The sequence below is a fragment of the Panthera uncia genome, chromosome D2 (assembly GCF_023721935.1).
Source record: "Panthera uncia isolate 11264 chromosome D2, Puncia_PCG_1.0, whole genome shotgun sequence".
Classification (NCBI taxonomy): domain Eukaryota; kingdom Metazoa; phylum Chordata; class Mammalia; order Carnivora; family Felidae; genus Panthera; species Panthera uncia.
The window spans coordinates 43,269,586-43,411,132 of NC_064818.1; the positions used below are offsets into that span (position 1 = coordinate 43,269,586).

At 49.3% G+C, this 141,547-nt stretch overlaps 3 protein-coding genes and 1 pseudogene across 9 annotated transcripts in view; 3 read left to right on the forward strand and 1 right to left on the reverse strand.

The window, feature by feature from the left end:
* Positions 1-191: 191 nt before the first annotated feature.
* LOC125933519 (60S ribosomal protein L34-like) lies at positions 192-574 on the reverse strand (annotated as a pseudogene).
* Positions 575-25,760: 25,186 nt separating this feature from the next.
* On the forward strand, positions 25,761-36,482 carry OPN4 (opsin 4). The gene is made up of 10 exons (XM_049645340.1): positions 25,761-25,929; positions 27,245-27,390; positions 28,681-28,814; positions 29,139-29,342; positions 29,984-30,155; positions 30,599-30,763; positions 31,687-31,794; positions 32,707-32,887; positions 33,970-34,113; positions 36,100-36,482. The coding sequence occupies exons 1-10, from the start codon at positions 25,801-25,803 to the stop codon at positions 36,136-36,138; spliced, it is 1,422 nt and encodes a 473-aa protein (XP_049501297.1). The 5' UTR covers positions 25,761-25,800; the 3' UTR covers positions 36,139-36,482.
* Positions 36,483-38,512: 2,030 nt separating this feature from the next.
* LDB3 (LIM domain binding 3) lies at positions 38,513-101,469 on the forward strand. Of its 6 annotated transcripts, XM_049646284.1 has the most exons (15): positions 38,705-39,004; positions 39,097-39,212; positions 49,897-50,048; positions 50,571-50,646; positions 56,479-56,501; positions 57,574-57,777; positions 62,811-62,980; positions 63,476-63,512; positions 75,719-75,901; positions 79,182-79,324; positions 85,688-86,108; positions 87,771-87,951; positions 88,584-88,704; positions 94,246-94,361; positions 99,613-101,469. In XM_049646284.1, exons 2-15 carry the CDS (start codon positions 39,120-39,122, stop codon positions 99,700-99,702), a joined length of 2,010 nt encoding a protein of 669 aa, XP_049502241.1. In that variant the 5' UTR covers positions 38,705-39,004; positions 39,097-39,119; the 3' UTR covers positions 99,703-101,469. The 6 variants fall into 6 exon arrangements, with proteins under 6 accessions (XP_049502243.1, XP_049502242.1, XP_049502241.1 ...); XM_049646286.1 differs by lacking the exon at positions 75,719-75,901 and having other exon boundaries at positions 38,513-39,004; XM_049646283.1 differs by lacking the exons at positions 56,479-56,501; positions 57,574-57,777 and adding an exon at positions 52,079-52,446 and having other exon boundaries at positions 38,717-39,004.
* Positions 101,470-120,785: 19,316 nt separating this feature from the next.
* The window catches only part of BMPR1A (bone morphogenetic protein receptor type 1A), a 139,823-nt gene continuing 119,061 nt past the window's right edge, over positions 120,786-141,547 (forward strand). Inside the window, exons 1-2 of one of the 2 annotated variants that reach the window (XM_049646291.1) lie at positions 120,786-120,875; positions 132,636-132,728. The gene's annotated coding sequence lies outside the window, so the exon portion shown is untranslated. The remainder of the gene's footprint in view (positions 120,876-132,635; positions 132,729-141,547) is intronic. The other variant, XM_049646290.1, reaches the window with a different exon arrangement.

Here is a 141,547-nt window from a genome sequence, read left to right on the forward strand (position 1 = left end):
GTCTCTCTCTCTCTGTCTCTCTCTCGTGCATGCCACCAATGAATCAAATGAATAAAAACATTTATTCAAATGTTTTGAATGAACAAAAATGAATAAAACATTAAAGAAATTTAAAAAAAGATTTTGACATAATCTAGCATACTTTTGTTTTTGTTGCCTTTTTTTTCATTACTCAACAAAGCTTCATTTTTTTATTTAGCTTTCTGACTCTGAGCTTGTGCCTTCAACACTTTCACAACATCCTCAGTAAGGAAAGCGCACTTGATCCTGTCACAAACACACTCAGCACACAAGGAGTCACCCTAGGCCCTGCCGACATGTTTTTTTTAGTTCTAGGCAACCTCATAAGTTCATAAGAACTGTAGACCTCACAACACAAACTCCTCCAAGTCAGCCTGGGTGCGTGCCACACGTAGATTTTGGTGCTTTCCCAACCTACCTGGTATAAAGGCAAATGGCTTTATTACCAGGGGTTTAGGACAGGCTAGTTTTGTTAGAGGTTGTATTGTAGGACAGCCTACGATGATGTGTCAAATGCGCCACCATTCTGAATGCCTATGGATGCTGCCCCCAGAAGAGAGTTAGCATACTATGATCGACCCAGAAACTGATGCTGGGAGATGAAGCATGCCTCAACAAAAACCTGACTCTTGTGGCTTTGACTTAGGGATCAACTCATGGAGCAAGAAAGCTGACTTTGGAAGCTGTTTCATATTGATACAGTTGACAAAACCATCACCTGCAATTACTCGGAAGGTAGATAATGAACCTAGTAAGCTTGTGACCTGATAAGCTTGTAGCTTGTAGCTCCAGAAGAGCCTAAAAAAAATATGTTAGTAGCTTGTGTTGGTTGGTGTTGACTGCATATTACACGATACTTCAAGAAAATGATATACTCAGGAAATAATGAACTAATTTATTGTAAGCAGGAATGGAAGGGAAGAGAAAGTTTTGGCAGTCTTAGTTCCATCCTGAGGCCTCCTCCTTTGGCTTGTAGAGGGACCATCTTCTTCCCTTTGTCTTCATGAGGTCTTTGCATGTGTCTATGTCCTAATTGCCTCTTCTTCTTCTTCTTTTTAATGTTTATTTACTTATTTTGAGAGAGAAAGAGAATCCCAAGCCGACTCTACACTCAGTAGGAGAATAGTGCAGGGCTCAACCCCATGAACCGTAGATCATGACCTGAGCCAAAATCAAGAGTCAGCCCCTTATCCAACTGAGCTACCCAGGCCCCCTCTAATTGTCTCTTCTTATAAAGACACTAGCCATACTGGAGTAGAGTCCACCCCAATGACCTCATTTATCCTTAACTATCTCTTTAAAGACCCTATCTCTGGGATGCCTGGCTCACTCAGTCAGAGGAGCATGTGACCCTTGATCTCAGGGTCGTAAGTTCGAGGCTCATGCTGGTGTAGAGATTTCTTAAATAAATAGAACTTTAAAAAAAGACCTTACTTCCAAATATTCTGAGGTTCTGAGGGTTAGGACTTGAACACATGAATTTGGGGTGGGGGGTGGCACAATTCAGCCCACAAGACTCTCCCACCAAGCTTGATGGGTTTAAGGTACCTGGAATTAAATAGATGGAGATGAGAAGAAAGAACTGTGGCTATGCTACTGCAAATAAAGCTGATTGGAATCAAATTGTTTAGAATGATAATGAAATGTCTGGGGCGCCTGGGTGGCTCAGTGGGTTGAGCGTCAGACTCTTGATTTTGACTTAGGTCATGATCTCATGCTTCATGGGATTGAGCCCCATGCCTGACTCTGCTTTGATAGTGTGGAGCCTGCTTGAGATTCTCTCTCCCCCTCTCTCTCTCTGCCCCTGACATCTGCTCAAATGCTCTCTCTCCCCCCAAAAAAAAAAAAAAAAAAAAAAGAATGATAATGAAATGTCACTCCATATCTATGGTAGTTCTCCTTGCCTTAAATCTAATTTGATCATAGTAGAGCCTTATCAGGTGTTTTTTTTTTTTAAATGATTAGTGTTTTAGATACAGTGCTTCCATTTTGTTTTCAGTTTATGTATAAACAACAGATAGTTGTGTTTTGCTTTATTGTCCAAGATGAACTCTCTGCCTTTTAATGTTTTCCCAGTTCTATTGAGAAATAATTGACATATAACACTGTATTAGTTTAAGGTGTGCAACATCACGATTTGATCTATGTATATATTGTGAAATGATCAGCACAATAAGTTAACATCCATCACCTCACACAGTTATACATTTTTTTATTGTAGTGAGAACTTTTAAGATGTACTCTCTTAGCAACTTGCAAATATACAATACAGTAGTGTTAACCAGTCACCATGTTGTACATTACATCCAGAGAACTTATTCATCTTGCAAGTGGATGAGTTGGTACATTTTGACTACCTTCACTACCCCCACCTTTCACCCTTTGCCTTTTAAATTAATTGGATTTAATAATTTTTATTTAGTGTAATTTTTATATGGTTGAGTTTAAGTATTCCATCTTATTGTTTATTATTTGTCCTATTTGTTCTTTGTGTCACTTCTCTTGGGTTCTTTTGGGTCAACTGAGGATTTTTTAGTATTGTAAGCATTGCAAGCATTTTTTTTAGTATTGTATTTCATCTCCTTTATGGCATTTTACCTACAGCTCTTTGCATTTGTATTTTAGTGATTGCTCTAAAAATTATAATATGCAAACTTAATTTATCAAGTCACTGAAATTCTGCAACAAAGTATTTCAGATATTGTTTATGCTTAGTTTTAGAATTTACACTTGGTTTCTTTTGTGGAATTTCCACATCTCTCCTGAAATTCCCATTTCTTTACTTTTTATGTTTATCTTTTTTATACATTCTTCAATGTACTTTCCTTTAAAGTTTATTTATTTAGTGGGGGGAGGAGCAAAGAGAGAGGGAGATACAATCCCAAGCAGGCTTCCCACTGTCAGCTCAGAGCTCAATGTGGGGCTCGAACCCACAGACCATGAGATCATGACCTGAACTGAAATCATAGTTGGATGCCTAACCGACTGAGCCACCTAGGTGCCCCTGGAATACTTATTTTTAAATCCTTGTCTGCTACTGTCAATACCTTTATCATCTGTTGGTCTGCTCCCAGTGACCATTTCCCTCTATATTATGAGTCACATTTTCCTGCTTTTCAGCATGGCCAGCAAGTTCTTAATGGCTTCTGAATATTTTGGATCATACAATTTAAAGACTCTAAATTTCATGATCTTCCACTTACAAATGTCAAGTGTTATTCTTGGAGGAACTTAAACCACAGGCAGATCATTTTGATCCTGAAGGCTTGGTTTTAGACTTTTTTAGAGTGGGTCTATTTCAATTTTGCCCTTAGTCCTAGGATGTAGTCCTTAATTCCAGGAAGTGGTCCTTACTTTTAAGGTGTGGCCCTTCCGGCGTTTCAACGGAAAGCCAGAATGTTTACCAGGCTTCTCTAACTTGACAGGATTTGAGCTCCAAACTTTTGTTTCTCTAGCATTGGACAGCGGTTGAAATTTCCATTCAACTTTCGCCTTCCTCTGGATTCCTTGGAGTCTTGCCCTATACATGTGCAGTAGGAGTCAGCCAAGGATTTCAGAGGAGTTTGTACACAGATCTTGGGGTTCTTCCTCTGGTACATCTTTGTTTCTGGGATTCTCCCCTCAATTTTAGATGCTCTGAGGCCTTGACCTCTGATTCCTCAGCTGGGTATGTTGGCCTCTTTTTGCTTGAGATCTATCCCCACCTCCACTCCACCCACACCTACCCCCACACCCCCACCCGGCTGAGTCCTACACTGCAGGGACTGAGTGACCTGGGAGAAAAGTTGGGTAAATGGGGATCTCACTCCACGTTCCTCCCTTTTTTTCAAGGATCATATGCCCTTCAGTTTCTGCCCACTTTTGGTTGCTCTTGAATTCTTTCAAACAGTTGGTTTGTAAGCCATTATATTTTGTCCAGAATTCATAATTGTTATCAGTGGACAATTAGTCTAATAGAAGCCACCACTACTAACTAGAAGTGGAAAGCTCCTGAAGACTTGTAAGTCTGATCATTGCTTTTTTAATGCTCATTTCTTTATTAGTGAGGTGTAGTGCTTTTTGTTTCCTTATTGGCCATGTATATTTCTTTTATGAATTGGCCATATTATGTGTTTTGTCCAGATATCTATTGGGATGTTCATTTATTTTTGTTAGGACTTAAATATTAGTAACATCAACTCCCTTTTCTCTCATACATGTCATAAATGCTTTTTCCTGGCTTTTTTTTTAATTAAAAAAAATTTTAATGTTTATTTATTTTTGAGAGAGAGAGAGAGAGACAGGGTGCGAGTGGGGGAAGGGCAGAGAGAGGAATCCAAGCAGGCTCCTGGCTCTGAGCTGTCAGCACAGAGACCATGTCAGGGCTCAAACTCAGGAACCAAACCATGAGATCATGACCTGAGCGGAAGTTGGACGCTTAACTGACTGAGTCACTCAGGCACCCCTTTACTGGCTTTTTATTTGCCTTTTAACTTGGTTTATTGCATTTTTCCATAGATAATGTTTACATTAAAAATTATTTATTTATTTATTTTGAAAGCGAGAGCATGAGCAGGAGATTGGGAAAGAGGGAGAGAGAGAGAATTCCAAGCAGGCTCCACCCTGTCAGTGCAGAGCCTGAGGCAGAGCTCAAACACATGAATCAGACCTTGAGATCGCGACCTGAGCCAAAACCAAGAGCTGGAAGCTTAACCAATTGAGCCACCAAAGCGCCCCGATAAAATTTACATTTTTATGTAGACAAATATGTCAATATTTTCCTATGTGTCTTTATTTTTCCTGAAATGTCTGGGAAAGGTCTATAAGATTATGAAAATATACTCACATTGGGGCACCTGGCTGGCTCAGTTGATAGATATGACTTCATCTCTGTGGTGAGTTCAAGCCACCTGTTGGGTGTAGAGATTACTTAAAAAAAAAATCTTAAGAAATATGTATTCTTGCATATTTTTTTGGCTGTTTAGTTTTGCTGTTTTGTTATGGCTGATTTCATTTTAAGATTTTATTTTTAAGTAATCTCTACACCCAACATGGGGCTTGAACCCACAATCCTGAGATCAAGAGTTATACACTCCACCAACTGAGACAGCCAGGTACCCCATGACTGACTTTTTAAAACCATTAAATCTTTGCTCTAAGATTTGCTCTGAGATTTTTGTGAAAGTGACATCTTTTTGTTTTTTTAGGTTTATTTATTTATTTTGTGTGAGAGAGAGCAAGCAGGAGAGGGGCAAAGAGAGACAGAGAGAGAGAGACAGAGAGAGAGAATCCCAAGCAGGCTCCGAGCTGTCAGCACTGAATCTGATGTGAAGCTCAATTTTACAAACCATAAGATCATGATGGGGGCCAAAATCAATAGTAGGATGGTTAACTGACTGAGCCACCTAGGCGCCATGGGACATCTCTTCTTAAAATGGGTCAAAATCACCTATTTAAATGTTGAACTATGTCATTTATTGAAAAACCTATCCTTTTTCCAGAGTTTAAAAGTGTAGCCCCGCCACATATAAATGACTAGATGTGTGGTTCTGTTTCTGGTCTCTGTTCTGGTTTCTGTTCCACTCATCTGTTTATTTATCCTTCTGCTAGTCCCACAGTATTTTATTACAGTAATTTTCTGGTACATATTTTATTTATATCTGGCAAGACACGGCCTCTCCTTGTTCTTTTTTTTTTCTTCTTCTTTTTCCAAGAATTTCTGTTTGCATGTGTTTCTTCCTGAAGATGACATTTTACAGCCAATCCCTTGGGTTATAAAAACTATGTGTGAATTTATTTCTGTTGCGGTGGTTCAGGCAGCAAAGCCTCTCTAGCAGGATTGTCACTGCTCTAAGGCACCTGCTCGCCTTGTTTACCCACAAAGGCAGCCTGTGAGGGCCTGGGGTCGCTAAGGTTGGACAGAGGCGTGGGTCTGGCTAAAGTGGGGCCTCCGCAGCACCCTGAGGTGGTGATAAGGCCCAAGCCACGGTGCATGGCCTCCCTGGAGGGCTGCCTCTGATTGCGGGCGGGGAGTCTGGAGATGGACAGGAGTGGGACCTCTGGGTCTGCTCAGGTAGTCCTTGCTCGCGGGGTACCCCTCGGAATGCCCAGGCCGGCTTCGCGTGCTGGCAGTGCATCTGGATGGGCGCCTTCTGCTCCTCTGAGGGGTGGAAGGGGCCAGCAGGTGGGGCTCTGAGCGGCCTCAGGGCTGTGGGTGCAGAGCGAGTCCCCCGTGATGCCACGTGCCACGGTTGCAATTAAAATCAGGACCTAGAGACAGATCCCAACTGTTATCATTATTACTTAATATTGTTTAGGACACTCAAGCAGAGAAAATGAGGAAATGAAATAACTGATATGACATCTGGTAACAAGAAGTGAAATCACCTATTTCTCAGATAACTGGACAACTGAAGAGACCCTAGTTAAAAAAAAAAAAAAATCTGGAATAGGTGAATCTGGGAAGTTTGTTCAATCAACCTAGACATACCAAAATCTGTGGCTTTTGTCTCCTTTAGCAACAAGAATCTTTATAAATTAATTTCACAAGAAAATTACATAAGTTATATTTTAGACAAACTATAAGATCTCAGTGAAACACAGAAAATAAGATCTGACCGAATGGAAAAGCATAATAATGATGGGAAACTAAAAAATAAATGTCAATTTATTTATTTTTTTTAAAAAATTTTTTTAACATTTATTTATTTTTGAGACAGAGAGAGACAGAGCATGAACAGGGGAGGGTCAGAGAGAGAGGGAGACACAGAATCCGAAACAGGCTCCAGGCTCTGAGCAGTCAGCACAGAGCCTGACGCGGGGCTTGAACTCACGGACCGCGAGATCACGACCTGAGCCGAAGTCGGACGCTTAACCGACTGAGCCACCCAGGCGCCCCAATAAATGTCAATTTAAAAAAAATCAGTATTTTCCATTGAAAGCAATTCCAACCATCTCAAATGATAATTATTGTCTTTGGATGGAGAACTATTTAATAAAATAACCCTAAGAGTTTATCTGGAAGAGTAAATGCCCAAGAGCAGTCAAGAAATACACAAGAATAGGGGCACCTGGGTGGCTCGGTTGGTTGGGCACCTGACTCTTGATCTCAGCTCGGATCTTGATCTAAAGGGTTGTGAGTTCAGGCCTGTGTTGGGTTCCGTGCTGAGCATGAAGCCTACTTGAAAAGAAAAGAAGAGAAGAGAAGAGAAGAGAAGAGAAGAGAAGAGGAAAGGAAAGGAAAGGAAAGGAAAAAGAAAGAAAGAAAGAAAGAAAGAAAGAAAGAAAGAAACAAGAATAGTGAGGGAAGACTTAGCTTACCAGATATCAGAACATATTCTAGAACCCCTATAATCAAATCAGTATGACATTGCCATAGGCAGAGATAAATGGATCACTGGAACAGTTAATTAGAAAACCCAGAAATGCATTGCAGCACCCATGAGAATAGAATATATAACCCAGTTGGTAGCTCATTGTAGTGGAAACAGAAAGGTGTATTCAATAAGTGGTGCAGGCACAGTGGCTGGCTAGCTGAAAGAAAAGAAACAAGTATCATCCCCCTTTGCTGCTGGAACATCTTTAGCTCCAGTTCCATGGACCACATTGCATGAATGGCTGCACCAGCGAGGTGGGACACCACTGCTGTCCAGGTATACTTACTCAATGGCCTGCCAGGCCCTTTTCTGGTCACTGACGTTGCAGCAATGACTAAAGAATGAGCCCACCCCAGAGGCCCTCACCCATGTGGAGAGAGGGGCAGCATGGGGAGGTAAGGTGTATAATGGAACCCTCTATAAAATAAATGGAGAGGGAGATACAGTTGCCTGGCAAGGGACGTGTGACCCGAGTTTGAAGAGTGAGCAGGCATCTTCACTGCTGAGGCTGGGGAAGGGCGGGTCCATCTCAGAGGCTCCCGAGGCTGCTCCCCAGTGACTGACTGACCGGCAGCCCAGAGCAGACCTCCACATTGAACGTCAGAAGCACCAGAGAGGGGCCCTGAGGGATCCAGTGGGGATCCAAGGGCCTGGCCAGGCAATGCAGGGGACAGAGCTGACTGGCCGTCCATGTTCTATCTGTGTCATCTGCACTTCCCCCCTCAGTAGAAACCAGAAGGTCCAGAAGAGGGGGCCCTGGCCTCCAGCCAGGCTCTCTGTCCCCTGGAGCCTGGCTTGGTCTCTGCAGTTGTTGTACGAGCTGGTTCTGTAACCTGCCCAGAGAGGGATCCATGTGCGTGGTCCAGGGCCTGCTCAGGGAGGTGAGAAGAAGTCCATCCCAGGAGCTCCAGACTGGCCTGACAGTGTACTCGTATTCATCAGTGGCCGGAAAGTCTTTGTTCCTTTGTATTTTCCATTAAATGGTAGATGCTGGCAGAATCTGCGTTAGCTGCACTTCCTTGAGGAAGGGCACCCTCCTCTGGAGCTCTCTGGCGGGTATGGCCTGTGGTTGTTTGGCCCGTGTTAGTCTTATCTCCTCAGCTCAACTTTGTCTATCAGCCCTGACTTCCAGAGCAGAGAAAGAGGAGACTGAGGACGATGGGGGCAGAGTTGGTGATCTGCAGGGGCTGTTGGGAGTCAGGGACAGATTCTCGGATGTTTCTGTAGACTTTGGGTGTGGGGAAGTACAGTGGGGGTATGAGGGACAGCTAGTGATCAGGACTAGGAAGAAGGAGGGGAAGAAAGGGGCACACAGCTGTCCCAAGAAACAGGTGTGTTGGTGCCAATGCACAGGGATGGGTGGGCTGAATGTCTCCAGGAGGAGCTGGGGCATGCCAGCTGAGTGGCTCCCAGAGTGCCACAGCCCGGCAGATGGAGCAGCACTCACCTGTGACCCTCCTAAGGGTGAGTGGATTTACTCCATTAAGCTCACCAGAAACCGAGGTCAGAAAGCCGACAGCCTGGTTTTCCCGTCCCCCAGAAGAATGTTTTCCTGAGTCAGGGTCTACACCAGAAAACATGCTAGTCTCTAGAAGACACACTCAGGTTAAACTGATGAGGCTTTGTAGGGGGCCAGAGGGGACAGCCTAGGGTCTCCAGCCACCTCAGGCCATACCCGGCTCCAGATGGCTGAGGAACTCAACTTCTGAGCTCCCCGTAGCCCACTTTGGGAAGCTCAGGGCTAAGGGTGCAGGCAGGCAGTCCCCTCTGCTCACACGACACCACCCCTGCACACCCCCTTCCTTGTCAGGCACATGATACCTGGGTAGCTTTCTCTCCATAGAGCATAATCACACCCCAGCACCGCCTGCCAAGGAGACCTGATGTCACCAAGAGGAGTGATGGAGGCTCCCCAAGATTTTAACCACACTCTACCACAGATGAGTCCAGGCTTGCTTATGTTAGCGGGGGGTACTCATACACCTGAGTATGTGAAGTCCTATGAGTTCATTTTCCAGGGGCAATGTTTTTTCTATGCTATCCAGGTCCTTTGAGAGCATCTCAGTTCTCTCCAGTATACTCCCTTTGTCATATAATACACAGCAGAGAGGCTCCTGTCCAGTCTCTAGGCAGGGGTATGGCTCATATTAGAAAACAATGAAAATGTCAAATTTTAAAAAATGTTTATTTTTGAGAGAGAGAGCATGAGTGGGGGAGGGCAGAGAGAGAAGGGGACAGAGGATCTGAAGCAGGCTCCACGGATCTCAGAGAGCCCAATGCAGGGCTCGAACTCACAAACCATGAGATCATGACCTGAACTGAAGTCAGATGTTTAACTGACTGAGCCACCCAGTTGCCCCTAAAATGTCAAATTTTATCAAATGTTCTCTAATTGTCAATGAAGATGGTCATAATTTTTCTCCTTTGAACAATCATTGTGTCTGTTCTATTCATCAATTTCCTAATGTATCTATCCATGCAATTCTGGTAGAAACCACACTTAGTCATGGTATATTAATTTTTGATGTACTGTTAGATTCAATTTGGATTCTTGCTTTGCTATCTGTAAGTGCTGTTAGGCCTTAGTTTTCTTGTATTTTTCTGAGTCCTGGCTTAGGAAGAATGCGGGAAGCCCTGATGTTTATAGGGAATTGTGAACTTAACTAGCTACTGAAATAAGGAACAACAGACAAAATCACTGCCTCCTCCAACCCCTCCTGTAACCCCCATCCAGTGTGGTAACCATTGTGCTTGGTTTCCCCAAATTTACTCTCCCAATTCCCTTAATGATTCATCTAAGTCACTGCTGTCTAGTAGAACTTTCTTCAGTGATGCAAATGTTCTATAATATGTGTTGTCCACTATAGTAGCCGATAGCCACGTGTGGCTATTGAGCACTTGAAATGTGACTAGTGCAACTGAGGGAATGGATTTTACTTTTGTTTAATTTGTTTTAATTTCAATAGCCATATGTGGTTCGAGGCTACCATATTAGACAGTGCAGATCTAAACTAATTGTGGTCCTAAGGCCATTTTCCTTGATAGCAGTTTGTTTAGGAATGGGCATTTGACCCTATCTTAAGGGAAAGATACATGGGACCTTCCTAATAAGAGGACATTCTTCTTCTTCCTTGGGGTATCATTTCTGAAAATGACGCTTCCATCCCTTAAGCTTGGATCACTCACCAATAAATGAGACCATTTTATCACAAGCTTGAGATGATAAACCAGTGCAGAGGAAAGCACAGTTAGAAAAACCATACAAAAGCAGACTGGGAGCCCTGGTTGCCTGAGACTACAGCATCTGGTTCTGGTTGTCTGTTACTGTGGAACAAGCTACCCCAAAGCCTAGAGGCTTAAACCAGCAACCACTTACTTATATCTCGCATTCTATGGGTCAGGAATTTGGCAGGGCTCTGCTGCACGATTCTTCTGTGCATGAACTGAGGTCACTCGTATCTAACTGGCAGATGGCAAGGTCCTAGGCGGCTTCCCTCATGTGGCACCTGGCAGGTGTGGCTGGAAGTCTGAGCTCTGATGGACCATCAACTGAAGCAGATGCATGTGGCTTTTGCCGCAAGGCAGGCTGAGTCATCAGACTTTCTTGCGAGGCAGCCGGGGCTCCCCACATAGAATGTCCCAAGAGACAGAAAGTGGAAGCTTCCAGTCTCTTTCTTTATTATTATTATTATTATTGTTATTTTAAGTCTACTTATTTTTGAAAGAGAGCATGAGCAGGGGAAGGGCAGAGAGAGAGCGAGAGAGAGAATCCCAAGCAGGCTCTGCACTGTCAGCGTGAAGCCCGGTATGGGGCTTGAACTCACTAACTGTGAGATCATGACCTGAGCCGAAACCAAGAGTCAGATGCTTAACTGACAGAGCCACCCAGACGCCCCAAGCTTCCAGTTTCTTAAGGCTGGGGCCCTGTCTGGTACAACATGACTCTCACCATATTCTACTGGTTAAAGCAGTCACAGGACTTGCCCAAGTTCAAGGAGAGGGCATTTCACATCTCAATGGGAGGAGTGTCAAAGACTTTGAGGCCATGCGTTGAATCTACCACACTGCAATGCTTACTGTGAACACCACTTTGAGTCAGGGCAGCTGAAACCATGTGAATCCCACTCTCAACCTGCGTATTTCTCATCTCCAAAATGTTCACTCTTGCCCTCTGGGCCATGGAAGAATCTGGGCAGTGGGTTCCAACTCCTTAATGCTGCCCCACCTGGCCACTCACCTCTCCCTTTCTGGTCTACTACCTATTCTTCTGGGGTCTCAGACCCTCCTCTGGCACTTCCTGGCACCTCCCCATGCGAACCAGTTTACAGAACCTGAGTGGGTGTGGGGCCAGACACCCTGCTCTGATGGACAGGTGTCTTTTTCTCCTACAGCTGCCGAGAAATGCTTGTGCTAGATCCAGTCCGTGCCCCTCCCTGTTTTTACTCCATCACTGTCTACCCGATGTTATAGGTGACCCTTCTGGAGGACCACCTGCTACCGCCACATCCTCGAGGCACAGGGAAGGTTTGGATCTTCATTGGAGCGAGTTTGCTGAGCTGGGCTCAGCCTTGTGGGGCAGGCCATGTCTGCCTAGTGTGCTCCCCCCACCTGACCCTGTAGAACCCCTGCCCCCACATTCTTGCTGCATGTCTCTTCCTCCTATGCTGGAGCTTGTCCCTACTGGGATGCAAGCAACTGCAGCATGCATGTGGGCCTGCTGGGCCAGCCTACAGAGCTGTGGGCTGCAAGACGGCAGATGGGGTGGACCACTGGCTTCTACCCACTGGCTGGCTTATCCCACCAAGCTGTGTTTTGTGCCAAAGGTGCACCACCACGGCCTTGGGATTCAGCTCTTCTGGTGCCTACTAGGGCCATGAGGGGCGCCATGCATAAGCACAAGGGTAGAGAGCCCCCTGGTGTGGGCACCCAATAAACACAGCAACTGGGAGACGGGACTTTGTTTTCCCCTTCTTCCTCTGAGGCAGACTTCTCAATGCCATGGTGGTTCATACAGCCCCCCTTCAGATGTCTTACTCAGCTCAGCAGCAGTCACTGTCCCTATTATAGCACTGTGGCCAGCTTCCTCAGCCCTCCCTCAGGCCTTCCCTCCCACTTTGCTTGCCTCACTCCTGCTTCCCTGGGATTCACTCCTCAGAAAGTGTTAGCATCTAAGCGTTTGCCTTAGACTCTTTCCCAGAAAACGCAGGCTAAAACAAAGCTCCTTCTTCACACTTGGTTTCACGAAAATCCTGTGACATCAGTTCTGATCAACGCAAAGTCACTTAGCACCTCCTCCTGTTTGCTGGGCACCAGGAGAGACCTCGGGGACATGGTGGCGAACACAGCAGGTGTGGCCCTTGCACCCAGGGCTCTTGGGGTGGGGGACGCACCAAGGGAGACGAGGGGGACAGATATCCTACTATGCCATAGAAATTGAAAGAATAGGAAGGGCAAATTCTAGAAGACTTATGTCTATTGGTGGTCAATTCTAGAGCCTGTAAGCAGGAGAAAGGGGGCTGTGGCTAGATTCATTAGAAATTCTGTCTGCCACGGGGCACCTGCGCAGCCCAGTCTGTTGAGGGTCTGACTCTTGAGAGCCAACTCAGCTCAGGTCATGATCTCACAGTTCGTAAGTTCGAGCTGTGTGTTGGGCTCAAGCCCTGTGCATTGCCTCCTTGGGATTCTCTCTTTCCCTCTCTCTCTGTGCCCCTCCCCTGCTTTCTCTCTCCCTCTCTCTCTCTCTCTCTCTCAAAATAAATAAATAAATAAACATTAAAAAAAAATCTGTCTGCCAGACAATCTCTTTCCTGAAAGCCTATGAGAGTGGGCGGGCCACCAGGCTGATGAATGACTGCCGGGGTCACAGCAGTGTCATCTGAGAAGACACTGACCCAGGCTCTTTTGGCACCTTGTGGCCAGTTCTACCACACTGGCTGGAGGACAGGACATTCGGTGGACCTGAGAGAGGATGACAAGTTTGGAATGTTAAACCTTTGAGGGGAGGGGACCCTCCCTATCCCCACAGAGGGTGGACCAGAAGTTGGGAATCCACTTGTGATGACCTTGACCTTTCATCCCGCTCTGGGATTCTGTGCCTCACTAAACACCAGTCTTTGGCAGAATTTCATTCTAGTTGCTTGTTCAATGCAGCAGACATTTTTTGGTGCTCTGCCCAGGTCCTGTGGCCACCATTCACTGGGCCTGTGCACCCACCCACCTGCTTCTAACGGCTGGCTTTTGGGAGTTCTTCACCCCTGGAGGGAGCTCAATGCTTGGGTATTTAGGTACCTGCAGGATAGCCCACAGCAAAGAATTGCTCACTCAGCCTCCTTGTCCTGAGGTTGGATTAAATTCCAAGGGTAGATAGTTTACACCCAAGAGTTCCCAGTAGTATCTGGTGGAGGCTGGGACTTTGCCTGATATGACACCTTTGGATGCCTTTCATGTTCCCTCCTCTTATACTACTCCCAGGTCTAGCTGGACCCTTCCCAAACTGACATTTCACTGTTCTTACATTTGAAGTCCTGGGAATTCCAAATCAAAAGAGGCAGGAGCATCATCTGGGTGGGCCCTCAAGAGGTGGCCAAGAGTGCCCCTGCTCCCAGGACTCTATGCCAATGTGTAGGGGGCAGGATCCAGTGGCTGGCATGGTAAGGGGAGGGCCTGCAGGGCACCAGCCACAGTCCTTCCTCTTGTAAAGTTGCAGGGTTACAGGAAGGAAGGCTCAGGGACCCTTTCCTGAGCCTCACCTGAGTCAGCCGTACCCAAACACAGTGCTGCTTCATGGTCCCATCAGGAGCCAGCTCTGAGCACAGGATGGCTGAGGCCAGAGCCAAGTCCAGGGCTGCGGGGGAGGAACAGAGATGTGGAGGTAGGTGGTTCCTTAATGGACCTCCCAGACAATTCCTGCTGCTGTGGCCCTCAGGGAGGTACCTAAGTGCTCAGCTAAGTACATCCACCCTGCTCAAGGTGCCCCCAAGGCCCAGCTCTGAGGGAAGGTTTTGTCACTCCTGATACGGGTTTCCTCTTCAAAGCCCAGCCCTGCTCCCAGCTCCTGCAGACTTTTGTCTTTGTGTCCTCAACAGGCACTAGACCCAGGAGGGCCAGGAGGGAGCACTGTCCTAATTGTGAGGCTCAGAGGTGCCCGAGGTGCCCAATGCCTCGCACCTAGGCCTCCTTGATTCTGGCCTCTCCAGGGGCACTAACCAGAGGCAGGAACAGCAAGATCTGTAATGGAGAGAAATGCAGATCAGTTGTCTGCCATGAGGTTGAAAACAAAATAGTCAGGGATCCCCAGGCCTGGATCCTTTCTCATGGGGACACATCACTTCTGTACAACAAGTCTAAAGATCAGAAACCTGAACCCAAGGACACTCTAGCTCAGGGTTGGGCTTCTGGGGAGAGGAGTTTGAAGCTCCTATTATGCTTTTCCATTAGATCTGGGGTTGGGAGGGCATGTATTAAAAACTCCCAGGTTTTTAGTCTCAGGGTTCTGTAAAATCAAATAATGTTTTTCTGTCAAGTCTCCACATTTAGGAAGTTTGTTCTAATCTGGGCTTTTCCATTCAGCGCAATCCAGCCAGGTGCTGTATGTAGGGGTGGCCATGCTGGGGATCACGCTGGGGAGGGGAGGCCACAGATGATGGGGGATGCCAACCCTCAGAGCAGGGGTCTGGATCCCTGATCCCGCTAGAATCTTGTTTCAGGAACTTTGGGAATATAAGCCTCCAAAAGGACCAAGCTGATGTACAAAGGTGCTTATGGAGAAACTTCAAAGTCATGGGTCGCAATAGTCAATTAAAACTTCCCCATCATAACTGTCCCCTGGTAACTAACAACGTGAGCTACAAAATAAATAACAAAACTCCAGCTTTTTGAATAGTTAATCATTTTTAGAAGAGAGAGCAGAATACAGATGCCCTAACAAAGATGGGCAGTGCCTCAGTGTGGTTCTCCTTGCCAACTCCTGACTCTACCTGTGCCCCCTCAACCTACAGAGAAGGAGAAGAACATAAAAGACCCTAGCCTTGCAGTGTACCTCAGAGCATAAAGCAAACTGGAGACTTCTGGATCAAGATGGCAGATGGAACACTCATATCTAAGTTTGTTGTCTCTCCAAAACTTCCACAAAAATCACAGTCAGTGGATATTTGAAAGGCATCAACCTCCAAAGATGGGGAGAATGGCAGAGGAAACCACAAACCATCTGGAACCTAGAAGCAGGTGGATAAATGGAAACTGATTCAGTAACCCTGAGAAAGCCAAGACCTAAACTAGCAATGGGAACAACCATGAATCACCCACAATCACTTGATTACGTGGTGGGATCCACCAAAGGCTTCACTGTGAGCAGAACCAGGTACCTCGGAAGAGGTGAGGGGGAGGGAGGAGGCCAACAGGGGGATCGCAGGATGCTGTTTGGAGCCCTTGGCGTCTTCCCCATTCTGCACAGCTGTATCCCCATCATGTAGAAGACTGAAGGATATCCTTGGAGTGGGCAAGGGAGGTACTTGGGGGATCTCTGCACTGGGGGGGGGGGTGGCCATCAGACAAAGGTACTGAGCATGGGGCTACTGAACCAAAACAGGGGCTAAGAAAATACTGAGATGCGTTCTCTCCCACCATCCCTCTTCTCTACTCGGCTCCTCTCTGGGAAAACTGGTATCAGGGTCCCCCAACAAAGAACCCAGCCAGATATCCCTGTGAAGAAGTAGGCGTGAGGAGACTCACCGAGTCTTCAGCTTCTTGGGAGGAAAAACACCAGTGTACTTCTGCAACATGGTGGCCGGCTGGGGAAGAGGTCCAAAGGCCAGTTTGGGCTCCTCTGAGGTGGCCTTGGAGGGCTGTCAAGCAGCTCTGTGATGTTCTTTCTAGAATGTGGGGGCCCTTAAGCCTCTTGGCTTCTGCTTTGGGTCTTTACCCAACAACAGGAAAAGTCCCTTTCCACATCCTTCTAAACAAGATTCAGTGACATAAGCCTTTTGTTTACAAATATGGAGATAGCTGGCAGAAGAGATACTAAGGGATTGAAAATGGTTGCTTCCAGGAGGTGGAACTAGGGAAGTAGGAGGGTTGGGACAGGGGACGAGTTTTCATAGAAGCCTTTCTGTATGATTTCATTGTTAAAGGATGTGCTGGTATCAGTTAGGTCACACAAATAAAAACTACAAAACAATCCCAGGAATTCTCTTGCCCTGGCCTGTCCTTGGGGCTTTGTGAGGCAGGGGGGGCCCTCACTCTTCAAACCCATCACATGGTTACTTACTCACCCCACCACTCCTGGGGACACAGAGTCCCGAGCAGGGAACACATGGGCAGGGCTGGCCAGAGCAGCTGCTGTGAAATTGTAGGCTTCCTGGTCCTCGGGGAGAAGCTGTGAAGTGTTTGCTTTCAGAACTAGAGTTCTGAGAAGCTTTTAGATGATGAGGGAAAGGCCAAGTCCCTTGGTGGAGACCACAGCATCTCGGAATGAGAAGAGCAGAGAGGCAGGCCCAGCTGGAGGGTCCATGTTTTGGGGCATGAGTCTGGGCCTCCACCTGCTCTGTATTGGGAAGGGAGGACCCCTAGGTTCTGCAAGTCAGCCCCACCTGGGTCCCATCTCCTAGTCTCCAGGTCACCCCCATGCTCTGTTCAGCCCTCTCCAGGAGGCCCAGCAGCTTTCTGGACCTGGCCTGCAGTGAAGGCCACTTCTAGTTCTCCAGTGAGACACTAAGCTCACTTGCTCAGAGTGAGCTGGATCAAGATGGCAGATGGAACATTCATCTCTAAGTTTGCTGTCTTGGGGGCAGCACACCCTGGATCCACCCTGCCACACCCTGGGTCCCTTTGCCTCTGGGTGGCCAAGGCCTCCTATAGACTCTGTCCCCACTGGATGTTGGTGAACTCTGTTGCTTGCAAGGAAGCGAAGTTTATCTGGGCAAAGGGGAAGGCAAGACTTACAGGCTGGCACCAGGGTTCAGGGATTGGGATGGATGGGGGACCCTGAGGCCTGGCAGTTCTTGCCAGATTCTGGCTGCATCTGGGGATCCAGACAAAGCTAGATAACCAGGCCTGAAGGATCCAGGGGCTTGTCACAGGCAGTTGTATCCCAGTTCCCAAGATCTCCAGGCAGCCTTTGTGGGGTAGTCGGGGGAGGACCCTTCTAGCCCCTCACAATCGTGGCTTCCACGCCCTGGTCTCTGAACATTTGCCTCAACTTCTACTCCACAGTTCTTTTTTTTTTTTAATTTTTTTTTAATGTTTTATTTATTTATTTATTTATTTTTTAATTTTTTTTAACGTTCATTTATTTTTGAGACAGAGAGAGACAGAGCATGAACAGGGGAGGGGCAGAGAGAGAGGGAGACACAGAATCTGAAACAGGCTCCAGGCTCTGAGCTGTCAGCACAGAGCCCGACGCAGGGCTCAAACTCACGGGCCGCAAGATCGTGACCTGAGCCGAAGTTTTATTTATTTTTGAGACAGAGAGAGACAGAGCATGAACGGGGGAGGGGCAGAGAGAGAGGGAGACACAGAATCGGGAGCAGGCTCCAGGCTTTGAGCCATCAGCCCAGAGCCCGATGCGGGGCTCGAACTCACGGACTGCGAGATCATGACCTGAGCTGAAGTCGGACGCCCAACCGACTGAGCCACCCAGGTGCCCCTTACTCCACAGTTCTTAACCGTGGTGCCAGGGACCACTATGGAGTCCCGGGGAGCCTATGGAACCCTTTCCAGGCGTGTTGCATAAAATGCATAAAATCAAATACACAAGATTACCAAGGAAACCAATCACAGTGAAATATTGTTACTAAAAGATTAAATAATAAATGTGTGAGAGAGTAACGTGCATGCTTCCTAACAAGTCAACAAGGTCTGGTGGCAGGTGTAAGGAGGGCCCGTAATTGAGAAGTAGTGCTGACTAAAACCAATCTTGTGCCATAATGCAACAACCCTACCATCACGTAAAAGTAGCAGTGATACACACTGGTGACCAAGGCACAGGTTTTGTCCACACTTGTAATGAAGGAAAATGCTAAATTTCAGCCAGAGGTCCGTGCAAACAATATCATTTTTTAAATATATAATTTATTGTCAAAGTGGTTTCCATACAACACCCAGTGCTCATCCCAACAGGTGCCCTCCTCAGTGCCCATCACCCACTTTCCCCTCTCCCCCACCCCCCATCAACCCTCACTTTGTTCTCAGTGTTTAAGAGTCTCTTATGGTTTTTTTCTCACCCAAGTTCATGGATGCCCTGAACTCTACCTGCAGACCCCAGGCTAAGAACCCTGCCTCTTCTGCCTGCCTTCCATACTTCATAGCTCTGCTCATCACAGCCCTTGCCACGTACTGGATTCCTCAGCATCAGGGATTTTCTGTACTTTTCAGGGGCTCAGGTAGGTCGGGTTGGAGCGTGGATTCAGACCTTGACCAGAGAAGGTGCATGTCAGAGGAGGGGGGAGAGTTCGCTCCTGGGTGCAGGCTGCTTGCAGCCACAGCACTGTCCAGAGCAGATGGAGCCAGAGCTGAGGGCACTGGAATGAATTGTGGGTTGGGGACAGGGCTCACCTGTGAGTCCAGGTGTGTAAGTGGAAAGCAATAGCATAAAGATGCAGGTCTTTATGCTTAAAAAATGTTTTAAAAAAATCCCGGTGCTTAGGCCATATCCTAGGCTAACTAAATCAGAGACTCCAGGGGTGGGCTCCAGGTGACAAAATTTGTACTGTGCCAACATCGAAGTCAAGGCTTCCTCTCTTCTGCCTCGGCAGCCCCTGTAAACTTGGGGCCCCAATTATGTGTGAGGCAGGCCAGGGCACCCTAGACATTTCCTCATGAATGAAGCAAGTTTTAACACTTTCATTCTATGGATGAAGAAACTGAGTCTCAAAGATTTCTGTTCCTTGTGACTTCCAGATCCTGACAGCAGATAGGGGTAGAGCTGGAAGGCCAGCCAAGGTCGCCTGACCTGCTGGGCCAGCATGAGAGGAAATTTACAATGTTTACAGCTTTGGGAATCCTCCTGCAAAGGTAACAGGTCCACAGTCACATAAAAAGACAAAGCCAATTCAAATTCAGGGATTTCATCCAAAATCTTCCAGGTCCACGCATGCAATGCTCAAATAAATGAGAGCTTATGGGTTTACTCACTGAGAACGGACCCAGACATGCATCATAGGCTGGAATCACTGTTCACTGAGAACATCTCTGTGTCTTGTGTAGATTTCCATCCTGCCGCATACCTTGTTATCTCTGAGCAGTCAGAAATAGCTCTGGGCTCTCAGAAGTTAAAGTGGATACCCTCCTCCCATCTCCCCTTCCCCCCAACCCCCACCCCTCACCAGACAAATGCTCCACTTTGTAGGGAAGAGCTCAGGAACTTGGTCGAGATCAGTTAAAACACTGAGAGGAAGAAAATTGCTTCTCCTGCTGTTCCAGCATGTTACCAAAAGGTCAAAAAAAGTGTATAGTGCCTAGGGTGGTTCAAGCCTCTCTCTGTGTGACCCAGTTGGGGTGCTCTGCATGCCACTAGGAAATGTCAGAGGCTCTTAGGAATGAATCTCATTGTTGAAATCTGTAGCAAGTTCTTGCTTTACACGGGCGGCTGGGCGTGCCCAAGGTACATGCCTCTCTAGGGTGTGTAATCAGTTTTCAAGTTAGAAGTTTGTTCTTTTGGCTTTACTCAATTTTCCTTGACTTTCTGTTTCCCAATTCCTCTCTTGTACCTGTTAACCGGCTCTGACTCCCTTTGACAGAAACTTCCAGCTAAGGGGAGAAAGTGGCCAGTGTCTAGGGGTGAGGATTGCATCATTTGCCTCCCAATAACACAGCAAGCGTGCCCAGGGCAGCCACTATAACTGATGCTAGCCCAGAACCTGGCACACTGCTGTGGTTTGATAAGTGCATGGTGCTTGGCTGGGTGTGAGATTGGAACCCCCAGACTGGACTTACTGAAACATCACACATGGACTTGGCAAGATGGGCATAGGGAATACTTCTTAGTGCCTGGCCAAGAATGTGGGCATCAGAAGGTACAGGAAAGGGTCCCACAGGGCTATGTAAACTCTGCCCCATGGCTGTACCCAGGCTAGTCCCTGTTTTGGCTCTCACAGGCTGCACAGGAGGCTCCTCAGTGGTAGCACCCCAGAATGGGGAGTAAGGGTGGGAGGAGCCACAAAGAGGTGGGCCCCAGGGAACAAAAGGACTCTGGGATGCCTCTGGGGACATTAGCAGGACCAGTGGGCCACTTAGCTGGCTCCCTATGGGCAGGCCTATACTGGTGGAGGGGCACGGATGGCGCTCACAGCAGGTGAAAGGGCAGAGTTACACCTCCTGCCCTACAGTAGAGGTTAGCAGAAGAGCAAGCTTTTCTGGATTTCTGAATTTATGCCCTCTACCCCCACTCTGGGTCTTGGGAAAGAGGGCCCTATCCTGACAGGGTTTGTCTGTAACCCCACCGGTTCCAGGTGAGGGGCGGCCCAGGTGAGCTGCTGGCTAGGTGCCTACAGGAACATACTCATTGAGACATTTAATATTCCCCTGGCAACAGCTCCTGGGAGTTTCCCAGGAGTCTCTGGGTAACCAGATAGCCCTTGCCAGCCTCAGGATGAGGAAGCTGATCCCTAGCAGTAAAGAGGATGGGAATGACATGGGAATGGCACTACAGGACTGCCTGCTAGACCAGTCAGAGAGACCTGTCTCCCTGGATGCTGGTGCTGTGGCCAGAAAGACAGAAATGCAGGGGCCAGGGGCCTGCCCTCCTGGCTTTTCTTATAAGACCTTTCAGGACTTCTCCATAACAGATAGGAATTCTGGGGTTCAGAAGAAAGTAAAGTTGGCATCAGGGCCCTGTGGACAGTGTCCATGACGCTGGTTGATTCTAGTCCCCCAGCAAGTGTGGGTTATGCGTTGGCTGATGACTCAAGACTGAGTTGTGTCTTAACTCATGCTTGATCTAACATAAAACGTCATACCCCCTGCCTCCCTGGCCCCTTGGCTGTGCAGACACCCAGGCCCCCTAAGCCACCGAGGGCGGCCCTCGGGCTTCCTGCTTCCTATGCTTCTAAAACTCCCCTGAGGATGAGGGGCCTAGAAAGCTTTTCCCACTTCCAGCCATGCCAGTGAGGTATGAGGAGCAAGCAGCATGTCAGTGGTGAGCTGTGGGTGAGGGCTCCATTGTGTACCACAGTGCACACACAACCCCTTTTTCTCCTGGCACTCTGTGTATGTGTGTGTGTGTGTGTATGCGTGTGTGTGTGTAGGGGGGGGGTGTGATGCGTGTGATGGCGCATAGACTCCTAGGTCATGCTGGACATAAGGGTGGCTCTGGTTGGTTCAGGGAACCCAGAGGCCGGCCAGGCAAACAGCTCGTACCTCTGCCCACCCAAGACTCAGGCCACCCCTCCATGAGCAGCCCCTAGAGAGGGGTGAAACAAATCAAGGAGCAAGAGCACCTGTAGGTGAGCTGAGAGAGCTGATCTGCCTGCTGGGGTGGGGGACCCACACCATCTACTGGCTACAGTGGCAGGTTGGGAGTGGGGTCGAAGAGCGATAACCTATGTGCCCCACTGCCCTTCCCTACTCTGTTCTCTGTCCCAGGGAGCCACACCTGTCAAGCCCCCCTACCTCTGGCTTCCAGGCAGGTTTGGCCAATAGGAGGCAGGTGCAGAAGACAGGAGACCAGAAAGGAGGGATGGGAGTTCATGCTCCACACTCTGCTCACCATGGCACCTCTGCCAGCAGCTGCATCCCCACCTAGGCTCCAGCTCCCACTCGTGAGCACAATCAACAGCACCCTGCTGGACCGCTCCCACCCCTGGAGTCCTAGGGCCCACCTTCCTCCTGCTGTCCTTCCAGCTTTCATGGCAGCATGTACTGCTCTTGCTAATCCCTGGGTGGCCTCGGTGTGCCCTCAGGGCAGCTTCCACCACCCCTACGTCCTCTGAAGAGTCTAGATCAGCACCTCACCCATTTAATGTGGATGGGTCAGCTGATTCAGTAGGTCTGGAGCGTTCCTAGCAAGCTCCAGGTGACAATGATATGGTCGGTCCTTGGACAGCACTTTGAGAAGCAAGGACCATGGAGATTTTCCAGAGACAATGTGCAGGCACTTTGCAGGGCATTAGGTCACAAAGATGAAACAAACAGACCCATTCGTGATCCAGGGAGGGAGAGGATACAATCAGATGACAATCACTATAAATGACACAATTAGTGAGTGCCCCATAGGATGGACAGGAGGCTGTGAACAGTTGGGTCCTCAGGCACGTCCTTGAGGTGGCGTTTGAACAGAGACCTAGAGAAGGGGTGGAGGGAAGTTTCAGGAGAAATGCATGAGCAGAAGCTGGTGACAGAGGGACTGTGTGCGGTCTGTGGACCAAGAGGAGGCCAGCTCACCCGGGGCACAATAAGGACTCCTTGGTGAATGAGCCCGGAGGCCCAGGCACCAAGCTGGCTCCTCCTCCCCCAGAAGGAGGGTTTGCACCTGAACTCAACTCCCCATGCGATCAAGCGTCCCCTTCCCACATGGCCCAAGTCCAACTCCCAGTAGGGTCTTCAGGTACCAGAAGCTGGCATTCTCAGATACTTCCCTGCTTGCAGGCAGCCACACCCAGACTGCCTGGCACCTGCACCTGGTGGCTCCTTCCTGAAAACAAGGCTGTTCTGGAGCATGCATTCGGTGGGGGATTGCAGGCCTCTTCTTGCCATGTGCTGGGTGGTGCTGTGTTATTTTCCTTCACCTCCTTGCCAAACTGGGGCTTTGTCTATGTCTCAAGAGCAACGGAAGCCACCAAAGGACGAAGCATGAGGCTATCTGACTGACTTTGTGGTTCTAAACGACTTTAGGGCTGTAGCATGAAGAATGGGCTGTAAGGAGGCAGGTAAGAGAAAAGGGAAGACCATGAAGAGAGGAGCCATATGTGGGGATGGCAGCCTGCTATCAGCTGCCCAGGGGCCTGGGACCTAGAAGACCCCAGAGCCAGCAACTGGCCCTGAGCACTGAGATCAGCTTGCCCTCAGTGACCAGACCAACCAGACTGGAAGAGGAAGAGATGCCTGACCGGCCTCTGAGGAAATGGGCACTAACTAGGGTGGGGCCTGTGAAGGGTTTGAGGACCCCTCCCTGTCTGTTCTTGTGCTCACTCTTGGATGGAGTGGGGCCCCTGGGACTGTGGACAGAGAAGCCAGGATGGGCATGGGAAGGCTGGGTTCCACTCTGAGCCAGGCCTGGAGAGAGATCTAGGGGGCAGAGTGGGGAGTAGAAGTGGGGCTCAGGGGTGGGAGTGCAGCTGGGCACCCGTTAGGTCTGAGGAGAGTGATGGCAAGCCAAGGGCTTCCCCACCTTGGACCCATGGCTTGTAACTAGGACAGCTTGGGCAGTGGCATGCCCAAGGGGGACAGTTAAACACTGTATCCTTGGAGGCTGAGTCTGCCCACATGGCTCTCTTGGCTCAGCCTGGACAGCAGGCTCTGAGCAGAAGCTGGGCGCAGAGGTGTGGAGGCGGAGGGTTGCGGTGGGCCCTCCCCTGAAGAGTTGCGGCACAAGACGAGAGGGTGGGACATCTCAGCTCATCTCACCTCCAAGGGCAGCTGTGCGTCAGCCACGGAGAAGGATGATGTAAAATGGGCCATGGGCTTCTGAAGGCCCCAGGTGTGGGGGATTCAATATCTCAGGGCTTTAGGAGTTGTTTTGAGGCCTATGGTGCCCAGGGTATGGCCCCTGCTCATCTGTCCACTGGCAAACACTTCTGGGGGCCTGTGGTGCTAGGTACTTCACCTGCATTCTTTCCTAATTATCAGGGTAGAAAGTTGGGGAGAACAGTGAATGGGACTTGGTGTCAGTTCAGAGTGGCTCCCAGCTGAGATCAGTAGGTAGAACCCCATATTCAAAGGCCAGCAGTTGGTAAGTCCATGCTGGGCACTACAGGGAGAAACAAAGCCGGGGTCCAGCCTCACCCACCACCCAAGTGAGCCTCTGTGAGCCTAAGACTGACATGGAAGGTCCCAGGAGGAAGTGTGTCTGAACAGCGAGCTGGTGCCTGTTGGGAAGTGTAGCTTCTCTCTCCGAGTGTGGGTGCTCCCCCCTGCCCCCCATCCCACCCAAATCTGGGGCTTAAGGAAAACTGTTTGTAGAGACTGGGGGTGGGGGGAGTCCTGGAGGAGGAGTCGGCATATGTCTCCACTCCAGGGCTCTACAAATCTCTGCGCTGTGCCTCTGGACACACTCCCAGGTAGGATGTTCCTGGAAGCCAAGTGGGCCCCCTGCGAAGATTACTCAGCTCTGGGCTCTTCACTTGGCTCCTGCTGCCTCCTCCAAGAGGGGACCCTTCCACCCCGACACTCACTCATCTCAGCCAGGCCTGAGTCCCCAGGTCTCTACCAGATTTGCCTTTTTGGATTTTTAAAGTATTTATACTTCAATAAAAAAGTTTATTATCAGGACGCCTGGGTAGCTCAGTTGGTTAAGCGTCCAATACTTGGTTTCGGCTCAGGTCATGATCTCACAGTTTGTGAGTTTGAACCCCTCACCAGGCTGTGTGCTGACAGCGTGGAGTCTGCTTGGGATCCTCTCTCTCCCTCTCTCTGTATGCCCCCCAACATAAATGAATAAAAATTTAAAAAATTTATTATCAAAGGCAAGAAATAAACAAAATGCCTTGTGATGTGATCTCAACCTGATTGTGTGATATCCTGGCACATCCTCAGCTTATTCATCTGTGGAGTGGGTGACCAGCCTTGGTTCTGGGAGGGGGGTGGTTGTGAAGATGTGATGGACTCATGTGGGCTGAATCTGAGGGCAGGGCACCCCATGGAAAGGGTGAAGCTGGGCGCCACTGGGCAACCCCGGGCATCATTGAGGGAGCAGAGGCTGTTCTTGATGAGCTCGGGGAAGAGAGAGAGCCTTGTCAGAGGGGAGGACAAAGGCTCCTGTCCAATGTCCAGGAGGCCAAGCACAACAGTCTCCCCTGAAATACACATATACACACACATTCACACTGACACACACTCTCATACTCATGCGCATGCGCGCGCGCGCGCACACACACACACACACACACACACACACTTTCACACATGTATACTACCATCATCAAACCTTCTGTGGACAGATACCCAGGGACCTGTATCTGAGGGAGCCCGCAGGACCGAGCAACTGGGCATGTGCACTCCCCGCTCCGCTACTTAAAGGTGGGGACAGACCCCGTGGCTGTGAGTCGCCATAGCTGTGACACTCATTCCTTTGTGCTTCACTGGACACAGCAGTCATCAGCTCGAAGAGCAGCTCCAGGCTCGGTCCATGCTGGATGCAGGAACAGGCAGCCAGCCAATCAAGCAGGGATGCTAAGGAAGGAGGAAATTTGGGAGACGGGGCACAGCTAATATCCTGAGCACCTTGTGCCCTTGACTTCTCTCTGGGCTTGAGAAAGGACGGCCCTACTTCAGGATGAACCCTCCTTCAGGGCCCAGAACCCAGGAGCCCAGCTGTGTGGCCACCCCAGCTTCACCCAGCAGGTGGGATGGCTACCAGAGCAGCACTTCCAGCCTGGACCAACCTCTACCCATCAGTCCCACGGTAAGCCAGAGGCCAGCATGTGCACACACAGAGCCTCCCCTCCCCTCACCCTGGCCTCCATGTTGGGAACACACAGGGGCTTTGACAGGGAGATAGAAATGGCCTGAGCTCTACTGTGGGATCTTGGGCATGTTACTGGACCTCTCTGAGTCTATCCCACAAAGAGGACAAGGAAGACAGTGTAGGGAATGTCTTTCCCTGTGGAGTCATTCGAGGAACAGAAAGGCCAGCCCTAAAGGACAAGGGGCTGGAATGGCCCAGATCTGTCCTTGGCTGCATCCATTCTTTTCTGAGGGTGGTTGGATGTCCCATGAAGCCTTCCAGAGAGGAAGGCATACCCTAGGTCTCTGGATTTGTCCAGCCCAGAGTGAGGTGTTAGGTGCCTTCTGTTGCGTCCAAGATCCTGCCAGGGCCCCAGGACCATAGCCCCCAAACCCACTGTTAACTGGGGAGGGCTGGCCCTTAGGACCCTGGGATGCAGGCCTATATCCTGGATAGGATGGAAAGGCTCTGTAGCTATAGGAGGCAAGGCAGAGACTAACTTGTCCTCCTTCCCAGGAAAGGAGCTAGGGCAGAGGGGTCTTTAAAGCCCTTTGTACTGGCCTATAGGGTCATGACCTCCCTGAAGTGACCCTGGGAGACTTAAGTGTTCTTTTTTTTTTAGTTTATTTATTTATTTAAGTAATCTCTACACCCAACATCAAACTCATGACTCCGGGATCAAGAGTCATATGCTACTCTGACCGAGCAAGCCAAGTGCCCCGTAAGCTTTCTTTTTAAAGGGAAATTCCTTTCCTCTCTCCCATGCCAGGCATCAAACTCAGCCCCATTCCATTATACTGTGGCAGTCTTTGAGGCTGGGGGTCTTGAGGAGAGGGGCTCTACCCAACTCCACCACCCCAGAGTCTACAGGGCCTAGAATACCATTGCGGACCATCTTGAGTGCTTGGGTCAGGGCCACATAGTGGAGAGAAAGCCACCCAGGGGATGGCTCTGCCTTCTCCCCAAGGAAAGGTAGACTTACTCCAGCTGTGTTCCTCCTTGTCAGACATGTGTCTGTCTGTCCGACCAGCCTCCAACAGATGATCCTAGAATCCTTGTGCCTCTGTGTCATGGTATAGGAGCTTGAGCTTGACTTTAGAGAGATCTGAATTTCCACTCTGGTTCAGCCACTTCCTAGTAGTGTGGCAAGTGGCTGTGCCACTCTGAGCCTCAGTCTCCCTAACCACCCTATGGGAACCCTAACCCTTCTTTCTCGGGGTTATTTGAAGATGACAGGATAACGTGATGCTCTTATTTCTCTGCCTCTCCGCAGGCAGCCAGGGCTCAGGCTGCTGCCTGGATCCCTTTCCCCACAGTTGATGTTCCGGGCCATGCCCACTACACCCTGGGCACAGTGATCCTGCTGGTGGGGCTCACGGGGATTCTGGGCAATCTGATGGTCATCTATACCTTCTGCAGGTACCTGGTTGGTGGGCATGGGCACTGAGGGCAGCTGGCCATGCAAAGACAGGGCAGGAATTCTAGTGCCAGTTCTGCCAGGGCTCCGTTGAGCCTGGGTGGGGACACCACGGCCAAGCCCTCAGTGGTCTCAGGGCAGGCCTCCATCTTCCAGCTCAGGGAAGGGGCCAAAGAGTAGTCCAGGGCAACTTGAGTGGCACATGCCAATGGGCCCCAGGCATAGTTTCTGTAAGACAAATGTCCCTACAATACCCGGGCCTCTGTCCATTCTACCCTGCTCTCAGCTTACCTCCATGTCACCTGCCCCAGTGGGTATCCTTCCTCTGCCTCAAAAAGCAGCCCAGGCAACAGGATCCTTAATCCTCAGGACTCTCAGCAGCCACCCTTGGAAACCACCCCCAGCTTCTTTCCCCACTTGCCCCATTCTTGGGCTGAATGGTGAGACAGGAGGTGAAGAAGTGAATTTTGACCCTACTACCTATTAGCTGAACCGACTTTGAACAAGTCACTTATCCTCTGGGAGTTCGTTTTTCTTGTTGGCAAAACGGAGTTGTGATTGATTTCACGGAGTCAATGTGATGGTTAAGTAAATCTACGCCTCTGCAGTGCCCATCAAATAAGTGTTTGAATCCTGGCAGTGCCACTTTACTGAGACTTGTTATCTGGAAGAAGCCACTTCCTGGGTGGGAACCTCCGTGTTCCCATCTGGAAAAGAGGGAGGGGATAGATGCAAAGATGGATAATTATGGGAGAGAAGTCTGTGAAAGTGCCTGACCTGTAGGGCACAGCCTGGGCCATCCCCGAGGGTGAAGACTGCAGAAATACTGAAATGAGGGGGACAAGGAGGGGCACCTGAGGAGGAAGATGTGAGAAGCTCCGCGGGAGAAGCCACTTGGGAGAACTTGGCCTGGAGGGGTTCAGAGGAATGAGAGATGTGTCCAAGGAGAGAGTGTGGGTCATGCAGAGGGTTCCAGAAGGAGAGAGGAGGAAACAGATGAGCCCTAGAGCTAGCTCCTGCTTCTGCTGGGCTGCACGACACTCTGGGAGTGGTATTGCTCTCCATACAGGGCAAGAGTTGCTGTCTTTCAGGGGACCTCACTTCTTAGTCCACACTGTCAGGCTCCAGAGCTGTCTGGCTGGTGCTGGCTAGGCAGCAAGACGGATTATGGCCCAGTGGCTGGTGACTGTACATGTGCACATGTGTGTGTGGGCACGCGTGTGTGTGTGCACATGTAGTTCAGGGAAGTTCCTCAGCAGAAGCACCTCCTGACAGCTTCTGACCCTCCACAGGAGCAGAGGACTCAGGACACCTGCCAACATGTTCATTATCAACCTCGCGGTCAGTGACTTTTTCATGTCCTTCACCCAGGCCCCTGTCTTCTTCGCCAGCAGCCTCCATAAGCGGTGGCTCTTCGGGGAGGCAGGTAGACGTTCAGGGTTCCCTTATGCTGGAGGGAGGAGGAGGGTTGTGGCGGGCCATGCCCACAGTGGAGGGTGGCCTTGGACAAGGAGGTGATCTGCTCTTCCTGGGCAGAGAATGGGTGGCCGCCCTCAATCCTATGAGTGAGCAAGAGGGAAAACTCAGCTTCTGGGCCAGATGTGGCAAGTAGCCAGGTTGGAGAGGGGCTCAGGGCTGCTTTTCTGGAGAGAAGGCAGGAGCTGAGTATGTGACATCCTCAGATGCTCCCTCCCCTGGGGTACCTCATGGGCTCCTGCCAAGATCTGAGGTCAGGGAGCTGTGCCCACAGGCTGCGAGTTCTATGCCTTCTGTGGGGCTCTCTTTGGCATCACCTCCATGATCACCCTGATGGCCATTGCTCTGGACCGCTACCTGGTGATCACGCACCCACTGGCCACCATCGGGGTGGTGTCCAAGAGGCGGGCGGCGCTTGTCCTGCTGGGCGTCTGGCTCTATGCCCTAGCCTGGAGTCTGCCACCCTTCTTTGGCTGGAGTAAGTGGACTGGGGGAATCGGGAGAGGGGAAGATAAGCTGGGAAGGGCATGTTCAAGGGGCAGGTTGGTAGACTCGGGGTGGCCAGCTGGCAGGTGGGGCCAAGGGAGTGCTTGAGGCTCAAGGCAGATGGATATTCAGGGCACACAACTAGCAGCAGGGAAAACTGATGTGCCCTCAGCAATCAGAGCGTGACCTGGGTCCCTCTCTCCCAGTACAGGGGAAGACCACATGGCTCTTGGGTGGTGGGAAATGACAGGTGTATCCAATGCTGAGTTGCAGAGTCAGACACGCAGGCCTTGGGGTGTGGGGCTTGAGCGGGTAGGAGAGTTAGCAGGAAGGCACCCACCTTTCTGTGGCAGGATCGAGCACCTGGCCAAATCTGGTGGAGTGAGACCCTGGGGCTATGGTGAGGTCTCTGTTCCAAACTGGCAAAAATGGGCAGCAGTGGGCTTTGCCTGCTAGAACTGGCTTGGAAAGCTCTCCTCCAGGTGCCCTGCTTTCCGCACTGAACTGGGAAGGGCAGGGCTTGGGACCAGTGTTCAGGGATCCCAGACCCCACCTCCAGAGCCCCTGCTGGAGGAGGAGCCTGAATCACACTACCCTGAAGGCTGAGCACCTGCCCCCCACCCCGGATTCCAGGCGCCTACGTACCAGAGGGGCTGCTGACCTCCTGCTCCTGGGACTACATGAGCTTCACGCCATCAGTTCGAGCCTACACCATGCTGCTCTTCTGCTTTGTGTTCTTCTTGCCCCTGCTGGTCATCATCTACTGCTACATCTTCATCTTCAGGGCCATCCGGGAGACAGGCCAGTAAGAGCTGGGTGCGAGGAGGGGCTGGATGGGAGGGTAGCCATACCCCTTTCCAGGGTGCCCCTACCCTGCCCCCAGGCTCACATGTGCACCCACCCAGGACATTCCCAGCTCCAGGTGGGCAAAGACAAGCTGAGCACATGTGCGTAGTAGATGGGATGTCTAGAGATGAGAGCAACCTGGGTGCTTAGAGGAGTCTCAGAAGATGGGGACTTCTGAGGAGGGGACCGTTAGGCTTGGTCAGGAGGTCTGTGGGGGTACAGAAGACATCACAGGGGGAACCACAGGGAGGCAGCTTAGGCTGGATGTGGTGGAGAACTTTTTGGGAGTCAGGGCTTCCTGCATTGGAGGGAATGTCCAGGCAGCCTCCCCCACAGTGGCCATGATCATGGCACTCACTGCATCCAGAATGGGGTCAGACTCAGACTTTGCACCTGTCCTAGGGCTCTCCAGACCTTCAGGGCCTGCGAGGGCGGTGGTAGGTCCCCCCGGCAACGGCAGCGGCTGCAGAGAGAGTGGAAAATGGCCAAGATCGAGCTGCTGGTCATCCTTCTCTTCGTGCTCTCCTGGGCCCCCTACTCCATTGTGGCCCTGATGGCCTTTGCTGGGTGAGCAGTGCCCAAGGGGCTGGGGCAGGGGGAGGGAGGAGGGTAAGGGGACCCTCCTCAGTCTAAGCCCAAGCCAGCCATCCCCACAATCGAAGTCAGTCCTCAGAACTTTGTTCATTCTCCCCGGGCTGTAAGGTTCCCTGCAGGAGATGGGCCCACCCGCTCCTGGAGGCACTGGAACACATACCAGGTTAGGGGTGCGGGGAGCTCTGGACCACAGTGGATTTGACCTGAGGGCCTACAAGGGCTACTAGGTCCTGCCAGATCCCACGGGAACACTTGACTCTCCCTGAGTTTCTGGCTCCCTCTTCACCTGTGGACACACAGCCAGGAGAGCCGCTCACCCCCTGCCTGCTTGTCGTTTGTGGCTAGAGTCTGGGGACCTTGATGTCCACAGCAGCATGGACATAGGCCAGAATGCAGAAGCACTTTGTGACAGTGATACTTATTAATCCTGGGACGTGTTTGGGTACGAGACCTCCTTGTGCAGGAATGGCCTGGTCCTCCCTAAAGCTCTCTGGTGAAATCACTCTAAGGCAGCCAGGGAAGCAGTGGGTCTCAGGGTTGGGTGCGGTGGGGGAGGAGATGGGCGGAGGGCCAGAGTCACTGGGGGTGGGGAGGACTTATTGCCAGCAGCACAGGCTCCAAGCTATAGTGGACCTGGCGGAACCTCCCAACCTGGCACATCTTCCTCTCAGCCGCCCTCCCTCAACTGCTCCCCTGGTTCCCGCTCACCTCCAGTCAGAACGCTCCCTGCATGGCAGTCCCTCCTGGGGGGCTGATGTGGCTGTGTTGGTTTGGGCCAGGTTGGGCTGTGCCCTGCAGGGCCTGGCCTAGAGGAAGAAGGTTCCTGAGTGGGAAGGTGGGCTGTGGAGGCTCTAGGAGGGCCAGCTGGCAGGGGGACCACTGCTTCTCTGTCCTAGGTACGCGCATGTGCTGACACCCTACATGAACTCGGTGCCAGCTGTCATCGCCAAGGCCTCTGCCATCCACAACCCCATCATTTATGCCATCACCCACCCCAAGTACAGGTGCGGCCCTCCTCCGGGACCCAGCCCCAGGTCTCCAGACCCACCCTCATGGTCACAGAGGGCCTGGAGCAGTGAATGGGGGCAGAGGCCAGCCATCTTTCCTATCTCTCGTATATGTGGGGACCTCTAGCAGCTGGGAGCAGCCAGTGACAATAGGTGGGGTCTGGAGCTGCTGTCCACCCCCCTACCCACTGCCCCAGTTTCCCAGGGGGCTCAGCTTGGAGGGACATCAGAGCTCCCTGGGCAGTGTCCAATCCTGACTATGGAATTTTTGGAGCCAGGGCCCAAAGGCAGCAAAATGGCCAATAAGCAGTGATACCCGCTAGAAAGAGAAGCCCCCAGAGAGCAATGTCCTAGAGAGACCACAGTCGGGAGAGTTCAAGGGCCCTAGCAGAGGCCTGGGACTGGTTCTGGCCCAGAGCCTTCTCTGCTGATAGAATCCCGGCATAACTGGCCTCTTGCATGAGGAAGCCTTCAGTGCTTTCTTTTGCCTGGTGATGTCAGTAACTCCCCACCCTGCTGAGGCCAGCTGCAGGCTCAGAGGAGCGTCCCTGGTCCCCATTGGAAGAGATGTGCCTTGGGCCAGCCACGTGAGAGCTGAAACCAAGCACCTTGCTGAACCTACTACCCAAAGCCTCTCCCTCCATGCCCATGGCCTCAGTGTCTGTCCATCCCCAACACTATGAGCCTGTCAGTCTCTTTCACCCCAACATCTGTCTGTCCTTCCTCATCACCTCCTCTGACTGCCAGTGTCTTTTTGTCCATCGCCATCACCCTATCAATTGTCTATCCTCATAACTACAATGTTTGAAACTCCCCCATTTCCCCAGTGGCTTTCTCTCCACTCCCATTAGCCCTGTATCAGTCTGTTGGTCCACCCCCATCTCCTAACCAGATGTGTTGTTCTTGCAGAATGGCCATTGCCCAGTACCTGCCCTGCCTGGGGGTGCTGCTGGGCGTGTCAGGCCAGCGCACTGGCCCCTATGCCAGCTACCGCTCTACCCACCGCTCCACACTGAGCAGCCAGGCTTCGGACCTCAGCTGGATCTCCGGACGGAGACGCCAGGCATCCCTAGGCTCCGAGAGTGAGGTGGTAAGAATGCTGGGCCCTTGGGGCGCCTGGGTGGCGCAGTCGGTTAAGCGTCCGACTTCAGCCAGGTCACGATCTCGTGGTCCGTGAGTTCGAGCCCCGCGTCAGGCTCTGGGCTGATGGCTCGGAGCCTGGAGCCTGTTTCCGATTCTGTGTCTCCCTCTCTCTCTGCCCCTCCCCCGTTCATGCTCTGTCTCTCTCTGTCCCAAAAATAAATAAAAAACGTTGAAAAAAAAAATTTAAAGAATGCTGGGCCCTTGCTGGCTAGCACCTTGCCCTCCTTTCCTCAACCAGGCCAGCCTCAGGCCTCTGGGCAAGGCTGCCTCTGAGACTGAGGGACCCTCAGGGACCCTGAGGACCCTGGGATGTGGTCAGGAAGAGCCCCTCACAACTGTTCCATGGCTTTCCCTTGCACCATCCGCCCCTGACAGGCAGGGACCCTGGTGAGGCAATGCATTGGCCCAAGGTCACCCAGGAGCAGGGCCAGGACTGAACATGCATCTTCCAACTCTAGGCCATCTCTCTTCCATGCTGGCATTATTCTAGGAGCTTAGAGCCACAGCTTGAAAAGACAGGCATTTGTGGCCCTAGAGGGGCCTCCCAAGAGACAGGCAGGAGCTAGCTGTCCCCAGGAGAGCCTTCTGTGCTGTGGGCTCCTGTCTCCCAGCCACACCTGGGCTTCTCCATCACTGTAACTACAGGGCCCACCATGGGCCTCACCAAGAATCGCCACTGACCTTTTGCCACTGCTTCCATCCCTGGAGGTCTCTGTTAAGCGGCTGAGGGAGGAGCTGCCAGCAGTCCCTGCCTTGAACCACTGTAGTGCACGACATCAAAGAGTGAAGACAGACCCATCCCACATGCTTAGGAAGACACACAAGTGCGCACACACACACACACACACACACGAACACATGCACTCAGAATTTGCAGGGATTTGGTGACCAGCAAGCCTACAGTATCACAGACCCTGCCTCAGTGAATATCTGTGTGGACGACGGAGAGACACTTGGCTGGGGAAGAGGGCAAGAGCAAGACTCTGGAATGTCCCTCTCACCTCATAGTGACTCTCTCACCTTCCCCAGGGCTGGATGGACACGGAGGCGGCAGCTGTGTGGGGGGCTGCCCGGCAAGTGAGTGGACGGTTCCCCTGCAGTCAGGGCCTGGAGGACATGGAAGCCAAGGCCCCTGTCAGGCCCCAGGGACGGGAAGCAGAGACGCCTGGGCAGGTGATTGGGCCCGGCACCTGCCAGTCTATAAGGGGGTGGGGACAGGGGGCAAGTAGCCCAGGGAGTGGCCTGGAAAGGGGAGCTGTTCTTGTGGGCGGGCCCAGTGCCCTCTGGGAATCACTCCCTCCCCACCCAGATTTCCCTTGCCTGCCTGGGGTGCCTGGGGGTCTCTGTGACTCCAAGATGCTCCGAGCACGCCTGAATGTGGTCTGTGACTGTACCTGAGAGTGTCTGTGATTGCGTGACCCTGACTATGCACATGCATGGCAGGTGGTGGTAGCTCTACAGTGCTGTGATGATTGTATAGCTTGTGTGTGTAAGTATGTGTGACCGTGACAGTATGTGGTATGTGGTGTGCAGTGAGTCAGTGGAGTGTAACTTGTGCATGTGTGTGACCATGTGCACAGCACATATTCTCTGTCTCTGTGACACCACAGGGCATAGGACTGAGTATGCCCCAACCTGTCCGCTCTAAACTGCGTGTGACCACGCTGTCTGCGTGACTGGAGGCTGGATGTACCTGGGGGGTGGGTGTTGTAAGCTGTTATGTGCTCGCTGTGAATGCCCTGAGATTAGGATGTCACCCAGAATACTTGTGGCTATTAAAAGAAGGCCAGCTGTCAGCCCAAGTGCCTATGGAACGGAATGTCGATGGCGATTAGAGAAGGCCATATTCTGGAACGCTGGAAATGCCGTGTGCACAGGCCCCGAGGCTACCCTTCCCCCTCAGCTGACAGCTCTCTACCCAGCCCCTCTGTTCACACTGGTGCAACACCCCCAGCTCCTGGGATCTCCTGGGCTTCCCTAGCAAGCCTAAGACCATGTCCTGCCTTACGTCCCCAAGGCTGCCCCCTGGGTGTCCCAGAGAGGGGGAGCCCTGGGCTGCCCCCTGCAGTTGCGGAATCCCTGCCTCTCCCAGGAGCACAGCCCCCTCGATGCTCCAGCTCCAGGGACGACTCACCCCCCAGCCCTGACCCTGGGCACTGTGAACAGCCACAGAGGCCAGGACGGAGACAAGCAGTGAGGAAAGGCAGTGCGCCTGTCCTGGAGGGAATACTGGGCCGGGCTAGGGCACTGGGCAGGGAGGGACAGCATATCAGCCATCACCTAACACGTGTGATAAGCACTGCCATCAAGGTATCAGCACACAGGGTGCTGAAAGCAGAGGCAAGTCCCCAAGGCCTCCCCAGGAAAGGTGGAGGTGAAGCAAGGGTTGCCAGGCAGGATGGGGGTGATGTTGAGCAGTCCAGGCCAAGAAAAGAGCCTGTGTGAACACAGTGGGGCCACTGGGGAGCTTGGCGTGTCCTGGAACAGAATGTTGTTCTGTGACCCAGGAGCAGCCAGAGGGACTCCGGGAGCTAGTGGTGGGGAGAGAAGAGGAGAAAAGAAGGGCAAGAGGTGGTAGGAACTGTGGGGAGGCCCAATCAGATACTGACCTGAGGGGTCTCTAGCCTTGACCCTGGGGGGATCAGGGAGCCCTTGGAGGACTTAACTAGGGCTTTGAGGTAGGCTCAGTTGACCTTGCGGGGTGGTTGGGTTCCCTGCAGCGGCTGGAGAAGGACAGCTGGAATGTAATGAACGGGCAGGGAGAAGCCTGGAGGAAGCTGGTGCTGTAAGACAGGCAAGGAATGAGGTGACTGCGGCCGCAGGGCGAGAGGAGACGCAGGCCCCCCAGAGGGAGTAGAGGAAGAGGACAACTGGACGGTGGGGGTGAGGGGAGCTCAGTTCTGACAGACTGCAGGAGTCTGAGAGCCTAGGGGACGGCCCTGGGGGGAGGTCTTGCCGGTGGCCTTAGATATTGCAGGCTCCATCGTCCAGGCCACAATGTGGCCTCGGAGAAGGCCCATCCCCCAGCCAGGACACAACCTGGCCTCTCCATGCGACCGCACTTCACTGCTCGGTGACCCTAAACATGGAGGGTCACTGGGAGAATGCTCCCAGTGGGACACTCCTGGAGCTAAACCTATGTGTGCTGTTTGCTTTCAGACCAAAGGGCTGCTCCCCAGCCAGGACCCTAGGATGTAGGGTGCCTATTGGCTCACCTTTTCTTCTGGGACATATCCAGCTCCCTCACCTCCCCCTCATACACACAGACCCAAGATCACCCCATGAGCCTTCAGGCTTTGGAAGTGGCCCTGTCACCCAGGCTGTGCTGGATTCGGGGCCCCACACCCCAAAACACCTGCCCTGCCATGTGCTCGGCACCCACTTCTCATCTCAACAGCCTGCACCCCAGGCTCAGCCCAGGCCCTCCTACTTCCCGGAGTCATCTGCCTCTCCTCAAATGCTGTGTGCTGTGATTGTCCAGGGGATGACAATGGCGATGGCTCCGTGGGACACGCCAGCTAATTGCGAGCTGCCGCTGCACCCGGGCTGGGCATTTCACTGACGTGGGCAGGCCAGCACTGCATCTCCCGCGGCCAGCAGTTGAAGCCGAGCACAGACTTTCATGCGCCGGAATCTGTTCTTCACCGCTATCCCCTTTCTGCTTCCCCAGTGCTATTTCTGCCATGGCCCACCCTCTTGTGCACACATACATTTTCGGGCACACTCTTCTACCTGCACATGTCTGCATGCCCACCAAACACACGTGTGCACACACTGCACCTGTGGCGTGTCTCGAATCAGTGACCTAAGATCATCCCAAGGCTGTATCGCTCTGACAGCGTATAGGAAAATAAAAAGCAGAGAAGCATGGTCTTCACCTGTTGGTGTTGCGATGGGAGAGAGACCCAGGGCCTGGCCTCTGACGCCCGCAGCATCTCTTTCTCCCCTCCCTCTGTCCCCCACCTTGCAACTCTCACTCCTGAAGCCTCCACCTCAAACTGCGAGGGGAAGAATGGAGGAGGGACAAAGACCAGGCTTGTCCCCACCCCCACTCCCCAGTGAGCTGCTGTTATCAGGAGGCGGTTCATGCCCAGCCTGTGGGCACCAGCTCCTCTCTGGCTGGGTCTCCCAGGGGAGGCAGACGGAGGGAGGCTGGCCTTCCCCTTTAAGAGCATCCTTCCCATCACCCCTCCCTTTCCCCAGAGGCAGCATCAGGCAGTGTGGGTGCCAGAGTCCAGAGAAAGAGCCTGCAGCTCCAGGTACTTCCTAGCCCAGGGCTTCCCCTCCCCCTACAGGGTGGGCTTCTTTCTTTCCCCACACTGGTCATACCTCGCTGCCGGGTCCTTTCCAGCTTGGCAGGACAGACCCCTCCTAGGAAAGGGGGTAAACCTGGAGGTGGGGATGGATGGGAGGGGGCCTGGGAGTGAGGTAGGGGATGGTATGGGGAGGGTGGGGTGCTGGCCATGAGCTTCCTGGACTTCCTGGCTTCCCGGGCCAGGCCTGGGCAGGGGGGCAGCCTGGGCTGTCTGATACCCAGCAGAAGAGGTGGTGTAATGGGGGAAAGAATACAGGTCCTTCTTTGGCGTCTTCCACTTGATATTCTTGTGAACTTGGGCAAATTACCAAATGTCCCTGTGATGTGGGGATGCTACCATGCATGTTGTATGTGCCAGGCCATGAGGTGGGGTGATGGCAACTGGGAATTCGTCACACCCCAGGCCCACTCTGAGTCTTCAGGGCCTAGCCAGGGCTAGAGCCTTCCCAGAGGGCCAAAGAACTGCCAGCCCTGTCACCTTCACCTTCCCTGAGCCTCAGTTTCTCCAATCAGAGCCAGTTTGGGCCTTGATCTATCTCCAGACCACACAGGGCCTGAAGTGTCTTCTGAGGAAGGGCTTCTGGAGGTATCTTGGCCCAAAGAACACACTGGCTGGAGTCCCAAGGGGCCTAGGCCCCCAGGTCCCCACCCAGAACACACTGTCTCTGGGTTACAAGCTAGACACACATCGCACGCACTTCCCCCTCCTTCTGCCTTCTGGCCCCACATCCCAGCAGCTGAGCAAATGGCATCTCCTCCCCTCCTCCCTACCCACTGCCATTCCAGTGCAAAGGGCATGGGGGCCTGGCGTGCGACATTGGCAGCTGGAGCTTTCCATGCTGCTGTCAAGTTTTCCAGAGCACAAATGAGACAGGAGAGCCAGGAATAACCTCTGGGCCCCTAGAGGGTCTGGAGGGTGTGGGCCTGCCTCAGACCTGCTTTCAGACCCTGTGCCAAGACCCTGTGCCCTTCGCCCCCATGCCTGGCCTGGGAATCGGGAGGTGCCTGCGGCCATGGGGAACGCATTATCTGGCACAAGCCCAGTAGAAATGAGCACCATTCAGGTGCTCCAGCATGGCTTGGGTCCACTCCCTGTGTGACCTTGGAGAAGGCACTTAACCTCTCTGAACCCTGGTTCCTGCAGGCCAAGGTGGCAGCCTCTCAGAATCTGAGGGGATAATGGCATGAGGGACCTGGAGCTGAGCTCAACCAGGACCATAGACACAGTTATTATTTGATCATTTTTACGGCTGGACAACCCTGGACCAGTTGCCAGTCTCCTGAACAGAAGCTCTGTCCAGACCAGCTGGAGGCTCAGCTTGGTCCCAGGCTTTCTACTGGGTAAGCTTCAACCTCAGAGTCCTCACCAGGGAGCACAGGGCAGAAAGACACAAATTGCAAAGCCCCAGTCTTCTGGGCAAACGGGTGGGTTGAGCTGGGCCGAGAGAACACACATCTGGGCTCTCTAAAGGGCAGAGGGAGCAAGGAGGAGAGAGCATTATCACTAACCTGGCCAGTCCCCCATCCTGCCCCTTGGGGGGTGCTGGGTGCTGGACACCCCTCCCCAGGGGCAATATTAGCCGTGTGAGTCACGGTGGGAGGCTGCGGGCGGGCAGAGTGTAGGGTTACAGTCCATTTATGGGCGCAGCAGAGGGCAGATATCAGTGTCGATGGCATTCGTTCCCGGCTATTCTTAGGAGCCTCTCAGGAGCTCCACACAGCCTGGCCAGGCAGCAAGGGACGGAGCAGGCAAGGCTGGGGGTCGGGGGTAGGGGCCCAGGTATAGGCTGGGGAGGTGGGTGCGTGAGGGCCCTCTCATTCTTCTCTTCTCTTGTTCACAGAGGCTGCCGCTGTCAGCACCAGCATGTCTTACAGCGTGACCCTGACCGGGCCTGGGCCCTGGGGCTTCCGTCTCCAGGGGGGCAAGGACTTCAACATGCCGCTCACTATCTCCCGGGTGAGTGTGCACTGCCCACACAGCCTGACACCCACAGGGGCGGGGCACACTCTGAGGAGGGTGTGTGCGCATCCCTCTGTTGTCCTCCCTGAGGCTCTCGGAGAGCAGAGCATGTCCCATCCCCAGACTTGGGGCTGGGACTGGCTCCAACTGGATACTGCCGGCCACAGGCCCTTGGTTTTGGCCATAGCTGTTGTCTACCTGAGCTCGCCAACCTGTTGTGAGTGTGAAACATGGGCAAGTGGTGGGTGTTTTGAGTCAAGAAGGAAAGGCCAAGTTCGCTGGGTAGGCAGGCTGGTGAACAGAGTATAGTGCCTTCCTAAGCCCTTCCCTGGGGAGGGTGGGCTCAAGGTGCTCCCCAGCCTGGACCATCTCCACGGAAGGGGGCAGCTGCTATGGGGAGAGAGCACTCCTAGCATGGAGAGGGCAGGTGACAGGCCAGCACATAGATAGGTGGGCAGACTGGTGACTTCAGCTGCCCTGCCCTTGGGGCTCAGGGCTAGGCTAGGCTGGTAACTGGGCTCCAGCATCCCCTTCATCCCAGGCCCCAGGTAACAGCCTCATCTCTACCCCCTTTCCTGGGCCTGCTGGGGATCTCCTACTGGTTTCCTCCCTCACCTGGCCGGGCCCCTACCCATTCAGCCACAGCTGCTCTGCCTACCTGTTTGACATTTTATTCCTCATGCTCACCTGGGCAAATGGTCCACGTGTTCTGGAGTGTCTGTGGTCAGGGAACAACTTGCTGGGGATGTCACAGATCACTGGAGATTGTCTGAGTAGCTCTACTGCCTAGCCAGGAACACTGAAGTCCAGAGAGGCGATAAGCTAGATCTGGTTGGGAGAATCTGTCTTTGTTTTAACCACTGCTGTGTTCCCAGCACCTGTACCAGTGTCTAGAACACAGTAAGCATTCAGGCAACACTTGTCAAAGGACTCTCCAGCGAGTCTGGCTGAGCTGCGAGTCTCAGACCCTCTCTCCAGCGAGTCTGAAGGCTCTGAGGCTCAGGGTGGACTGTGAGATGTGGGAGGGCAAAGGCAAGCCCTGCCTGATGGGGTAGGGCTGAGGCTGAGCTCCTGTGCTGCTGGTGTGGGCACGAGGGGGCAGGCTGAGGTTCCAGGCTGTCACTGGAGGGTGATGCATGGGCCAGGGAGCTGGGACTGCTGCCCACCGGGGGACAGGGAGGCAGTGTCTTCTCAGGGCAGCAGAGCTCTGCTGTGGTTCTGGGGGTGGGGGGGGGGGGCAGGAAGGGAGGCACTGAGGTGGGCAGTCAGTGCTTGGCAGAGGGGACAGGGAGCCAGTGCTCCCATGGAGGAGCGATCCTGTTTGTGGAACTTGGTGTGAGTATTTGGGGGGGGATGCGAAGAAGGAGAAGCCCCATTCAGGGGTGACATAGGAACTTCATAATAGCTATAAAAGCCACACTCCTCCAGCGGGGGGGCACTGGACCAGCTCTAGTCCCAGGAAATGGCCATGTTCTCCATCCTGCCGGAGATCTTGTTCATCTGACCTGAGTCCCCACCCCTTCAGACCCACTGTCCCGGAAACCGCAGGGTGCAGTACCAAAAGGACACCCAGAGCCTTGGACACCCTGCCTGATGATGTGGTGATACATGGGCATTTGAGTCCCGGTGGACATGGCCCCTCCCCCACTGGACCCTGCACTGCTCTCAGGTGGTTACAGGTTTCCTGTATGTCCAAGGAGGGGTCGTCTACCCTCACTGTCATGGATCCACAGGCCTCCCATGCCTCAGACTGAGCCCACATCTCCCCCAGCCCTACAGTCCTCCAGGCCTCATGCTGGTGCTCCCTGCCCCATCCCTGTGGGTGGAAATTAGCCTCCTGTCGCAGTGGCACCCAGGATAGTCAATGACCTCACCCAGGATCTATGTACCACCTGGCCTCAGCCAGCCCAGGGCTTATATTGCAGCACAGAGGCCTTAAGCTAGACAGCAGGAAGAATGTCCTCACTGCAAGGAAAGGGTGTATTGGGATGTCATGGAGCCAATGACTAGGGGGACCTTTAAAAATAGAACCCGCTGCTCATGCAGGGCATCGGGGGATAGGTACAATGGCCTCTCAGCCTCCTTCAGAGCCATGCCCCAAGTCATCAAGGCTGGGAACAGGCTGGGATGGATGCTGGATCCTCCCCAGGGCTTAGAACCTCTTCACAAATTTCTCGGGTGGGCCACTGATATCCTGGGCTTGGGCATCCCAGGCTCAGTGCTACTGGCCAGGCAGGGCCCAAGACACTCCCACCAGGGCTGTGGTATTTCCTGCTGGGGCTCTCAAGGCCCTTCTGGACCAGGAACTTATTCCCCAGTGGGACGCAGGGCCAGCGGATGCTCCAGTGTCCTGGCCTGAGCCTTTGCAACAGGGCAGTGGTGGCGTATTGCAGCGGGGTAGGGATGAGGGCAGCAAAGGCAGGGCTCGCTCATTCTCGGCAGGGCCGACAGCCCTGGGCACCTGGACTGCGGTCCTGAGAGAGGTGGTTGGGCAGGCAGGCCTGCGATTACCGTCTCACTTCAGAGCGGGGCAAACCGAGGCTCGATTTGCTCAGGAGCTCTTGTGACCTTAGGAACCCCTAACTCCCTGGCCTGCCGCTCAGCCCTTTGGCTGGGGATTAGTAACAAAGTACTGAATGGGGCCTGTTCCCTGTCAGCTGTAGACACAGGCTGCTCCTCCTGGAAGAAGGCTGCCACCCTCACGCTGGGTGGTACCTCCAGTCCCCACCCGACCCTGCCCACCAGAATCAACCTTGGGGCTGTAGCAGCCCCCCTCCCTCGCCCGGTCTCCCTTCTGAGGATCCACAGAGAAGTGGGTTCAGGAGGGAGAATGGGAGGGTGGAGGGGAAATGCCTTTATTTATCCTGGACAGGTGCGGCTGGGCCTGCAACATGAGCTCCCCTCTCCCCCCGCCCCTCCATCCAACCGCAGCCAATTCTCCAGGAAGTGGGGGAGGGGTGGGAGCAGCCGCTAAGGAGCAGCTCCAAAGGCCCAGCCCATTCTGGTCCAAGAGCTGGGGCAGAGGCAGAGGCTGTGGTCTGGGGCCTTGTCCTTGGTGCGTCGTGCAGCCCTTGACTCTACTGAAGAAGTGTGTGTTTTTGTCTGGCTCTGCTGCTCACCGTTATAAAATTCTGTGCACCTGTTGTTCCACTGAGGTGGTGGTGAGGATGGGGGAACCGTGGGGCTGAGCCTGGACCCCGGTGGGGGGAGGGGGGAAGGATGCCCGGCTCTCTGCACCAAGGCCTCTATCTCTTACAGCCTTATTCGCTCGGCCTAGCAGGCTCTCCTGGGGCACCAGCCCAGAAGCCTTTGTTTCTTTGCTGTTTTTGGTTCCAGTATTTGTCAGATCTTCTAGCTACAGTGGGGACGTAGAGGACGGAGGGTCCCCTGGGAGGGGGAGGGGGACAGGCTGAGACTATTCTGGGGCAACTGTGCCGGCAATTCCTGGAATTTTGAGGCCATAGTTGCTGTTTCTTGGGTAGCGCCTAGCAGTGCTGACAGGCTGTGCTGTTTATAGCCACCCTGAAGGTCAGGCAAGCCTCCGGAGGGCTGCTGGGCAGCTGGCCGGGGCCTTCCCAGATGAAGGAATAGGGAAGATAACCAGACAGAGGCCCATGGCTGGGGAATGCATTCTTGGAGGTGCCCAGGCCCTGCTTCCCTCCCAGGTACTCAGAGATGTCTTTGACTCTGTGAGGGCCCTGAAGGGAATGGGCATGAAGCTGGCTGGGCCCTGAGGAGCAGACCCTCCAAAGCCTTGGGCCAGGACCTAGGACAAGGGCAACTTCATGGACAGCCCCCGGGGCTCCTCAGGCTTAAGCCACTGTAGGACAGCAGCAAGTGTGAGGAAGGCCGGGCTTCCTGAGTAATGCCTGCTAGGTCCCTCTGGGGCAGCCCTCCCACCTGGGAGATGTGTCCCCAGTTCCCTGACTCTCCGTCCCTCTCTGCACGGTCCCCCATCATCCAGAGACTGTCCATGATTGCAAAGGCCCCCTCACCGGAGGCCCTCACATTCCCAAACACAGTTTCTCCACCTCTTTGGAGCCAGGAAACACCTCTATGCTGGGACCATCCTAAGAGGCATGAAGTGGACTTTACCATGCCCTAGTGTTGTCTGGGGTCCACTGAGAGTGACACCTAGGACATCCAGGAGAGAACTGTGGGAAAAGAGGAGAAGAAGAGAGAGACTCAGAAGGTCCTGCAGGGAAGGGTGTGATCCGCAAGAGAGAGGACCAGTGACTCCTGGTTTTGGGTACAGGGAGGTCACTTGCATGTGTGGAGTGGTGGGGGCTGATGCTAGATGGCTGGGTGTGAGAGGGATGGGAGACAGTCAGAGGCAGGACCTGCTGGTCATTCTTGGAGAAGCCTGAAGGTGAAGGAAAGGAGAGACATGACAGGAGCTGGTTGGAGCAACTAAGGCAGGGAGATCCGTTTTTTAAAGACTTAACTTCTTTTTAATTTTTTTTTTTTTTTTTTTTTGAGAGACAGAGAGAATGCAAGCAGGGCAAGGGCAGAGAGACAGGAAGACACAGAATCCGAAGCAGGTTCCAGGCTCTGAGCTGTCAGCACAGAGCCCTATGCAGGGCTTGAACCCATGAACTGTGAAATCATGACCTGAGCCAAAGTCAGCCACTTAACTGACTGAGCCACCCAGGCACCCTAAAAGACTTAATCTTTAAAAAATATGTATGTATGTATGTATGTATGTATTTAGAGAGAGCATGCAAGTGGGGTGGGGGGCAGAGAGGGAGGGAGAGAGAAAGAGAGTCCCAAGGAGGCTCCATGCTGACAGCATAGAGCCAGATGTGGGGCTCAAACTCATGAACTGTGAGATCATGACCTGAGCTGAAACCAAGAGTCACATACATAACCAACTGAGCCACCCAGGTGCCCCAAAAGAATTAATTTTTTTTAATGTTTATTTATTATTTTTGAGAGAGAGAGAGACAGAGTACCAGGGGGTAGGGGCAGAGAGTGAGGGAGACACAGAATCCGAAGCAGTCTCCAGGCTCCAGGCTCTGTGCTGACAGCTCAGAGCCTGATGTGGGGCTCGAACTCACAAACCATGAGATTGTGACCTGACGTGAAGTCAGACGCTTAACTGACTGAGCCACCCAGGTGCCCCAAGACTTACTTTTTAAAAAAAAAAAAAATTTTTTTAACGTTTATTTATTTTTGAGACAGAGAGAGACAGAGCATGAACGGGGGAGGGTCAGAGAGAGGGAGACACAGAATCCGAAACAGGCTCCAGGCTGTCAGCACAGAGCCCGACGCGGGGCTCGAACTCACGGACCGCGAGATCGTGACCTGAGCCGAAGTCGGACGCTTAGCCGACTGAGCCACCCAGGCGCCCCAAGACTTACTTTTTTAAGAGTAGTTTTAGGTTCACAGCAAAATTGAGTGGAAGGTACAGCGTATTCCCACATACCCCCAGCCCCACACATGCATAGCCTCCCCCTGTTATCAATATCCCCCATCTGTGTGACACATTTGTTACACACGATAAACCTATATTGGCACATCATTATCACCCGGAGTCCGTAGTCTACATCTGGGTTCACTCTTGGTGTTGTGCATTCTATGGGTTTGGACCAAGGTATAATGACATGGATCCACCATGTAGTATCATAGAAAATATTTTCACTGCCCTACAAATCTTCTCTGGGCAAGGAGAGGCTTTTTGAGCATAGACAAGACTCTGGCTTGTCTATCAGCCAGGGTGTAGTTGGGGAGCGGGGTCATGGGGAGACAGATGCTTCCAGCTAGGGGATGAAGGATGGAGCGATGCCCCAGGGGAGGCCAGATGGGAAGGGAGCAGAGCATGGCGTGACAGTAATTTGATCACATAATGGTAAATGCACTTCGAGCTCCATGGGAAATCTCCTGGGGTGGTCAGCCTGGGTCGGTTGGGAGGAGATGCTGGAAGTTACACAGTACACAGCATCTACTACATACCCTTGCCCTCCCCTCCAGCCCCTGCCACACCTACACTGGCAGGGGCTGGTCGGGGGGCAAGCATACGTATCTAGAGGGAAAGAAGGCAGGCGCCTGTCTGGTTTTGAGCACTGAGAGTGATGGCTGAGCACTTCTGCAGAGCCCAGCTACCCCTCTGCTGCCAGGGAGCTAGGGAAATTAAAACCTTACATGTATGTGCCTGAGCCCTGGCCAGCGCCTTGCTTCTCTGGGACTGTGGACAGAACTTCCACTCTTCCAGCTGATGCTCAGGCCCCTCTAGGGACAGCAGGCTGGCTCAGGACTGGTCAGTTGGGGCTGGCCCCTTACACGCCACTCTCTGCCAGCCCCAGATCTTATTTCCCTGTGGGGACCAAGGAGGCAACTTCCCAGCCTCCACCCCTCTGGCACCCTTGGAGGATAGGGGTTAGGGGCCAGCCCCTGTACCCCCTCCACTGGGAGCTTCCCTGAAACTTTCTTAGCTCTGCACCTCCTTACAGGATAACCTGCTTAATTTTTTTTAATGTTTATTTATTTTTGAGACAGAGTCAGAACATGAGCAGGGGGGAGGGGCAGAGAGAGAGGGAGACACAGAATCTGAAGCAGGCTCCAGGTTCTGAGCTGTCAGCACAGAGCCCAACGCAGGGCTCGAACTCATGAGCTATGAGATCATGACCTAAGCCGAAGTTGGATGCCTAATCAACTGAGCCACCCAGGTGCCCCTACAGAATAACCTATTTAAAAATGTAATCCTCACAGAAATCCTGGGCGAAAGGCATTATTTGTGTCTTTACACAGAGGGCGTGGAGGCTGCTCCGTACCCTGAGGTCTGGCTCAGACCAGTCTGTGCTCTCTGCTTTACTGCCTCTCCTCAAGGCACCCACAGTTGCAGAGGCCACAGTTGCTCCCTGGCACCAGCTAGCCCTGTGTCCCCTGCCAGGTGCCCTAAACCACAGCCCAACAAAGAGGAAGGGCTCCCGTGAGGTGAGCCTGGGGGCAATTTTGGCCCCCAACCACCTAAAGCCTGTCCTAAGGAGCTTTTGAGACAGGCGGGTGCTCCTGGAGCTCGGCCCACAGCTGGGCCCTTACTTGAGAGGTAGCTGGTGATTGGGGATGACTGAAAAAGTGGAATGGGGACGAAACAGTGGTTATGAAGAGTTTTTCAAATGCTCAAAAGAGGATAGAAAGACTTCAAAGAAAAAAAAAATCCTCCGAGGATGTAGTGGCTTTGGGTCCTTTGTAGGACAAGGATCGAAGAGAGAGGGGCAGAGTCAGACAAGAGCGACACGGGGCACACCGTGCCTGGACTGCAGGCTTCATGAGCCCTGGACTCCAGGCGAGGGTCCCAGGGTGGCCCCACCCTTTTGCAGGGCAAGCTGCTCCTAAGAAGGGCGTGGGGATCTGATGGCCCTTGGGCAGAGCAGGGGTGACTTCCTTAGGGTCCCTGCCTCTTCTCAGGAGACCCAGGCAGAGCCAGAAGATCGCCCACCTAGCAGAGAATTACAGCACCCTCCACCCCATCAACCCCAGGGGTCATGGGCCCTGCTCAAGGCAGCCAAAAGCCAGGCCAGCTGAGCCCTGATGAGCAGACACAGGTGCAGGAAGAGAGGCGCCAGGGCAGACAGGAGCCAGCTCGGCGCTCCCCTCAGGAAGTTTGGCTACTGATCAGGCCCTGGGGAGACTGAACATTTCCCAAGGAACAAGAATCACCTCAGTCTATACCTGAGGACGAAGGGGAGTCAGGCAGGACCAGGCAAGAGGATGGCGGTAGGAAGGTATGGTGTTACCCCACGCCCGAGGGTGACAGATGTCCTGAGGGCAACTCCGAAGGGAGGGCATTCCAGATAGTCCTACGGCTTGTCCTGGCCGATCTGGCCCCAGCAGCTCTTGGATGTCATTCCGGTGTCCTTGCTCACACCGGCTTCCATGAGCTTCTGGACACAGCTCCGGTCTTCCCTGGCAGGCATCATCTCTGCAGGCATGAGGCTTGCCCTTCTGTCTCGGGGTCTGTAGTGGCCCGACCTGGGAGTTCCTTGCTGCAGAGTAATGGCCCCCTTCTCTGTAGATGGTGAGAAGCATCTGGGGGAGCCCTGGTGTGGGCGTGTCTTGCTGTAGGGGAGCTCTGGTGTGGGTGTTCTACTGTAGGGGAGCCCTGGTGTGGAGGTGTCCTGCTGTGGGGGATCCCTGTGGGCAGTCCACTAGGACAACAGAGGCATTGCACAATTCACCCTGAATGGAGACACACTGGTAACTGCTATTTTCTCTGAAATGCTTCCCAGCTAAGATGGACTGATGGATTGTCAGGGGGACTGACATGTGACACAGCAACTTGAACAAATGCTAAGGTAGAACCTCAGTGGTGGCTACGTGGGTGCTCACTGTAGAACTCTTCAGATGTCTATAAAAAAAAGTGTCTGGGATAGCATTGACCTGAACGTGAAGCCCAAAGGTGTACATAAAGGTGATTTTCTGCAGATGGGCCCAGCTGGGCAACTCAGCTTGCTCTCAGGAGTCCCCTCTTAGCCTAGAAAGTGTTTTGTTTTGCTCTGTTGTTTTTTACCCTTTGTTCAACCCAAATCAAAGGCAACAACATATTCCTGTCATCAGTAGAGGCTCCCTGCAGCCATGAATTTTGGGATATGGGATGTGTATTTTCAGAAAGCCCAAGTGGTTCCAAGATACCCCAGTGGGAGCCAGGAAGGCAGGCTGGACTTTGCAAACCAGACAACGTGGCTTCCTGGCAGTCTATGGGTTGTTTCTCTACTATCCTTGCCTCGTCTCGGCAGATTTGGGGGTGAGGGGAGGCTACTCTGGGCATAGGGTGGTCAGTGTTTAAGAAAGTAGTACAATCCCTGGGGCTGAAAGAGTGGGTCCACAGTGGGGGCTCACCTGCTCTCCCTGCTATCACCAGGTTAGCACACACGCTTCCTGGCCTGCCCTGTAGAGCCCACTTGGGAATGGGCTGGAGACTGGTGACTGCAGGTGGCCCTGGTTTGGATAAAAGTTCCTTGTGAAGGGCCTGGTAGGAGGCTTCCCTCCATCTCTGGGAGCCCAGGACCTGGCCAGAGGCCCACCCAGACCTGGCACCCAGGGTGTGGGACTTTCCCTAGGTCCTTTCTGGACTCCTTCTAGGATGGTCCCCCAGGCCGGGGCCAGAAAGTAGCTTCTGCCAGCATTAGAAGCCAGCCTTGTCCCTGGGGTGTAGACACGGAAGTAACAGGGGTGTGCCCAGAGAAGCCAGGAAAGAAAGCTGGCTGGTGGGCATGTTGTGGAAGAAAAGCCAAGGGATATCCTCTAGTTACAACTTGGTGGGGGGTGGCTCCCAGAGGCTCCTCTTTCCTATGATGTCACTGGGGGCGAGGCCTTTATGGCATTCCACATGATGTCATTGGGGGGGGGCCTCCACATGATGTCATGGGGATCAAGTCATAAAGTCATTCTTTGTATTATCAGTAGAGGGTAGGGCTTGCATGGTATTTCATGTGGTGTCATGGGGGGAGGGTAGTTGGGGTAAAGCCAGTCTCCATGACATTCTATGAGACAGCTTTAGAAGTGGAGCTTGATCACATTCCTAATGTCCCTAGGGGCCAGCCATCAAGTTATACACCTAGGCCCTCCAGAATTTGCATTTCCAGTGACATCACTGCAGGGGAGACCACGACCAAATTCAGCGTGCTAGTACTGAGGGCCAGGCAGGCAGAATTTGGCTTTGTGCACGATGTCTTTGGGAGTATAGTCTGAGCCATCGTGACATCCCACAGGATGTCCCACACTGAGAGTGTGGCCTTCCTGACATCAGATTGGGTATTCTTGGTGTGTAGCAGCTATCACATTCTGTATGATCACGCCATGTGGGGTAGGGTCCCCCAGACTCTAACATTCTGTGATGTCATGAGTGTGCAGGATTTGGAATGTGGGCCCCATACCTGCACTCCCCACCCCCCACCTTTCTGGAAGTGTGAAGCCAACCACAGAGCACTGGACCCTGCCCCATGTCCCAACTGATCTTGCTTCCCCAGGCTGAGCTGATGACTTTCCCAGCTCTCTGCCTTCCTGCCACGGTAGCACTAGGCACTTGCCCTGGGATGCTTTTGTGAGGGTGCATTTGTCTTGCCTACTCACCTGGCAGAGTCTCTGTGGTGATGCTCAATCTTAGCTCTTACATATACCCTCTCTCCTGGAGCCTGCAAAGTGCTCCATGGGTTTTGAGGATACAGATGTTATAGTAGGCTAACTGGTGTAACAAACAGCCCCCAAATCTCAATGGCTTAGAATAGCAGAAGCTTATTTCTCACTCATGCAACATCCGATGCAGTATTTCTTAACGATGTCTCCTCCCAGCAGTGACTCTAGGATTCAGGTCCCTCTGTTGGTGGCTCAGCTGTCCTCTTCTGGGTCCTCTGCATCCAATCAATTGACAAGCAGAGAGAGTGCAGGATGGGAAGCATGGTTGCTGGGGGCAGGCCTAGAAGTGTCATACGTTACTTCCACCCACATTCCCCTAGCCCGAGCTAGTATCATGGTTGCATTCAGACACAGAGCACTAGGAAATGAGGTGGCCATGTGCCAGGAAGAGGAATCAGGCTTGGTGAGCAGTGGGTACTGGTCGCAGTGAGTGAAAGAGGAAATGGCGGGCCTCTACTGCATGATCCCAGGCGACTCTTCCCCGAGGACTGGCCCATCCTCAGGCCCACCCTTCGTATGTTCATCCCCCATCTGTCAATTCTCTCAGATCACACCGGGCAGCAAGGCCGCCCAGTCCCAGCTCAGCCAGGGTGACCTCGTGGTGGCCATTGACGGCATCAACACAGACACCATGACCCACCTGGAAGCCCAGAACAAGATCAAGTCTGCCAGCTACAACCTGAGTCTCACGCTGCAGAAGTAGGTGGGAGCTCTCCAGAGCCAGGGGGTGGAGCCTGGGGTGTGGGCATCAGGGGCTCGAGAGAAGGGCTGTCTGACAGCAGTCACATGGGCCCAACCTGTGCTACAGGACTGCACAGGAAAGTAAGGACAGCCTCTGGACCAGAAGGACAGGCCCGAGCCACCATCAAACACCTGCCACACCTGTGCCTCACTTCACAGATGAGGTTTGAGGGTGCGGTGGGGGTGGTCACACTGCTGCCAGCATTTGGGCAGTCAGGCCTGAAAGTCAGGGTCTTCCCTGCCTTCTCTTCACCCCAGACGGCCTCCCAAGGACCTAACAGAGGCTCATGGGTGCAAAGTGCTTAAGGGCCATGATTTCTCCAACCCGGTCGGGCCCAGTGCCTTTCTGGGGTCGCCCGGTTCATGGCGTGTCCTCAGGCTCTCTGACCTCTCCTGTCACCAACTCTGCCCTGGCAGGAGCTCCTGGTTCTGGTCCTAGCAGCAATTGTCTTCACTTGGTGCCCTTTCTGGTTTTTCCAGGTCGAAGCGCCCCGTCCCCATCTCCACAACAGCACCCCCGGTCCAGTCCCCTCTGCCGGTGATCCCCCACCAGAAGGTAGGTGCTGACTGGCAGCGGCAGGCTCCACTCTCCGCTGTGGTCCCGTGGTGGAGCCCCTGATCTGCCTGCCTGACCCTTGCCCCATGGGGGCAAGGTGGTAGGATCAGCCCTGCCCTACCCATGCCCCTGCCATGGCTGACCCTGAGGGAGGCGGGGCAGGCCTCCAGGGAGAGGCATTCGAGCCCCCATGAAATACCAAGCTACCGAGTGTGGGGGCGCTAGCCAACACCCCGGGATCTCGTGGCTGGGCCGGTGGGAAACCAGCTTAGGAAGTGGTGTTCGCAGGAGAGGGATCATCCTCCCAACTAGGTGGGGACAAGTGTCCGGGAGGCTCGGACCCTCATTCTCCTGAGGGTGCTGGGAGGGGGGATGACTGGGGCATGATGCTAGAGGCCCCAGTCTGAGTCAGCCACTCCAGGCTTGAAGGGACCTGCTGCCCCTCAGAGCTTCTCCTCTGACATAGGATCTCTGTTTCTGGTTTCCATTTGCCCTCCTGACTACACGCCCCATTAGCCCACTCAGAAGTGCTAGTGGTAGCCAAACAGCGGGTACAAGGTGGGCACACCTCACCACCGTGCCTGCCACCCCTTCCCAGCTCCCTGTAAGCAGATAAACCCCTTGGGCCCAAGCGACTTGGCCCAGAGCACGAGAGGCCGGCCTCACCCGTCCTGCAGGGACCCACTCCCCACCCATCCCTGAATGACCTCAGACTGACCCCTGTCTGTCCAGTGGGGCAGAGTGGGCAATAGGCAGGGTTGGGGGAGAGGACAGGAAGAGGCTAACCCAGAGTTTGGGGTGGGTGACAGATTGGGGAAGTGAGCAGAGGGCTGCTTGGGAAAAGTGGCAGAGGTGGCCTGTGGGAACCAAATGTCAGCCCCCGGATACCCTCCTGCACCTCCACCCTGCCTGTCCACCGCCAGCCCTGGGGGCCCTCTCACTGGCCATGTGGGGGCATCTCAACATGGGGTCAATGGAGCAGGCCAGGCTCTGCCCACCGCCACCAGGAGGCCAGGAAGCACCACCAGATTCTTCCACTCAGGCGAACAGGGAGCAGACAGAGGATGGAGGGAGTTGCCCCAACCAGCAGAGACCCACCCCCCCTTTCCTCCAGCCCTGTAAGCAGGCTGGCTTGGCCTGGCCTTCTGTGTGGGGCTTGCACTTTGTCCAAGTGGGTGTTAGCCTCAGGGCCAGGGACTGTATGCCTCCCTCCCTCCCTCCCTCCCCTCCCTCCCCTCAGCCAAACGCTTCCGTTTCAGGAGTCTGGGCGGCCCCTCTTGAGCTCTGTGCAGCGGGCTGCAGGCTGCGGGGTGGTAGGCTGCTGGGCGCTCGCACTAACACCTCTGTTTCAGGTCCATGCAGACGCACTGGGACACGTGTGGCCTCTAACTGCTCTCTTCTCTCTCCCCTGCATGGTGCTGCCCTGTGCCAGGACCCTGCTCGGGACACGAACGGCAGCCTGGCAGCGCTCAGCCCCAACCCTGAGGCGAGGGCCAGCCCAGGCACCACAGGCACCCCGGAGCTCAGGCAGACCTTTAGCTCCTCCTTCTCCCAGACCTCCGTCTTCTCCTCACACACAGAGGCCTCTGACCCCGGCCCTCCATGGGGCAGCCCACGGGCCAAGGCCAGCCTGGAGGGAGCCCTGGACTCACTCAGCCCGAAAGTCCCACAGGGCTCAAGCCAGCCAAGGCAGTATAACAACCCCATTGGCCTGTACTCGGCAGAGACCCTGAGGGAGATGGCTCAGATGTATCAGATGAGCCTCCGAGGGAAGGCCTCAGGTGCTGGACTCCCAGGAGGGTAGGTAACGGGTGCGCAGCTCTCCGCTGGTGGTCTGGGGCCACCGGGGTCCTCAGTACTCACAGAGGCCTGGCCGGGCGGTCAGAGCGAGGAGCTGGCCTCAATCGGCTCATGAGGCGGCACAAGCTGAGAGCGATACAAGTAATGATGCTGTTGGTATATTTGCCATGAGCTGGATGTGTCATTGCTTTACACAGCCTGGCGTGACGTGTTGGCTCCTGCAGAGGGGGGAACTGAGGCTCAGAGAAGGTTAAGTCGAAGTCCAGCTGTCCAGCTTCTAAGTGGCTGAGCAAAGCCCGAATGTGAGACACTGACTCTCAAAACGTTCACACCAGCTGGTTTCCCAGGATGGGATGAAGCCTGCTCCCTCTAGGAACTCTGGAGCAAGCCTCAGGCTGGTGGCCTCTAGGAGCCCTGAGGCAGGAGCAGGGAAGAACTAGAGAGGTGGGAAGGCAAGTTCCTTAAGGCTGGGAGTGGTCTGGGCAGGCTGCCTGGAGAAGGGAGCACTTGAGCTGGGTGCAGAAGATTCAGCGATGGAGTGAGTGTCAGGGGCTTGTAGGACTGACGCTCGATAGAACAAGGCAAGGAAGCAGGACCGGGAGGAGAAAGGGGCTGTGCAGGAGAATAGTAGCTTACTTTCCACCCCCTGAGCTCTAGCCGATGGACTCTGCAAGTGTAGCAGCTAAAAGAACCTACAGTCGGGGTGGGCATCACGGAGAGGCCGAGGGGAGGGAGCCCCCAAGCTGAGCACGTCCTAGCTTCTAAGCCCTTCATGTTTGTTATATCTCATTCTAACTTTGCCCGTGCGTTCGGTATAATTGTCTTCTCCTGCTCTAGAGGCAGAGCAGGCTGAGGCAAGGCGATAGGGCCCAGTGCTTAGGGGTTCAGGGCTCCTCCTCTGTACAGGGACATGAGCCTGTCCATGTCTCAGGGTTACTGAGAGGATGGAAAGAGACCCCACATGCGCAGCACTGAGCTCTGTTCTGGAACACTTGCCGTGTGCTACCTGAAGTCACACAGCTGTTGCCCTTGTAAGTCAGAATTAGAACCCGAGTCAGTCTGACCCACGCCCATGCCCTCCCACTGCTCTTGCTACAGAAGGTAGCTGTGCCCCACCAGTTCACTGCTCCTCTCCATTTCCCAGTTTCCCCATACCCTTCAGCTCTTCCTGGGATCCTGAGTGAAGCTGGCCTTGGATGTTTCACAGGCCGGGCACCTGGATCCAGGCTTCCTTGGACCAAACTGGCAAAGTCATAAACCCCTGGGCTTTTTCCAGCAAGGGGCTTCTGCCAGAAAACTCAAGGAATGGCAGAGTAGAAATGGCGTCCTTCTGGTAGCTTTCTCTGGTCCTCTCTAGGATTGGCTCCTGGCAGGGAAGTCAGCCTCTGACAGATTGAGACCTTCATGAGGGCCACCATCAGTGACAGTAATGTCTCCCCTTACTGAGCCCTCAGTCTGGACTTGGAGCCCTAAGGCAGTCTTGTGCTTTATGTAACACACTCTCTCAGCAAATTCGGAGTTGGGTATCACTTTCCCCATTTAAAATTTTTTTTAATGTTTTATTTATTTTTGAGGCAGAGAGAGACAGAGCATGAGCAAGGGAGGGGCAGAGAGAGAGGGAGACACAGAATCTGAAACGGGCTCCAGGCTCTGAGCTGTCAGCACAGAGCCCTACGCGGGGCTCAAACTCACGAACCGTGAGATCATGACCTGAGCCAAAGTCAGACGCTTAACCGACTGAGCCACCCAGGCACCCCTCCCCATTTTATAGCTGGAAAATAGAAGGCCAGAGTGGGTAATCTGCTCAAGGTCACACACAGCTCATGAGTGGCAGATGGGGCTGGTACCCAGGTCAGCATGACTCCTGGTGGTAGGGACCTATCTAGCTGCCCAGGAAAGTCAAAGGCCAGTCCCACCCCTGCTTCCCATGGCTCCAGTGGTGCTTTCCTGTTGGTGCAGAACCTGACAAGGGTTAAATTGTTACTTGAACAGCAGGTCAACAGTTTCTCCAGGGTAGACAGACTAGGGGAAGGAGTGCAGTGTTTCATCCACAGTGGAGGCTGACGCCGTGCTCTCTGGGCAGTGCTGGCTGGAAGGGTGGAGCCTCTGACCTGGGCTAGCCAAGCCAGCCTCTGATGGGCTGAGGCCACCACCTTTGCTGAGTGTCTGAGTGCTCGAAAGTGACAGGGTTGGCAAATGCTAATCCTCACATCCATCCGTTGCACCCCAAACCCATGCTGAGGGCTTTACACTCAGGATTCTGTTTAATCCGCACAGCTCGCCCATACGGTGGGCACCACCATCTCGATTTTGGGAATGAGGACACTGAGGCTGAGGCGGGTGGGGAACAGTGCAGAGTCACAGTGCTAAGAAGATGCAGGGTCAGGATTTGAACTCTGTCCTGCCTGGCTCCAAAAGGAAGCTCCTTCCCCTCCTCTCTGGGCAGCTTGCGATGTGATTTCTTGGCAGCTTGAATCCTCTTGGCAGGAGTGGAGAGAACAAAGGCTGGGCTGGAGCATCCCTGCAGCACCACCACCCCCCCCACCCCGCCCGCCTTCTCATCCTCTGTGAGCTGGCCCTGAAGGGCAGTATCCCACAAGTCACTAAATGCAAGGGCCCCTGGGCAGGTCTTACATCTTTGATTTATTCTCCCCAAGACCTGGGTGCTGGCTCCTCTCTGAGCTGTCTGCTGCAGGCCTCTCAGCCCCCAAATCTTCAGGAGGAAGCGAAGCAGGGGGCGGGAGTCAATGCCAAAGAAGGTGCCAGCTACCAGTTGCCGGGACAGGGAAGGGCAGAGGCAGCACACCCAGACTAATTGACAAGTGCTGCCCCCCGCCCCCACCCTGTGCCTCCAGGCCAACACTGCCCTCTGCAGGGGGCACTGGGCTGGCCAGGGCAAGAGCTGACCCTGCAGCTGTCGGCACTGGCCAGAAATGGAGAAGGGATAGAAGACCTTTCCTAATATAGCTCCTCTCGCTGCTATTTGAAGCTAGAGGACAGAGGGCATTTTATCAGTTCTGAGACAGTGTAGGGCCTGGGGCTAGAGGCCCTCTGGCTTTGGCCTGGCTCCCCTGAGTGGTGGCCAAGGAATGACCGGGGTCAGGCAAGTTGGGGCCCAGGTTCTGGCAGCCAGAGCCCGGAGTGGTCAGATCTGGGATGGCGGCAGTGTTTGGGGGCAGGTACACCCCTCTCTGCACTCTTTCCCCTCTTCTGACGGGGCCATTGGTGCTGTCAGGGTCGGCCCTGCAAGGAATTTGCATTTAAGGAAACCTAATGCAGGCAACGCCTGCCCCAAGGAGATGATGCTCCAGGAGGCTCGCTCTAGACAAAAGTGAGGGTGGGGTTCATCTTGTGTCCAAGCTGCCTTGGCTGGGGCCTTACCTGTAATTAGCCTTGGACCCGTACTTCTCCTGAGCCTTCACGTTCCTCCATCCTGCCTCGGTGACCTTGCACAGGGCCTTTAGGGGCCAGGACTGCCTGCCCCTCCTCTGGGAGGGAGAGTACATCCCGGGGCAGGGGGGTTGTGGATAACCCCCCCATACTGCCAGTCCTGCTCAGGGAACAGAACTCCCAGAGCTGGTCCCCATTAATCAAGGGCAAGTCCAGAGCTGCTGTCTGGCCGGGAGGCACGTCCGGCCTTGACTCTGCCTGGAGCAGTCACAGCTGGTCCTGTCTCCCTCTCCATCTTCCTCTCTTGGGCTCTCCAGCCGGGCTGTATGTGGCGGAGTCACATACATGGTACGCAAGCATCCATGAAGATGGACTAGAAAACTCTTATCCCTGGCGGAGCTTCAGGTGCTGTGAACCTGCTGAGGGGGAAACACTGCCATCAGCACCTCTGACCCAGACTCACAGGCCATGACCCTGACTCTGAGCTCTGCCACCTCTCCTTGGCACTCTCCTCACCCAATGCCAGTCAGGGCTGGCGCGGCCCCCACGATGGCCGGTCTGAGGATGGTCCCCGCGCTCAGAGCCCCTGGCAGGACCTCATGCTGATAGCCCTGTCTTCTTTGCTCTTTCTCTCCTCCCCAGGTGGTAGTCAACTCTCCAGCCAAGTTAGTATCAAAGGAAAGCATGCGCGTGCGCTTGTGTGCCTGTCCTCGCATGCGTCCGCGTGTCAGTTAGCCTGGACAGCGTGCGCCTGTGTCGGCATGGGTACATGCGTGTGCATGTGTGAGTGGGGGTGCATTCGCGTCCCTGAGCGAGCCTGCATGCGTGTGGAGCTGCAAGTGTGGAGTGGAGGCCTCGGGGAGGGGTGCTAGGGCTCTGTCTGATGTGCCCTTTCCGTTCCCCATTTCCTGCTGCAGCTGCTTAAGACCAGCAGGCCGGCTCAGGGGGGCGGGGGGCGGGGGGTGGAGCGTGTGCCAAGCTGATGCTGGGTTCCACATGAACCTGAAGACAGTTCTGTCCTGACGGGACTCGCAGAAGGGCTGCACCTGACCTTCTTTGCCCCAGGAGTGCATTCATCTGTTGGAGGGAAAAGCCTCGATTGGCAGAGACTGGCGGCCACACAGCTAGTTGGACTAGAGGGGGACTGAACAGACTGAGTCCTGTTCCAAGGAAGAAGCACTTGCACTGAAGCATCTGGAGGAGCAGAGCCCTGGGCAACCGAGAGGGTAGCCAGCAGGACGAGCCCCTTCGTGGAGAAACCTTACTCAGAATCCCCATGGGTGCCCAGTGGGGCTGCTTTTCGCCTTTGGGGCATTCTGGACCCTGCTTGGGCTGCCGCTGCCTTTCACGCGTGGCCCAGCTCCTGTCGCCTACCCCCGACCCCTTTTGTCTCTGCTTCCTTGCTGATGTGGTGAGAGAGCTTTCAATGCCTGGCGCCCCCTGCTGACCCTGAGAAGTGGCTCAGGCTGAGCCGAGACCTCCCAGGACCTGGGAAAGCCAAAATGGGCAAGGAAAACCTTCTGCAAAGGGCTTTGGGGAGGGTCCTGAGGATTTTCCCTACCAGACCCAGCTGTCCGCAGTTCAGGGGGCTTGGGTAACTTACCTGGGATCAGGCCTTGGGAGGTCTCTCCACCACCAGCCCTCACCTTGACCTCCTGTGTAACACCACCTGTTGCCCTTTTCTCCTTCTACCTCCCTTCCTCTTCTTCCTCTGCTCCCCCTGCTGCCCTCCCCCAGCGCCGACTACCAGGAACGGTTCAACCCCAGTGCCTTGAAGGACTCTGCCCTGTCCACCCACAAGCCCATCGAGGTGAAGGGGCTGGGCGGCAAGGCCACCATCATCCATGCGCAGTACAACACACCCATCAGCATGTACTCCCAGGATGCCATCATGGACGCCATTGCTGGACAGGCCCAGGCCCAGGGCAGTGACTTCAGTGGGTAAGCGCCTCCCCTCCTCCACAGTTGCTCATCGTTCACCGCCTACACCACTGGCTGGGCCTCCTCACTAGTGGAGGCCAAGGTACCAGGCTGCCGGGCGCCATCAGAGACTTTAGGCATCGGGACCAGCTTTCCTCCCTCGCCTTGGGCCTCTCAGGGCACAGCTGTTCGAAGGGAGCCAGCCTTTGCCAGGGCCCTTCCAGAACACGGTGTTCTCTCTTCAGAATCAGTCTCACAGTCAGCTTTAGAAGGGTGGAGGATTGAAGAATATGGTGGTTGCTCCGAGTGCTTTTCAAAGCCTCTGCATTTTCCCAGGCTCCACAAGGGGGTCAGTTTAGAAAGAGACTTCTGGAATCCTGGGCCACATTCTGGATAAACCAGTCTTCTCACAAACTAAGCCATTCTTTGGGGGAAGTTGCTGCGTTCTTCCAATGATGAGAGCAATGCAAATATGTGACCAGGTTTCTTGTTTGGGAAGGGGCCTCTGGACCAACCATCCAAGGTGCTGTTGGCAGTCAGCCCCACTGCAGAGCCTGGGAAGCACCCAGGCCCTCCTGTTTGTTCCAGGGAAGCCCAGTCTCAGGGCAATGGGATTTAGGACATCCTTGTTTCCTGGAATTTGCCTGTTAGCAATGGTTGAGGAACTTGAGTGTTGAATAGGGAAAGAGTTGGCTGAAAATCATTTGTGGAAAAAACCGCTAATAGTGCAAACATTAATAAGAAAGTCTCTTTCTTTCTCTGTCTCTTTTAGTGTCTTTCTCTCCCTGTATCTGTCTTTTTCTGTGTGTGTGTCTCTATCTCTTTATCTCTGCCTTCCTCTCTGTCTCTGTTTCTTTCTCTCTCTTTATCTGCTCCCTGTCTGTCTGTCTCTCTCTCTCTCTCACACACACACACACATGCACACTGTTTTCTATTTGAGAATATCATTGCTGTTGACTTTCAGAATTGACTGATGATCTCTTTGGGCAACATCTTATCCCCAAGTCAGGATCTCAACCAACTCAAGGCAAGAAATCTTTTCTTTTTTTAATTAAAAATTTTTAATCTTTTTTTTAATTAAAATTTTTAATTAAAAAAATAAACATTTATTTATTTTTGAGAGTGAGAGAGACAGAGTACGAGCAGGAGAGGGGCAGAGAGAGAGAGGGAGACACAGAATCTGAAGCAGGCTCCAGGCTCTGAGCTGTCAGCACAGGGCCCCACGTGGGGCTCGAACTCACAGACCTCAAGGCAAGAAATCTTAAAACGACGGTTGTACTTTTTTTCTGAAGCTAGGAAAAACAGATGTTGTCAGAGGGGTAAAGTGGTTTGAAAGTCCCAGATAACTCCTATAGTGTTTGACCTTGGCAGAATCCAGCCCTTGCGGCCATGACCTACATACACATTATAAGGGCAGGCTCCAGGGTCCAAAAGGATGGAGTGTTGTGTGGGGGTCTGGGGACCCCCCAGAGGGACACAGTGCTTCCTTTGGGCCACCACCAGGGGGCAGAGGTTCCTTGCCCTGGAGCCATGAGTCTGAAACCAGCCAGGCTCAGAGCTATCGCTCTTTTGCACAACTCTGGACAGTGCTGATTTATTTAATCCCACCATTCAAAGCAGAAACTATGACCACGCAAGTTTTAAAAACACAACCATTAGCTCATATGTACCCAGGAAAACAAGGCTGCTCAACTAAGCCAAAAAGTTAACAGGGATTTCCTGTTAACATTTGTTTGCCATGTGTGTCCTTGCTGTGCTCTTAAAAGCAGTAACGTCGCAAACGTCACCAAAGGGAAGTTCAGTGGAAAATAATGGAAGAACCGCTCTTCGCTAAGTTTATATTTTCTGCACCTTGGGAAAAGACTGTTCTCATTTGGTTTTACCACTAGGGCACCCATGATTTATTTTAACGTGATGCACCATTGATCTAATCCAGGCTTCTCAGAGTACCTCCCCTACCTTCCTCCTCTCCCCTCCCCTTCCCTCCCTTTCCCTTCCCTTGTGTGCCTGGGAAGCAACATGCTTTCCCCTTCCTTCTAACTTGGTCCTGCCGGGCTGATGCTACCATGGTACCGGTGGGTAAGAGCTAGCCCTCTGTGCCATAAGGTGCTCCGTTTCTGCTGTTAATGCCCACGATTCCTTCCTCACTGACAGTTTTCTTTTTGTCTCTTTCTCTTCCTCCTTTATCTGCCCCACTCCCGTAACTCATTTCTGACCCTAACCCTGCTCCCTTGCGTGTGCGCCGCCCCTCTGCCATCCCCTGATGGACACACACTCACTGCTGGGCTTTCTTCTGCTTGGCAGGGCATCGCCGCTGGCGTAAGTAGACCCCACAGTGTCTGTTCCGTCGTCGTCGTCATCGTCGTCTGTCTGGTTGAGGGATGGTGTGTGGGTTTGGTGGGATATGCCTGAGGACAGTGGTTCTGTCCATGTTCTTCCTCACACCCACCTCACAGCCAAACGACATGCTCAGCAGCCTATGCAGGCAAGTGCTTTGGGGCTTGGCCTCAACTAATGTCACTGTGGACACAGAAATCAGAGTGATGACATCACCCCGCCTCCCTTGCTCCCAAGGCTAGAAGCGTATCTCTGTGCTGTGCTTTGCGGGGGCTCCCGGTAGCCTTTCCTGTCTGCACTGGGACAGCATAGACCTGAATGTCTGAATGCACACTGGACCATTATTCAGGGAAGAGGGCAATGAGAGGGCCCTTGGAAGCCATTTCCTAGGACCCTCATGGGAGGTGGGTCTGGAGGAGCCAGCACCTGCCAGTACCACCCGTGGGAGGTGAAAGATGAGTCAGTTTCGGGGAGCAGCGTACAGTGGAATTAAGTGTCCAGAGGTGACCTGAATGTTGTGGTAGCCGTGGAATGTTTTTGGTGGCAAGAAGACCATACTGGGAGTGGCTCCAGAGTAACCCCAGACCCAGGGTCCCAGGACTGTAGGGCCTATACATATTCTCCCTGAGGCCCAGAGTCTCAAAAGGAATGAGAATTCCTTCATCTGACCCCCAGTATCTGTCGTGGCAGCAACACAAGTCCCTGGTCTTTGCACAGCATTGTGGGAAATGGTGCCAATAATGTGAGTCCCAGAGGACTCACTACTGGGAGCTTTCTCAAACCCCTGGAGCTGTGGAAGGAACAGGGGAGCGCCTCCAGGGCATGTTCTGGAGAAATGGCAGCAAACACCTTCCGTCTGCTTTCTGGACCACAAAGCTGTGTAGCGAGGCTCAAGGGCAGGACCTGGGCTTGGGTCTATACTTTCTCTCTCCCATGGCACAATCCACACTTCCTCCTTCCCTTCCGGCAGACCAAGGAGTCCTGGTTGTGCGTTCCTACTGCACCTCTCACCCAGAGGTAGCAGATCCTGCCTCTGCTTTGGGAGCCCTTGGGACTCCTCCTTATGCCAGAAATGGCTTCTCCCAGTGAGACCCCACTCTCTTCTCTGCTCTGTGGGAAGCTCCAGGATCCTCCCTGCTGGACCCCAGAGGGATCCACTGGTCTTCCCCATCTGATCCCAGGCTGCCATTACCTGTAGCTCTCCAGGGCAAGGCAGAGCCTTCAGGACAGTTGGGGTGGGGGCTCTAACCCAGTCTTGGCCACCTTTCATCACCTTCCTCCTCTCTGCTCTCAGAGCATTCTCTGAGCCAGACACTGGGGACCAAGCCTAGGAAAGCAGGCCAATGCTTGCATTTAGCTCCTTGCAGAGAGGCTAGAAGACATGGGCACTGGAGAGGTCCCTCTCCTAGCCAGCTGGCCCTCTGGAAGGCAGGCAGAGGCAGTGGACAGAGTAAGTGTCTGAGCTGGGCCATGTTTCCAGGCATGGAGCATCTGGGGTGCACAAGGGAAGTGGGCAGAAGTGGCCTTTCTGAGCCCACATCACTGCAGTTTGATGGAAAGGACAGTGGATGGGGACCCAGAAAGCTTGAGTTCTGACTCAGCAAGGCCCCTACACCTGGAGCTAGCTGGTCAGCCGCTCTGGACCTCAGTCTCAGCATCTGTAAGAGGAGAGTGCTGGGCCACTGGTCCATAGGGTAGAGAGCCAGGCTGTGCTGGCTGAGAACTCGTCCCAAGTCCACCCTGATTCCTGGGAGGGCATGTTGGACCCTCCCTCGGAGGGTAGGTTGGAGGGTCCAGAACCCTCCAGCTCTTGCCGGCCAGGGTGAGTGGGTACCCCACAACCTGCCTTGCAGTCTGGTTAAGGCTAGGAGGCACTGGACCCAAGAGATTCTGTGGTCCCTTGTGGCTCTGCTGTAGGATTCATTCATTTAAGTAAGTTTTGAGCACCTGCTGTGTGCAAGACACTGGGAGTCTGAAGGAAGGTCACCAGGTTCCCCTCCAAAGGCTGCACTGCCCTGGAGCAGAGGAAGAGTGATCCTTCCTTTAGATCTTCCCCCAGGACCCCAGGCCAGAACCACACTGCCTCCCCCGTCTGCGGGCAGTTCCAGACCACACAAGCCTGGTTGCCTTGTTTCTCACACCACCTCTCCACCAAGCCTGCCCGTTTTTGCTGAGCAGAAGTCCCCAGTCCACTTTTAGGGCAGGTTTGGCATTGGGGGCTCGCTGTTGGGGTCCAAAGGTACAAGGAGGACAAGGAACTGACCCTGAAGAAACCTGAGTCCCCCGAATGGTCTGTTGTCACCCTGCCCCAAACTCAGGAGCTGTTCAGGGAGGTTGAAATTATTTCAAAAGACCTATTCTGCCTCCTCTTTCCTTAAAGGAGATCCCAAGGGGGTGGGGCCTGGGATGTGGATGGGTCTTCAGGCCTGTGCCTGGGGTTAGCCCGGGGTGGGGCAGAGGTTTGCCAAGAGGGATCTCAGAGGAATCACCGTCTCGCTTTGGCCACCCTGAGCACTGAGGACCCAGGCCAAGCCCTTGTCTCAGGCTTTCAGATGGCAGTGGGTAAAGGGCATGGGGGAGGGGGGGTTGAGGCAAGTAAGGGCCACCAACCGGTGTGCTGGGTGTGGGGGTGCGAGCAGATGAGCCATGGGGGTAGTGGGAGGACAGGAGCAGGGTTCCAGCCTAGCCCTCACTCATGGCCTCTTTCTGCCTTGCAGGAGCCTTCCTATTAAAGACCTTACGGTGGACAGCGCCTCTCCCGTGTACCAGGCGGTGATTAAGAACCAGAACAAGCCAGAAGATGAGGCTGATGAGTGGGCCCGCCGCTCCTCCAACCTGCAGTCTCGCTCCTTCCGCATCCTGGCCCAGATGACTGGGACGGAATACAGTAAGTGAGGCCGGGGGTGGAGCACGAGAGATGCTGAGGGGCCCTGAGGGGCCTGTCCCACAGTCCTAAGGCCCACAGAAGCCAGGGAGTCAAGCCCCCTGACCCTTGAAGATGAGCTGCTTTCCACAGAGAGCTAGCGATGTGCTGAGCCCCTCTGGGCCCCTCGGGGCAGGTTACCGAGTGACACCGGCCTTCTGCCCAGCTCCCTGACTCCAACATTAGGCCATACGTGTGCCAGGTGGCTTGTGGGCAAAATGATGGCCCAGATCTGGGATAAGAGGACCTCAGAGGTCTCCCTCCCAACTGTACCCTTTCCTCTGTGTCCCCCTTCTCCCCCTGCCCTCTGCCCAGCACACAGCATTTCCCTGCCACCATTTTCAGGCTGGGGGCAGTAAATTGTTCTGTTATTGGAGGGGACTCAATGTCCATAGCTCTGGAGGGTTTTCTTCCTATGTTTCCTATGATTCCTCCTGATCAGCAATTTTCTACCCACAGTGCAAGATCCTGACGAAGAAGCTTTGCGAAGGTCAAGGTAAGTGCCTGGACTCAGGCTCAGTGGCCTTGTCCCTCCTAACCCAATCCCTCCCCAGGCAGCCCCTAGGTCACATGAATCATGGAAGGAACCTCTCAAGTTCATGTATTTGGAAGCTCCTGGCCACTAAAGGGCCCCAGCAGATGCTGGCTTGGGGCCTTCGTCCCAGGTCACTGAGGTAGGTGCCTGGAGCTGTCTCTAACCCCTGGGCCCAGGCTGCAGGAGTAAGGATTCTGGGCTCTCCTGGCTCTGTCCCTGGGCAGAGGCAGGGCTGCTTTGGCCTTTGCTGGGCTGTTGAGAATGAGGGCATCTCTCCCTGTGAGGGCACCGGGCCGGCTGCCTTGCCTTCCCCACTCATCTCAGGGTCTGTCCCCTGTGAGTCTGGAGGCTAGGCACTGGAAAGCAGGCACGGGGAGGGCTGTGCTGGGCATGGGCATCTGACCTCGGGATCCACCTGTCCAGACCTATGCTAATGTAGTAGTTCCATAAATCGCTCAAAGCACAATAGCTCTGCTAGGAAGGACAAGCCTGGGCGTGAGAAGAGGCTTCTGCAAGGCGAAGTGGCTCAGGGTCTGGTCTCCCACCAGTGGCAGGCCTGGGACCACAACTGCTAACCTACCACCTGCATCCTGCCAGGTGCTCATGAGCCTGGGCATGAGGGGGGCACGCTGCCCTGGAACCCACTGGAACCTGCTGGGCCTTCCATGGTGAGGCATGGAGCCCCTGAGGATTGTATTTCCACTTCCGGCGGCAAATGTTGTGCATGCTCTTCTTGGGAGAGTCTGCTTTGGGCCAGTGCGTCCATGGGCGGCCTCTCCGCACGGGACTGGGGCTCAGAGGTGCTCTTTTACCTGGGGCCAAGCTTTCTATACTTGCTAATCAGCATGTAGTGATCACAGGATCGTGTGGAGAGTGGAGCTCTGGGTCAGCTCAGAGTTGATATAGATTTCATTTTTGAACCTATGTTTTTGCCAATCTAAGCTGCTTCCACTTTTTGGCTGGGGCACCCCAGCCTAAAGTGTGGTCCCCCAGGCCTGCTAACGATGGCATGCAGTTCCAGTAACGGTTCTTAACCCTCCAATGCCTGCAACGTGTCTACACAGAGCCTGAACTGAGATGGTGTGTGATTTAGCTCAAAAGTTAGTATCTAGCTATTTTAAGTGTGACTGAGCCCTCAGCGGTCCTGCTCCTGTGCTCTGTGGCTCCCGCGTGCTGTTTCTGTTTTTTCCACCTTCCTCCTTGAAGCCACCCATATACACCCAGGGAGCAATGCAGCTCACTGATAGAGGGGTCTTACAGCCCCCCACCCCTCACCCCCAGCAAACAGCTTAAGCATCCCTAGGTTCCTTCCATCAGGAAGCCAGCAGGGTGTTTTCTCTCCTTCCCATGAGACAGAGCCCTGCCTTTCAGGCCCTGACTGTCTCCTCTGGAGCACTTCTGGTGACCAACCACTCTGAGCTCACACCTCATTAACCAGACACCATTTAGAAGGTGGAACTTCTGTCTTTTGTGTTTCCCTGGAGTATTTTCAGGCTCTGCAAAGTTATTGAGTGAGAACACAAAAGACAGTATTAAAGGCAGTCTCCAGTCCTCATGGGCCATTCCCTCCTTTTAGAAGCATCTCCTCGGTACTGTTCTGCCCAGTCCTGTGGATATGAGGGCAGGCTCGTCTTTCCCCCCACGGCCTAACCCCACAGGAGCATGGCTCAGCCCCCAGCAGAAGGCATAGGACCTTGGGGTCTTGAGAACTCTGCTGCAGGTTTTAGAGCCTCTCCCTCAGCTACTGCAGGTGTTTCTGTAGGGAAATCTGGAAAGAGGGCCTAACAAGAGGCTCCATCCTGCTTTCTCCCTCAATTCTACCCCTCCCAATTCTACCCCCCAGCTCAAAGCAGCTCCCCTTCCTCCCACAGGCTGAATCGCTGTCAGCCCTCTGCCCTGGGATCTCTGGCCCTGCGGTGAAGGCTTTGGGGACACCCAACAACCCAGGACTGGAAAGGCATAAGCCTTCTGCTCCTCTCCCTTTTCCTGACTGTAATTTCTGGAAAGTTGTCCTCAAAGCCTTCCCCCAAAAACCCATTCCCCCTACGGCCGTAGGAGGGGGTGGACATTTTCATTTGAATTCCAAGCAGCCTGAGGACCTGAGAGTGAGGCTTGTAGTGGGCACAGTGGTTCAATTCTGCTTGTGATTAAAGTCTGAAGTAGTGACTGGGGCCACTGGTCACAGCACGGGCCCCGGGCTGCCCAAGTGGCCCACTGAGAAGAAGGGATCATGCTTGTTCTCACCCTGGGTCCAAGCTGGTCAGGGTCCTTGCTCCCCAGGGGGCTAAGCCCCAATCCCAGCCTTCCCCACTGCCAAGTCGGAAGCTGCACTCCGAGACCCTGCTGACCCATCTTGTTGGCTGAGGGCAGCTGGCCTCCTCTTTCTCCCAATTTAGCAGCACTGACAGGAAGGAATCCTAAGGTCTCTTAGGAAGGCTGCCTCCCCAGGGTGGGCTTCACTGCACACCGCTGCCATGTAGCTGACTCCCACAGAACCTGAGTTTGCCAACCCTGGGGCCTGGCAACCTGTCCAAGGTGACAGATAGCCTCTATAGGCTCGTACGTGTGCAAAGGTGCTTTCTTCTTCCTGTCGCCGTGTGGTGGGGAGATAGGCGGGAATGCCATGGTGTCAGGTGTTCTGTACCAGGTGGCGGCACTGGTGGCCTCGGGGGCAGGTGGCAGTCTGTGTGTCCGAGGACCCTGCAAACTCTCCCCTCACCTGTCTCTGCTCCACCTCCCAGGCCTCCCCGCCCCCAACCCTGAACGCTGTAGAGTCCCAGAGCCGCTCAGAGCCCTGCCCTCTTCTTGGGGTCCTGGCTCCTGACACTCAGGGTGTCTCCAGTACCTGGTAGCAGGTAGCTTCTCTCTGAGGTTCCAGTGCCCACGTGCTGGCCAGCCCAAGGCAGAGCCTAATCTCCAAGGACCCTATCCTTACAGGTGAGGCAGGCCAGGTCCCTAAATAGCCCAGGCACCTGCTGTGGACTTGGCTTCCCTCTCAGGAAAGACCCCAGCATGTCAGCAAACTCTTCAGGCAGGCTTAGACTGCAGCCCCCTGCCGGCTCCTGCACGGGTGCAGGTAATACTGTGGTTCCTGGCCTCCATCTGAAGTAGCGCGAACAGTGCCTCCATCCAAAAGCCGAGCCTCTAATCTGAGAGAGGTCACAGAAGCTTCTCCCTGACTTGGAGAAGGCACTCCAGGGGTCGGATGTTCGGCTCCACGTTGGGCAGCCCTGACGAGGATGGGAGTGGGGGCAAGCCTCACTTTGTCCTAAGCAGAGCTTGAATCTTTGAGGCATGGGGTTCCCGCTGCTTGGGTGTAACCATCCCAGAGGAATCCGGTGTGAAACCCAGACATCCTCTGGCTCCCACCTTGTGCTCAACTGCCTGTAAGAGCAGTTTCTGCATTTACCCACTGTTCACCTGTGCAAAGAACTCTGTGCCTCTCTGAGACCCCAGATGTCAAGGAACACAGTTGATCTGAGAGACAAGTTCACAGAGGAGCTGAAGGCGAGGGTTGTCTTGCACACTCCTCCACCAACAGCGTAAAAACTTCCCAAGTCCCTTCTCCATCGTGTACCCTTCTGTGGTTCATTTTCTTCTCCCTCCCCTACTTCCTACAGAGCTCAGGGACTCACTGCTCACTGGCTCCTCCCTGTAGTCCCTGTGGCCTCCCTGGGCACCTCAGTGTCCTCTTTCCTCCCTGTGCACAGCCAGCTCAGTTCCAGCTCCTGTGGCTGAGTCTCCCGGTGCCAGCACAGCCCAGAGCCCTCCCTCCAATGGAACCTTCGTGAGGATAACAAAAGTTACCTGAGTTTTGTGGATTTTTCATTCCGGGTGTCCTGTCTAGCAAGTTTGAAAACCACACCTGGAGAACCCAGGACCCCCCTGGGGTGTCCCTGAGAAGCCCTTGTGGGGTGTCCCAGTTCTTCTCGTCCATTCTCTTCTGCCAGCTCCCTTCCCTCTCTGCCCCATCTCTTCCTTCCTCTCCCTGCTCCTCTCTTTGGCAGGCTGTGAATTTACAAACAGCTGCAAGCAGAGCAGGCTCACTAGGGTCCACTGACTCTCCAGGACTGTCTCTGAGCCCGTCACTGAGCACTGATGACAAAGCCTGTGGGCCTGGCTGGGCAAACTGGTCACACCCGTGTCCTGGGTGGTCTCTATGGGATGGTGGATTGTTGCCACGCGTAGTGCTATCGGCAGGGCCCCCGCTTCTGCTCTCTTCCTTCTCTCCCTCCCTCCCCAGCCTCAGAGAGGCAGGCAGCAGGAGATGCCTGGCAGGTGGATCATAGTTCTGCGGCTGAGTTTCTGTGCGGTTTGAGGCCATTCGCATGATGTCTCTGGGCCTTGGTTTCTTCTTTGGTATCAGGAAAGTTTGGTCCTGAACAGTGGTTTTCAACTATGTTGGCAGTGGGCCCGTTTTGTCTAACAGAATCTTCTACAGAGACACAATATCAGGACTTGAGGTGTAGCGAGGGAGTCTACCTCGTAATGTAGACGTGGGAAGAGGGCAAGGTGTGTATGTGGGGATGCAGAGCTACTGGGGAAACGTAAGACCAGCATTGCCCCATCTCTGTTTTTAGAGACCTAAACTGGGTCTTCCTGGCTTTTATATGCTGGCAATTCACTTCTTGAGCTACTTATTTTTAGATAATTGCAGATTTGGGCACGTAGTTGTGAGAAATGATATACAGAGATCCTACGTTCCCTTTATCCCCCAATGGTAACATTTTGCAAAACTATAGTAAAATATCACAACCAGGCTGTTGACACTGGTATAGTCAAACACAGACTATTTCCATCGCCCCAAGGATCTCCCCCTGTTGCCCATTTACAGCGACACCCACCTCCCTACCGTGGGCACCCTCTCCTTAACCTGTGGCGACCACTAATCTGTTATCTGTCCTCCATTTCTATAGTTTTATCATTTCAAGAATGTTATATATATGGAATTGTACAGCCTGTGACCTTGTGGGATTGGCTTTCTTTAGTCAGGCCAGTTCCCTGGGGATTCATCCAAGCTGTCACGTGTACCATAGTTCATTCATTTCTTTTTATTACTGAGTGGTATTCCATGGTCTGGATGTAGCAATTAATTTTTAAAAGGAGTTTTAAATACTATCTGGGCTAAACACTGCGTTTGTGGCTAGATGCGGCCCCTGAGCCACCAATTTGCACCTCTGGTCTGGAGGATGTTAGCGGCCCCTCCGGCCTGGAAGATGTAGGATTCTGGCGTCTGTGGCACTGGCCTGGCCCAGGCATGCCCTCTCCTCCATTCCTATGTTTCTGGCTGCTCTTTGCCCATTTCGTCCTATGCCCTCGACTTAGCAGACTGTGGGGTGGGCCCCAGAAGCCCTATTGATGGGAAGTGTTGGCAAGTCCTGGTCCTCTGTCTGTGTGCCAGTGGTCTCGTGAGTATGTGTGTGCACACATGTTCCTGCCTGGCCGTGCTCAGGCCTGGGCAGATGGGGGCAATTGGTGTATCTGAAGGCTTCTCTCTGGGGGCAGAGAAGGCTTGGTAAAGGCCAGGGAAGCATAGGGAGGTGAACGGTCTGCTCACCAAACCTCATCATGGGAACAGGCGTTCCTCTTTCTTGATGCCCAGCTTGGGGACAGAGACCATGCTAGGCCCACCTGCCTATTTGGTTCAGTCCTGAGAGCCTACAGCCAAAGCAGCCCTGCCCAGCCCTAACCACACGGGCCAGGGAGAACCAGTGACCACCCCCCCGCCTTTGCCCAGCCTGTCCTCAGGCCCACTAGCCAGGCCCCTTCTCTATAGCTTCCTACTCACTTAGCTCAGGGACTTCAGTCCCTCAGTCCTGGCCCTTAGGACTCTGGTCTTGCCCCAAACCAGTCCTGACTATCTGGAAAGTACTCCATGGGTGGCAAAGCCTCTCCAAACCAAATTCCTGCCCGCCCCGTGCCCCCTGCCCGAGCTGTCAGACAGGGGAATGGGACACATCCCCTAACCCCTTTCTCTCCTCCTCTCTTCTTTCTGTCTCTGTCTCTGTCTCTCTCTCTGTGCCACAGGGAAAGGTTTGAAACGGAACGTAACAGCCCACGTTTTGCCAAATTGCGCAACTGGCACCATGGCCTTTCGGCCCAAATCCTTAATGTTAAAAGCTAAGAGGCTATCTGGAATCCCCCCACTCCTCTCAGGCTGGACCCCCACCTTCCACCCCCCACACACAGATCTGGCATGTGAGCCCCATGGTGATGCTTGAGAATGTATAGGGGTGCTGGGGGGCACCTTTGACAGCCAACTGTGGCAGTTCTGCTCTCTGCTCCCCCAGAGCTGGTGGCCGAGGCCCAGCCCCACACAGCACTGCACCCCCTCCTGGCCACCCACCGAGTGCAATCCTCCCCAACCCCACGTGGCCCCAGCCTCTGCTCCCCTGCCCAGGGCTTTAGCCATAGATCAGAGAGGACGTGGCAGGGTTTGCTGGCATCACGCCCCAGAACCAAGGGAAACAGAACATGCCACTGGTTGATTTCCCATCCCCTTCAGCTGCTAGGAGAGGCAGCCTGGCCTAGTGCTGTCCTGGAACAAGCCACCTATAGATCAGGGTCCCGGGAAGAGGCCAACCCCTGGCCCCACCCGCTCCCTCGCTGCTCTCTGGAACCTGGGCAGCCTGGAGCAGGGCTCTGTGCAGAGTAAGTGGAAACCCCAGGGTAGATGAGGCAGAGGCCCCTCCTGGCCGTGGTGAGATTGGGCGTGTGCTCTCCTCTCTGTGCTGTATGCGCTGGATCCCTAGTTCTCTCTCCTGTACATATAAGCATGCTTGTTCTGAAATAAAGAGGATTGAAAATGAATCAAACCAGCCCCCGTCATGCTGTGCCTGTGTGCGTACCACTCGAGAGGGACATTCCAAGATGGGGAGAGGACAGGCACCACCAGGAAAGGGGCAGGGGCAGGGGCAGGGGCAGGGGCAGTGCCCGCTGGGGCTGGAACCCCGGCGCAGTTCTGCCTGCTGTGCATCTCCTGACTTGAGGGCCCCACCCAGGCTGTGGAGCTCAGGTGGGCCGAATGGTGGGTGGGAGTCCGTAGCCTCCCACAGGGCAGTAGGGGTGGGGGCATTCTGGAATGCCCCCTGCCTCCCCCCCCCCCAACACCCAGCCACTACCAGCAGGCTGAGCCAGCCCTCCCTACTGATCAGAAATCATCCTCATCCCTAACATGCTGCAAGCCCCTCTCCCAGGAAGGCGCTGTCATGCTCAGCCCTGGTCCAGGAAGTGAGAAAAGGGACTTGCCTGGACTAAAGAGCAGTTCACAAGGGGATTGCTGGGAGTCCTCGGTGGGCCAAGGCCATGGCTGAGAGGAGAGGAGGTGGAAGATGTGTTTGGCAGAGCCTTGCCCAGGTGGCAGGTGCGTGTGGAAGACCTGTCATGGTCTTGCTGTCAGCCCCAGCCACCTGTGGCCTTGTTCTAGTCCTGACCATTCAGGAAGGGCCCAGCTGACAGGCTCATGTCCCCCCACCCACCTGTCTACCCATCGGCCTATCCTCTGATTGAGGGAACCACAGGCTGAAAGTGTGAGACCAGCAGAACTTAGTAAGTAAAGGCAGATGCCAAGGTCCATCCCTCAGGATTCCTCAAACCACGCCCACTCCCACCCCACCCCCCATTGGTAGACTGGGCCAGAGACCTGCTCCGTCTCCCACTTCCTGGGCACAGGCTTTCTTTCTGCCTCTAGGGACTTGGCAATCCCACCTGGAAGAGATGACCAGGGAGAGAGCTCTATCCTGTCAACCACACTGAGATGTTCCCCCAAATCCCCCACCAGCCTGTTCCACTTTGGCCTCCATCTCTTCCTGTCTCTAGCAGTCTGAGTCCAGGGCCAAGGCCAGGACCAGGCAGGGCAGGCTGGCTGGGGGATCAACAGGGGAGGGTTGTTGTGGACTTCTGCTTACATCTAGGCATCCTGTAGCACACCCATATTTAGCTGACCTTTTACTGAGGACTTCTAAGGCCCAAGGGTAGGTTGTGTGGCCATGAGCTGCTAGACAGAGAGAAGTCCCAGGCAGTGGGTATCCTGAGGCTGGTGGAGGACCTGGGCCAACTAGTCAGAGCTGGTAGCCTCACAGACCCCTGTCTTCAGCCCCTGCCCATTGAAGCCCTCTTGAAGCCCTAGAAGGTCCTTATTTGTTTTCTAGCCTGCCTGGTGTCTTCCCAATGACCCCAGGCCCCTGCACAAGCACATTGGGTGGCCCCAGGCCAGGGGTCTACGTAAAGCCCTCTAGAGTAAATAGGAGAGATTTCCTCATCTGGCATTCAGCATCCGTGGGCATTAGTCAAGGCACCATGCCTGACTGCTGTGGGTGCCAAAGGAATCAGAAAGGACCAATGTGGGCAGTGGCTAATCATGATGCAAGGTTGGTCATGTGAGGTCCAGAGATAAGGAGCACCCCCCACCCTCCGACCAAGTGGAGGGTCAGAGAAAGCTTCCTGGAAGAAGGTATTTGCATGTTTGAGCTTCATGAGCAGTTAGGATTAGGACAAGGGCAGGTAGAGAAGGATGGACAGGTGCTAAGCAGAGAGGAAGGGTGCTGAGGAGAAGAAGGGGTGTCCCAGAACCCCAACTTAATCATTTTGGCTGGAATGGAAGGAATGCAGAGGATGTTATGGTTTGTGGTCCAGAGCTGGGATGCCAGCCTCGGGGACTTTGTATTCTGAAGGCAACGTGGAACTAGCAAAGGCTGTAAGGCCCCATTCACACTACCGTCTGTGCGGATCGCCATACACTGTTCTCGAGGGGTGTCGTTAGCATAGACTCCAATGACAACAGGGCCCCTGGAGTTGTGTGGTGCAGTGGCCTCACTGCAGAGTGATATGGGCAGGGCTTCCCTGAGCACTAGCCATTAGGTTGCAAGATGGAATGCCAGCTAGATAAGTGGCAGCGTGAGTCATTTCAAGACCAGCCCCCTGACTGGTGTTCTGCCCATCATGCAATCACCAGAGGTGTTCATATCCCATTTTCTTAACTAATACAAATAGCATCCTCACCTAAATAATGGCAACCACCCCCCAGCACGATCAATCACACCTCCGCCATCACCCACAGTTCCAACCAGAGCCCATGACTGTAAAAACCCAAGACCTGGCACCATCACCAAGACCATCCTCATCCTTGCCATACATATCGTCACCATCAATAAGAACATCAACCAAGTCCTGCCATTCTCTCCATCAAGAGCCATCACAACAGAGCAGGGGCACGGGGTTGGCACGCTCTCCTTGATGCTGACCAGATTGAGGGAAGATGTGGGCTGATGGGGGTCTGTAGCCAGGCTGTGTTTTCCCTCTGGCCATACACTTCCCATACAGCTGTGAGCATTTGAGTACGTGTTGTTTGCTTTGGTTTTGCTTTGATATTTAAAGTGGATTATGATCGAGTCAGGAAGCAGCTGTCGAATCCTAGACCAGGCTGCAGTGATCTCATGGGCACTCTCTTTGGGGCCGCAGCCAGGGCCAAGTAAGTTCCCTACTCTCCTTGGGGTTTTTGGGGGCCTGTGGAACTTCAGGCCAGAGCTGACCTGGACAAGAACCCGAGATCCTCAGGATTCCCTCAGTGCCATTCCTACTTCCCCTAGGCCCTGGCTGCTTGGTGTCTGTCAACAGTGGCCCTAAATAGGATGCTAGATCATGAATTTTCCTAGGGCCCACAGCCCCCCCCCCCAACTCAGAATTCAGTGTTCATTTGGAGCTATGCCTGGGGAGAGCACCAGGTAAGCTGATCTGACAGAGAATTGGAGCAAAAGAGACAGGCAAAGCTGACTTTCTATTTGTCCTGCAGAGTATTTATTGTCTCTAGCCCAGATATTTTCATCACTCTTGTCCTGAGTGGTGTCCTCAGTTCCCAGAAGCCCACTAGAAGCATGCAACAGGGTCAGGGAGAACCAATAAAGGAGACCAGGTGTCCTGTGTCGGCCGGAGCCTTCCCAGGCAATGGCTTCCGGAAATCAGCTTCTTTCATGGAGGGTGGGTGAGTGGTCTCATGGCATTGCCGCAGGCCTGAGAGCTGGGCTTCCTGAGGCTTTCTGTCAGAACCACTGAGCTGCGAAAGGGCTGGACAGGACATGGCCAATGCTCTGTCTACCCTGAATGCTTCCCACACAGTCAATGGAGAAGAATGGCACTCCCTTTCATGGGACAGTCAACCTAAAGCCTCGCCGTGCCTCTGGTTCTCTTCCCCAACCCTTTCACACTGTTTCATGCCCTTCTCTGCCCCCGCGCCTCGCTGGATGGAAGAGAGAACTTCAGCAATGCTTTGGTAAACCGCTCATGGCCCACTTGCATGGCTACCTGGGACAGACCTCCGCAGCACCTTGCTACTCAAAGTGTGGTCTGGCGACCAGCAGCAGCAGCATCACCTGGGAACTTGTTAGACATGTAGACTCCCAGCCTGCCCCAGACCTACTGAACTAGAAGCTGCGTTTTAACAAGATTCCCAGGCGATTCATCTTCATACTGAAGACTGAGTAGCCTTGTAGTGATTAGGGCTCACACCCTTCTCTGCCCCTTGGCAGCTGTGTGATGTTCAGCAGAGATTCAATCTCTCTGGATCTCAGGTTCTTCATCGGTAAAATGAGGATCATGATACCAAACGTTCAGCGAGGTTGAAAGGATCAAATGGAGTGATGCTTGTACAGTTTGGCACAAGGCCTGGCATACAGTAAACACTCACAGAGGGAAGATTAGTATTTGAATTCTTTTCAAATAAGAGTGTGTTTTGTTGGGGAAAGATTCTACTTGACTAGTCACAAGGAGAAGTGTCTTTCTTCCTCCATCAGGGGCCACTTGAAGTACCCGGTAAGGCTTCAAATCCAAAGGCACCTCACTCAGATCCTTCTGTCACTGCCAATAAGTTCCAGGAGGTTGAGCGATTGATTTCTCTCAGTCTCCATTCTCTCGTCTATTAAGCAGAGTCGATAATCAGAGGGTTGTTGTGAGGAATTAAAGACATATACCTGGCACGTAGTATGAGTTCAATAAATGAATTACAGAGGACGGGCAAGGTCATTTCCACTCGCAGGCGCTGCATATCCTGCCGCTGTTGTAGCAAGTACAAATCTTAGTCCAAAGACCCCAATGAGCAAAGAATGTGCATTTCTTTGCTTGCCTATAATTTAAATTTTAGTCTCTGCCTTGCTTTGCAGATGGCAGAGATCTAATCCCATCACCCCAGGCTCTGATGCTCTTTTTTGCCTGGAGTGTTTCTGGGGATGAAGCGTTTACAGGATGTCAAGGCGTGGGGGGGGGGGGGGGGGGTTTGGGCACGTGGGCATTTGGTCCTTGGTCGTGGTCTGCCTGTGCTGCCATCTGCTGGGATATTCCCAACCCGTGAGGATACGCTGGTCTACACTGGAAGAGCTGTGACCTCTCTTGTTCCCAGTTACAAGGCTTCTAGGATGTGCAGGTACTCAGGACCATGTCCATGTCACTCTGGGGTATGGGAAGCCCTCGATGATGGCGTGGGGATCTTTGGCCTGTCTTGGGTCGGCCTGCCCCTTCACCATGGGCATGAGGGCCCCTGGGGTCCTGCTACTTCCCCAGGATTTATCCAGAACAGGGGCACAGCTACCTCTATTCTTGAATCCCTCGTTCCACATTGCCTCCTTTCTGGTTCAGATGACCTTGATCTTCCTGGCAGGTAGCTTTCATCCCTCTTCCAAATGCTTTCAGTGCCCTGGGTCCTCCACAGACTAGGCCCTTGATGTGCAAATATCTTACCTCTGTTTTGTGCCTTGTATCATTCCTTCTCAAATGCAATGCATGCTTCTAACTAAATGGGGAAGGGCAAAAGAAAAAGCAAAACAGGATGGGGGAGGAAATTTGGCTGATACTTCAATCTACTTTTCCACCACATTGTGTTTTTATAATATACACAGAGAAAGCAAAATTAGGAAGTCCACAAAAATGGTGGTGTGTGTGGAAACTCACCAGGCTTGAGAATATTTTTGATGTTCTTGTGGCCCTCCAAGAGCTCTGAGCCCTTCCCTCTTGGGGTTCTGGGAGGCTCTTTCCCTGAGGCTGGAAACACACCTACCGGAAGACCATGCTCGTTTTACAGAATGGATGGTGATTTCCACCCAGCCTGCCTCTGCTGCAGCCACCATCCCCATACAGAGGACCCCCTTGACCTGTTGTCTTTTTCGGTCCCGCCTCATCAGCACCCCTATTGAGCATGCTCCAGTGTGCACCAGCCAGGCCACCACCCCGCTGCTGCCCGCTTCTGCCCAGCTGCCTGCTGCTGCCCCTCCCAGTGCGGCCTCGCCACCCTTGACCGCAGCCACTGCCCATGCTGCCACCGCCTCTGCTGTAGCCCCTGCCTCAAGCCCTGCGGACAGTCCAAGGTAATGGGCCCACATGTGCCGACCCTGACCTCAGGGAAGGGAGGCAGGAAAGTCCTCAACCAGGGTCCACCTGTTGGCAACTGTATCCAGCCCTCAGAAAAGTCCGTGAAAGGTGGTTAGGACCCCAGGGTCCTTGGAAAGCCAAACCTAGCACTGTCTGGTGCTGAGAGTGAAGGGGAGACTGGGAGTCACCGCAGGGGAGCACACTGTGTGCAGTGCAGCACAGAGACTGGAATGCGCTGCCTGGCCCCCTAGTGCCTCTCTCTGTCTCTCTCTCTCTCTCTCTCTCTCTCTCTCTCACACACACACACACACACACACACACACACACATGCATGCACGCACGCATGCAATTAGATAACAAAGAGAGACTTCGTGCACAGTCATTGTTCCGGGAACTAGAATAAGGGGGAGAATGAAAATTGTCCTTGTGGTCCGGGGAAGTCAAGAAAGGCTCTCTGGAGGAGGGAGCAGATGTAGCATTGACCTTGGTAGGTAAGGTAGATCAGATTTGGGCAGATATTTAGCACTAACTTGCCCTCTTCCTTTACCCTCTCTTCTCTTGATGGAGAGCAGGCTAACTCCAGAGGCACCCGATGTCATGGGATGTAACTCTCTGCTCCACCGCTTACTGTCTGTAATCTACAGAAAGTGACTTAATTTCTCTGAAGCTAGGTTTCTCATCTGCTAAGATATTTAATGCAACATCTATTTTTTTAGGGTTGGGACAGAAAAAGTGTACATAAATCATTTAGCACATAAAATTCTCTCGAGTATTATGAGTTACTGCATTTCAACCTGACCTCCTGGATACCCAGCAAAGGCAGGGCTGGAGATGGTGGGAGTGGGTGGGTGAGGGTTGCAGTTTGCAAAGGATGCAGGGAGGTGTGGGGAGGTGCAGGGGGTAGGCTGGATGAGTCACTCTGGAATGGCCAGGCAGTGTAATAGCTGGACGGGCCCAGCTCTTTCTGGGCTTCATGGAGCTGTCAAGTTGATGTTTGAGGTCACAGCCAGCTTTCTCAGTTTCCCATGCTCCCCTCCCAGGGTTTTGCTGGAAAGGACATGCTTCTCTGGATCAGGGTTCATAAGTCCCTGGCACAGCCTGAGACAGGATAAAGGGTGGGCACAGTAGCCTGCAGACCTGTGTGCTGCACCCCTACTCCCAGGCTTCACAAGGACCTAGGTGGTGTCAAGCCCAGCCTTTGCCCAGCCCAGCTCAAGCCTCAAGGGTAAGCCCAGTCTGGGCCTCCGGGGGTTGTTTTATTCCAGCTTCCTGGGGTCACTTAGCAAGTTGCTCCCCCTCTACACACCAGGACCTCTTCAGCTAAGGGCACCAAGAAGAAACTTTGAAGAGGGTAAGAAGCGTCCCTGTTGTTAAGTGGGAAGATGCCTCCCCAGTTGGATGGAGAAGCTCTAGATGCTGGGGCCCTGCTCAAGGACAAGCTCCAGCACTATGCTTCAGGCCTCGGTGTCCTCAGTGGCCTGGGGCCCTCAGGACTCCCTCAACAGGGCAAACCCTTCCTTCCTCGGCCTTGCAAAGGGAGATGAGGCCTGGGTGGAAGTTGGAGAGATACTTGGAGGGCTCCCAGCATCAGGCTGGAGCAGAAGGAACCCAGGGATCACACCAGCTACCTCCCTGTCTTACACAAGGCTGGGATGGAGCTAGAGGAAGCCAGTGGGGGGCAAATGGACACCTTAGCCTTTCTTGGAATGGCCTCAGAGTCCTTGCTAGATGTCATAAGCCTCTGATTCCTCCCCTAACACCAACCCTGGACACAAGACCTGTAGCTCCTGGGCTGCTGGGAAATCTTCTTCCACTGGTGGGAGAGTCTGGCTAAGCCCCACTGACCCTCAGCCTTCTCCCACTGCAGTGGAAGCTGGGCACCCCTTCGACACTGCCTCTTTCTCCTCCATTGAGGCCCCTGCTCCACTGTGGTTTATCAGAGAAGCAGACAGGCCCAGGGAGGGGAGACAATGGCTTCACCCAACCAGAAACATGATAACTTGGCCCGGTAAGTCTGCACACCCCCTAGGTCTGGGATACTGGCTGTCTGAGGCTCATTCTACCTCCATACTGTCTGAGCAGCACTACACACCCTTCTGAATCCACTAAGGAGCTTGGCAGTGGGTCCTTAGCTCCAGGCCACCCCCTCCCAGAGCTCTGGAGAAGAAATTACTTCCTTATCCTATGACTCTTCCCAGCACTTGGGCCCGTGGGGAACAGTTGGAAAGAAGGCAGGAAGCCTTGGACTGGGGGAGGATGGTATATTATCAGGGGCTCACTTCTCTAGCATCCCCATCAATGACCCATTTGCCCTGGGTGTGGACATGTGGTCCCCAACGGGATCTGAATGATGCAGGGAGAAACCAAAGGTGTATTCAATAAGGTGTTCTTTAGCTTTAAATGAAAAAAGGTGGGGAGTTGTTCACTGACAACAAAATCGGGAAACACTGAATAAGACAAAGTCAAACATGCCCCTTAACTCCAGTTCTTGGAGCCTTTAGTTCTCCAAGGGAAAAGGCCAAGTACGGCATTTCCTGAGGGCAACGAACTGGGACACTTTCACTCTATCCCTTTGGTCCCATGGTCCCTGGGTCACAAGTGGGAAAAGGCTTTAAGACCTCTTGGCAGCTTACTCAGTGGGGAGAGGGCAACAGGAATGCTGTGCAGAGGAGAAGCCTGTGTGTGTGTGTGTGTGTGTGTGTGTGTGCGTGCGTGCACATACTGGGGGGCTGGTCTCCTGGCTTCCCATGAGACTTCTCTGGAGCACTCTTATCCAGAAACCTGAGATTTGGCGGCTCCTTCCAGCACCAGCAGAAAGGGGAATGAAGAGGCCAGTGGTCTGAGGCTGTGAAGTGCCCCAGGAGGTCAGAAGGTTGAGGGAGAGGGGTAGTTCTGACCTCCTCCATCTGTCTCCTCTCTCCTGCGTCTGCCCCTCCAACCCCAGCCTCACCCTGGTAGTCTCTCCACAGGAAGTGAGGGGTTTCCTGTCTGTTTTCCTGTCTGGCTGGTGGTTTTCCTCCCTCTTTCCTAAGGTGGTGACACCAGCAATGGGCCATATGGCTCTAACCAGACTCACGAAGACTCAGCCCCCAAGGAGCAGCTTCCTCCCCTCTAAGACCCCCACAGTCTTTCCTTCACAGCCTCTGGCAAATCCCCAGCATTTCTGTCAGGTTTCCTCCTCACAGAGGCTCCTGAAGACCAGGCTGCCATGGTTGCAGGCCTCAGGGCCTGGGTGGGGCTGTCCTTCTACTGCTAACTCCTCCCCCTTGGTTCCAGGCCCCAGGCCTCTGCCTACAGTCCCGCCAAGGCGACCTCTCCAGCACCTGCCACTCATTCATACAGTGAGGCCCCAGCTGCCCCTGCGCCCAAGCCCCGAGTTGTCACCACCGCCAGCATCCGGCCTTCTGTCTACCAGCCAGGTGAGAGGCAGATTGGAGGGGAAGCTGTTAGGCTGGACGTGGCTTCTAGGCCACATCCCAAGAAGGATGGTGGCCAGTGAGGTCCTGCTAATGAGGCTCAGCCCTTCTTCCCCCAAATGTGGGCCAGCATCCTGTGGAGCCTGCCTCTGGCCCTGGGGAGACAGGTGAGCGGTACCAGCCAGGGGTGGAGCCTCCCGGCTCTTAGGCAGATAAGGTTCCTGGCTGGGGATTTCCAGGCTCAAGGTAAAGGATGAGAGGGTTTAGAGGGAAGGAGTTTGTTTCCCCAAGAGTCTGGGTCTAGCTCAAGCTGGAAGACAGGCAGCTATAACGAAAATGCCATGGGCTTTGGCCAGTGACCCCGGGCAGACTGTTCATTCTGTCTGGTCTTTGGGTTCCTCAGCTGAGGCAGGACAATGGAGGCTCAGAGAGCACACATAATAAGCAACAAAATGGTCTCCTGGTGGCTGAGCTCCCTTGACTATCTGTTCCATTGCTCTGGTCCCCATTCTCATCACTGCTCAGGGCCCCTTCACAGGGATGAGGACTCAATCCCACTTCCCTCTTTCCTCAGCAAAGTTTGGCCTGCTCCCCAGAGCCCGAGGGCAATTCTCAGTCTGGCTTGCACCTCAGTTTCCCCTGCCTGCCCCTGCTGAGTGAACCTGAGGGCTCCTTAGCTAATTTCCCAGGTTGGGGGAGGGTCCTGTGTGCCCTGGTCTATAGGATGTGCCCACAGGAGGGCTCTGGGCAACTACAGCCATCCAGGGCTGACATCACCATCCTTCCCGCTGGATTCTGACTCTGAACTCCAGGAGGGCAGGGCGGTGGCAGATTTTCTTCACTGTATCCCCAGCACCTGACTCAGGCCCGACACAGAGGAGGTGCTCAGCAAAGGTAGTGAATGAAGGAATAAATGAATGAATGAATGAACACTGGTGAGGAACTCCAGTTGGGGGTGAGAAATGGAGAGGGAGAGGCTGTGAACTGTGCACTCTGGTGGTTGAACACACGGGGTAATGGATCACAAGGGTTCCCAGAGTGGTACCCTGGTGCAAGTTCCATGGGTGGGTGAGATAGGGTTTTAGGTGGGCACACGTTTCTCATTTAAAGCATTGTACTTCCAACATATTTCTCTGTACAGCCATCTTGAATACAGCAACAATGACATTTTCCACTTGCAGTAGTATACAAACTGTTCTCTGCCCTGCTCCCAAATCGTTACACACACAACCATCTTCACATATGGTAAAAGCGATGGAGTGAGGAAGCCAATGACCTGTTAGGGAAGCAGGTAGCTAACTCTAAGGGAACAGGGAGGGGGCTCCCGTGTGTCCTGCAAGAGACAGGGAGTTGGTCCAGCAGTCATGAGGTAGAGGAACAGCAAAGTCTGGACTCAGGAGCATATCCTGTTAAGGAAAATGAGAGACTCCAGAGAGGATCCTCAATGAAGCCGGAGAGCTGGGGAGGTAAGACAGAGAGTGAACAGAAAGGGCCTTGCTTTGGGGAGCTTGACTTGATGCGCAGGGCCGAGGAGCCCTCATCAGCCTTCCGGTTAGAAAGCAGTCTGACGGCGGCGGTGGTAGAAGCAGCTTGGGCATGAGGCACGTTCCTGTGGGGGGGGTGGGGGTGGGGCTGCTCTGAAGTCAAAGCGCTTCATCTCCGCAGCCTGGGTTTCCCGCTCTGAAAACGAGCGCGAAACTATGTAGACCTCCTGTTCTGGGGAAGAAATGAAGGGTACTTGACCCACAGGAGGTGCCCTTCCCTGTCCTTTCAGAGGCAGGGACACACAGTTCTGAGGTTAAAAATCCACAGGGTTAGAGAGCAACTCGGAGCTGGTTGCAATGATGAAAAATCTCCGAGGGAGCTGGAGGACGCGGTGCCCTGCGGGGACGGGGACCACCGGAGGGAGGGTGGAGAGTTGTTTGGGTTAAGCCGCGGCGGGTGGAGGTGCGGCTCTGTCCCGGCGCAAGAAGCGCATTTCCGTCCCGGCCCAGTCCGGGCTCCCTTCCCAGGCGGGTCCTCCCGAGCACCTTCCGGGGCGGACCCCGGGCTTTGGCGCCCCCGCCCCGGCCGCCGGCTCTCCTCCGCAGGCCCGCCAGGGGGCGGCAGGGCTCCGGGGGCGCGCGCTGCCTGGGCGCGCCCGGCGCCTCTCTCTTCGCTCCAGGGCTGGGGCCCAGGCGGACGAGACGGGCCGGAGCCCCGGGGCGGCGGGCCTCCCACCGCGGCGTTCCCAGGCGGTGCAGACGTTAACTCATGCCTGCCCGCAGGGAAGGGGGAGGCAGGGCTGCTGGCAGGAGGCCCGGGGAGAGCGGGCCCGAGCCGCTCCCGTCCTTCGCCGACCTCGGTCCGGCCGCAGCTCCTCACGGGGCTCCTCCGGGCCGAGGGTGGCGTTCGCAGCCCGGGTCTTATCGCTGGCGCCGGGGCTGGGCGGCCGCTCCCCAGGAGCACCTGGGGCCGAGGAGGCTGCCGGGCGGGCCTCACCGTGGGCGGAGGGGCCCCGCGTGGGCCGGGGGAGGCCATGTCGGCCTGAGGGCCGGGCGGGGGCCGGCGCTCGCGGGGAGCCAGGCCCGACCTGGAATGAGTCAGAAATCACCTTGTTTAATTACACATTCCCGAGGCCGCCGAGTGCGATAGGGGCCTTTTGAACTTGCCAATTAGAGGTGAAATATCACCTTCTAATTTAGACGGGCTTAATTCCGTCAAGCAGAAATAGCAACAGCCCCGGGCTCGGAGATGGGATATCAAGTCTCTCTCCTGGCACGTCTGGGGTGACGCGACCAGCCAGGAGGAAGGGCGCAGAGGGAAGGGGACTGTGAAGCAGCTGCTGCTCGCGCTCTCACCCTCACCCCACTGGAATGGGGGGACCCGATGTGGAGGGGAAGCTGCCGGCCCGAGCCTGGGGGGGGAAGGGAAGGTCCCTAGCTCCGGGTGGGCGTATATCTGAGCAAGGGAGCGGCCCACCGGGGTCCAGACTCTGGCGTGCCTCTGACCTGAGGAGACTTTCTTGGGGGCTTAGAAAAGGAGGCTGGATCTGGGAGTCTGGGAGGCCTTCCGGAGTGGGGGGGGGGGGGGGGGGGGGAACGTCTGGCAGGCGGAGGGAAGCAGGAAAAGTGGGCAAGGGCCCGATTTGGAAGCGGCGTGCTAAAGCCTGTTTTGCTGCCCAGGGGGTGGTTAAGCAGGGAATCTGGAGTTGAGTCCAACTGCCCAAGCTCCAGTTTGAGATAGGTAGTTCACTAGCTCCCTAACTTTGCCATAATCACTTAGGCTCACCAAGCTTCATTCCCCATCTGTAAAATGGACTAGAAAATATCTGTCTCCTTGGATTGCAGTATTACATGCAGTAGGGCAGGTAAAGGGCCTGGCATGTGGAAGCAGTCAGTACTTGGTAGCCGCTGTTCTGTTGAGGGCAGCACTGCCCAATGAAAATAAATCTTCTTGTTAGCCACATTTCTAATAAAGGAAAAGGAAGCAGGTGAAATCAGTTTTAACATATTTTATATAACAGTATATTCAAAGCATCATTTCAATATATACTCAATATAAAATTATTGAGATACTTTATATCCTTCGCTTGTACTAAGCCCTGAAATCTGGTGTGTATTTTATGTTCTTGGCACTTCTCAATTTGGACTAGCCTCATTTCAAGTGATTACTAGCCACATAGGGCTGTGCAGTGGCACAGGATTAGGGCTTTGTTTTTAATCCTTTTAGCAGAGATCCCACACTTTACAAAAAAGAGAGAGAGAGGAGTGGGGACAAAATCTTGCACAGAACCCCATTATATATACTAGAGAGGAATGACTCTGCTCTGAAGTTCTTCTAGATCACCTCTCCCCACACCCCCTCCCTGGTGGTGTTCCCCTCATCACCCCTGCCCCCAGCACTTTGAGACCCTCTTGCTCTGAGCACTTGGCTGTTATGCAAGGTTGTTAGAGAGGATGACAGCATTTCAAATTTGGGCTTCACAAATGTTGTTCCAGTAGGTCCTCATCACTCCCTTTGAGGCAGGTAGGAACATCATACATTCCACCACAGGTGAGTAGACTCAGTCCCAGGTTATCTGATTACAGGGTGTCACATCTCCCACCCCCACTCCCAGCATCCTGTGGTCTCCCTGGACAGGTTCCCCTAGGTGACCATCAGGCAGTTCATCCACACGCTGAGACCCAGGAAGCATCATCCTCACCACCCTCACTAATGTGAAATGATGCATACACTGTGCCCGGCACTAGGCTAAGCACTTTATATTTCTTGTCTTCTTTAATCCTCCTGTAAGGTACTAAGAATTATTAATGCCATTTTGAAAAAAGAAAATTCAGGGGGCGCCTGGGTGGCTCAGTCAGTTGAGCGTCCAACTTCGGCTCAGGTCACGATCTCGCCGTCTGTGAGTTCGAGCCCCGCCTCGGACTCTGTGCTGACGGCTCGGAGCCTGAAGCCTGCTTTGGATTCTGTGTCTCCCTCTCTCTCTGCCCCTCCCCTGCTCATGCTCTGTCTCTCTCTCTGTCAAAAATAAAAATAAACATTAAAAAAAATTAAAAAAAAAAAAAGAAAATTCAGGCCCAGAGACGTTAAGGAACTTGCCCAAGGACACACAGCCAGGATGCAGTAGTGTTGGGACCTGAACCTAGGGCTTTTGATGGTTGTGCTACATGTCAGAGCATGGGACCTCCTCCAGGTGGATAGTTCCTCCTCAATGACACGGTACACCGAGATTTTCTGGAAATCAGACTCCTATTCTTTCCAGAGGCAGCTTGGGGTAATAGAATGGTTTTGGAGACTCACTCTGCCACTTACTGGCTCTGTCTGAGCCTCAGTGACCTCAACTGTCAAGGGAACTAACCCAGGTGACTTGTTATGCGCCAAGCCTATTCCCTTAATAAGTGGGAAGAAGATTGATTCCTCATGGAGAGAATTTTACCTTTAGAAGCCAGCATCACTCCCGGGATGGTTCCAGGGCAGGGCTGTGGACGATTTTACCCCTTTACCTTTCAATAACATAGGCCTGATCCCTACCCACCCACAGCACAGGGGTTCCCATGTTACCCTGCTCTGAAGGGCCAGTAATCTGGGAGCAAAAGGTAGAGTTGGAGCAGCAGGCCCCCAGGGTGGTCCAGAAGAACCAGGTGGGAGAGATCAGAGGCCAGGTGGGGAACTTTAGCCCTGAGCAAGACCTTCCTTTCCAGGCTAGCGACTGATGGGGGCTGCCTCAGCACCCCTCACTATAGTGCATCCACCTAGGCAGGCTCAGGAATGGAGGGAGGCTGCCCCAACATGTTTCCCAGGATAGGAGGAATGAGGCCTCTTTCCAGAGGCTCAGACTGTGAGCTGAGGTGAGGCTTCTGAACCCTCCCTGGCTGGAAGAGGAAGCTGGCTGGAATATGTGTGCAGGCTCCACAGCAGAGGCAGCAAACCTGAGAGATCTGGGTTTTGAGGGCTCAGGCCTCAGAGGGCCTCTGGTAAGCAGCTGCAGTGCTCTTTGGCGTTGTCACCCCAAAAGCGTGTTCAACTCTCAGGGAGCAGGAAGAGGGGGTTCCAGAACTGAGGCAGTACATTCTCGACCTGCACTCTGACTTCCATGGTAATTTCTGCACAGCCACTCAGACATTCTCGGTTTCCACTAAAGTGATGTGGGAGAGCATGGGTGTCCCAGAGGCAGCCACAGACTGGGGTGAGCTGTCCCCCTGACATCTCTGCCCAGGCTTCCTCTGTGCGGTTCTCTTAAGACCCCCAACCCCCACCCCAATCAAAGCAAGGTGAAATGTCCCCCCAGTACAAATCAAGCCAAACTCTTTTTCAAGAAAACAATTGCAGCTGAACATGAAACCTGAACCTGAAAACCCAACTGCCCTGTCATCGGCTCTGTCCCCAAGGCTGGACTAGGTCCAGGTTCAGCAAACACATTTGAGGCATGTCAGATGTCAAATCGCTGGTCAGAGTGCAACCAAAAGCATCTTCCAGGCAAGGCCAAGCCGACCCGCTCCCACCCTCTTCCCGGCCCAGAGGACCCAAATATGAGGCTTGCCTGGCACCCCCGCCCCCCATTCCCTGTCTTCTGCAGGCCTCTGGCAGCCAAGGCCTGGCCGAGCCCCACCCCACACAGCTGCAGATATTTATAGCTATGTCCCTTTCCCAGCCCTGTCCCAGCTCCCGAGGGCTCTGCTCTGGCTGTTCTCTATCTCCCTTGGCTCCCTGCTGCAAAATCAAATCTGGGGCATCAAGAAGTTCAGGAACGTGTCTGCCATAGGAATTGGAATTGTATTGCTCTGATATTAAGCCACCTTTTACAGTTTTCTGGCGGTGGGGGCGGGGGAAGTTGGGGAAAATGAATTCCTGATACATTTTTCTTTGGCTATTTTTGCCTTGCAGCGCCTGCATCTACCTACAGCCCATCCCCAGGGGCCAATTACAGTCCAGCTCCCTACACCCCCTCACCTACCCCTGCCTACACCCCCTCGCCTGCCCCCACCTACTCCCCTTCCCCGGCACCAACCTATACCCCCTCGCCAGCCCCAAGCTATAACCCTGCATCCTCAGTGACCTACAGCGGGGGCCCTGCGGAGTCTGGCAGCCGCCCACCGTGGGTGACAGACGACAGCTTCTCTCAGAAGTTTGCCCCTGGCAGGAGCACCACCTCCATCAGCAAGCAGACCCTGCCCCGAGGGGCCCCTGCCTATACCCCAGCAGGGCCCCAGGTGTCCCCCCTGGCCAGGGGCATCGTTCAGCGGGCTGAACGCTTCCCAGCCAGCAGCCGGACTCCGCTCTGTGGCCACTGCAACAACGTCATCAGGTATGGTCCAGCCTTGGCCGTGAGCTGGGGTGCTAGAAGGGCAGTGGGGAGGCTCGCCCACTCTCTGAGCCTTGGTGGGGGGGTGACAGGGGGAGGGAGGGCAGGTATAGGAAGAAGGCTGCGGAGCAGCCTCGGGTGCCTCTGGCTTGCCACCTAGTCTGACCCCCTTTGAGCTTTAGCTTCCATACCTGTGTGACACCCACATCCCTGGGGAGTCGGGAGAATTCCATGAGGTAAGTGACTGAAGCTCCCAGCGCAGTGCCTGGTGCCAGGACCTCCCCCTTGGGCTAAGGCCGGGTTCTGGGAATTGTTGGTCTTGTTGTCAGTAGGTTTATAGGGCATGTTGCAAGCTGGCTGACAGTGCTAGTTTTGACCCAGCTTTCCTTTAGGGTTGCTTCTGGGTCTTTCCACAGACAGGCCTGTGCTGCTCAGGGCTTTGGTGGGCATCTACTACACTAAAAGGAAAACAAGTCATTTCATGGACCATAGGTGATGCTTGTTGGAACATAGTATGTTTATAGTATGTGTGTGTTTGGGAGGTAAGATTATATATGTGATAAATACACTTTTATTTAAAAATAAAGTAACACAGAAAAAGGAAAAAGAAAGAAACAAAGTACACTTGCTCACTAGAGAAGAATTAGAAAATTCAGAGAAGTGGGCCATGTGGGTGGCTCTGTCGGTTAAGTATCCAACTTCGGCTCAGGTCACGATCTCATGATTCTTGAGTTCAAGCCTCGCATCAGGCTTTGTGCTGACCTTGCGGAGCCTGCTTGGGATTCTCTCTCTCTCCCTCTCGCTCTCTGCCCCTCCCCAACTTGTGCTGTCTCTCTTTCAAAATAAATAAATAAACTGAAAGATTAAAAAAAAATTCAGGGGGTGCCTGGGTGGCTCAGTCAGTTGAGCGTCTGACTTCAGCTCAGGTCATGATCTCGCGGTCTGTGAGTTCGAGCCCCACGTCGGGCTCTGTGCTGACAGCTCAGAGCCTGGAGCCTGTTTCAGTTTCTGTGTCTCCTCTCTCTCTGCCCCTCCCCCGCTCATGCTCTGTCTTTCTCTCTCTGTCAAAAATAAATAAACATAAAAAAAATTTTTTTTTTAATTCAGAAATGTAAAAATTTAAATTTAAAGCATTTCCTTGTAGCCCCACTGCTCTGACTGCTAATCTGGAACTAGGCAACGCGGGCTCATATACTGGGTCTACTGTACTGGCCTTGAACAACCTACTTCACCTCTCTGTGCCTCAGTTTCCTTATTGAAAATGGGTACTCTAATTCTACTTCTTAGGACTGTTGTAAGAACTAAATACGTCAATAAATGCACATTTCCTCTTAGGTAGTGCCACAGAGTCAGCGCTCAATAAACCTCCACCATTGGCGTGGTCATCTTTGCTGTTCGTATTATAATTATCAGGTGTCAACTGAATGGATATTCTACAGTATGCTTCCCTGGTCCCCTACGGCAGATATCTGAGCCGCTTTCCCCTTTCTCTTTATTGTAATTGATGCAACAACGAATATCTTTTTGCATAGAGCTTTCTCTGAATTTCACATTAGTTCGTTAGAACAGTCACAAAAGTCAGGGTTATGGGGTCACAGCATGAATACTGTTGGGGGGTCCTGAAATATCTGGTCTCAAGCTTGGTGCTGTTCTCTGCTTCTCCAGGGGCCCCTTTCTGGTAGCCATGGGCCGTTCCTGGCACCCGGAGGAGTTTAACTGTGCCTACTGCAAGACCTCCCTGGCGGACGTGTGCTTCGTGGAGGAGCAGAGCAATGTTTACTGCGAGCGCTGTTATGAGCAGTTCTTTGCCCCAGTCTGTGCCAAATGCAACACCAAAATCATGGGGGTAAGTGGGCAGCATCCCTCTCCTCTGACCCTGTATTTTCCCCACCAGTCTCTTCCCATCCCCAGGATTGTGGGGTCCCCTTAGGAAGCCAAGAAGGGGCCGCTAACAGAGAACAACTCTCTTTCTATCCTACAAGGGAGTTGGTTTGCCACCAAGGGACTGGGGAGCAAATGAACTTGAAGGGAGAGATGGTTACATGCCCCGGGCCACACAGCTTGAAGCGTTGGCAGAGCTTCTGCAAAACAAGTTATCACTTCATGGACTGACCTTGCCATGCACCCACATATGGCCTTGACCCCCCCTCCCCAAGCTCCTTTGGGAAAATGGTGGCCATAAGCAGTACTTCCCCACCAGCTTTGATGGGAGGGTTAAGAATCGCAGCTTAGGTAACCACCTTCCAGATGATTCTGACACAGAACCTGGTACCCAGCAAGGGCTGCATGAGCAGGAACTCCTCTGCCACTGCCCTCACCCCTCCACTCCCAGGCCTTTCCTGAGCACGTCCAAGGCCCACTTAGTCCTGGTCCTCTTTGGGATGCTCCAGCAGTAGCCAGGGCCTGGTGAGGGAGAGCAGGCCCAGCTTCCTCTCTCCCCGGGAGCTTTCTGACCTGAGCTGAGGCTCTTTCCCCCAGGAAGTAATGCATGCCCTGAGACAGACATGGCACACCACCTGCTTTGTCTGCGCAGCCTGCAAAAAGCCCTTTGGGAACAGCCTCTTCCACATGGAAGATGGGGAGCCCTACTGCGAGAAAGGTAGGACCACTGTGCTGCGGGGAGGCCTGGTGGTGTGGGAGAACAGGGCAGGTGCGGGGAATTCCTGCCTTTGTCTGTTCACATGGGACCATCAGGAGGCTCCAAATGGCAGAATCATGGTTTTCTGGGAGTCGGGTCTATAGCTTCTTCCCCCCCCCCCCATATTCAATCTTTGCTCCCTTCCCTGCACCAAATATGTGGATCACAGGTGGCATCTTGTAACCACTTGGGAGCCCATCAGATGGTTTTGATCTGGAGACCACAAGGTCGAGTCTGAAAAGGCTTTGGCTGTGGACTTTGAATTAGGTTCTGTCCCAGGCTCCACCTTGGACGGGCTTTGTAACCCTGAGTGAGTTATTAAACTTCTCTGAGCCTCACTTTCCCCATCTGTAAAAAGGGGGCATATAAACACCTGCCTCATGAGTTGTAGTGAGGATTTAACCTGAGAAAGTGTATAAAGCATCAAACATGTGAAAGCCCCTTTTCCTGCCCCTCTCATGTTCTTCCAGAGTCCTATGATCTCCCTGTCTGAATTCAGAGTTTCTCTTTTCCCCAAATGCTACATTTTACCTTAAACTTGGAGTAAAGTATTGTAAATTCTGAAGACAAAGCACTCTACTAGAGATTTGCTGTCCTGGCTAATCAGCCACTCACTCACTCATTTATGCATAGCCTGCCTTTTTCAGAAGAGGGTTTGAGGCAGGTTCCAACAAAGGTAACGTGGACATGAAGGTTAATACAACAGAACTAGAAAATCAGCACCAAGCAGAAAAGGGAAAAGCAAGCAGGCTGATTGTGAAGAATAACAGAGCAACAGTGACTGGGCAGCCAATTTGAGGGCAGAAAGAGAAACACAGTAAGTTAGTTTACTTTAAAATGAGAAAGGAGAAAACATTCCAGTTCCTCAAGGGGAAAAGCAAAGTAGACTAAAACTATTTTCCCCTGACAATAAGTTAGAAAAGAAATTTCTTGGGTTCTTGTATACCGGCAAGTTCTCTTTCTAGCTCTTATTAATTGAATGACTTAGTTACTGAGTCATTCTGTGCCTCAGTTTCCATATCTGTAAAAGGGAGCAGATAATGATGTCATTTCCTTTCTTATGAGTGCGTGGTGATAATTGTTAGATAATTAGTAGATAATGGATAAGTGTGCAGTTGTGTCAATACAAATTGCTATTATTCATTGGCTGAGAGCATTACAACTTCCATAATTTGTGTCTGAGGCTTGCAAAAGAATGACAGATTTCCACTATCACCACTGTCCCTCTCCATGGTAACCACCCCCCGCCCCCCGGCAAAAAAAACTGATGGACATTTGGGTTGCTTCCATTTTTTGGCTATTGTGAATAATGCTGCTATGAACATGGGTGTCCATAGATCCTGTTTTCTTGTTTTTTAAGTTTATTTATTTATTTATTTTGAGAGAGAGAACGTAGGTGAGGGGCAGAGAGAGGGAGAGAGAGAATCCCAAGAAGGTCCTGTGCTGTCAATACAGAGCCTGATGTGGGGCTTGAACTCACAAGCCATGAGAAATCAAGAGTCAGATGCTGAATGGACTGAGCCACCCAGGTGCCCCTAAAAGACCCTGTTTTCAATTCTTTGGGGGTATATACCCAGAGGTAGGATTGCTGGGTCATGTGGTATTTCATTTTCTGAGGCTTTCAGGAACTTACATACTAGATGCACCCTTTTACAATCCCAACAGTGCACGGAGTTCCAATTTCACTCCATCTTTGCCTACACTTGCAAATTTTGCTGTGTTTTTTTGGTAGCTGCCATCCTAATGAAGGTGAGGTGGTATCTCTTGTCATCATTTTTATCAGCAACTTGGAAGAAGACACAGAAGGGAGAATGCCAGAATGATAGGATCTAGACTCAAAAAAGATTTCATCAATTGCCATGATGAGCTGACACTTTTATATATGATACCTTGCACGTAAGTAAGAGAGGTAGGAAGGTCAGCCCTTCATGGATGGGCCTGCCCTGGAGCAGTGACCCAGACTGGTGGGGTGTCACAACCACCTGGGAAACTTTAAAGATATAAAGAACACCTGGGTGGCTCAGTCGGTCAAGCATCTGACTGTGGCTCAGGTCATGATCTCACAGTTCGTGGGTTCGAGCCCCGTGTCGGGCTCTGTGCCGACAGCTCAGAGCGTGGAGCCTGCTTCGGATTCTGTGTCTCCCTCTTTCTCTTCCCCTCCCCTGCTCATGCTCTTTCTCTCAAAAATAAACACTAAAAAAATTAAAAATTAAAAAAAATAAAGGTATTAGAAAGATCAATTCTCAAACCTAACTGAATATAGGATCATCTGTGTGGGGGGAGAGTGATGAAATTCTGCATCTGTAGGTCTGAGAATTGAGGTATGATCCCAAGACCAGCAGTATCAGAATCAGAGAAATGCAAATCTTTGGGTCTCACCCCAGATCTGCTGAATCAGAAACTCTGAAGGGTGGGGCCCAGCAATCTGTGTTTTAGTGAACACTCGAGATGATTCTGTTTGAGAACGACTACTCTAGGAAAGCGCTAAGCCCTTTTTCAACAGAGAGCACCTGTGATTTGGTGGATGGAAACCCTTTTACAATAGCAATAAAATCCATTAAATACAGGGTATGAATTCAACTTGGGGCATAAGAGAGTAAGTCGAAGAAAATTATAAAGACCTAATAGGAGAAATAAAGTAAGAAATAAATGAGGAGCTAGATTATGCTCCTGGTGGGAAAGACCCATGCACAAACTTACTTCCAATTATATTCTCATTGTTTTAGGATAAATGAGAAATATATTAACTTCAAAAAAACGTATTAGGGCCAAGACTTGTGCTACCAAATTTTAAAACAAAGTGGCAGGCACTTCTTAAGACCATACAGAATCAAATATAAAACAGAAAAACCGATCAGTAGGCAAGACTAGACGTTCCATTTTAAGAGCTTAATCTTAGGCTGCACAACGAGAAAAGGAACCAGTATTTAATAAGGTTTTCCAAACATTTCTTTTGTTTTTCCATTCATCATTTATCCATCAAGTATATGCCAGTTCCTATGAAAGACACTGTGCATTGGGAATGGGTCTTTGTCCTCAAAAACCTCAAGCAGATACATCATCATGTGATATGCCATCACATAAATGGATAGTCCGGCGATAATGATTGAATGGATGAATGAATGGAATGAGAAGGCAGGGAAGCCAAGAGAAGCCCCCAGGAAGTTCATCTTGTCTCTCTTGGTTGAGGTAGAGGATGAAGGCTTCCCAGGAGGAAGGCCTGGCTCAAAGCATTGTCGAGATCCAAGGTAGACAAAGTGGGGATGGTTTTCCAAGCCCAGGGCCTGGTTCATACACAGGCATGATGAAGTAAAGGAGAGAGACAGAGCCAAGGGCATCTGGAGGCTGGGAGTAATGAGAGAGAAGTCAGAAGTGGGGGTGCAAGCCTGGCCCTCCCGTGGAGATGGGGTAGCCTATGACCCTGTTTCTCACCCACACTAGTTCCTACAGAGCACAGTCAACTGTAAAGTGTAACTTTGTAAAGGAAGCAAAATAATGTTTTCTTTGCTCTGGTGAGGTGATAGATTTCTGCCCACCAAACAAATTAAGAATCCTGTCAGAGATAGGATTAACAGACTGTGATATTTATAACGACATTTGCATGACAAACTGTAATTAAACCCCAAAGGGAAAACCATACATTGGAAAAAATACGCAAGAGATATAACTTATCAAAGCTCAATGGCAAATAGATAACTGAAGACCGCATAAAGTTGTGGAAAGAGAATGAACTTTGGAGTCCATCAGGCTCCTACTGCTTGTGTGCTGGAACCTCTAGGGCCAGTTTCCTTGTCTTTAAAATGGGAATAATACTTCTTCACAGACCTGCTGTGAAGATTCACCAAGAAACTTAGGAAAGCACTAATATCGGACCGGTGCATAATAGACACTTGGATCACGTTTCCTTCCCTCCTTTTATCATTTATAAAGACATTCACAGTAAGAGCCACTATTTCTGAGTGTTTGTGCCAAGTACATTCACATGCATTATCTTATTCAATCTGTACAACCACTCCACAACTTAGGTACTGAAAGATGAGACACTGAGGAGTTAGGTGGTTTGTCCCAGGTATGAACAATTCCTGAATAGAGCTGGAACTTGGGCTCAGTGCTTTCTTTCTTCAGAACCCAAGTTCATGGGGCGCCTGGGTGGCTCAGTCAGTTAAATGTCCAACTTTGGCTTAGGACATGATCTCACGGTTCACGAGTTTGAGACCCACATCGGGTTCTGTACTGACAGCTCAGAGCCTAGAGGCCGCTTCAGATTCTGTGTCTCCCTCTCTCTCTGCCTCTTTACCACTCGTACTCTGTTTCTCTCTCTCTCTCTCTCAAAACAAAAAGAACCCAAGTTCATAACACCCTGTGACTCACTGCCCCTCTGCATGTGGTCTACAATGGCAAACAGGCTCACTGTCCCCAAGGAGAACTGAGCAGAAAAATGATAAAATGAAAAGCCAACTGTGGAGAGACAAGTGTACCTCTAGGGGAATGAAGGCTTTGTAAAAGGCATCTAACTTCTCTAAAAGAATCTGGAAGAGTTCTACAGTGAGTGCAGTGGAACTGCTGCCCCTGGGACGCAGACAGGCAGCTCCTGAGTTGGAGAAGGATGGGCCCACTGTGTCTCAGCTGTGTGACTCTGGTGAGCCTCAGTTTCCTCATCCACAGAACAAAACAAAACAAAAAATGATTATAGTTCCATCTCTAAGGGATGTTTTTTGAAGATTAAGTTTATTCATTGACTTACTGATTCACTGGTTCATCTATTCATGCATTCATTCAACACGTATGTGTTGGGTATGGATTTGTGTGTCCAGCACTGTGTTGAGGGTGGAAAGAAAGCTAATACAAACTTATACATAGACCATGACATTGAGATACTAGTAAATAATACTATCTATGTGAGAATGCTTGATAGGCTGCAAAGCATTATACAAATAATACTTGCTATTATTATCTCTTTGGCTGGGGTGGGGGATGGGGGTCATGTCTTAACATAGTAGTTCAAATATTGTTTCTAGTAGTGAAAATTTGTTATCAACACAAATGCCCAATGACAGAAGAATTTCCAAACAAAGAGCATACTATAATTCCTAAAAATGTTAAGGGCTCTCCTTCTTCCAAACTAAGCATAGCTGTTGGGAAATATGATTTTTTTTTCTTTTTTGGGATTGGTTGGTTTAGGCTATAAAAGCTGACAGAGACAGAGGAGAAAATCACCCTGCAGAAAGTGAGTGACAGATCCAGAAAGTGTTTGCAAATCGAACCAGCCAAGAGTGGCAACTAAGCCTGAATCCATACAACACCACGACAAAGTATTGAAAAGGAAAGAAACCCAATCATGTAACCAAACATTTGTCTGCAGGATGACAAGTAACCAGTTCGGTTGTACCCACTGCCCCAGTTCAGTGATATGGGGTGCTCTCCTGGCATTGGGTCAGTGCGTCCAGGATACTTCTCCCAGCCTGCCTGGATGCCAGGTCCTCACTCTGCCTTTCATTTCAGACTACGTCAATCTGTTCAGCACCAAGTGTCATGGCTGTGATTTCCCTGTGGAGGCTGGAGACAAGTTTATTGAAGCCCTGGGCCACACCTGGCATGACACCTGCTTCATCTGTGCGGTATGTTTTTAGCCTGGGGTTCTCACTTTCTGAGAAGGGGCAGGAGGGACCTAGTGGGGCCAGGTGACCAAGCCTCTACACCCCTTTCAACTCTGGCCTTCTGATACTCTGGTCATTTTTAAAAGCTGGCAAGTACTGTGATGCCTTGATATGTCACAGTCAGGCAAAGTTTTATTACTCATAAGTATGTATAAAGCAATGTGGCTTTGTTACTCTCCATCTCATAAGGACAGCAGAGTGTCCTCCCAGGGTCTGTCAGACCAGCAACTGGCCTCACCAGCAGTGCTCTCAACAGTTGGGAGCAATGACGTGAGTTTGAGCCCCGTGTCAGGCTCTGTGCTGACAGCTCAGAGTCTGGAGCCTGCTCTGGATTCTGTGTCTCCCTCTCTTTCTGCCCCTCCCCTGCTCATGCTCTGTCTCTCTCTCTCTCCCTCAAAAATAAATAAATAAATAAATAAATAAATAAATAAATAAAATACTTGGGAGCAGTGAATGATGCCTGGGTTAAAATAGAGATGGATGGTTTCCTATGGTTATAAGATGTGTTAGATATGATGAAGTGATTTAAGGGTTTTCCCCCAAATTTTCACCGTGAAACACCAGATTGTAGCTTGTTGACTCATCCTATGAAAAGCTGAGATAAGGCTTTTTTTGAGAGAATCTTTAGGAATTGGGGCTGAGTATCATCTTATTTTCCTAAATGGTCTTGTTCTTGATGTGTAGTTGCCAGGAGATAAACCCTAGATTAACTATTAACCACGTGCCATTTATTTCTGCCAAACAGCCAGGTCATTTTTCCCATGAGATTGGCACTTTCCTTCCGAGGGCTTCGGGTTGGGGAGGAGACACAGCAAGAAGTCACCGACATTTAGACTCTGCCTTAGATTTAGGGAATATTCAGCCCTGAGAAAGTCCTGTCATGTGAGTCTGCAATTGCCTGAACTTTATTTGGGAAAATTAATGTGCTGCTACTACTTTCTTTTTTCTTTTCTTTTTTTTAAAACCAGAGCTGCCAAGGTAAAGTGTGGTATGTATCAAATATCCATGCAGTTTAAACTTGAGCAATTTTTATAGACTGAGGAGATAGGACAACTCTCGCCATAAAGTTTACTGCAATGCGCTTCAGGTTTCCACGCCTCCATTCGTGGGGTGCACTGTATTGACTCGGTGTGTTTGTTTGCTAGGGCAGCTGCAACAACATACCAAAATCTGATGGCTTCAACAGCTGAGATGTATTCTCTCACAGTTCCGGAAGCTAGAAATCCAAATTCAAGGGCCACGTTCTCTCTCCCGGCTTCTGGTGGTTGCCAGCAATCTCTGACGTTTCTTGAATTACAGCTACGGAACTTCTGTCTCTGCCTCCACGGTCACATGGCCACCTTCCTTCTGTGTGCCTGTGTCCTCACATGGCGTTCTCCTCTGCGCGTGTGTCTCTATACGCTTCTCGTTTTCTTATAAGGACACTGGTCATATTGGATTAAGGGCCCGCCTTACTCCAGTATGACCTCATTTAACTTACATCTTAATTACATCTGCAAAGATCCTACTTCCAAATAAGGTCACCACTGTGTCCCTGCGCTGGGTAGATTGAAGGTACTGGAAGTAAGGACTTCAGCATATGAATTTGGGGAAGGAAACACACAATTCAATCTAAACACTGATTTTCCAGCTTTTGGAATAGATTTTCTCCTTGACTTTTAGGGTCCTTTAAATATATCAGGTCCTCCCCTCTGCAAAGGAGTAACAACGTGAATATATTGGGTTTTGGGTTGTCCCCTACAGAGCCATGGCTCAGCAAGGCACATAGGGCTGTCTGACCCTTATATTCAAGCCATGGCTTGTCTTATCCTAAGATGCTGCCTGCAAGTCTGGTTACCCAACTTCTAGAAGAATCCAAGTGACTTGGAGAAGGTCCAGGGCAGACAGTGGCACAGAAGGCCTATTCTCTGAGGGCAGGATAACAAGAGGTCTGTGTCACATGGAGGGGTGAGCATGGGTCTCCTCCCTCAAGCCCACTATGTTTGGCTGAGGGTCACAGTGGCATAAATCCCAGAGAGAGACCAGAAGAAGCAGTAAAGCATGGGGTTGTTCAGGTTGAGATTGCAAATAAATTCCAGTCAGGTGTGAGAGACCCATAGCAGTGCCCAAAGAATCCACCCAAAGAAGCCAGGCTCATCCTGTTCTTTGGAGAATCAGCGTGGTGAGTCATTACATCTTCCTCCAAAGTGGTCCTGTGTGGCGCTCACTGCCCTGTTTAGATATATCGAAGTGGAGCACGGTTTTTGTTTTAAGTTTTGGAAAGCAATCTTTTGATTGGAAAACTGTGAGGGTCTTTTGTGGGGAGCGGGTCCTTTATCCACCACTTTATATTTCCAAATCACCTTTGATGAGCGTATATTTTCCTATAACTTAAAAAAAAAAAACCTAGTAAGAAAAGAAGATCAAAAAGTAGCTCTCCCAGCTGATATGCTGTTTTCCTATCAGTTAGATCTCAGGAGAGCACATAACTTTAGACTAATTCAATTTACCAAATATTTCTTGAGCTTGGGGACTACAAGAGTATCCCAGAACAAGTCTCCACCTTCAAGGAGTTTGGAATCTTGAAAGGAAAGCAAAGCTGACGTATATGAGCAATTAAAGAACAGGAGAAGACAGCCCCTCTAAAGTCCCATGCATATAAAATGATGGCTGAGAAGGGCTGTGTGGGTCAGGATGAAGGTTAAGCTCCTGTCTGGCTTTGGCACTTGAGTTCCAATGGAAAGGATGTGGGACAAAGGTGTCTTACTGTGGCCCCTCTTTTCCTCTAAGTCTTGTTGGGTTTCTAGCCCTTCCTCACTGGTGTGGGTATCAGGAGGGGAGGAGGGCAGTGGTGTAACTTTTGTAGGAAGCCCTCATAGGAGCTGTTGTAGCTGGCCCATTTCATTGCCTTCCAGCACTGTCCATGACCCCCACTCCTTCCCAGTCAGGCCCTGATGCCACTTGACCATGGAGCCTGGGGGTTGGGCCATCCCTGCTGTGCCCCTCTGCTGAGTAGTCTGGGTATCTCCACCACAAAGCCACCTTGTATCCCATACAGGGTCTCCTCGCCCAAGACAATGAGCATGACCTCTCTATGATGTTTTCTGCCCTCAGCTCCATCTTACCAATGAGTCACCCCTGAAGCTCTGGCCCTTCCTCACTTCTTGGTCTTTAGTCCCCAACACGCTCTCCAACTTATATCAAAGTTCTCACAAGTAGCCAGCATTGTCCCAGACTAGAACAGGAACCCCAGATGTTGACAGGCAGCTCTGTGAGAACTCGCTCCAGAGCTGCCTTTCTGTCTTCCCTGAAACCCTGGCTTGTCTTCACCAGCAGCTTGAGGTCACACAAGAGCGTGGCTACATTCAATATTACTGTACCCACCTGGGATATTTTCAGTCACTTTTCTAGGTCATTGGTTTCTGGGGCCCATTGGCAGCCCTGTGTGATCCCAAGTATAACATCCTCAACTGGGTCATTAGGGACTTGCACGTGGGCCCACCGTGATGCCACTTTTCTTTCCAACTGTCTTGGAGTGGCCACATGCTCACTGACCTACACTCACTTCAAGAGGGCGATTTCTCTATCCTCATGCATTCTGTGTGGGAACTGCACCTACACTTCTCCTTCCGATGTCAGTGTCCTGAATGTGGTCCCCAATTCTTCTCCCCATCTGAAATGTTCAGTGACCTCTATGACACTGGGGCCCATCCCAGCCAATGTAACCTCCCAGCTGACTCTGATACATTGGCGTATTGCCCACCCAGGGCCAGCCTGTATATATGACTGATCCAACAAACGTGGAGGGCTACCTCTATACAAGTCCATAAGCCCAGAACAATTTCAGGTAAGTATAACTCCTCTTTGCTGTGAGGTGTAGGGAAAATGAGCTTGAAACTGGAGTCTTGCAGATCTGGACATGGAGTCCCAACTCCATAACTTGCTAGGTCTGTGACTTAAGCAAGACACTTGGCTCTGAGCCACAGTTCTTCACTTGTGGAATGAGAAAAAGTTATACCTTCCCAAAAGATTTTGTGATTAAATGAGATGATGTATATAGAGTGTCGGGTCTCCTGCTTGGCCCATAGTAGCCTCAACAAATGTTACTTAGCTTTCTTCTTTCTGTGATGTCTCCATCTTCAAACTGCCCTCATATGTTGTCATCATGTGGATGTATAATTTTGCCTTTTTTCATATAATATCTCTCTGCTTACACTTTTCCATATTTGATTTATCTTTTGCACGATGGCATTCCATTGGAAAACGTACCAAAAGAATTTACTTAGTTACCTCCCTATAGAGAGATGTTTTAGTGGTTTTGAATTTTTGCTTCAGCACACGTTGTTCTGTGCAATAGTTTCTGTAAGATAAACTCCTCCCCAGTGGTACCAGGCAGGCAGGCACATCTTTATGGCTCCTTTTCAGTGCTGCTGCCACATTCCCTACAGAAGACTGAGCTGATTCACCGAGCTGTGTCCCTAGCAGTGCACAAGTAGGCTTGATTCCCTTTTGGCATCGTTGACTGTTGATGGATACTTTTTTTTTACTTTTTGGCTACAGTCATGTAAGATTAATGGTAGCAAATGATTGGGGAGGTTTTGTTGGTTTGTTTGTTTTATCTCGTTAGATTAATAGATACCTAGTGGTCTCTCATGGAGATTTTGATTTATTTTTCCTTTACTTATTGATGAGGATCATCTTCTTTGATGTGTTTGCTAATTTACTAATGCTATTTACTTGGATGTTAATCAACTCTGTGGATATTGACTCATGATTCTATACCGGTTTGTAATTTACTGGTTGTAAATTAAAAACATTTTATTTATTTATTTATTTTTGAGAGAGAGAGAGACAGAGCGTGAGCAGGGGAGAGGCAGAGAGAGAGGGGAAACACAAAATCCAAAGCAGGCTCCAGGCTCTGAGCTGTCAGCACAGAGCCCGACGTGGGGCTTGAACTCACAAACCATGAGATCATGATCGGAGCTGAAGCCAGAAGTTTAACCAACTGGGCCACCCAGGTGCCCCTTTTGTAAATTTTGGATAGCATTGGTCAGTCATCTTCATCTTGCAAATTTTGTGTCTGCCATTTAATTTAATTGGAATTTAGTTCCACGTTCCTCTTTGGAAGCCTTAAATATGCCATAATTCGAACATCTACGCTGCTCACGTCATTAAGAATCTGTAGTGAGGAGAGACAGGGCCTGCCTCATGGCCGTCTGTTCTCTATCCCCAGGTCTGCCACGTGAATCTGGAGGGGCAGCCATTCTACTCCAAGAAGGACAAACCCCTGTGCAAGAAGCACGCACACGCCATCAACGTGTAGAGAGCCTGGAGCGTCTGACGCGGACAGGCTGGGAGCTGCTCCTGCTGCTGGCGACAAAGGATTCAAGGAGGCTGATGTTTCTTTTTGGGGGGAAAGGGGGAAGACAGGAAGCTACTGAGCCCTTTTGAAGTGTAATTTTAGTCCTTCCTTCTGCACACAGATCGTGTATTTGCATAGTTCAGACTAGAAGCCAAACGAAGATTCCTAAACCAAGCTAGTAATTAATCCAAGGCTGGAGTTGTAATTCAGACGTTCGGGACAGAATTCCAAGAACTCTACAGTGAAAAACAAAAAGTCATCTTCTTGAAGTGATACACTTTCCCGAGGTCACTAGAGCAGGGACAGAGCTCAGAGCAGTTATGGAGAATCTGAAATGTTCTGTGGAGTTCTCTGGCAAACAGAATGAAGTGCCAAGCAGTGCTTGCTGCGGGGTATTTTTAGAGCCATAGCTGAGGGCTTGTTAGCTAAGACCGATTGGGCTTTCCTCACCAAAAAAGGAAGTGTTATTCTATTACTAGCGTCATGGAGCTACCTCTGAGCATCAGACTTCCTCAGACCTTGAGCAGAGTCGAGCGTGCTGAGGGAGTCCAGGCGTCTAAGAGGTGTTTTCTGGGAGCCACTGGGCAGCTGACAGGGCTTCAGGAAGGGCTCTGGCTCATGCTGCAGACAGCTGAGAAAAGAAGGGCCCTTCAGCCACCTTCTTTCCGTCTAAAACATCCTATGTCCCCAGAAGGTTTAGCTCTTTTTTGAATTTTGATGGGAAAGTGTAATTGGGTTTTTCCAGTTTTGCTCTGCTGTGTGTGAGAGGTGGTTTTAAAGCGACTCCGGGTTGTGTCGAGCCTTTGTTTTGCTTTATGAAGTTCGTGAGCATGAATGTTCGGTCTTGTGCATGTATTTCACTCCCAATCCCGTGACTGCTCACTTATGAAGTCTTCCTCAGCACCCCTTCCCCCAACAGGCTTAATGACCTGTGGACAAGAAGGGAGAGACAGTGTCTGAAACAGGATGGCAGGATGGGCTGAGAACATGCCCAAACTCTGGATGGGGAGGAGGAACCTTGCATTCTGCCAGCCTCAGTAAAAACGCAAGTGTTGGTAGGACCTCCCACCTCCGAGCTGCGCCGTCCTTCACAAATGTTCCTTTAAGTGCAGCACACTGATTATGTACAGTTGTGTTGACTGCTGGAAGGGAAAGATGGACCGATACGTACTCATTTGCCATTTTGGCCGACATTTTGAAAATGTAGGAGCTGAGTTGATCTAGCAATTATTGAAATGTTTATTGAAATAGTCTTGAGTCTTCAAACTTCTTTCAAATGTTGGTGATAGTTTGAGTTAAGTAAGCATTTTAAAGCTGTTGGGTGATAAAGAGAGAAGCTTGTTAGTTTCTGAGGTTAGAAACGGTACCTTCTCTTTCCCTTTAGGATGCACTGTTATTACGCTCATTGAACAAGGCGTTGAAGTAGGCAGTTTGACTGGGTGTTTCTCACTTGCACACAACCCTTAGGCACTCTTCCAACTCACTGCTAGTTTCTCCTCACTCCTGTTTTGGATTTTCTCTTTGCATGTTTTATGAGAATGCATTAGAACACTTTTTCTTCTGAGAACTGAGGCTTCCAGGGGACTGCCTTTCTACCAGCGTGTGTCCCTTCTCCCTGAGGGAGAGAGTAACGGCAGGATGCATCCCTAGCAGGAGGCCCGTGTTTTTTCCCAAGGGTGAAGCCATGTCCCCGAGGGAGCACCAGGAGGGACGTGAACATGCTCCTACCACAGGGCCCTCCTTTTCTTCTGTGGTGCCTTAAGAAAGTGAATCTAAAAAGTACCAGACAGTAAAATCTGTTGGGAGTGACTGGAGATTTTTCAGGAGTTGCCAACAAGTACCTTGGAGCTTTCTGTTATTTTGGGAAAGTTCAAATATACAGGGATAAGGAGGTTGCTGACTGTACGGAAAAGCTCTAGGCAGGTTTTCTTTAAAAAACAAAAACAAAAACAAAAACAAAAACAAAAACAAAACAACACATTTTTAGGGACTGGTCTCGAGGAAAGGAAAAAAAATGTTCCCTAGAGTTTAGAGTTTTTTAAAAGGGTTTACACGTGCGTGCGCAAACACAGACACAGACACACGCACACACACACACACACACGATCACTACAAAGTACATGATCATTAAACAGAAAAGTGACGCATCTCAGAGGACAACTTCATCATTCAGAGGAGGTCATTGATCGAATCGGTTTTTCTACATCTCAGAGCTAGTTTAGATTCTGAGGGACTCTTATTTACCAAACACACAAAACAAATATAAAACCATTTTAAAGGTAGCAGAAAAAGAAGGTAGTTTTGAATATGGTTCCCTTGGTGTTTGCGAGTTTGGCGTAACTTTGGGGCTAAGGTGGTATCTATTTGAAGTTAATATCATGGATGTACTACAACATCAATTTTTAATACTTCCTGGTGGGGAGTACACTTTGGATCTACGGTTTTTGTCTCTTCATTGTTGACATTTATTTAAGCCTTATAAACATTAACTTTTTGCAATGGAGTGACTTGTGTCTGCAGTGTTTGTGTTAGGAATCTAGCTTGTATAATGTTAACTTTTCAACCCAGGTACTCTTGCTTTGGGATTTTTTTTAATTTTAAGATTTCAAAATCTTCAATGGTGGAATGTAGTGTGTTCGAGGTGTGTGCACAAAAATATTTTGCATGTTTGGGTTTTTTTTTTTTTTTTTGGCCGGTGTGAATTCTACTTTTTAGCACAATAAAATCCCAAAAAAGAATGTATAAGTACAGATTTTTCTGTGTAAAGTTTTTTCACATGACACCAAAAGTAGATTATTTCTATATGGCCACAAAAAAATTTTGAGACCAAACAAAATGCCCTGTGGAGAAGAAACACAAACGACTCACTTGCTCTGTTGGCTGTGTAGCCCAATAGTAGTTTTATTGCCTTGCCTTAAACAGACAAGGATATGTGAATAATGCAAATGTTTTGCATACAAAGGGAATTTATCAGGTAAAAAAACACAGTGAGGACCAGGCTTTGCCTTTTCTTTTTGGAAAGGTTTATTTATTTAGCTACTAGGTGATTAAATATTTCTTATTTATTTATTTTTATTCTGTTCTAAATAGCTTCATTTCTAGAAACATTGCTATACTTTCTCCATATTTTTTGTTTTGAAATAAGCTCAGAGACAAATCCTCTCACGGCATTTTTTTTCTTTTTTAATAATGAAGACCTTTCTGAGGATACTAAACAAAACCAATTCACTTTGGTAAGGTATTGTTTGCAGGCATTACTTAAAAAGAAAGAAAATTTTCATAATTTCTTTGATTTTCTTTAGCACCTCAATCAGATTTTAAAAGAGCTGTGCAATTGCAAGTAGAAATAAAATTTTATTATAGTACTTTTTAAAGATATAGCACTTTATTTATTTATTTATTTATTATTTAAAGTAGCCTCCATGCTCAATATGGGGCTTAAACTCATGACCCTGGGATCAAGAGTAGGATGTTTAGCAATTTAGATGGAGGGAAAAAAAAAAAAAAAAAAAGCTCACAGAGTCATAGAATGTAAAGTTGGAAGGAACCTAAGAAATCCCATGGGCATTTTTCAGATGTGGGAACCAAGAAAGGGGCAATGGTTTCCCAGCACACGGTCAGCTGGAGAGACAGCCCGGGGCCATGGAATGAACGTGGACTTTGACAAAGTGAGACCAAGGCTTAGATCAAGGCTGATCTAATACCTCCAGAGTGGCATTGGGAGAGTGTCTCTCAGCCTCCCTGTCCACCTGAAAATGAAGGTAATGACACGTGCCTCCCAGGTGTTTTGAGAGCCAAATGCAATAACTTTTGGAAGAAATTCCAACACAAATGTTAGTTACCATCATCACCAGTAGAGTGGGGTCAGAACCCAAGGCCCTCACTCTTCCTTCATTTTCTTAAATCCTTCAATGTGTCCATTCAGGAAGAAATGCTTCAGGAAAACAGCAGCAAGAATAAATATTACACAAATAGCCCAGAAATATAAACCACATGGATCAGAATGTATAATTACCTTGTACTAAAATTTCTGCCCTTTACACAGAGGACTTTCTGGACAGAACAAGAATTGTTTTTATTCATTTGCTCATTCATTCATTCTTTCCACAAATATTTATTGAGCACCTGCTGCTATATGCCAGGCACTGCTATGGACATTGAGAACACGATAGAGAATAAAACAGACAAAAACCACTATTGTCATGGAAGTTGGATTCTAGTGGTTTGAGATCAGCAAAATAAGATAACTAAATTATGTTGGATTAGTTCTGAGGAGAAATATTTGACTATTTAAAGCTGCTCTACAGGGTAACCACTGGCATTCATCTGGACTTAGGCTCATTTGTGATAAAGACATGGCATGAAGAATGGGTTCTGGATCAAATCTTAGGAAGTAACTACATATGCTATTCACCCTAGAGAGTCACAGTACACATGTGAGCTGTGTAAGTACTCAGTCTCTCAATAAAGAAACCCGCTTAATTTTATTTAAACACAGAATATGGAACTTCAATTTGGGAAACACTGCCTAACGTTTTGGCTTAGGCTTTCCTGATTCAAGCTTTCCCAGGCCAGTCCTGATGTCAAGTAATTTTTCTCAATGTTCTACTCACACACTTAAACCATTTCAACAACTTGGGCCATGTACTTTTTTTTTTTTTAAATATGTTCCTTTTCTCAAGTTTTAGGTTCACAGCAAAATTAAGCAGAAGGGACACCAATTTCCCATATATTCCTTGCTCCAGCTCATATATAGCCTTCCCCATACCAACGTCCTCCGGCAGAGTGGTACATTTATTACAATCGCCGAACCTATACTGATGCATCATTATCACCCAGAGTCCACAGTTTACATCAGGGTTCACTCTTAGTGGGTTTGATACATTCACATTCTATGGGTTTGAACAAATGTATTAGGACATTCCAGTATCATACAGAGTTGCAGTAAGAATCCTCAGTACTCCACCTATTCATCCCTCCTTCCCCCTTGGCCCCTTGACAATCACTGATCTTTTCACTGTTTCCATAGTTTTGTCTTTTCCAGAATGTCATATAGTTGGAATCATATGGCAGGTAGCCTTTTCAGATTGGCTTCTTTCACTTAGCAACATGCATTTAAGTTCCTTCCATGTCTTCTCATGGCTTGACAGCTCATTCCTTTTTAGTGCTGAATGATATTCCATCAGTGTATCATTCCATTCCACAACATTCAGAGAGTGGCTAGGCTCTGTTGTAGGGACGGGGGATGACAATTCAGACAAGGTCCCTGCTCTCACAGAGCTTACACTTTAAGGGAAGAGACAGGCAATAAGCAAGTAATACATAATCACTATAATTTGAGACAGTGAGTGCTATGGGGGAATAAAATGGCGCGTTGTGTCAGGGGTGGAGTAAGCTACTTTGGGTTGGGTCATCAGAGAAGACCTTACTGAGGAGGAAACATCTGGGCTGAGGTCTGAATGATGAGAAGAAATCAACCATACCAAAGTATGAGGTAGAGTGTTCCGGACAGAGGGGAAAATAAACGTGGAGGCCTTAAGGGACCAATCTTGGCACATGAGGCACAGGGCTCGAGAGCACAAGTGAAGAAAGAGTAGTAGGAAAGGGGTTGAGGGCACCAACGACCTTGTAGGCCTCATTAAGACACGCCAGATGACGCCTTCAAATGCCTGCCAGGTGAAAGGAGATAAAATAAATATTTGATTCCAGGAACTTCATTTTTGATAGAAGACTACATTTTACTTTTCCTATAATACTTTTCACTTGAAAAAAAAAATTCAAAGCTGTTCGTCAAGCAGTTCTGGATGAATATGGCAAAATTGGTTCTATGCAGTTGTGTGAAGTCTGGAAGACAGTCCCGTGTAGATATGGCACGGCATTGTTTTCTGCAATCTGGGGAACAGACCCATGCTTGTATACACGCCCACACAAATTGCACACACACATTATGTTTTACTTAATTGGAATCATATTACACATACTGTTCTGAGATTTGCTGTCTTTTAAAAATAATTTATGTTTTAAGTATGAATTTCACTGATCATTGAAAAAAATTTTTTAATGTTTATTTATTTTTGAGAGAGAGAGAGAGGAAGGGGCAGAGAGAGGGGGAGACACAGAATCTAAAGCAGACTCCAGGCTCTGAGCTGTCAGCACAGAGCCTGATGTGGGGCTCGAACCCACAAACCATGATGAAATCATGACCTGAGGTGAAGTCAGACACTTAACCAACTGAGCCACCGAGGCACCCCTCAATGTTTGATCCTATTTAAACCTCTATAGGGATGCCTGGCTAGCTCAGTCAGAAGAGCCTGTGGCTCTTGATCTCACAGTTGTGAGTCTGAGCCCCAAAATGGGTACAGAAGCTATTTTAAGAAATAAATAAACTTTAAAAAATCAAATAAACCTCTATAAAGTACATATTAAGTGTTATCTGAATAATAGTGATCTCAAGTGAATCTATTTATGGAGCGTGTGGAGTAAATACTGCCATTAAATTTGTCAAGGTGATCAACTACTTTTCTGAACCATTAGACATCTACATCTTCCATGTACTGCTCTCCTCTGATCCTCCGGTTGACATATCCAGATTTTTGTTTTGTTTTATTTAATTTTATTTATTTATTTTAAGAGAGAGAGTGTGTGAGAGAGGGAGTGGTGGAGGGGCAGAGAGAGAGAGGGAGAGAGCTCATGACCCGAGCTGAAGTCAAGAGTTGGAAGCTTAACCAACGGAGCCACCCAAATGTCCCCAGAGTGCTTATTTTTGTAAACATAGATTCGAGACCAATCCCATAGCCCTGCTGCCCTGCACCTCTTCTATGTAGGAATTCTGGACCTGCCACTGGCTGAATTTACCACCCTATCATCCAACCTGCTTCTTCTCTTGTATTCTTTCTTTCAGCGAGTGCAGGTATCAGCCAGTCATCGAAACTAGAAATCTGGGAGTCACCCTGTGTCTGTCTTCTCTTGCAACTTCTTCTTCTGACAACCAATAATTACCACAGACTTCCAAATTATTTTCTGATCTGTCCTGGATCTATTCCCTCCTCTCCATCCTCAGGACCCTTCCTACCTCCAAACGTCTCTCTTCCAGCTTCCTGACCTTGTCTCCATTTTGTCCCCCATCTACCACTAACCCATCCCTCACACCACAGGTAGAGAGATCTCTTCAAAAATAAATTTGGCCACGGAATGGTCCTGTGTAACACTCATAAATGGCTTCCCATTATCCCTCAATAGAGCCCAAACTAATCTGCATACAAGACCCTACGCCCAGCCCTGTTGATTTCTCTAGCTTCTTAACCTGTCATGGATTTACCTTCACATCCTGGCCTCTCTGTGGGCCAGCATTCCCTCCTTGGTGTTTCCACAACACTCTTGCATTTTCCCATTACTCAATAATTGACCATTTATGTATATCTTTCTCACCTGTTTACACAAGCAGTGGCTATAAGCAATGACTCTTTGGAGCACGTTTTTAGCCAAACTGAAAACTCTGAATGCTTTTCCACAGCAGTGCATGCACTGGATTATTTTTCCCCATCTATAGCTAGACAGTAAACTGGAGAGATTCCTTAGAACTTAAATGACAAAAGGATGCCAACGTTATCATTGGTTAGCTGGGAACTGAGTTCCTTTTCTCACAAACATATCCTATTGAAAAATCAGAGCATTTGGGGAGCCTGGATGGCTCAGCCAGTTAAGCATCTGACTTAGGCACAGGTCATGATCTCATGGTTCGTGAGTTCCAGCCCTGCGTTGGGCTCTGTACTGACAGCTCGGAGTCTGTAGTCTGCTTCAGATTCTGTGTCTCCCTCTCTCTTTCTCTGCCCTTCCCCTGCTCGTGCTCTCTCTCTCAAAAATAAATATATGGTAAAGAAAAAAAAAGCCAGGGCATTTCATTAAGTAAATTCTTCAGGCTGCATTTCCATTTGCAAATCAGCTATCCCCTTATCTAAACCTAACTCAAAGTCTCATTGATGCATAAAAGTAGGCATATAGACGGGTGGCTCAGTTGGTTAAGCGTCCGACTCTTGATTTCAGCTCAGGTCATGATCTCAAAGTTTGTGAGATCAAGCCCTGCATCAAGCACTGGGCTGACAGCATGGAGCCTGCTTGGAATCTCGCTCTTCCTCTCTCTCTACTCCTCCCCAGCTTGCTCCCTCTCTCTCTCTCTCTCTTTCTCAATAAATAAATAAATATTAAAGAAAAAAAGTAAGCATAAAGAGACTATTTCAAAATTGTTTTCAGATTCGGGGGAGAAGCCAGCTCATAGAGGTCTTATCTTTTACTTCTAAGGAAGCATTTCCAGCGTGAGAGGGTCCTAGCATTTGTAGAATTGGTGTAAGACATCCAACGTGTGCCTGCAGTTCAAGATAGAAAGCAAATAGTGAGGGTGATTCCGTCCTCCATGTAGTCATCACTACAGAGACCCCTGCAGAGTCTCCTTCCGTACTTGTGATGTTTTGGTGGACAGTAGGATAGGGAAGCACTGAAGAAAAAGTAGGCAAAGATTGGATAAGAACCTGTTCTAGCGTGGTATCCAGGTTTTGTGGGGCCATCTTTAAGGAAAAGAATACAATAAAATTTTAAACACCAAATTGATTATAAAACCAAGCAGTCATTTATTTATTTAAATTTTTCTTAAGTTTATTTATTTTTGAGAGATAGAGACAGAGTGTGAGCAGGGGAGGAGCAGAAAGAGAGAGGGAGACACAGAACTCAAAACAGGCTCCAGGCTCTAAGCTGTCAGCACAGAGCCCGATGCGGGGCTGGAACTCATGAACTGAGATCGTGACCTGAGCTGAAGTCGAAGGCTCAATTGACTGAGCCACCCAGGTGGCCCTCAAGCAGTCATTTAAAACAGGGAAAAAGAATCAGAAGAAATGATTGGAATTGTGGATCTCTAGGTCTCTTTCTTCTGAAATCTCTTTAGGTAAGTATCAGAAAAGTTACAAAGGAATGCTCCTGGATTGCAATCTGACTTCCCTGTCTCAATTTAGAACATTCCAGTGACTCTTAGCTTTCACAGGGGCCTGTGAAAGTGAGGGACCCTGAAGCTTAAGCTTTGTTAGTTTCCTGATAAAACTGCCCTGGATTCAGGCCAATAGAATGAAGGACACAGCCATTTGGGGAGCCTGATTCCCTAGCGCAGGCTCTGTTAGGAATTGGCAACATTTGTCCAGGGCTGTCTCCAGAACCAAGACCAGGCTATGCCCCAAAGTTGTGAGAGTGAACCAGATTAGTGAGGGAGGCAAGGGTTGAAATGGATCCTGACTCTGCAGCCTAGACCTCCTAACAGGTGGCTGTGTCTCTCCACCTTCTTCTTAAATTATTCCCATCTTACAAGCCCAGGTTTCATGTGAAGGTAACTGAGACAGTAAATAAGCTGTGGGATAGTATGGTAATATTACGTTAGAGGTTTAGGAGGAAGAACCAAAGTGTTGCAGAAGAAGCCCCAGCTGCTGGCTCAGCCTGAGTCATGGATATCAGGACCTTTTGGAGTTGCTTAGAATTATTACAAAGGTAAGAATCATTTCTTAGCTTGTAGATTAATAATCAGAATATGACTTTAGAGGAAAGTTAAGTCATGCACCTTCTCTTATTTATTTGTTTTTGAGAGACAGAGAGAGAGAGAGAGTGAATGAGGGAGAGGGGCAGAGGGAAGAGACAGAGAATTTTGAGCAGGCTCCACACTCAGCACAGAGCCCAACGTGGGGCTCCATCCCACGACCCTGTGATCATGACCTGAGCTGAAATCAAGAGTCGGACGCTCAACCGAGCCACCCAGATGCCCCTTCATGTGCCTTCTGTGTGTCAAGCACAATGCCTGGCACTTAATAAAAAATTCTCATTGAATTTTCCCAACCCTGGCAGGTTGGGAAGCCCAAGGTCAGATATACCTTCCCCAAAAAGGACAGATAGAATTGTACTCTTTCCAGTAGGCACTCAGTGTGAAGTCCCATCAGTTATACACTTTCAAAGTTCCTGTCTTGAGTAGAAATGCTCTATTCTCCTCAAAGTACTTGGAGAAGAGAGTTGAGTTCAGGTCCACATTCATGAAGCCTCTACTTGGAGCCTGGCCTCATGCTAAGTACCTATGTATTGTGATTTCAGAGGTGAATGAGGCACAACCCCTGCCCTCACAGAGCTCACAGTCTGGTGGAAGAAACTGACAAGTTACCATGTCATTTCACTGTCATATGGCAATAAGTGTTTCTCCAACTTTTCTGCAAGGCAGATCTAAAAGCAAAGGACCATAAACACAAAAAACAACACTCTAGGGAACCCTCTGCAATTGTGAAATTTCTTTTATAACTTAATATTTTAGCTAAAAAAAAAAAAGCATGCCCTTTGCTTTAAGTCATTTATTATCTAAAGTCATTATTTATCTAATGATAAAACTGATGCCGTGGAAAAGATGCTGTATAACCTCACGAATTCCATGCCCAATGCTGGGTACTCTGGTTTGAGAAGCAGAATGCAAGGTAAATGATAGGACAGAAATAAACTTAAGGTGCCATGAGACTAATCAGGAGGGACACTAATTCAGCCTGGGAGTGGGCAGCGAAGGCTTTCTAGAGAAGGAAATTCCTGAGCTAAGGCCGGGACGAAGAACTGGAGACCAGCCCAAGCTGAAGCAGAACTTAACATGCTAATTACTGAACTGCACTGGGCTGTATTTGAAGTAAGGCTCATTAAGACTTTTACAGTTTGTTTTCTTTCCCCTTCAACATAAACACAGATGGACCAATCACTTTCTAGAAGGAAAAGGAAAGGTAACGACAATTAATTGAGTGTTGACTCTATGCCAACCGTTTTCCACATATTCTCAGTTAATTTTCACATCTGTCTCATTAGATTGGTATTATTTATCCTTATTTTATAGATGAAGAGACTGGGATTTAGAGAGGTTGACAAACTCACACAAGGTCAAAAATTAGGAAGTTCAGCCAGAATTCTGGCTGCAAAGTTGATGTTCTCCCCACCATATCGTATTGCTTAGCCTGTTTCTGAAGTGTCTCTCTACTGGGGTGGGGGGTGCAATAGCAATCAAGCAAATAGCAGACTGGCTTCAAGTTTTAAGGATAAAAGGAAAGAAAAACAGACTTTTTCCATGAGCTATTCAGCCATCTCCTTTCGTCATGGAAAGTTCTGGAAAGGGATTTCTGGGAGACTCCTCTGGCTGACATGGCAGCACCCTACCTCACCAAGCCAGATCTGCTGAATCTGGACTTGGAGAAGTAAGGGTTCATGGGACATCCTTTGGGCGTGTCCACTGAGGTCTGCTTTATACAGTTTATAATTTGCTGTAAACAGCTTGCTGTTCCTAATTAAACCTGTATGATCATGCCTGAACTTTTAGGAAACGAGGACTTCTTTTTATGGTTCTCTTCTCAGTGGTAAAATCAGAGCCCTCTTCAGCTCCACAAGTCTCCTTAACCTGTAGGGCCTTGATCCTAAGACTCTGCTCTACAGTCTAGAAATGCAAAGTGCTTGACAAACGCTTGGGGGAGGGGATTGCTAGTAATCACAAGCCATTTCTTCCAGAGTGATGTTCTGTGATTCCATTTAGCAGGGCTCTAGAGCACCCCAAATGCAGATTCTTGGACACTTTTCATGCTAGGATCAGAGGGAATACAGATCTCTCAACTAAAAGCTGCTGGCTGAGAGTCATCTTTAAAGAAACAGTTGCTTAAAAGGACTACTTTTTCTGTTAGACACGGGGACTGGATAAAGCCACCCTAATTTGAAATTGGTGATAAAAGAAATGAATGGGTTTAAGGATCTTAAATGTAATTTTTTAATTAAGAACGTAATATATACTTAATAAATTCCAAAAAACACAAATAAATAGGAGGAAGAAAAAAGTAATCATGATCCTACTACATGGAGACAACCACTATTAGTATTTTGGCCTATTTTCTACTATTTTATTTTTATTTTCTACTATTTAAAAAAACTAGTTTACTGTGGTATGAACACTTCTTGCATAACTAATTTTTATAGCTGTTGAACAGCAACCCTCTATTTCTGGGTCTTTACACGTTCACAAAAATTTCTCTAGTTGCAACCCATAAAAATGATCCCTGAAAGTAGTCTACCTTTTTTTTTTAAGTTTATTTATTTATTTTGAGAGAGACAGACACAGTATGAGTGGGGGCGAAGGTGAGAGAGAGGGAGAGAGAGAATCCCAAGCAGGCTCTGTGCTGTTAGCATGTAGCCCGATGTGGGGCTGGAACCCATGAAGCCACGAGATCATGACCTGAGCTGAAACCTAGAGTTGGACACTTAACCGACTGAGCCACCCACGCACCCCTCTACCACTTGTTCTGAATGGTGAAAAACAGAAACAGAGGAACAGAAGCAGTTCAGCAGATGGGCTCGGATACTGTTCACAAGACCTGAACCGAGCAGGTCACAGTCTATACCAACCCTGCCCTACAGAACTTTCTGTGCAGACGGAAATATCTGCGCTCTTCCAAGACAGTCACCACTAACCTCATGTGACTACTGAGCACTAGTGGGCCTAGACTGAGAAGCTGAATTTAATTCTATTTATTTTAACTAATTTAAAATTTACATAGTCATGGATGGCAAATGACTATCGTGTTGGACAGTGCAGGTCTACACAGAAGATTTATAAATGGGTTACTTGCTGGGCTTCAAAGAGTACGAGGGCCAGGGATTGAGAGTTGGCATTAAAATGCTGCATCTGTCATTTCAAATAATGACGTAGCTCAGAATATTTCTCAGCAATGAGAAAGGCGGCTCCAAGAAAAAATATGGAGACAGGCTCACAATTAGTCTTCGAAAAGGAAGTCAGTCATTAGCTACATTCTGACATCCTAGCAATTAACCAGTCTTGGGAGAAGAGCAGGTATCTCCAGAGAGGTGCCAAATAAATAGGAGATAAGAGACTATAAAAATGAAAAGCCTTTCAGTCTTTCATCACAGGATAATCCAATGCATGTGAATTAATGGCAAAAGGCTCACTAATAGCCTTTGTGAGGAAATAGAAGCAGTGTAGCAGGATATCCTTTTTCCGCACTAAAGCACCCAATTCTTTCAATTTTATATACAGCGGAAGCAATTAATTGTACTAGAAAGAAATCCACAGCTGGCTTTTCCTGATGGCCCCATAAGCAACAAGCTCTATTGTTCAGCTTCCGGGATAGATGTAAAGTCATTCTTACTGCGCTGGTGAGATTTTTCTGATTGTTTAGTTTGAGTTTTCCAAAGACGAAAACCTGTGGAACACTCACGTTTCAATTCTTCTGGTCATCATATGATTTCAGTATCAGCAACTGTGAAAAAGCTAATTTTTTATTTGCAATATAATCCATGCACGTGACTCGATGCTAGTGTTTCTTCTAAACTTAGTGACTGCATCCTAAGTCATTCACTTTTGTTTGTTTAACATGTTTATATGCAGTTGAACTGTACTGTTTCTGCTTTCGTGGTTAACATTCATAGGGTGGCTATCCGAGGATTGTGCATAGCAAACAAATAAGATTATATGTCAAAAACCTAGAAACTCAACATTTCAATCCATTGGGCCTGTATGGTGTTGTTTTTCCTTTAGGATGCATTAAAACACATTGTATTTCATCAATTCTTAGATGCACAGTTGTGGACATTTTATCATCTTTGAAATGAGGATGTCTTACAATTGATAATGTGTCACAGTTTAATTGGTAGTGTTTTCCTTCCCTAGTTGTGCATGAAATAATGATGCTTCTTATAATTAATACCATGTTACTTTTGATGAAATACGGTGTACATATGGTTAAAATTGGACTAGAGTGGTGTATTATTGTAAATATAACAGTGGAACAACATTTGTCATGAAAACATCCACCTTGATGAAATAAAATTTTTGATTAATTACACATCTTACATAGGATTAAAAAGTTTTTTTTAAATGTTTATTCTTGAAGGGGGGGGAGAGTGGGGAAGGGGCAGACAGAGGCACAGAATCTGAAGCAGCCTCCAGGCTCCAAGCTGTCAGCACAGAGCCCGGTGCGGGGCTCAAATCCACGAACAGGGAGATCGTGACCTGAGCCGAAGTCTGACACTCAACCGACTGGGTCACTCAGGCACCCCCACATCTTACATGGGATTCTAATCGACTTAATTCTGACAAATATGCATCCTGCCACTTTCATTTCCTCCAAATGCCCTGAAAGTATAGATTGTTATACATGAAGTATAATATAATAATGTTATATATATAGATATATAATGCTAAACAATAAAAATGCTGGTTCTTCAAGCAAGCCAGTGACAAGGCTCCCTGCCTGCAATTGGACTGGTACTTATCTGGTGTTCAGGAGGACCAGGGGCAGGTATTACACTTCACACCTCCAGGGAGCACCTTTCACACAGAGCAGGACACAAACGGTGCCCCTATGGTCCTGCGGTGTAACCACCGTGATGCTCAGTGCAGTGACTACAGCCAACTGTGGTAAGAATCCGGGCAGGGGAGGGCAGAAAGGAGGGAGGAATGCCCTCTTTGACTTTGAGAGACAAAGCGGGACAGCAGATGCATTGAGGAGTTTGTGACACCCTCCTCCCCCCCACTCCAGGTGGACCTTGAAAACAAATGGCTAGCAGAGGCAAAGGTTTTGATAATTACAATGGTAGACCCCAGTTTGGGGCTGCTATTTTGATCCTTGTGTATTTTGATACTCCCTAAACTGTCCTTCCCTAGGCTGGGAAGCTCAGAAGCCCCTATTCACATGTAAGTGAATAAAGGTATGAAATCTTACTCAGGAGAAAGACATAGGAACTGTGAAACTATGCGAAGAAGTCAATGATATAGAGGGAAAAGCCTAAGGAATTTAGGATGGAGCAGAGACTACTTCCTGTAAGAGGTGGTATTTGGGCATTGAGGGAGGGAGAATGGCATCAAAAGAATGAATGTGGCCCATTTTGCAGGACTTAGACCAGTTGAACAGAACGTTGCCAATCATCAGTGGCTCCCAGATTTTGAACACAGTGGCGTTCCATTAAGAGAAATCTGGAAAAACTGAGCAAGATCAGTTAAAGAGGGAATGACCAATTAGAAGGATAGCTAGTCCAATTCAGGTAGACAGTGAGGAAGACATGTGTTAAAATGTGTTACTAAATGTAAAAGAATCTAGATTTTTGCCTAGGTGGCTGAGTCGGTTAAGCACATGACTTCGGCTCAGGTCACGATCTCATGGTTTGTGAGTTCAAGTCCTGTGTCAGGTTCTGTGCAGGCAGCTCAGAGACTGGAGCCTACTTCGAAGTCTGTGCTTCCCTCTCTCTCTCCGCCCCTCCCCTGCTCATGCTTTGTCTCTCTCTCTCTCAAAAATAAATAAACATTTAAAAAATAACAAAATTAAAATAATCTACATTTTTAAAAAACACTGACAGGTATTGGTTCCTAGTTGAATATATGTGATTATGCTTCCCCATGAAAGAAGGACGTTGTTTTAAAGAGCATATAGAACTCTAGAACTCAAGCATTATTTGTTGAAAACCAGTGGTCAGAATTTAAAGTCAATGATACAACCCTGCCTTTGTTGATAAAAATAAATAAGTGAAATGAAATGTCAACTATCTTAAGGGCAATACATCATGACTCGGAAACAAATATCAAATGAAGGAATTATCGGCATGTCTTATTTTCTTACTAGATTTTAAGCTTTTAGAGGACAGGAGTCCACTATACTGCCTAGTACATTCAGTCATTCATTCAATAAGTATTTACTGACCACCCTCAGGGGTGCCTGGCAGTATGCTAGGTACCAGGGATATAACGGAGTGAAAATAAGACAGTTTCTATCCTCTAGAACTTTGTGTCGAGTACAAGGAAAGGTACCCCCAACATATGTGGTATCGGATAAACTAGTATGCCTGGTCACATTGGTGGCACCACCCCGCACCTAGAAATACATCTGGATTACCGTGTAGACCATGGACAGTAGGTACAATATGACTGTTAATGACTCAGCATTCCTGATCCAGGATTGCTTTTTTCCCCAGTTATCTCAACCTGAATTTTTATCACGACACCTTGTCTTCCTTTGACTAGTCATGCACAAGGTAATCATACTTCGCTCTAGATGCGGAATTTCTGGACTACTGGTCCCAAAGGAATTCTTGAGGGGAATCAGTGTTTAGGAGTAGTTAAGTAGAATCAGGTATGGGTTTATATATATTTATATGTACACACACACACACACACACACACACACACCTGTTATACTTTGATTAATCTTTAACCAGATAAAAGAAAATATACACATATATGCATAAAAATATAGTTGTTTTCTGTTTTTATCTGGTTAACAGATAATCAAAGTATAGTAAGTCACAAACCCACTGCTCTCAGGAAAGGGAAAGGCAGGGTGGTGGATTGCTATCAGATGGAGAAGGACAAGATTTACCATGGGCTGGGGTGGGGAGGCCCCAGCTCCAGGTGTTGGGTGGGAGGAACCCCAGCCCTCCAGGCAGCACCTAATAGCCAGAGCCATGAGCAAACAACAGGTGGTAGGTAGTCCAGGACTGCAGCAGGCATCAGGATGTCCAACCCGAGGCAATGGGAAAAGGAGGACTGACAGAGGGACAGAATATGGACAGAGAATCTAGAACAAAGAGCTGGAGGTCAAGTAAGTGTTGCCACTAGGGGTAACGATTAGTGCACCAGGGGTAACCATCTGTTGCAGGGCTGGCGCAGACTCTAGAGAGCAGAGTCCAGAAAATAGGCAGAGAAAATCAAGTTCCACACAGGTTAACAGGCCAGGGCTTCAAGCACAAGAAAAGGACTGTGAGTCAGTCCTTAGACAGGGGCCAAGGTTGGGGCTTCCCAAGTGAGTAGCAAAGGCAGCGGGAGGCTGGGTTCTGGCTTGGGACCGGAGCTCTGAGAATTCTTCCTGCCACAGGGCCAGGGAAGGATTAGGTTCTGTGGTAAGGGGTGTGTTGATAGCAGGGAGAGGAAGACTATAGTGACCATGGGCCATAGCACTAAGTGGTGGCTACTTTGCAGCAAGTGGCTCTGTAAATGATCTTTTAATCACAGTAAACAAGTGATATGATGCAAGAAGAAATGGAAATGGAAAAAGGAGAGACTGAGAAGCAAAAGTAGAAGTAAAAACAAAATCCATTACAAAGAAAAGAACAAATTTGGATTTTTAAACTTTATTTTGTACACTGATTTATAGATAGATCTTTTTTTAAATATTTATTTATTTTTGGGAGACAGAGAGACAGAGTGCAAGCAGGGGAGGGGCAGAGAGAGAGAGACACACACACACACACACACAGAATCTGAAGCAGGCTCCAGGCTCCGAGCTGTGAGCACAGAGCCTGACGCGGGACCCAAACCCACGAAATGCGGGACCACAACCTAGGCTGAAGTCAGACGGTTAACCGACTGAGCCACCCAGGCGCCCCTAGATAGCTCTTTTTCTTAAACACAATTTCTGTTTCGGCTTGTTTCTTCTAAACCATGACAGGGTATTATTTTTATTTGCTTTTCTTAAAGTTTATTTATTTTGAGACAGCGTGCATGTGCACAAGTGGGGGAGGGGAAAAGAGAGGGAATTTTATATATATGAGAGAATCCCAAGCAGGCTCCACACGGTCAGCGCAGAGCCCGATGTGGGGCTTGGACTCACAAACTGCGAGATCATGACCTAAACCAAAATCAAGAGTCAGATGCTTAACCACCTGAGCCACCCAGGCGCCCCCATGACAGGGTATTATTAACCAAGAGGATAATGTATTAGTGTCCATGCTGAAAAATACGGCTGTTTCCTCTACTCTTTACAATGTTTCTGTCCGTTTAACACTGAGTATTAAACTAAACTAAAGCCTGCCAAGGGAGTTCCTTCACTAGTCCCTCCTTACTGAGCTCTAACTTATCTCCCTATCCACAAGCCTTAATGCTGCCTTTGCCTCACAAAATCTTTACAACAGGAAAATGACTGTGAATGGATTAACTTGGATCTATCTAGAACAACTGCCTTCTCTAAAGATGGCATAACCCAGTTTTCCTGACCCGCTCGTATCCTTTTCAACACAGTCCATGCCACCCTCTAAAACTAGGTCTTGATGCCAAGGTTCAGAAATGCCTAGAGGAAATTCTACCCTTATCTCACTCATTCGTTCAACAGATATGAGCACTTGTGTGGCAGGAGCTAAGCATTGAGGAAAGAGCTGAAAACAAGATGGGACAAAGTCTTTGCTCTCATGGAGTTTACATTCTAGTGACGCAGAGAAACTCAGACTATAAACCAGTAACTGAACAAACAAGGTAATTTAAATTAGTAAAAAGTGGTATAAAGAAAACAAAATTGGCTAGGTTGGGTGCTAATTTAAGTCAGATGATCAGGGAAGGTCTTTGAGGATCTGAGAACCTTCCAAACTAAGGCTATGTGATTTGAGTACACAACTACCACTCTTGGGGGCCTACACCTCAAACTGTACAGAGAAAAAAAAGCTCACTTCCAGCCCATTCTATTAATCTACTTAAAGGAAAACCATCACATTATAGAGAATGTTAAATTTGGACTTTGAGGTATTGTCAGAGTTTGGGGGCCAGACAATACGTGTCCAGATGTTTCCTTGGGCTTCCTGGCTGCTCTGTTCATTTAGTGGGCAAACTGGAGAAACAGGCTGGCATGCATACACATGCCAGGAACCAAAGAGAACACCATGCCCTGCTCTGTTGTAGGTAGGTAGGTTGCCTGCTATGAAAAGGCTAAGGATTTAAGCTTGGGCACTAGGTGGGCTTTACCTAAGGAGAGCAAAAGGATGTCAAGTAAAGTCCCAAAGACTTGAAAAGGAGATCCTTTCGTAGAGATGCAAAGAATCATGACTTAAAATGTCATTGCCTCTATTTTGCTACCATTTCTACAGTGGCATATAACAAAACCCAGGTAATGCCAAGTTGTACATTTCAGGACCTTGATGTACTAAATTTTTAAACTGAGATTCTTGTCTATTTTATGGTCTGATTCATATGCCTAAAAATTGGACTAGGCTTCAGAGGGTATATTAACACACCTGTCATGATTTTATCTGCCATGACACATTACTCAGCATACATCATTGATTTCTTTGGTCAATGAATCTTAATCTCCTTAAGCAAAAGGTCGACCCTTGCCCCTAAAATTAAAGCCGTGTAGTATGTAGAAAACTTGAAAAAGTGGCAAGTTTTAGTTGATGTAAGGAAACTCATAGTTGATGCCAGGAAATTCATATACCATACATTCCCCCTGTAAAGCAAGAAACAACCACCTGTGACTCAAATCTGAGACAGCTCAAGAGTTCATTAAAAAACTTCAGAGAATAACCAGAAGTGAAAAATAATTTGGAATCACAGAAGATATATAAGGCATCAAAAGTGGTTTGCAAAAGGAGGAGAGAAAAAAACCTCTTTAAACAAGAATGTAAAAGAATTTCGACATTTAAACAAGATTATTAGGGAATACTCTGGAATCCAAACATCTCTTTAGGGAGAATGTGTATAACAACAAATGCCAGTGCCTGGCACATTCTTTTTCTTCCCTCTTTCTTTTTACCTAGTTGAAAAAGTGATTTTATGAAAGGACCTTAAAAAGAGTTATCTTTTAGAGATTCATAAATATGCACAACAAACTGAGGGTTATGGGAGGGGTTGTGGGAGGGGGGATGGGCTAAATGGGTAAGGGGAACTAAGGAATCTACTCCTGAAGTCATTGTTGCACTATATGCTAATTTGGATGTAAATTTAAAAAAATAAAAAATAAAACAAGTTAATAAAAAAAAAAAGTTATCTTTTGTAGAGACTTAACACCATACACACTGTTGCAACACTTACCAAAATGATTAAGGTCACATTTGGTTGTTAAAAGGGAGCCTACGTTCTTTCTTCACATGCAGGACACTGAATACGTTTACCAGCATTTTCCCCAAATGAAGGGAAATGGAAGAAAAGGAGTAGTGACAATTATTTGCATTTTCCAAAAGGAGGGAACGGGACTCCGGAGGGCACGCAAGGTCCTAAGAGTGAGCCAAAGTAGAGGAGGGAGCAATATTTATAGTCCGCGGACTTCAGCTGGCCCGGGGTAACGCCGCCGCTCCTCTTCTGCTTTGGGAGTTCACCGGCTCGTAGGTCACAGGGCCCGGGACAGCCGGGGCTCGGAGCTGCGGGGGTCCACGCGGAGAGGCCTCTTCCCCCAGCCGCTCCCTCGGAGCCCGCCCACCTGCGCCTGCCTACCTAGGCCTCGGCACCCTGGCAGAGAGCCCAGACCAAGAAGCCGGGGAGCGGTGGGTGGATAATGGGAGCGGTGTGGCCACATTTCCCTTTCTTTGTCGCCACGACCACTACCACGACCCGGCAATTCCCCGCCGTGGCGTGTGAGTGCTGGCGCCCACGTGGAGCATTAGAGCGTGTCGCAGAGGGGGTCCACGCGAAGGGACGCGGGAGGGCCCAGACCGCGTCCGCGGTGTCCGCGCTCCTCCACCGCGCTCCGTCATCATGTGCGTCCCGCACGCGGCGTCGATGGGTCGCGGCTCCCGGAGACCAGCCGGCCCTGCCACCGCGGCGGTAGGGCTGCCTGGTGGGGAGGGGCCGGTGGGGCCGCGCGGAGGAGAAGTCCCCCCACCGCAGCCCGGCGCCCCCTTGCCGGCTGCGGGCCCTCTTCCCCGGCAGTGGGGCGCCGGACCTCGCGGACCCTTCGGGCGCTTCCGCCGCGCGCTCGGCTCCTTTCGTGTCCGGGGCGGGGCGGGCGTCTTCCCAGTGCGCGCGCGCGGCGCCGAGTCCCGCGGAGGCCCGCCCCTCCCCCAGGCCCCCGCGCCCGCGCCGCCCCCCCCACCCCTGCGAGTGTCGGCGGCGGCGGCAGCGGCGGCGGCGGCGGCGGCTGCCGAGATTGGAATCCGCCTGCTGGCTCTCGGCGAAGGAGGAGGGAGGAGGGCGGGGAGAAAGGGCAGGAAGGCTCCGGCTCCGGCGCGTCCGTCCGCGCGAGACGAGGATCGCACGGCCGCTCGAGGGGCGACCGGGCCGGGGCCGCTGCACGCCGAGGGCGGAGGCCGAGTCGGGCCCCCGCCGCGCCCCGGCGGCTCGCCGCGCCCACCCCGCTCCGCGCCGAGGGCTGGACGATGAGTTCCCCGGGGTCCGGGTGAGTTGGCTCGTCCGAGAGTGCGTGTGTGCGCCGGGAGAGGCCGGCGGCTGCGGGGAGGCCGGCGCGGGCTCCGGGAGAAGTTTCGGGGGGAGCGGGGCGCGCGCGGGAGGCCTGAGCTGGGGGCGGCCCGGTCCGGCCGCCTCACGGGGTCCCCGCCGCCTCGGCTCTGTCAGGCCGCGGCCCGTTGGGCCCCGCCGTCCGGCGCCCCCACCCCGGGCCCGACCCCGCCGGAGACCCCGGCCCCCCGGACTCCCGACGTCGGCTCCTTGCAGCTCCCCGCTGCGGCCCCGCCGCCCGGCCCCTCTTTTGTTCCCCACCCCCTGGGTTTCAGGCCGAGTTTGGGGAGGCGATGTGGGCGAAAGCCGCCTCCAAGGACGCTTCTTGAATCCTTAAATGGGAAAGGCGCTCACCTCTCCCAGGAGCTGCGAGGTTGCTGTTCGCGTTATGTCTCTCTACGCTGCTGCGAAGGAGAAAAAAAATGTCTGTTTCGTGGGGTGGTAGAGTCGGGGGGAGTTGCAAGCCCTCCCTGAAAACTTGCCCGCGGGAAGGTGCCAGGTTTCTCGGAGGTTCACCTGTTGTCCTGCGCGGCCTCCGCTGCCATGTCTGTTGTGATTCTGCGCTTCAGTTTCTGAAAACTTTCTGCCGGAGTGAATGTAACCTCCCCCCCCCCTTTCTTTCCAGACTCCTAGTGGAAAGATTTGGCAAGAAAAGAAAATAGCTTGAGTCAGGAAAGAAAAATAATGTGCTATGTGTTAGAGTCTGGCGTTTTGTGACTTGTATACTCTTTCATGCTCTCGGATGTTTTAATTTGGTCAAAGCGCTGCAGTTTTTCTCTTTCAAACGGTTAGCAAACTCTTTTGAGTACACAGTGCGAACTTGGCACATTTACCTGTGTGACGTCATTTAATCCTTGTGATAACCCTGGTTATGGTGTTCATTTTTTAGACGAGGAAACCGAGACGCAAAGAGGTTAAGTAACTTGTCTAAGTGTGCTGGGATTTGAACTCTGAATTTTCTCTGCTAATCAGGAACTGTCAAAGTGAGATGTACTAGGAGTTTGAAAACAGCAAAACCTCTTTCTGCAAACAGGTTTATGGTTAGGAGCATTTTCAATTACTCATACTTGAAATGATCGCTGTTTGTTGCTTGAGTTGAAAACAACTCCTTTATTGTATTTACTTAGGAGTTCACGTCTGAATTAAAACTGTGAATTACGATGTAACTTTAATGCTTATCACTGTTTTCAATTCTTGAAACGAAAAGTGTGTGGGCCAGAATTATTTAAATATTTAAACTTAAAGTTAAAATACTGGCAGTTCTGAGCTAGAAAGGGGTTGAATTTACAAAGGGTGATTGAAATTTAGAAGACACTTTTCAGAGAACCAGTATTTCACTCACGGTTGTTGGGTTCCCCATCCGATTCATATTATTCGTGGAACTCATTTCAAACTTTTTTCTGCTTGCTTCACTTCTTCACACCCTTTACTGAAAAGCTTGAGGCATTCAGTGGGAGGGAGCTCTTGCCAGAATGTACTGAGTTACTTCTATCATGTGCTTTCTTTCCTTCCATTTCAGTGGAACATTTTTTGTCCTTCCTACCAGTTTAACACCTTGTTTCATTTTTCTCCTCTCTCCTGCTTAATGGAATAGGAGTTACTCCCTTTTGTCTTAGAGATGTTAGCAGTACAGATGTGCTAAAGGTTTTTTTTCAGTTTACAAAAACCTTCCCTTGGGCGTGCTACTCCCTCAAGATGTCATGTTGCTGCTTTTCCTTTTCAAATCATATTAACGCTAAAAAAAAAAAAAAAAAAAAAAAAAAAAAAAAAAACAAAAAAATAAAAAACGTTGTTTCCTTGTAAAAGTAGTACACGTTCATTAAAAAATGGTAAATTGGAGCAAAATTGAAGTAAAATTAAAATTCATACCTTCGTAATCCCATCTCTGGAGATTGTCAAGAGTAGTTTATTTTTCCTGCATTTACTTCCTGGCCGGGCATTCAGTTCTTAACTCCTTGTTACCTGGATTTCACCCTCACAAGGTTCACCTATAAGCTAAGTGGCACATTTATTAATGTGTTCTAAATCAACTCCTTGAGCTTTCTGTGATACTTAACATCAACTTCTCATTCTTGAAATGCCTTTCCTTGGCTTTTGTTCATTTATCCATTGTATTCAACGAATACTTCCACTGCAAGGCTATAGGATGCTACAACAGACAATGCCCTTGCCTTCATGGAGCATCAAGTCTATTGGAGGAAACATAGATTGAAGAATTAATTCTATAACCATAATTGTGATTACGATTAAAGTACCCAGTGTTAGAAGACCTGACCTGGTGCTGGGAGAATGGGGGACGGCCTTAAAAATGTCACTTTGCAAAGGCCTTCGGTGACATACTGACTTTGTTCCTATTTGCCCCTTTCTTTTCTTCTTGCTTAATATGTGTTCTCCAGGTTTTACTGGTCAGTTCATTTTTCTGTATGTCACTAGTCCCTTGGCATTATTATTGTTCAGACACTTCTGTCTGAATACTTCTCAGACCTCTATTCTTTATTTCTCCTCTGCACGTGAATCCTTGTTTTTTCCCAGTTGCTTTATGCATACCTCTACCTGGTTGTTCTAGTTGAAACTAAACTCCTTCCTTACCAAACTTGTTTCCCTGGTGTTCCTTATTTCTGTTGATGTCATACCAAATCCAGACCTTTCTCCATTCTGTCACATCATATCTGTAGCCAGCGCCTACTGCTTCTGCTTTTCATGGTATTGTCCCTCTTTATTCCTGCTGACTCAGGTACAGCTCTTGATACATGGTGGTATGAAGGTTATAATAGACTCATAAAATGAATTGGGCACCTTTCCTTTTCCTCTTTTCAGGAGTGGTTTAGACTGGAAGGATCTTTCTTGCGAGTTCTGCAGACCTCACCTATAACACCATTCAGGCTTAGATTTTCTTTTCTTTTTTCTTCTTTCTTCTTTCTTTCTTTCTTTTCTGTAGAGGACTTTGAATACCATTTCAGTTTATTTAATAACTGTTGGTCTGTTTAGGTTTTCTATTTCTTGTGTGAACTTTAGTGTTTAATATTTTCTCCAGAAATTTATTCGTTGAGTTTTCAAATCTGTTATTTGGTTTTAACACAATTCTTTTTCTTAAAAGAAAAATTTTGTTTTAATGTTTATTCATTTTAGAGAGACAGAGAACCAGTAGGGGAGGGGGCAGAGAGAGAGGGACACACAGACTCTGAAGCAGGCTCCGGGCTCTGAGCTGTCAGCACAGAGCCTGATGCGGTGCTTGAACTCATGAACCAGGAGATCAAGACCTGAGCCAAGTCGGATGCTTAACTGACTGAGCCACACAGGGGCCCCTAAATTTCTTTGATTGAATATATATTTGTATGCAGTGTTACAGATTGTGTATGTATTAGTATAGTTGATAATTTTCCTTTTTCCTTTTTTTTTTTTCTTGCCTACTGAATCAGGTTCTCATCCCACTTGGGCTAATGCTGCGCTCTTCTTCACTTCCACTGTTATATGGGTTATCTTATGCAGTTCTGCTGAAGTTAATCTTGAAGCCCAGTTTGTGTCACTTCTCTACTCACAAGTTTCCAGTGTCTTCTGTGAAATGAAGTCGTTTCATGAGGATTTACCCAGATTTCCCTCATTCTCATCTCCCATTATTTTTGTTTCCTGCACATGCGCTTTGTCCCCTTTCTGAAATCTTTCCCATTTTCTTCTGAGTGGAATCCCTTCTGAAGGAAGGGATATTTTTTTTCATTAAAAAAAAAAAATTTTTTTAGTGTTTGTTTATTTTTGAGAGAGAGAGAGAGAGACAGAGTGCGAGCAGGGGAAGGGCGGGGAGACACAGAATCCAAAACAGGCTCCAGGCTCTGAGCTGTCAGCACAGAGCCTGACACGGGGCTCGAACCCATGGACTGCAAGATCATGACCTGAGTGCAAGTAGGACACTTAACTGACTGAGCCACCCAGATGCTCCTGAAGGAAGGGATTTTTTAAAGGCAAAATTTTTATCTAATATTTTCTTCCTGCACTTACTGGTTTTTTCTTTTTAAAAATGTATTTATTTATTATGAGGGGGGAGGGGCAGACCGAGAGAGAGAGAGAGAGAGAGAGAGAGAGAGAGGGAGGGAAAGAATGAATATGATTTGCAAGCAGGCCCCGCACTCACCGCGTGGGGCTCCATGCAGGGTTCGAACCCACAGACCATGAGATCATGACCTGAGCCCAAATCGAGAGTCAGATGCTTAACTGACTGAGCCACCCAGGCACCCCTATTGATTTGTCTTTTAAAAAATTCAGCTTTTATTGGGGCGCTCAGTCAGTGGAGCATGTGGCTCTTGATCTAGGGCTCGTGAGGTCAAGCCTCATGTTGGATGTAGAGATTATTCAAAAATAAAATCTCTAAAAAAAAAATCAACTTTATTGAAGTGTCATTTATATACAGTGATATGCACGTGTTAAGTATGCAGTTCCGTGAGTCATTTGGTCTTTTATAGCGATTTGTATACAAATACTGGTTCAGCTACTAAACTGCAGACTGAGTGTGTAACTGACTTTGTTGCATATTAAAATGAATAATTGGAGGAGAAAGACCTTCTCATTTTTGGATTTTGGGAGCAGAGAGCCATGGAGAGAAAGGAAAATGGGTTTCCTCTTAGGCTAAAGTTTAAACCAGAAAGTCTTTCCTTCTTCCCTCTTCCACCTTTTATTAGTGTTTATGCTTTTAAAATGCTTTTTAAATATCTTAGGTCCAAATGACCAGGTCAGTCCAACTCTTTAATGCTTACAAGATTAAATGCTGAGTTGTATGGAGTTAGATCTTACAAGGTGCACCATACTTTTTTGAGCCGTTCATAAAGAAAATATGCTTCTAGTTAATTTTAAGAAGCCATTGATTGTAAGGTCTAATTTCAGAGATACTGAAATATGAAAAATATATGTGCCATAGAATTGAATATGGTTTTTCTCCGTTAACCAAAGCTACCATTCCTTTAGTGTAGATATTGGAAAGAAGAATTTAAGCCAGACTTATTAGTTGTGTTGTTTACTATGAAAAGTTTTCTTTAAAAGGAGGGTGTTTGTTAAAGCTTTTTAAAGAGTAAAGCATTTCAGGCGGTATAGAGAAATATTTATTTTTGGATGGGGTCTCCCACAACTCGATATGCCAGTCTGATTGTGAGGCGCTTTGAGAGTTTTTATAGTTAATATTTTAAAGGCTGTCAGTTTTTAAAAAATAGGAACAAAATGATATGTCTGGAGAGCCCCAGTAGTGTTGTGGTTTTTGAAAACAGCACTAGGTTAGAGTAGGGCTTTAGATCAGATGATGGTGGGCCCAGTGGATTCCCAAGCCAAGTTCTTACAGACCTTGACTAGTTAAGGACATTATTTTTGAGTATCTTTTATTAAAAACAGGTGAATATGAGCTACTCCGATGCCATGGATGTTCTTTTTTTATACTTCTGTGTTTCTGATGAACTTTTTTTATGGTGTACATTTGTTATACCACTAATAACGTGCAACAGTGGAGCTTGGCTATTGCTCTAGTCATATGTAATTGGCTACTACTGATTTAAGGAGGATGGGGGTATGTCAGGAGTAGGGATAAAATAATCAGATTTGCAGTTTGGGGAGAGGAGTTAGTGGGGAATCATTTTGAAGGAAGGAAGACACAGGACACTGAAACTTGTAGGGGACACTGAAACCTGTTCCATCTTGGCCCGGACTAGGATGGTGGCAGATAATTAGGGTCTAGAATGGACAGGACTTGGTAGTTAGCTATGGATGAGAGAAGGAATGGGATTGGCAAGAATGACTGGCGGGTTTCTAGTTCGGAAACCTGATAGGGTAAATGTGTGTTGGTCGAGATGAAAAATGAGACCAGGTTTGTGGAGGACAGTAGTTTGGTTTTGATAATACAGAGTTCTGAAATACCAAGTAGAGATTTCCACTTAGCAGTTGCATGTATGGGGCTGGAGTTTGATAGAGGTTTGGACTGCAGGTAGATCTTTGGGAGCGATTGCCATGTAGGTTGTAAATTCTATCAGTGGAAATTGGGTGGCTTTCTCAAGTGACTTTTGCTTCAAAGTGACAAATTCAACTCTTAGCTTAAAGGTGAAAAGGGGTCATTACCCCCTCTCCCCCCTTCATGTTTTTAAAAAGACTGCAAATACTCATGTTTGGATAGAAGTGCTCAGATGATGTAATCAAGGGTCTGTCTGCTCTCTACTCTTTGGGCTTGATTTTCAGACAGATACTTTTCATTTGGCAGAGGATGGACAGTGTCAACTCCAGGCTTATGTGGCCCATATGGATTCAAGATGTAAAAAGGGCACCTCTTTCCCAGATGCATATATTCTGTCCCAAGGAGAGATTCTTACTGGGACCGTCTGGAGTCTGGGGTGCCGACACCCGCCAGGCCTAGCTTACATGCCCCGGAGCAGTCAGCCAGTTAAACACTGGCACTCATAACCTTCCTAGAACCATGAGAGATGCGAAAGTGGTTGTTCCCCCAAAGAAAGGATGGCTTTGGGCAGTGAACAACACAAATCCACTGTCTTTTGGTTGTTAACGTTTTTTAAGATCTTTTTTTTTTTGAGTATCTGAAGAAAAATACACAAACATAGCAATTTTGTGTATAATTTCATGGTTATGTTATGGATTTCATATCAGGAACTCTTGCTGTACACAGTAAAGAGCCTAGAAACCCTGAGAAACACCAGTTTAAGACCTAAATAGAGAAGATAGACGTTAAATAATTTCAGAAATAATTGTCTACTTGTATTTATATTAAGATCTACAGAAGGGAAGTACAGGAGCTCATAAGTGTGTAATAAGGGAATGGGTCTATTTAGGTTACAGGTGCTTGGGAAGGCTTTCCTGAGAAAATGGTCTGTAGAGTGACACTGTAGATCAGAAAGAAGAGGGAGGATGTTTCTGGAAGTATTCAGTAGTTTTTGAAGCAAACACTTTTCTGCTTTTTAAAAGTTACGAAAGGAGGGGCACCTAGGTGGCTCAGTTGGTTAGGCATCCGACTTTGGATCAGGTCATGATCTCATGGTTTGTGAGTTTGAGACCCGCATTGGGTTCTCTGCCGTCAGCATAGAGCCTGCTTCAGATCCTCTGTCCCCCCAACCCTCCCCCCCCCGACACCTCTCTCCCTCTTGTGCGCGCTCTCTCTCTCTCTCTCAAAAATAAATATTTTTTAAAAAAGTATTTATAAAAAAAAGTTCTGAAAGGAATGCATCTAATGTGAATAACTTGAGAAATAATGAAAAATTATAAAGCAGCAGTAGAACACTTAAGTTTTGGCTTCTGAGTTTTTCTTTTTTTAGATTGTTTTAATGTTTATTTACTTTTGAGATAGAGATAGAGTGTGAGCAGGGGAGGGGCAGAGAGAAGAGAGGGAGACAGAGAATCCAAAGCAGGCTCCCCGGCTCTGCGCTGTCAGCACAGAGCCCGGCGCAGGGCTCGAACTCATGAACTGTGAGATCATGACCTGAGCTGAAGTCAGACACTCAACTGACCAAGCCACGCAGGAACCCCTGAGTTTTTATAAATTAAAATCTAGTACTGGTTTTACCACTAAGTTAGCTGTGCAGTTTTGAATACTACACTAAACCTGTCTGGATCTCTGTTTCCTTATCTTAAAAACTGAAGGGGACTTGGCGAAAAGAAAAAAGAAAATTCCATGGCTTTAATGCAGAGCAGTTAGTTGCTGAAATTGCAGGTCATGTAATGCTTTTGGTCATGATGACATCACTGGGTTTCTGACTCTTGGCTGCAGAGTCCCTCTTCCTGCCTTGGCAGTCATTGTAAGTAACGAATGGAATGGCCTGTGGCCAGTGGTGTTCTTTCATGCCCTGCTTTCTTATCTCATTTCTTGAGCATTAAATTTTTTTTTTTTTTCTTTAGCCTTTAGGTAGATTATCTGAAATGTTAGAGGCTCTCAGTTTTGAAGTTGAGAAATCTGGAGGAAACTTGCATGGTTGTGATACTGTTTTCTGTAAGGTAAAATTCGTGGGTAGTTTTCCTACTAGCAGTTACCATTTTTTGTGATGTAGTCCATCAGTTTAACATCTTGAGTGTCTGAATTTTGCATTTAATTAAGAATAATTTAGATTTCTAACTAAAGGGAGCTGTTGATAGGGAGTGTTAAAGTAAAGGCCATTAAACTTTGGTAAAGTTCTTACCAACGTATTTTTCAAAAAATTGTTTAAAGGTACCATGAAATAGGGGCGCCTGGGTGGCTCAGTCGGTTAAGCGTCCGACTTTGTCTCAGGTCATGATCTCACGGTTCGTGAGTTCGAGCCCCGCGTCGGGCTCTGGGCTGATGGCTCGGAGCCTGGAGCCTGCTTCCGATTCTGTGTCTCCCTCTCTCTCTGACCCTCCCCCGTTCATGCTCTGTCTCTCTCTGTCTCAAAAATAAATAAACGTTAAAAAAAATTAAAAAATAAAGGTACCATGAAATAAAAATATTTCAACAGTAGCTATTCAGAAGCATCTTAAATCAACAAAATGTAGTCGCTTGATGACAGATACTGTTTTACGTCTCCATTTTAGTACTCTTTCACAGAATAAAAGTGTTGGGGAAGAAAACTGCATGTTGAATTTATGTATGATCTGATTAAAGAAAAAGAAGTTAATCTTCCTGAAATAGTGCCTTAGTCATCATTCCTACTCGATAAATATTTTCCACTGGTTTCTTATTTGCTTACAATATAAAATTCAAATTCTCTCAGACTGGCCTCTTGCTCTGGCCTAGTCTGCCTTTTTGCCTTATTCACTTCATACTACTATTTTATTAGCTTAAGTCACTGAAAAATCCAGTTCTGAGTTTCCGTTCAGAGTCCTTAGACTTCTGCTGTCCACTCCAGTAGCCAGTACTGCACGTGGCTGTTGAACATTTGAGATGTGGCTGTTCTGAATTGCGTACCACATTTTGAAGATAGTACAAAAAAAGGAATGTAAAGTATCTCATTATGCTTTTAAAATACTGATTACATATTGAAATGATACTGTTTTGAATATGTTGGGTTAAGTAATAGTAAAATTAACTTTCAAAGAAAAAGGATCAAATTTTCTCTTTTGAAAGATGGCTAGAAAAAACTTAAAATTGTACATTAAATTGTATGGTGTTGCCTTCGACTTTCCTTCCCCCTATGCTTATCAAAATGCTTCAAAATCTTACTTCTGTGAAGCCTTCCTCAGTGGTCCACACTTAAAAGAGCTCTTCTGTGTCATTATTTAAAAAAAATTTTTTTAATGTTTATTTATTTTTGAGAGAAAGACAGAGACAGAGTGTGAGCAGGGGTGGGGCAGAGACAGAGGGAGACACAGAATTGGAAGCAGGCTCCAGGCTCTGAGCTGCCAACACAGAGCCCAATGCGCGTCTCGAACTCACGAACTGTGAGATCGTGACCTGTGAGATCATGACCTGAGCCGAAGTCAGTTGCCTAACCAACTGAGCCACCCAGGCGCCCCTCTTTCATTGATTTCTACTTTTTTTTTTTATTTTTTTAAAAAAATTTTAAATGTTTATTTTTGAGAGAGAGAGAGAGAGGAGGGGCAGAGAGAAAGGGAGACACAGAATCTGAAGCAGGCTCTAGGCTCTGAGCTGTCAGCACAGAGCCCACAGGGGGCTCGAACTCACGAGCTATGCGATCATGACCTGAGCCAAAGTTGGACACTCAACCGACTGAGCCACCCAGGCACCCCTTCTGTGTCATTATTTGAAGGCAGTATTTTGGTGTTTCTTGTACCATCTATTAACATATTAGATTTCTTTACTACAAGCCTTCTCCGCTTTTAGTCTTGTAAAACCCCAATATAGTCTCCCTAACTGTATTGCCATAGCACCTTCCTTTGTTTCTTCTGTTTACAGAAGTTACACGTATTTGGTTGAAACTTCAGGCATAAAGTGAGTCTTCCTGCCCCCACGTCCCCCCTGGATTACAGTGTTAAGAGTATAGAGATAAATGTAATCTTTCTCTTCCACTGTCTTCATTTCTTTTTCTTTTTCTCTCCCCATTTCCAAAAAATGAGGTGATACTATGCATCCTTTTCTTTAACTCTGTCTTCACTGAATATAGAGTACTCTTTTTATGTCATTAGGTGTTGATTTACTCATTCTTTTTAGTAGCCATGTAATATTCCCTTTTATGAATATACCGTCATTTTATTTACCAGCCCCCTATTGATGATTAGATTGTTTCCAATTTGTTGCAAGGTATTTTTCTTTTTTCTTTTTCTTTTTCCTTTTTTTTGCATTGTAAACAGTGCTGTGGTGCTTGTACATATCCTCTGAGACTATTTTTATTTTATAGGATGAATTCTTAGACATGTGTTTGCTGTACGTAAGAGAAGCCATGTATAATGCCTATAGTGCCAAACTGCTCTGCACAATCCTTGTAACAATTCACATTCCAGCCAACAGTGTTTGAGAGTATTTCCCCTAACCCCTCACCAACACATCATAGTATCAGTCTATTTTAATCTTTGCCAGGCTGCCAGCTGAAAAAACAGTATTGTAGTTTTAATTTGTATTTCTTTGATTGACTAAGGTTGAGGAGAATTTTATAGTTTGTTGGTTCCTTGCATTTATCTCTCCTTTGTTTTTCTAATCTTTTTTTGTTACTCATTTTGCAGAAACTCTTTTTTGGGGTATGGATATTAACTCTTGGTATAATGCATTTTTTTTTGTCATTTGTTTTTTATTTTTGTTCATAATATATAAAAATTCTTTTGCTGTTGTAAGAGTATTTAGAAACAAAAAAATAAAAAGTTTAAGTTGTCTCATACTCTCAATTTATTTTATAAGCTCCTTGGTGACTGAATTTTGTCTTAAAATATTTTGTTTTGCCATCGGTACTAATTCAGTGCCTTGTACACAGTAAGCGTTCAGATATTTGTGTTGGTGGTGAAGGGGTACAGAATACATCACTGTGGCATAAAAATTATTTTGCGCTGAAGGTATTTGAGAATAGGCTTTTCTGGGGAACTTCCTGATCTGCCTAAAAACAGAGACTCACAGAGAAAACTCAGTTATCACAAAGCTGCTCCCCAGAGTTTTGAAACCAGGGAAGATTGACTTTTATCACTAGAGAGCAGAGAGAAAAAGTGGCACCACATCTAAACTGACATTGTCACACACCGTATCATATATCCATTTTCCTAGGGGCCTATGTATCTTTCTTAAAAGTCATTTGTTTCCTGTAAGTGTCCTCCTCCCCTCTCCCCATATTAACACAGGAGCCCCAAATTCTAACTGCCTCTTTTAGTCACACTTGAATGTAAATGGTGGTGAATGAATAAAAATCTTTTTTTTTTTTTTTTTTTTTTTTTTTGGTTATCTGACTTCTGTCAGTGTAATTTGCAGGCCCCCAAATTCAGAACGTAAGAGGGTAGAAGAAAAGTTTTTCCTCCTTAGCAATGGCAGGTTGTTTCTGACTGCTGGGGCAAGGGATAATAAGCAAGTGAAGTTTCACTATCTAAAAACAAAGTTAAGTATTTTAAATATAAAGAGCATAAGTCAAATTTCTTTAAGCTACAGTTTTCAAAATGTATTCTTCAAAACTAAAAATTTGTTAAATGAGGTAGAATGTACAATTAGAGAGACATCCCCCTCTTCCTGAATATATTCCTACAATTATAATGCTATTTCTTAATCAAGTGGCATAATTACTCTAATTGTGTTGACTAAGCCTGTTCTTTCTAAAGTTATTCACTGTTTCCTGTTCTTTCTTAGCATCTTATCAATTTGCGTAGAAGATGGTTTGTGACAGGTTCCACTGGTCACAATCAGAAGAAACAACAAAAAAGGTCATTCAGTTAAGATTAAGTAAGTAAAATATACAAAGAAGCCTCTAATTTCTTAAACCGGTAAAGGGCTCTTGAGATGATTACAGTGACTTCCCGTTTACCTGTATTCCAGATAACTTGAAATGTTTATTAAACCTTGAATTATTGACATGTTATCTAGCTTCACATTTATTGTGTTCCATAACTTACTACTCTGTTTACTAGGTTCGTGACCTTGCACCAAAGTGGTTAATCTAAGCTTTATTTCCTTGTATGTCAAATGAGGGTAATAATCGTTTTCTCACAGAGTTACTGCGAAGACTGAGTGAGTGAGTGCAGAGAAGCACTAAACACTATTTTTGCCACATAGTAATGCTTAGTAAGTGTAAGCGAAGATGAATTATTTGTGTGGGGGAAGATGAGGTCAGTTCTGTCTTCAAAAGCAATTTGAATGGCTGTATATATAGGGTCCTTGAAGATGAAATCTAATCCTGATACCTTCTGAAAGTGTTATTTTGTTAGCATTATTAACACTTGAATTTGCAAAGTACTTTTGTGTACTGGCAGTACTTACTGGTAAGTTGATACTGGGAAGTTTTGTGGCTTTTCCGGTTGTATATGTTAAGAATCTGAGGCTAATGAGGGTTAATTGCCCCAACAAGGTCAGAGAGGTAAGAGTAAGAAGTAAGTAGAATCAGACTTTCCTAGTTAGCTCGGAACGGGGACTAGGTCCTTAGGGTTAAGGATAAGTCAGTGATTCTACAGTCTAAAGAAAGCCCCCAAGCATTTAGTGGCCTGAATCCTTTCTAGAGCTTATTAGGGTGTGACAGAAACCTGTCAGAGAATGGAGGGGAAGGAAATTGTGCACAGCAGTCACCTCGGTGGCTAGTTTGCCTAGGTGGGGAGCATTGTACACTTTTTGCTCCGTTCCTCTTCCCTTGGGGTGGCCTTTCCTAGAAGCTTAGTGCGGGGAGGTCTAAGAGAGCCACTCGTGAGGTTAGGAGTGCTAGCAAAAAGTAGAGCAGCACATCTCATTTCCTAGCCGGTAGTCATGATGCAGCTGATTGGTTGATCTGTGCCTCCTTGAGCAAAGGGTAAAAAAAAGTGCAGAGAAATCTCCTTGTGGACTGAGGGTAGCAGTAGAACACCCTGTACTTGTTTCAAATTTCTGTTCACGTGGGGAAAGCAGAAGGTAACTAGGCTTTAGGCATCTTGACAGAGCTGGCTCTCCTGGAGAGGGGAGCAAAAGTAGGAGAGGTTGAGCTGAAGCAGGTCTTTGGGAAGGGAAATGTGCAGTTGGGTTTGAGCCCCTCACCTCTCGGTCACCAGAGGGCTCCAGCCTGTCCCCAGAGGAGAAGCCATCATTTGGCTGCCTGTATCATGGTCCGTATTAGCCGGGTGGTGGCAGCCACCCCAGAGGACTGCAGGAGTGCTCAGATGTTGAGACGTTTATTCTGTTCTCCCTCATCCCCCTCTCCTCCCAAAACAGGTCAGACCACACCCCTTCCCCAGTTGAACTTTTCATGGACCATGGACCCAGCCTGGGTTTGGAAGGGAAAGAGATGATTGCAAGATTGAAGATTAAAGTTTTAGGGGCGCGTGGGTGGCTCAGTTGGTTAAGTGTCTGACTTCGGCTCAGGTCATGATCTCACGGTCCGTGAGTTCGAGCCCTGCGTCGGGTTCTGTGCTGACAGCTCAGAGCCTGGAGCCTGCTTTGTATTCTGTGTTTCTTCCTCTCTCTGCCCCTCCCGTGCTTATGCTCTGTCTCTCTCTGTCTCTCAATAATAAATAAATGTTAAAAAAATTTTTTTTGAAGATTAAAGTTTTAAACAGCAGTCAACTGGACTGGACATTTTTATAACTGAAAACTACTGGAAAGCTGTAGGAATTGTTCCAGATGTCATTAAGGGGAGGTGGTGTGTGAAAGGGAAATTGGACCAACCATAGTTGGAGGTGGAAGCTGGAGAAGAATAAAACCTTTTCTCATGTTTGTACCAATTTCAGATCCCTTATTAAAGTCATAGAAGTATCAGCTTAAGTTCCTACTAAAGCCCCTCTGACACCAGCCCCCATTCTTTTTTCTGTACAAAGCTTTTAGAGTTGTACATGATCCTTTGATCATCTTAATGGTTCTGTTTCCAAGTGCATTCCAGTTCTGCGCAATATAATTTTAACATTAAACATATTTTATTTAATTCTAACTAGTGCATTTCAAATTTATAAACTGTCTATGTTAACCTTAATTGCAACATTAAGTAAAATATGGTATTCCTTAGTTTTTATGGAGTTGTAAGAGTTTATCAAGCCTCAGAAACGTTAAAGTAAAAAGTACTCAGTAAAAAGCATTAGTGTAATATATTTTACTCAGTATAGGAGATTTTGAATTCATGAAGTTTTAAATTAACTTTCAGCTGTTCATGTTGAAAAGGTGAGTGGGTTTTAGTTTAAATGCTGTAGAACAATAAAATAATGAGGGACTAGGTAATACCTATTTTCCTTACATTTGCCTAGCCCTATTTTAAGTGCTGTTCTATGATAGGTACGGTTATGAGAGGAGAATGAGGCCACAGAGGTGGAATAACTTGTCAAGGGTTGTGCAGCTAGTAAGTGGCAAAGCTAAGGACTCAAACCCAGGTAGTCTGACTGTAGAGACCGTGTTCTTACCCACAGAATTATGTTCATTTTCAAAGGGAGTAGGACAATTTTAAGATAAGGATGTGTACTCTACACATGCACACGTTTTACTTGATTTTCACCTGCTGCTTCTCGTGCCTGTTCACATACAGTAGATGGATTTGCCTGTTTGCTGGTGTGTTAACTGAGGTACCTGGTAAAACGTTCTCTCCTCTCATGGTCTAAATCTACGTATTTGATGGGTTAAACTTGACTTTTGACAATTAACACCTACTTCTCTTTTTTTTAATTTTATTTTTTTTTAATGTTTTTATTTTTGAGACAGAGAGAGACAGAGCATGAACAGGGGAGGGGCAGAGAGAGAGGGAGACACAGAATCTGAAGGGGGCTCCAGGCTCCGAGCTGTCAGCACAGAGCCTGGTGCGGGGCTTGAACTCACAGACTGTGAGATCATGACCTGAGCTGAAGTCCGACGCTTAGCCAACTGAGCCACCCACGCGCCCCCCTACTTCTCTTTTTAATACTAAAATTTGTCAGAAACTTTTCATAGGTATTTTTAAATTAATTAATTAGTTAATTAATTTTTTTGCTTCCCTGATGTTTTGCATCGTGGAGAAAACAGTATTCAAAGTCCAATGGAGCAGTTGCTTTTATAGCATTTATCCAGAATGCTTCCCATAAACAGTTTTTAAAAATTAGTGCTGTATCATTTATCTCATTTCTGAGATACAGACACGTTTAATTGTTAGCGATCACACAGCTAGGCCTTTTTTCACTGCTTTACCTTGACTGTTACTCGTAAAGTAGCTGAAACTGGACAGAGTTTTGCTTAACATAATCATGTTATTTGTATTGTTTCTTAGAATACATTGAAAATCTGCCCTGTGAGAGAACAGGAAGGAAAAAAGATAAAAAATAACTGCCACATCAGTTGAAAATAGAAAATGAGTAAGTCCATCTGTGGGGCCGTTTTGGGAGTCAGATAGGCTGAGGAATGAAACCTGATTTTTACCCATTAATGATGCCGATATTGTCCTCTGGAATATTATTAATTTGCTTGTGTTCCACAGAAATTATTAAAACACAATTTGTTAGACATGTAGACATTTAAAAATAATCTCTTTCCTTGCAAGTTTTTGTTCAAAAGTCTTTTTGCATCTTGATTACGAAAGTAATGCTCACTGAACAAATTTAAAACCTAGAGAAGCTCTGAGGAAAAAAAGTAAAAATCCCTCATATTCATATTATGCAAGAACACTAGTAAACCTTTTGGTATATGCAGTATCAGTTAAAACAAAAACTTTATTGCTTAACGATTCTCCCATAACTTAAAGAGTTTGAGGAAATCAGGTGAGTAAAACTGGAATTCTCTGCTTGTGTGAAAGCCAAGTGTCCGAACCTGAAATAGAAGAAACAAGGTGGCATGGAGTGGGGCTATTGAGATAGAAGTTTTGGGGTGCCTGGGTGGCTCAGTTGGTTGAGCGTCTGACTCTTGGTTTTGGCGCAGGTTTGGAAATTTGGCTGTCTTGTTTTAGTTACCTGATTATCTTTTTGTCTGTATATTCTCCCTTTCTTTTTCAGCTTTGCAACTTTTAAGCTTTAAAACAAAGTTAAGATGTTTCAAATTTGATGTGTTTTCTGTAATAATGGACTAAAATAGAATAAGATGTGGGGGGGTAGAACCCAAACTGAGGGAGGTCAGAAACCATATGGAAATAGAACATCCAAAACCTCTAGCAGAATGAAACTAGAAAGAATGGAATCTGAACACTGAAATTATACATCTGCTAGGCAGCTGTGCATTCTTTATTCATAGGTTCCGTGCAGAAATAGCAAAGGAAACTTTGAAAGGAAAACCTATCCTCAATGGATTGAGCATGTATTCTTATCACTAATTGTGATGTGTACATTTTTTGTTATATAATGTGTATTTAATTCATCTTTAAATGAATTATTCCTTTTTTTTATGAGTTATAAAAATTCTTTTCTGGAAATAACATCACTTTTTGGGGTTAAATTTAGAGTTCCTATTTGTATCTTCAGCACCGAATCAACATTTTATTAAATTACAGATCAGGGTATTTTCAGTGGTACTGAGAGAGTGTAATGCTTTTGTAAATTTGTCATTGTTTTCCTTTTTGTCAGTGTTCAAGGATATGTGGCACTTTAATGTTCTGCCTTTCAAAAACCAACTCTTCTGAATTTGTTTAAACAAAATATTTGTGTTTTCAAGTTAGATACTTTAAATTAGCAGCTGAAATTTAAAAGGGAAAAGACATGAAAAAGCTTTTATTTAGTCCTAGGATGCTTTGTAATTATTAACATTTATATATTACATAGTTTACAGAGCACTTTTATATCCATTATCTCCTGTGATTTTCATGGTCTTGCTAACGTTGTCTCTTTTCACTTGAGAATTAACACAACATTGTCAGTTCAGTTAGGGACTGTAGTAGGCTCTTGTGTTCTTCACTCTAAGGGTGATACATAGTATTTAGAAGTCATGGGATAGGAGAACAAAGAGCATAAGACTCGTCAACATCTCATAATAACTGTGGATCTTATTTCATATAATTCTTTTTAGTTTCTTTTCCTGTTCTTATTTTTTACATAGTTTGCCCTGATACTGAGGATGCAATAGTTATTAAGTACTTTCAAATTCACATTGTTAAGTACTTCTGATCAAAAATTGTTCTTAACTATTTTTGGGGGCTCTGTTGCAGTAGAATCTTTCTCTACTTGAGGGAAAACATTTTATCATAGGATCATTATCTTTGTGTGTATCTATAACATATATAAAATATATATACAAAGATATATATCCATGCTCTTAGCCACTCTATATGCATATATATATTAAAGCCTATATTATATATGTGTGTTTATATTGTGTGTGTGTGTATGTGTGTATATAATTTAATATTATATAATTAGTGGTTAACAGCATGGACTCCATTTGGGTTTAAATCCCAACTCTTCTTGGGTTTAAATCCCAGATCTGCTTCTTCCTAGCTGTGCAACCAGCACTTTGGGCAGATTGGTTTGACAAACATCTCTGTGTCGGTTTCCTCATCTGTAAATTGGTAATAATGCTCCTTACCTCATGGACTGGTTTTAAGTTTATATATATATGTGTGTGTGTGTGTGTGTATATGTGTGTATATGTATATATGTGTATATATATATATGTGTATATATATATATATGTGTGTATATATATATGACCTATACATATGTTTTATATTTTAGAGCCATACCCGACCCATAGTGAGCAGTGTATAAGTTACCTAAAATTTTAGATCAGGGCCCATAAGCAATCACTGACTACTGATTTAACTAGCAGACAGAAAATTAGTAAGGAGATAGAAAGCCAGAGAACACTAAAAAAATGTAATAGAGAACACAACACCCAGTGAAGATAGAATATGATCCATTTGTTGGTCTTAAAGCAAGCCTCAACAGATATCAAAAGATTGAAATCATTCACAGTGTCCTCTGACCATAGTGGAATTAAGTTAGAAATCAATTACAAAAGATAGTGAGAAAATCTTTGAAATTAAGCAGTGCACTTCTAATTCTAAACCCGTGAGTTAAATAAAAAGTTATAGAGGAATTAGAAATCAATAGGATTCAATCATAATGAAAATACACTCATAGCAAAATTTGGGATACACTTGATTCTATACTTAGAGGAAATGTTACAGCTTAACAAATATGTATTAGAAAAGTAGAAAGGCTAAAGATCAGTGATTTAAGTGTCCATCTCAAGAAATGAAAATGATTGGCAATTCCTCTTATTTTTGATTGGATTGAGGGAAAATTTTAGTTTTATATTTTACATCAGATTCCTTTTTTTTTTTTTTTAATTTAAAAAGAAAATTTTTTTATTCTTGAGAGAGAGAGAGCATGAACAGGGGAGGGGCAGATCGAGAGAGGGACACAGAATCTGAAACAGGCTCCAGGCTCTGAGCTATCGGCACAGAGTCCGATGTGGGGGCCCGAACTCACAAGCCGTGAGATCATAACCTGAGCTGAAGTCAGACATTTAACCGACTGAGCTACCTAGGCGCCCCTCCCTTTTTTTTTCTTTTTTTTTGGAAAGAAAGGGGGAAAGATATGGTTGAAATAACTGAGCCATCAGGTGTCCCTACTTTTTTTGGGGGGGGCTCTATTGCAGTAGAAATTTTCTCTGCTTGAGGGAAAACATTTTATCATAGGATCATTATTTTCATGTGTATCTATAACATATACCCCTTATGAAAACCTCCCATTTTCTTGGCCCTTTCATAGAACCCTTAACTTTTCTAAGGAGAACAGGCTTTCTGAAGAAACACATAAGAACTCTGAGATGATCAGTTTTAGTCTTGGTAATTATTTCTAAGTTTTTAAGACTTGGAAAGTATACTTCAATTTGGTAAGTATATAATGAGCACCTGTGATAGACCAGAAACTGTCCAGACTTGGTTATATAATAGTGAATAAAATAGCCCTGAGTTCTGCTTTCATGGAGCTTATGTTCTAGTTGGGGAGACCAGCATCAATAAAACCACAAACCTACTCAGGTATACAATTACAGTGTGATGTTGGTGCTAGGAAAGACAAGTTTAGAGGACTAGAAGAGTGGTAATAGGAGACCTAAACTTATTTATGTTGAGAATGTGGTGAGATAATGTACAAAACTGATTAGGATAAAGTGGGGAAATAGACCCATGGAGATTCATAGGAAGTCTGTTTTTAAAAAATGAGAGAATACATCTTTTTATTTTATTTTTATTTTTTCATTTAAAAAAATTTAAAGAATTTTTAATGTTCATTTATTTTTGAGAGAGAGCAAGAGAGCACGAGGGGAGGGGAAGTGGGGAGGGGGAGTGAGCATGGGAGAGGGGCAGAGGGGGAGGGAGACACACAATCTGAAGCAGGCTCCAAGCTGTCAGCACAGAGCCCAACGTGGGGCTTGAACTCCTGAACTGTGAGATCATGACCTGAGCCGAAGTTGTATGCTTACCTGACTGAGCCACTCAGGTGCCCTGAGAGAATAAATCTTAAAGTGTGTTATGTTGACTGACTTAAATTTGGCAATCCAGAGGCCTGAGTAATTATCCTTCATCCAGTACCGACTAGTTGGATAGTCCTCAGTACATGCTTCATGTCTCTGTTCTGAATGAAAGTGGTCAGGACTAGACTAGCTGATGGCTAAAGTGTGTAGTTCCAAAGTGCTAAGTCCATTGAAACTTTCATGAGCACTTTAAAGAGTGTTTTTCTTATGATTATGAAAACCATATATATTATTTTTAGAAAAAATTGTAGAGACTACAGGAGAGAAAGACCCTCTCTCCCAAATTTCATTTGTACTAGAGATGTCAATTTTATTATAAGTAGGGAATATATCAGAGAACTTGACTTCCCCGCAGCTCTGGAAGGTATTGGTTAACAGGACTATATTAATCAGGATAGGTTAAATTATGCCTCATTAATGAACCAAGTCCTCAAATTTCATTGGCTGGACAGAGCAAAAAGTTTATTTATCGTCCCATGTTCAGCTTGAGGGAAGTAGGCAGTTGAGATAAAGCCTGTCAGGTTTTACCCTCTTGCAGCTGTACCTTTGGAACACATGGCTTTCTTGGTTGCTGTGGAAGGGAAGAAAACATTGGAGGGTCTTGCAACCAGCAATTATGTAACTTCTCCAGTCAAAACTAGTCATTTGGCTTACCTAACAGCAAGGGGATGGAGGAGTGGACCCCATGCTCCTGGAAGTAGAGGAGGCCTGGCTGTGGGTGAGCTTTATAAGGTCTTTACAACAATGACCTTGCTGTCCCTGGCTGTAGTTGGGTAGAGTGAGGATGGAATCCAGATCCAAGTGGGGCCAGTTGGATTGTTAGGCCTAGGAGTTTGCTTTGGGTACTGGAGACTGATGGGACTTAACACTGGAGTGCTCAGGTCATTAGACACAGATTCAGGGGTGGGATTCAAGTAGCTGAGTGATCAGAAGTTGATCTATAGAGAGAACAGTGAATCAGATGCATTGCAGAAATAAGGTATTGTGGAACTTTGGGGAGAAAGAAATAACTATTGGTATTCAGTGGGTTTACAGTTCTCAGTTCTAGATCATTAATGAAGACTGGCTGTAGTTCCTGCAGAGATTTCTTAAGAATATGTATGCTTTCTTTCCCAACACGGGGAGTCACAAAAAGTGAGCCTGTTTTGTGCTGCAAAGAAAATCAGATT

What these genes read in the sequence shown, in the direction of transcription:
- OPN4 (XM_049645340.1), top strand. Translation starts at nt 25,801, where the DNA reads ATGAACCCTCCTTCAGGGCCCAGAACCCAGGAGCCCAGCTGTGTGGCC. An exon ending in GTCATCTATACCTTCTGCAG is followed by an intron (nt 27,391 to 28,680) that starts GTACCTGGTTGG and finishes GACCCTCCACAG; the next exon opens with GAGCAGAGGACTCAGGACAC. An exon ending in GCCACCCTTCTTTGGCTGGA is followed by an intron (nt 29,343 to 29,983) that starts GTAAGTGGACTG and finishes CCCGGATTCCAG; the next exon opens with GCGCCTACGTACCAGAGGGG.
- LDB3 (XM_049646283.1), top strand. Translation starts at nt 39,120, where the DNA reads ATGTCTTACAGCGTGACCCTGACCGGGCCTGGGCCCTGGGGCTTCCGT. An exon ending in GATGACTGGGACGGAATACA is followed by an intron (nt 62,981 to 63,475) that starts GTAAGTGAGGCC and finishes TTCTACCCACAG; the next exon opens with TGCAAGATCCTGACGAAGAA. An exon ending in GCCTTCTGTCTACCAGCCAG is followed by an intron (nt 79,325 to 85,687) that starts GTGAGAGGCAGA and finishes TTTGCCTTGCAG; the next exon opens with CGCCTGCATCTACCTACAGC.